The 122,196-nt window shown below is 39.6% G+C and overlaps 5 protein-coding genes and 1 long non-coding RNA gene across 7 annotated transcripts; 3 read left to right on the top strand and 3 right to left on the bottom strand.

Moving 5' to 3' along the window:
• Positions 1–26,376: 26,376 nt before the first annotated feature.
• LOC140231300 (vesicle transport protein USE1-like) lies at positions 26,377–53,178 on the bottom strand. The gene is made up of 8 exons (XM_072311452.1): positions 53,098–53,178; positions 47,123–47,266; positions 34,860–34,909; positions 33,814–33,892; positions 33,004–33,165; positions 30,845–30,885; positions 29,522–29,675; positions 26,377–26,669 (listed from the first exon to the last, which is right to left on the bottom strand). The coding sequence occupies exons 2-8, from the start codon at positions 47,219–47,221 to the stop codon at positions 26,487–26,489; spliced, it is 768 nt and encodes a 255-aa protein (XP_072167553.1). The 5' UTR covers positions 47,222–47,266; positions 53,098–53,178; the 3' UTR covers positions 26,377–26,486.
• Positions 36,329–45,948, bottom strand: LOC140231299 (uncharacterized). 2 transcript variants are annotated; one of them, XM_072311451.1, is made up of 2 exons: positions 44,905–45,948; positions 36,329–39,345 (listed from the first exon to the last, which is right to left on the bottom strand). In XM_072311451.1, exon 2 carries the CDS (start codon positions 39,343–39,345, stop codon positions 38,491–38,493), a length of 855 nt encoding a protein of 284 aa, XP_072167552.1. In that variant the 5' UTR covers positions 44,905–45,948; the 3' UTR covers positions 36,329–38,490. The 2 variants fall into 2 exon arrangements, with proteins under 2 accessions (XP_072167552.1, XP_072167551.1); XM_072311450.1 differs by having other exon boundaries at positions 44,911–45,948.
• An 85-nt stretch (positions 53,179–53,263) lies between the features above and the next one.
• On the top strand, positions 53,264–69,001 carry LOC140231298 (FAST kinase domain-containing protein 5, mitochondrial-like). Its single transcript, XM_072311449.1, has 7 exons — positions 53,264–53,289; positions 60,029–61,819; positions 62,965–63,068; positions 64,342–64,507; positions 64,695–65,064; positions 65,595–65,709; positions 66,709–69,001. Exons 2-7 carry the CDS (start codon positions 60,139–60,141, stop codon positions 66,808–66,810), a joined length of 2,538 nt encoding a protein of 845 aa, XP_072167550.1. The 5' UTR covers positions 53,264–53,289; positions 60,029–60,138; the 3' UTR covers positions 66,811–69,001.
• Positions 69,002–74,301: 5,300 nt separating this feature from the next.
• Positions 74,302–83,974, bottom strand: LOC140231296 (stomatin-like protein 2, mitochondrial). The gene is made up of 9 exons (XM_072311446.1): positions 83,839–83,974; positions 82,053–82,190; positions 80,747–80,846; positions 79,964–80,022; positions 79,274–79,406; positions 77,124–77,276; positions 76,409–76,587; positions 75,490–75,618; positions 74,302–75,151 (listed from the first exon to the last, which is right to left on the bottom strand). The coding sequence occupies exons 1-9, from the start codon at positions 83,893–83,895 to the stop codon at positions 74,942–74,944; spliced, it is 1,158 nt and encodes a 385-aa protein (XP_072167547.1). The 5' UTR covers positions 83,896–83,974; the 3' UTR covers positions 74,302–74,941.
• A 398-nt stretch (positions 83,975–84,372) lies between these two features.
• Positions 84,373–95,477, top strand: LOC140231297 (uncharacterized). The gene is made up of 8 exons (XM_072311447.1): positions 84,373–84,414; positions 87,739–87,813; positions 88,216–88,314; positions 88,804–88,995; positions 91,130–91,417; positions 91,740–91,790; positions 92,222–92,356; positions 93,463–95,477. Exons 1-8 carry the CDS (start codon positions 84,373–84,375, stop codon positions 93,664–93,666), a joined length of 1,086 nt encoding a protein of 361 aa, XP_072167548.1. The 3' UTR covers positions 93,667–95,477.
• Positions 95,478–96,106: 629 nt separating this feature from the next.
• On the top strand, positions 96,107–100,290 carry LOC140230744 (uncharacterized). Its single transcript, XR_011901409.1, has 2 exons — positions 96,107–97,126; positions 99,456–100,290. It is a non-coding gene; the product is annotated as an uncharacterized lncRNA (long non-coding RNA).
• Positions 100,291–122,196: the final 21,906 nt, after the last annotated feature.

Raw genomic sequence — 122,196 nt, 5'->3', positions numbered from 1 at the left:
TTTATTGTAGTCTTTCTGCATGCACATAGCAAGCGGAACTTAAATTGGCGGAAAGACTTTTGATGATCTAACGTGTGATAATGGTCAGAACTGTATCATACGGTATCAGAGTGAATTGGAAAAAAAAAAGAGGAAAAAATTACCTTTTGACCGGGTTGGTGACCAGAGGTTTTACTTCCGCTTTTTGTGCGTGCATACACCTCGTCACACACGGATGACGACGTATGACTTTGACCACACGTACAACCGCAGAGACCCTCACATTGGGGGTATAACCCTCTCTTACCCCACTTCCTTAATTCTTGATCCTTCCCATGGGACGCCGGTCCTGACAGCGGTGGTTTCCCCTCCCTCTCCGACATGACATGATAATCGAGAGAGAAAGGAGTGGTGTCTACTTCGTGATCGCACCGGAGGGGACGGGCCGACGATGGGACGTCTGAACACGAGCCGGTCCGCAGACAGTTGATAGCCCCTCTGGAGCGAGATTCCTCGAGTCATCAAACTTTGGTGAGATCAAAGAAAACAACAACAATAAGAAACAAATAGAACAGCCTGATACTATATAATATACAGAAAAAAAAATCTAGTGCTATTGATTAACGTTTGTCATTACACGGCCACGTATGGCAGGTTGGGAAGTAAAGTTCTGTCATCTCATTATCCGCCAATCATTTTCAGAACAATGGACAACAATATAGCGGTAACAGCAGTAACAACAGCAACAATATAAAGATAGTATATAGCAGACATAACAGCTACAACTATATATTGACTTAAGCAATCATAATCACCCTTTTTTATCATAATGGATCTACGTAACTTCGCCTTTGAAATCTTAAAACTGATTTTTAATCAACCTGACAATGACTGTCCAATTTTCGAGCTCAGTGTTTCGTGATTAGGTTTACGAATGTGATGAGAGCGACCCATGGGACATGCCTTTTCTTCAGTCGTAAGCTGCTCTATCGTAGTAAGTATAGTAATTATCTGCACCACTACAATTAATGTCAAAGTTGATACATTCTGTTAGTCCCACTGGGCGCTGTTTTATAAGGCCTGCCAATCAATATTGAAACTATGTCAATCATTGCTATAGACTGTTTTCAACGGAAACACCTTCAAGTCTTAAACTAAAAAACAAAAATAAACAAATCGGTATTTTCATTCTTGCCGAGTCATTATCATCATTGTTGTCATCACTGTGAGCAAAGTTTGATTTTTTTCTGAAATTGAGCCGCCACAATGTCAAATTATTGATGCTATATGATCAGGGCTCTTTTGCATAAAAAGATGAAATCAAACGTAACTCAGAAAATCAAAAATAAGTCAGTTATCATCCAATCAGAATTGAGTATTCAGATACTTATGTTTGATTTTCTGACTTATGTTTGATCTCAACTTTTATGCAGCAGGGCCCAGGTTTTGTTTTATCAAGCTTAGTAAGTTTACGTCACAATGCTTCACGGAAGTATATACATAATGGTGTGGAACATTTGCAAGTGAATTCAACGGGGGGGGGGGGGGTCATGGGAAGCGGACTTTTCTGTTCGTTGTATGTTTGTAATTTGCGTGCGTGTTATACCTTTGTCTGCGTTTATATGAAACTTGAGTTTCCATGGATACAACTGAGCTTCCCCTTTTTATCTACAAATGAGGATTTCGATAACTAACTTCTAAAAGAGGGTTTTTCAGGTTTGAGTGCTACACATGCAGGTTCAGTATATTTGTCTTGACATAATGAACAGTGGCATGAAGTCACACCTCATCTTCCTTTTGCAGGCCTCGATGGCAGAGAGCTGTAACGCCCCGACTAACTCAAACACCCTGGAGTCCGCTTATAAACGAGCTTAAAGTGCAGGATCTTTTCCATTGGCCTTCACAATCTACAAATCTTCACAGCTGTCCCCTTCTTTTGTAAAGTAAAAGAGAAAGAATCGTATCAATAGCCTTCGCGGCAGACTACAGTATATACTGTGTATTTGTAACTGAGGCTATCGTCTCTAAACTATCAAACAAATTAATGATTGTATGCATGTCTGTTTTATTGTTTGATTGATTGTTTGTTTATGATTTTCTAAATCATATAGGTAAAATTTTAAGTTGTTTGGTTTGAACATAGTAATGTCTGCTATAACGCACTTATTTCGTGAAGAAATTTGAACATTTAGAATCGTAGCTATCTTTTATACATCTTGATCTGTTGATATCGCATCTATACTATTCTGTGTGTTCGATTTTATCCCATTCCAATAATATCAAACTGCTCACTATACTAAAGAGGCTTTTCACTTTAACGCAAGCACATTTGACGCAGATGTAAACAAACCACTCACCATGTTCTCAACGCTGTAACCAAAAAAGGTGACGGAGATTTACAAACATGATATTTCAAAGAAAAAATCCTGTCAGACTCGATTTCACGCTGACATTCCGGTATTGACACCTACCCTGGATGAAGCACCCGATGTTCGTCAGAGAGTACGACAGGAAATTAGCGAGTTATCATACAGCAACCCGATACGGGAAAGGGTTAGCGCCGCCAGGCTGGGAAAATAATGACGAATATGTGGTGAAACAACGACCAAAATGATAAAGGGAAAAGTAGGGATATATGAAGTCTGATACCGATATTATCGACGCATCCCAGTTAGCAGTTGGCAGTATTTGGCTCATGACAAGCCATTTCGACATGATTTTTTTTTTCTCGTTTATGTAATATCAACAATTAGAATTCTCATTACCAATAATTCATTGTTGTCTATCACATTAAAGGGACTGTACAGTACTGGTTGAGGCGGGGATTCATGTTTTTTTACATTCCTAAGTGATGTTGTTGTTATTTTAAAGATCGAAAGAAGAGAGAGAGAGAGAGAGAGAGAGAAATGGGGCCCTATACAAATAATTTGCCCCAGACAGCACTTATAACATAAAGTGAGATAATGAGAAACCTCCTAGGAAATATGAAAGACCATGTAATCTTAAGAAGGATTCAACGTTTATTTGGGGTATCAATAGTTTATTTGATGAAAATCGGTTTTCAAATGGCTGAGATATCCAAAAAAGTGATAATAATAAAGACTACAGGCCACGCCTTTTATTAGGATCTCTTTGTTTCACCTTGTTTTTGGATATCTCGGCCATTTCAAAACCGATTTTCATCAAATAAACTATTGATACCCCTTAGAATTGCATGCTCTTTGACATCTCATAGAGTGGTTTCTGAATATCTCGCAAACCGTTAAAAGCTAAATCCTCACCTCGACCAGAACTGTACACACCCTTTAATCTATTTCTTGATAATCTTGAATTCATATCTAGAGATATAATTGTTTATTCACAAAAGGTGATATCACGAATTGGGGAAAATGTTATAATGGCTTGCAATATGCCAGCAGCTCGACATCAGCATTTAACGTGTCTGGAGATTCCGTGCGTCGATCCCGTGGGGGACGTCGAGTGAAGACGTTATTCTTTAAACTTCTCAATCAATGCACTAGAACTAATCCGTGTATTAAAAAAATAATTTTTTTTTAATGTTTGTGTTGCTTTTAAAGAAAAATAAAACTGTAATCACTTGTTAGAGAGAATAATTGAATACCTGAATATATGAATGGCCCAACTAGTCCATGAAAGAATATTTCGAAAAGAAAAATTGAAAGATAGCAAATAACACCATAACTATCGTGGATTTTTCAGTTGTGGGAATGCTATCTATACAACTTGAAATGTGACACAGTCACCTGAATGATTATTTTTATTTGCATTTACTTTCCAAGGGATCTCCAAAGTTGATAACCAAATTTGGACTTGGGTCGTTTTTGACTCAGTATTCAAAAGTATTCAATTTTGTGATAGAATAATTGAACGAATGAATGAAAGTGCGTACCCACTTTCAAGCCCATGAAGAATGGGGCATATCAATTTAATCATTGTTCCGTCGAAAAAGTGATTGTAAATAGGGCCTACATGGAAGTTAATGCGTTGAATTAAAAGGGTCTGGGTCAGCAATCATACCTGTTCTAGTCTTTCTTCGAGGCTACCATCCGACAAAAGCACAATTATAACTTATATTTTTGTTTTCTGTGTGTGTGTACAATGTATGTGTATACATGCGAGTACAATGTCTTCGAGTTTAAGAATAATTACAGAGGGAAAAACAACAATAGAATATAGTACGTGATTGGTTGCTCGCTTTGTTTATTTGTTCCGGTCTCTAAACCTCTGGTTCGCTATTCAAACTGATATCCAATCAGCAATTTCTCATTTTCTTTTTGAGGGAGGGAGGGGGAGGAGGGGTTTTGGTTTACACTCACGCTTAATAAATAATCATGCATTATATTCCTGTTTATATTGATACATACACAAATAAGCAACCATAAATGAAAAGGGGATGAAAAGCAGACGATTCAAGTTGGCACGATTTGATACCCCAGTCTCTCCCCCTCTCTCTCTCAGCCTGATCACCCTCTGCACAAATCCTACTCCCATTCTGTTCCGCCTCCCCTAAATCTCTCGTGCCATAATAATGTGGTCGACAAATGTCAGCACAACGTACCGCAGCCGAACTACATTTATGAAATTGGACTTGAACATCCAGTCACTCGAAGAAGATGTTTTCTCGGAAACAGATAGCCTGGTTCGTACTCATCCCAACTATCTTTATTATATTGGGTAGGAAAACACTATGACAGGCCAATTTGTCACTTCCATGAATATGACAAATTAAGCACTTTCCTTTCTCGTCGTGTATAAGTCCTTTTTTCCATGCCAAGCGCTTTTTGCAACCATCATAGTTCTATTTTTTTTCTGTCTTCCTCCCTCCCTTGCTTTCTTTTTCCTTACGAGTGGGATGCCTGTTCTGATTTCGTTTGGGTCGTGAGATATAAACCCGCTTGACGAGAAGGAGCAAGTGGACGAGCGGTCCCAGAAAACAAACCAACAACAACGAATGAACACACAAAAAACCCTATTTGGCCTCTAATCCGCCTTCGATTATACCTCGTATCGACTTCTGTGCGCATTCGTCAAATTCCTCGCCTGACAATTCTCATTTCGCTCAAATTCGTCTAGACGAGCAATTTCGAAACATATTTCTGCGGTATGCTGTTTATTTTAGAATTGTTTGCCAGAACCTTAAATAAAAAGAAAAAAAAGAAGAAAAAAGCTCGGGAGAGGGTGTAATTGTTGGCCTGGTTTCTTGCTATTCTCTGCAAGTGTGAGTAGAGCACCAAGTTCAAAGGTCGAAACTAAAGGAGCATGTGCTCATGATATTCCATATTCTGGTCCTGCTCCCCCTGCCCCCTCCTTCCTGCACTGCTACACATCGTGAAAGACAGGCACTTCAAGTGGTGTAGTCAGTAACAAACCATGGAGGTAGCTACCTCCATGAACAAACGTATATAGCAAGAGAGACCAACTCTCGTCATGACGCCATTTTTTTTTTTCTGCCTTCGGGTATTTTCGTAGAGGGCGCGCTATGAATATGAGTTTCTCTATTCCCTTTTTCTTCTTTCTTTATTCATGCCAGAATCAAACATAATACGCCCTCTTCATTTGTTATTCAGGAAAACCATGCCATGCCATTCTCCGTAACATGCACATAATGATAATTTATAAAAATTAAACAATGAAAAGTAGGAGACAAAAGAACATTGAATTCAGGTGGCTTGGTTGGAACGACACCTACAGAAAACGCAATAACAGGTAAGTTCTAAATGATTCGTATGTTTCACTTCTCTGTCTTCCGTGTTGACTTGGGTGCACATTTTTAACGCAATAGATAACTCATCGTTTTCGTTTATATTGCAAGACGATTTGCACGCTTAGCGAACACCTTCGTTGCCATTAAATTTTACTTCCAACTTCTCTTATACCGTACTCAATAAGCTGCGACATAACAAGTGCCCGAGAAGTTTTCCTCGGTTCATAATAATCTCAATTATGGTGAACTTTGGTATTCTCTTTTCTTTTTCTTTCTTTACCGCGACATTTATAAATCGAAACCAGTGATGATACTTGATGGAGCTACTAAGTAATATCTTGGGAGGAGGACAGGAAACATGAACACAAATCGACTCATTTTAGCTTTAAATGACCGTTCTTGAGAGTTAAACATCACACTGTCACATGATCTGTTCGAAAAGCCACGTACATTATGTGTGCATGGGCATTGTATAGAAATGCTTGTGCATAATTATGATATACCTATAAGCCAATGATACATTACGATGCGTACGTATCACTAATAAAAAAAAACGTAAATTGTAAAATGGTAAAGAGGTACAATACGACTTATTGTCAAAACCACTTGATTTGGTATTCCAAGAAAGATTTAGTTTTATTTGAATTCAAGTACGTATCATGATTGTACCATTAAGGTATTCAAAAGTTTCATGAGCTTTTCAGCTTTCTCACAGTTGGGTATTTTATTATGGCCTATTGGTAGCAATGAAAAAAAAAAACTCGACTCTTTGATCAAGTTATGTTAGGTCAGTTGAGTGACTTAGTTCCCTGAAGGGTTGCATATAATTTGATACCCGTATCATATCAGAAGGATTGTACAATTTTTGTTGGGATGAAAACATTTGATAGAAACATTCATATAACATCTTCCCTGGTCTTTGAAGGAGATATACAGTAATAACAGTTTTTATAAATTTTATATAATAATTATTATTTTTTATAATTTTTATAAATTTTACTGTCAATGTATGGATGATGATATCAATTGGTCGTGCCTCTCCCTTGTTTCTGATCCAACAAGGTGCTCTTTCAAACACAAAATGCTTCCACGACAAAGACATTCCGTACGACCCGTACGCGCACGCTAGCTGAATCGGATCGGATGCGATATGAGACGACTCTTTTACGTCAACATCAATCGCAGGTAATCTCGCCCGTAAATTTGGCGTTTATTGACGGTGACCGATCGGCGTGCGACACCGCAGTTTATACAATAGTAAAAAGCGGGGAAAGGAGTCACTGGCGTAGCCAGGGGGGGCGATGGGGGCGGTCGCCCCCCCTAAGATTTGGACCGAGGAGTTGGGAGGCGGGAAAAAAAAATGCGTGTATACTGTATGCATGCACATGAAGCGGGTCTCCTTTGCAACCTTTCATCAAATAAGATATATTTTTTTGAATATTTCACTCAAAGTGTGCACCAGATCGTTGAATTTCAATTCAAAATATGCAAAATCTCTCGTGCTTGGGAGGGGGATACCCCCTCCCAAACCCTCCCCCTCTTTGCCGCTTTCCCTAGCTAAGTACACTTTTTAGATTAAAAAAAATTCTGAATAATTCTGAGTGCACAAGACTTTTCACTAATATTCCGAAACTGAAGGTTCCCTCATGTATAAGGGGAATTTCCCCTTTTAATCGACCCTTTCCTCCCTCAGTCCCCCCCCCCCCCATCATTTTTTTTTTGATTACCCAAATGTTGATTCCATCAAATATGCTTATTATGCGTATACGAGATATCTCAATTTCAGCCTTAAAAAGATACAAGCTCCATCGGAAGGGAAGAGTGGAGATAACAGTCGCCAACGCCTTCTTCCTGTTCCCCCCCCCCCCCGCCATGCAAAGAAGTAGACTGTGGCTATACCAAGATCGCTTTATTTCAATTCTAAAAACGCAAAAGCTCCGCGAGCGGGAGGGGGAATCCCCCTTCCCCTAAGTTCTACCTCACTAGACTTTATACATACGCACAGATGGTGCACATTCGGAATAAGAGCTAAATTCCGTGATTTTAACACTTCGATGAAAAAGTGTTGCACCAAAAATTTGCACCAGATCGCTGAATTTCAGGTCTGAAAACGCAAAATCACCTTCGTGTGGGAGGGGATATGCCCCTATCTACACCCTCGTGTGCATGCTTTTTCTGTTTGATTGCTGAACAGACAGCGTTCATGATATTCAGTGTAAGAATTAATACAAGAAGACTAGTGTGTTTGAATTATACTGTTTTATAGGCAAATTGTTCAATAATAATCTACAATAAAATATACGGCAACCTTAAACAAGTGGGACTGTTTCAACTCGTTAAAACACGCAAAAACATGCATCAAATTGCACCATTTGCAACATCAAAATGCAAAAAGTTCTCACCGTAGGAGGGGGGACACCCCCTCCCACACCCTCCCCTACCCCCTCGCTCGCTCCGCTCGCTCGGGTTCAGTCGAGTTCGTGATATACAGTGAAAAGAATTAATACAAGAAGTGTATCTAAATTATACCATTTTATAGGCAAATTGTTCAATAATAATCTACACTAAAATATACTGCTACCTTAAACAAGTGGGACTGTTTCACGTCGATAAAACGCGCAAAAACATGCATCAAATTGCACCATTTGCAAAATCAAAATGCAAAAAGTTCTTACCGTGGGAGGGGGGACACCCCCCTCCCACACCCTCCCCTCCCCCCCTCGTTGGCTCCGCTCGCTCGGGTTCAGTCGCGTTCATGATATTCAGTGAAAAGAATTAATACAAGAAGTGTATTGGAATTATACCATTTTATAGGCAAATTGTTCAATAATAATCTACACTAAAATATACTGCAATCTAAAACAAGTGGGACTGTTTCACGTCGTTAAAACACGCAAAAACATGCATCAAATTGCACCATTTGCAAAACCAAAATGTAAAAACTTCTCACCGTGGGAGGGGGGAAACCCCCCTCCCACACCCTCCCCTACCCCCTCGCTCGCTCCGCTCGCTCGGGTACAGTCGCGTTCATGATATTCAGTGAAAAGAATTAATACAAGAAGTGTATTGGAATTATACCATTTTATAGGTAAATTGTTCAATAATAATCTACACTAAAATATACTGCAATCTTAAACAAGTGGGACTATTTCACGTCGTTAAAACACGCAAATACATGCATCAAATTGCACCATTTGCAAAATCAAAATGTAAAAAGTTCTCACCGTGGGAGGGGGGAAACCCCCCTCCCACACCCTCCCCTACCCCCTCGCTCGCTCCGCTCGCTCGGGTTCAGTCGCGTTCATGATATTCAGTGAAAAGAATTAATACAAGAAGTGTATTTGAATTATACCATTTTATAGGCAAATTGTTCAATAATAATCTACACTAAAATATACTGCTACCTTAAACAAGAGGGACTGTTTCACGTCAATAAAACGCGCAAAAACATGCATCAAATTGCACCATTTGCAACATCAAAATGCAAAAAGTTCTTATCGTGGGAGGGGGGACACCCCCCTCCCACACCCTCCCCTCCCCCTCGCTCGCTCCGCTCGCTCGGGTTCAGTCGCGTTCATGATATAAAATATACTGCAATCTTAAACAAGTGGGACTGTTTCACGTCGTTAAAACATGCATCAAATTGCACCATTTGCAAAATCAAAATGTAAAAAGTTCTCACCGTGGGAGGGGGGAAACCCCCCTCCCACACCCTCCCCTACCCCCTCGCTCGCTCCGCTCGCTCGGGTTCAGTCGCGTTCATGATATTCAGTGAAAAGAATTAATACAAGAAGTGTATTGGAATTATACCATTTTATAGGCAAATTGTTCAATGATAATCTACTCTAAAATATACTGCAATCTTAAACAAGTGGGACTGTTTCACGTCGTTAAAACACGCAAATACATGCATCAAATTGCACCATTTGCAAAATCAAAATGTAAAAAGTTCTCACCGTGGGAGGGGGAAACCCCCCTCCCACACCCTCCCCTACCCCCTCGCTCCCTCCGCTCGCTCGGGTTCAGTCGCGTTCATGATATTCAGTGAAAAGAATATTTGAATTATACCATTTTATAGGCAAATTGTTCAATAATAATCTACACTAAAATATACTGCTATCTTAAACAAGTGGGACTGTTTCACGTCGATAAAACGCGCAAAAACATGCATCAAATTGCACCATTTGCAACATCAAAATGCAAAAAGTTCTTATCGTGGGAGGGGGACACCCCCCTCCCACACCCTCCTCTCCCCCCTCGCTCGCTCCGCTCGCTCGGGTTCAGTCGCGTTCATGATATTCAGTGAAAAGAATTAATACAAGAAGTGTATCTAAATTATACCCTTTTATAGGCAAATTGTTCAATAATAATCTACATCAAAATAAACTGCTACCATAAACAAGTGGGACTGTTTCACGTCGATAAAACGCGCAAAAGCATGCATCAAATTGCACCATTTACAACATCCAAATGCAAAAAAGTTCTTACCGTGGGAGGGGGGACACCCCCTCCCACACCCTCCCCCCTCGCTCGCTCCGCTCGCTCGGGCTCGGTCGCTTCGCTCCCTCGCTGACTAACCGCCCCCCTAAGATGAAATCCTGGCTACGCCGTTGAAAGGAGTCCTGTTGGGACTTAATTTATTTCGGGGCATCGCCCCCTTGACTATGGCTGAAAACAGGACACGAGGAGATATCATAATGAAAGATTCGAAGGCTCCGTCTGCCCTCATTAATCACTGATTAAAGAGGTGGGTTTGTGCGTTTTGAATTCTCACCTTGCTATTATTACAACTTCATCAAAATGTTATCAATCTATACATTCTCGATGTGAGCATTGCCAAAAAAAAAATAAATAAATAGAATAAAATAGATAAATGAAAATAGAAATAAAAAAAAACAACTTTTGGAACAAGAAAGAAACTTTCTTCATGAAATAATTAATAATTGCTCAATGCTGAAGTAAACGCTTTCTCTTTATGTTTCATAGATTTTCGTGTTCTGTATAGATATTTATTAATCAGCTTTGTTAGGGCATATGATACAATAAAAAGAGTTTATCTACTCAAATTTTTTCTGTTGTACCTTACTCGTATTAATTTGAATCTGTCTACTAGCTGCCCCATGTAAAACTTTTTTTTTTCTTCTTTTTCGAGATGACATCAACTTCGACATATTTAAAAAATCTTTCTACATGTTTGGTTGTTGTTTAGCTCCTTTAAAATGTTGACCCACTTGTGCGGATGTTTCAATTTCACCTCAGTCATTCATAATTAGCCAGATTGTAGCTAATCAAGCTAATGTTCAGAAATGCATGAATGATCAGTCAATGACTGTTCTGGAAATTTACCACAGACTCTGGCAATTTGCAAAAATGACAATCTTCTTTTCTATTATTTTCAGATTTCGTCCCATTTCTGATTTGTAATTTTGCGTAATATAGAGGGTGTTTCATCTTTCATTTAATCTCATAATACAGCAATACAGTTCGACCTCGATTATACGGCTATGTCGGGACCGGCGCTCATCCGGATACTGTAAGCGAATTGGCCGGATATGAGAGACACAATGTTAATGTATATAGCTGCAGTGCACTGGCAGCTAGGCAGGTAGCGCACCCCGCAACGGTGGTGTAATCTATGCTAGCCTGCGCAAAATTGTAGTCCCTTCTTCACAAAAGTATATCTTTATGTGAAAATCATACATGTTTTACCTCATTAGATATTGAGAAACCTATCATGCACAAATTAGTGAAATAGATCCATGAAAGTCACTGTTTTTTTCTCAATTTTTGGATGAAAAAAAAAGTCCTTCACTGCGTGAACGCGTCCGGATAATAGAGATTTCCGGATAGAAGGAGGCCGGATTATCGAGGTCGAACTGTAAAAGGAAATTTACCCCAGATATTATATACATGTGAATTCAGTGAATTCAGACATATTAACAGAATGCATCAGTAAAGCTTTAGCAAAATCGAACAATCTCTTCAAAAGTTTTGATTTTTTTTTTTTTTACAATTTTGGTTAGATCCATGTGCCGTCATCGCTAAATGAGAAGGCTACAACAATTTCTCATATATTACAGTGATGTATAGAACGATATAAAGAACTAAAAAGAGGATTTCACATAATTTTCCCAGCACGATGGGCAATGGAAGATCACTCTTCCTCTTTCAATGGTAAGAAGTAATGACATTACTTTTAAAACGTCATATCAGTAACCAGTCGAGGAAATGTGAATGCTCATGACAAATTCAAAGCAATATCTACAGCAAATATAATTTGCAAAGCTAATGCTACTAAAACATTGAATTGTATTCAGATCACAGCCATAATATTCCATCAGTGATTGTAGATAAATTTGATCTTCATCAACGACAATGGTGAAAAAAAAACAATAACCCACAGCCTGAATCATGAAAGTGCTACTTTTTTATAGCAGTTTACAAAATCCTACCAAATTTTCACAGCAAAGCGATGCACAAAAGTACAGACTGATTGATCATAACGTATACAGACTCGATCATATCTATACTTTAAAAATGAAGCTTTACCCACATGCCAATGTCTCCACCCCGCATAGTTCTTTCATTGTAAGCGGGCCACCCTCGGGAAAAATGATTAAACTCTGGTGTCTCTAGAGTACACAATGAGCGTGAGAGTGTGCAAAACGAACACAAATTTTGGGGGTTTATACGATATGGACTGAAAGGATAAAGTAAACATCGTAATTTGGGGTTGATGTGGTAATTGATAGAGGCGCAAGGAAGTTCTGTGTCTAGTGTTGCGTCGTATAAAGTTATTTATATCCAACGGGTTTCAGAACGTGTTGGAATGGCCGTTCGAACGCAATCATAAATGTCCGGGTTTACGTCCATGAAATACGCCATAAGTAGTAACCATATGCATTTACGAGGTAGAATTTTATGAAATGACAAAACAAAGCGTCGTGGAATGGGGCCACGCGATAATCGAAGTTAATCGGAAATGTTTGCCTACCCAGTAGGGCGGGAAGTAGGTTTTTAGAAGCTTTATTCGACAAGTTATACTGTCAAACATGATTTACGCTTGTAACGTGCCGTGTATGCCCGGCGAGATACGATGAGCCACTTTTAAAGGGGAAATCGAGACCAGTTAAAGTTTAGTCTGAAAAGAAAGAGTAAAATCCGACAAGCACAACATTGAAAATTGGATCAATATCGGAGTAAAAGAAAGGGAGTTGTAAAATTTTTAACCAAAAAGACCATTGCGAATTTTTTTTTTTTCTGCTGTAAAAGTGTGAACAAATGTGTTACTCCTGGTTGAATCGGCTACTTTATAATAATGACAAGTCAGATAACAGGATTTGAGACTGGGGTATGATTGTGTTCGATGAGAAAATGTGAAATTTCATATAGCATGTATGTGCATACAGATACTGTATGGCAGATTATGAAGGGATGATATCATCAGTAAAATATTCATTATTTTGCACATTCATTGACTGTAAAAGAATTAACTCTTCGTGAAAATAAGCAAAACTGCACAACCTTATAACTTCCTTAGTTTCATCCGATTTTGCTCAAACTTTCACTGTTGTGCTTGTAAAGGAATACTTTTTCTTTGTAGACTAACTTTTATAAAATTGTCCATGACTTCCCCTGTAACGAAAGTATCTATAATAGAACTGCCGTAAATAATCAAATACACTGACTTGTTAAATGAAAGTTGGATCTTCCTTTAATTCCCAGACAATCCAGTATGAAAGTTCGATCTTCCTTTAATTCCCAGACAATCCAGTATTCTTTTAAAGGTGCATGGTCCCGGTGTTTTAGTCAAATGCGTACGCAGGCGCACGGCGCAAGTTTCCAATAGAGACCTATGCTATCGACTCCTCTTTGGTGCTTACGCTTTGGCCCACTCCCCCGAGTCCGAAGAAGTCCGATCCACTAGTATATAGTCAGTGGTCCGATCACAGTTCGGCTCATGATTCGGCTGAGGGGGATGACAGCTTTAGCAAACTTCTTTTGTGATGTCATACTAAGAAGCACATATGCACGCACCCTGGCATTACTATATAGGCTGCGTGATGCACAGAGAAGACAACGAAGGCAACGTTACCTACCAACACCTACGCGCTTTACTCTTGATGACAGCTCAACTTCGGCAATCTTCGTATCAATGCTAACGGTGATCGGCAGTATCATCAACAGCGCCCTCTACACTACCGGTACTATGCACCTTTAAACTTTTAAAGCTATATGTCACTGTATGAATGATGATAACTGAAACAGAAGTCAAATCTAGTATTACAAGTATATTGTTATGTACAACAGGATTGAGTTGTTACTTTGTGTATTTTGAATTAATTGTTGTACTTTGTTATTCTGTTGCAGGGCCCCCAAGAATAACAGTGTATAAATCAGAGATGGGGCTACCCTGGGTTAAGAATACTAAATAATAATGATTAAATCAAAAATAATAATAAAAGATACATACATACATACATACATAAGTGTCATGTTTTTAACAGGTAAGAATTGATACTTACTTTTCATCATATTTCTCATCCAGGAGACATTTACAATACTAGTAGATATATCGGTGAATGTACATGTATATCCTACGATAAATCATTAACAAGCTATTTACATCGGAATGAGCATTAGTTTATGAGTGATTCGAGTCCAGCATTCGTGGGAAACGCGAGTTTGGTTACTTGGAATAACAGGCAGCGATATCTTCGTCTTCCTGTCCTCTGTGGTCCATGTATTGTGTGCAAACCGCACCAAACAACCTGGGTGTAAAGCTTGCTATAGTCGGGGGCACGTACCCTCATAAATTTCATAGAACATGTTGGCACATGGGTTGAACTTCATCTTCCTTGCAAAAACATTCAAGTTTTAAAAACGAAAAAAAAAAAAGGTGCAAGGTTGACATTTTTTTTTAAACACATCCTAGCATTTCATTGTGAAGATAGAACCGTCTCTTCTGTAGCTCCAGCATGTCTATGGCAGTCTCTACCAATCCAATTTCTAAACTGTAATAGCAGCCTTGATACCTTCAAATCTGAATTTTTTAGACATTTTTATTCCCAGCAACTATAATAATAACATATTGTGGAGACGGGTGCCATTGAATCTTCTACAGATAAATGACGCTATATAAATGTTGTTCATCATCATCATCATCATCACCACCAGATTCATCATCGCCATGATCACCATCATTGTCATCATCATAATCAGCATCACCATCACCATCACCATTATCATCACCATCATCATCATCATCACTGCCATTCACATCACATCTTGTCCAAGGATGAGCAGAACTAATCGCGAATGATTTGAACCTTAAGCCTTCTGTGACTCGTTTAACTTAACACAATCCCACAAAGTTTTCTAGATTTGAAGGGATTCTCCTTAGTCTAAGTCAACACGTGAGATGATTTTGTAAAGTAATTCACACCAATCAATCAAATAATGAACTAGTCGTTAAAAAAACACAAACAAACAAACAAACAAACCTGATATCTCCATACTTAATTTGTTATACCTTCCTTCCAGATTTATGTCAGCATTTTGACATAATTCTGTGTCAAGGTTCTAGAAAGTTTTAAATACATAACTACGATACACAAATACTGCACTTCCACTTCGATGGTGTGGTACTTGCGGAGTCAAGATTAATACAGCGCCCTCTACACTGTCAGAGAATTATAATTCACCAGTCTCTGTGGCTCGCTTATGCTGCAGCTGGTTTCATCACCGACTGGACTTGTGATACGATCGGCAATCCAATACTAAGCACTCCGCAGTCAGCTGTTCCTAGATAATATCACTCCTGAAGAGCATTAATGGAAATACAGCTGCTTCGAGGATAAGCATGCCAAAATATAGCTTCATAACGATGCTATAATGCTGTTACCCTCGTCATGGAGAAGAAACTGATGTCGAGTTTATCGATTGTAAATAAAGAAACAATCTTCTGGTTTTCTAAGACCTTCAACACTCCCGTACACATACCTCCGTAATGAGACGAATAGTACATGTGCCAAACTGCCAAAGAGGTTCAAGAGTTTGGAGTCACTTACTGTCTTATTCCCTTTGAACCCATGTTCGATGCCGCCACTCAAAAATATTTGAAGCACGTGCCAAACTGGATTTGCCTTACAGATAGAAGACAATAGATTCCTGTTATATTGCATGACCAGCCACTCTCTAAGTAAGATAAGTCTTTATGATGGCAATTACTTTTCGATATCCCAGCTAATAAAGGATGAGCGGTACACAATTATATTAAAGGGGCATTCCAGAAGATTTTCATAATTTCAGATCGTACTAGTAGTACATAAATCGACAGCTCCATGTGTAGATTTGTGGAATTTACTGTGGTCCTTCAGCAGAGAAATAATACTTTGAAAAACCAAAAACAAACTATACTGAACAAGGATGATGACATAGAGGCTCACATATTTTAGAAATGTAGCAGTGTAATTCCCATTGCAATACTGCTAGCTTGCAAGTTCACCTGTTTATAATCTATGCATGCCTTCTTCTTTTGTTCTGCTTCCTTGAGCTCCAACGCATGCATTCTGTGGTGAGGCTGCCATGTCATCATCCTTGTTCATTGCAATTTGTTATAAATTTTGAAAACGTTCTAATTCTTCATCCTAATCATTAAAAATCCTGAAACTCTGTACTCAGTATAACTAAAGCCGAATGCCACTGTGTGGCCTGAGCCTACGAGCTGGTGCGAGCTGTATAGGGCGCCAAGTGTCGCATGGCTTATTTCGTTACGAAATCAGTCATTTCGAAAATGTATCGTGAAATGTAACGAAATAGGCCATGCGACACTTGGCGCCCCATACAGCTCGCACAAGCTCGCAGGCTCCAGGTCGCACAGGTGGTATTGGGCTTAATTTAGGGGACCTACTTAGTATAATTTTTCAAATGTAAAAATCTGAAAATTTTAATCATCCGGAGGGCTCCTTTAATGGCAAAGATTTGGAGACGCGCGAAAAGAAATTGCGCAAATATTAATGAAATAGAAGTAAAACTTACTCGGCTGGGCATGTCCGCGGGTACTAATCTGAACGTATTGATTTACAAAGAAGTAAAATCGAAGATTCTACCATATAAGTTACATTCAGACGTGATCTTTAACCTCGAGGATAACTACTAGTAACCTCGAGGATAAGTTCTATGGGGCGCCAAGTGTTAGTGTTGTACGGTCGATTTCGTTACGAAATCAGTTACACGTGAATTTTTTTTTTTCGTCGACGAAATTGTGCAATCCCAAGAATCTATCCATGAAAGAGGGAAAAATGGACTTGAATGATAATAGAGATTTGGCATGTTTTCTTGAAAAAGTGAGAAAAAGATCGCAAAAGTGGGAAAAAATTCGCAACCACATAATATGCAAATTAGATGATGTAATGATGCCATTAACTAAAAAATCTCCCACTGACAAGTCCTCCCTAGATAAGCGTTTTACGAGCTAGATATAAGCTTGTATAATTCACAATAAATTATTGTTTATATTGTGAAAATAACACAATGCGACGAGTTAATGGGGAAGCGGTTACACTGATTGCTTTGTCATTGAACAAAAATACGTTATCCATGACATTGTTTGTGAACAGAGCGGTTTGAAAATTGTAGGGTACAATAATGACGGCAGCACCTCATCTTGGCAGAATGTAGTTGCAACTAACATCATTGCACTTTTCCCTTTTATTAATATTTGATTTTTACTATAAATTCATACTTTTATCATTTTCACTCGAGGTCATAAGGTCGGCTGATGTTCATTATTCCGAAGGTACGTTTTTCCTAAACACATACATCTTACATATCAAGTGATCAAATTCACGTCGATTAAAATAATGTGGGAAGGTGGTTATTGATCGAAAGGCAGATGACACCGCTGTGCCTACAGTGTGCTCTTTAGGCTGTAATATATTTATTTCTACTATTCCTGGGAGACCGTTATCCAGTCGAACGAACTACTATTCATGATAAATCGTCTCCCATTCTTCTGATATCTTTCATATTCTTTCGAAGTGTTCAATTTTGCAGCAGGACTATTCTGAGAGACAGGCTATGAGATCAACCCGATGGTGACGATCGTTTTTCTACTTTCTTACCCTCTTATTAGTGATGTATGAATGCCTACACGTTAATGTTCACACCCTCAGCAGACGACAAAAATAAAAGGAAGTTGCGATTCATGAGACTGGTCAATGACATTCCGTCTGATTTACAAACATTGCAAAATCAAGCTTTTAACATGGAGATGGAGATGAAGATGGAGCGCGTTTCGTGAAATAAGCGACAACAATGATGTGAATGTACCACCACACACATACCAAAGGGTTTATGTGGCGGAACAAACACCAGAGATATACTGCCGCGGTTTGGCACTGGAGACAGACGACAGCGTGCCCACAACCCGATACGGTCCCAGCAGCACCGCCGGGAGACTTCGGGCGGGATTTACGACGCCGAATCGCTGCGACTCGCGGATGATACTTTACGACCAGCGCGGCCCGGAGTACGCAAACAGAAAGTGCTAAATTTTGAATTGCCGTGTCTGCTCTGTGACACATGTTTCATATCAGCAGAAAGTGTTGTGTGATTCAGCCGGTCGGGTATTTTTTTCCATTCTTTTATCCTGAAAGGCGTCCCGATTTCATTAAAATGATAAACGAGGTTTAGAAGTTAATATCGTAGATGAGAGAACATCTGAGTCTGCATGCCACGCACGCTCGTTTGTTGGCTATTATTGTGTCTTTGCGTCCAGAAATAAGAAACTAGTTTACAGCGTCAAGTACTCTCGGGGCGACCATCGGAGAACTGCTCCAGATTATGGCATGGTGCAGAAAAGATGCCAAAAATGTGCTACTTTATGAATATCAAGAGAATATCAATTGGGTGTGGACGAGAAAATAACCGGGTTTTGTTTTGAATGTCTCTAGAACTGCAGCATTATCAATTTCTCCGCGTTATGTTCTCACGTGAAAGAAAAAACAAACAAACAATATTGAGACATGCGACGTCGTTGACCCACAGTAATTCCTAAAATAGAATTGCATTTCCGTTAAAGCTCACATTAATAGTCATTTCATTTTCTTTCTCTTTGCTAGTTTCCTTTATTTCACCGCCACAAATCTCAGAATCTTGCCAGTGTTTCCTATTTTTACCTTCTATCGTACTGTCCCCGTGTGAATTGGGGAGGTGGGAAGGTCAAAGGTAGAGAGAGCTAAAAACGGTCCGTGTCGCTCCGTCAAACCTTGGTGTGGCGTCTTCATTCTCATCTGTGTCTGCTTCAAAACGTGCAATTTCTACCTCCCCCCCCCCACTCTGTGTGTGTGTGTGTGTGTGTGTGTGTGTGTGAGTGTGTGTGTGTGTCTGTGTCTGTGTTTGTCTTCCTCTGTCTCTCTGACTGTTGGTATCTATTCGTCTTCTCTCCTCTGTTTTTTTTTCTCTCTCTCTCTTGATAATTCGCACACATATATACACAGCATCCTTGCACACTTATTTTGACAAATACATCATAGGCCTATTCCCATTTCGCTCAGTTGACATTTTTGTTTTGGCGAAGTCTTGAATGTTAAAGGCGAAAGTCATGAACAAATGTTTCAGTCACAGTTCATGCACTCCTCCCCACCCCACCCCCTTTTGAAATCACAACCTCCGCTTAGTGCTATAGTCCTTTAGCGTTGGCTTGTAATCACAGCCTTTGAAAAGCACTGACCTCAGTGAAAGGGTATAGTGCCTAATCATGACATTTTACACACGTATGACGAGATTGATTTACATGCAAGGAAATATTCACCCGATATTTTTAGATAATCAGAATTATGTCTTGCTCTATCTGATTTCAACATCCAATGTACTTTCATTGTTTGTATCTCATTTTGTAGGATTTTTTTTTTTTTTTTATTGAGCACGGCTCAATATGGTGCACGTTTTAATTCACTTTAATGATTCTTTCGATATGGCGACTGTCTTCAACAACCAGGAGGTGGTGGGTTCGAGTCCCATCCGAATATGTTGTTCCCATGATTTTTTTTTCCCTTATGTATCATCTCTTTTACTCGAACACTGAGTAATCGGTGAATGTCTCAGTGTCGATGAAGGGATATTCATCAACAGTTGCAATTAAAAAGGTGTGCCTATTGTTGTAGGACCCTATTGGGGAAAATCACACACACACACACACACACACACACACAATAACACACAAATGGGGTATTACACACATATATGTAGGCCTATATATATATATATATATGTATATATATATATATATATATATATATATATATATATATATATATATATATATATATATATATATATATAAAACAAAACTTCATAAAACAAAAGTTCATGCTGTATTCACCAACAATTTACTTCTGCACACAAATTTTCGAGCGACTCGCTCTTTCCAGGGAGGTGAGACAAAAACCTCCCTGCTCTTTCTCAAGTGTTGACACACACACACACACACACACACACACACACACACACACACATATATATATATATATATATATATATATATATATATATATACATATTTTTATATTTATATTTTTTATTATATGTACATATATAATGCAATGTATATATGATGATATATATGAACAGTTTGATTGAAAAACAAGTTAACTCCACTTTTGTTCATTTGTGATATTTGCAATTAAAGCTGCTAAAAAAAAGAAAATAATACGACAATTTGTTGTTGTTTTTTCATCAGAACGTCAAGAATTTTCTTCGTGTAACAAGTAAGGTATCACTGGAAAGGTTTTATTTTACTCTAGCAAAATATATATCTCTATCCAAATTCGTAATTCCTCATCCCAAAACACTATCAATCCATCGGCTGTGCATCCATCGTCACTGCCATAGTACAGACAGACCACCACTGTTGTGCATCCTTCGATTCGTTAAAGCCGCACCGTACCGCCAGCTGGTCGGACACGGGCGCCGACCGGGGCCCTGATTGACGGGATTGCGATTCGGGATCCCTGTCGAAGACCTGTCGGGATCAGCGCAAATCCGTCTAACGAGCGGGAGGCATTACCGCGGGATTTTGACAACGTAATTTCGGTGACCTAATCCGGAAAATAACCCATGTGGGTCAAGATTTTGAAAGTCGGCATTATGCATTTGGGGAGGGGAAGGGTGAGGTTTTGGGAAAGCGGGGACCGTCAAGGCCGACAAAGTTCATGCTTCGACACAGTTCATCATGTACTCTGAAAACACTACACTCATTGTTCAATACTGATTATGGCAGGAGTTCTGTGTGTCAAAATAATGCTAGTCAGCGATTTGATGAAAATGATCAATCTGTAATGGATCATTATTTTGTATGACGTTCTTCCATGAGCTGAACTTTTGAGATGTTCTCCCATGGGACATTTTCATCCAAATAAATGGCAGACGATTGCATTCAGAACAGCTCGAACACATTCAATGGTTTTCATTTTAACCCTCCAAGGATCACTTTTAGTACCTTTGATATCTATAATAACATAACTGATTTGAATTGCAACGACAGGGTTAATTGCATGTTTGCAGGATTATGGCAGAGCTCCGGTAAACTGTCAGACAACAAAAGCTGTCGCTCTTCATATTGGCATGTATTGATTATCGAGAACCAATGACACGATTAATGCAGACGGCAATTTCCACATGCGCCACGAATGTTTTTGTTCGCACACCAACCTTTGCCAGACAATACGTGAGTGAGGGTCAAAAGCACAGCTATGCAGTTTTGTACTGTTAAAGAATTATTAGTACATTAAACTTTATTTTGTTTATGGTTAACCAGTTTAGTATTAGATTCTGAATTCCCTTTAACTTTGTGCATTGTGTAAATATCCATTTCATTTCATATCATTTCATTTCCACATCTGATAAAAAGCATATACAAAGAATGTAACAATTATACATAGAACACAGAAACAATACTGGAGGGTTCCGTTAAACCGATTGCAAGGGGTTAACATCCAAGATTCTTGAAATGAGAGTGAAAAAACTGATAGATCCTCTCTCACTCGTTCTTATTTTATCGAACAAAAAAAATCAAATAAATTTGTCGAGACAATCTGAAAAATAAATATTTTTAGTTCACTGGGATTTGAGCCCAATGCCTATCTTCTGCCTGTATTCAGACACAGAAAGTACGCAAATACAGGACATTGAGGTCAACCAACAGACGAGTATAGATACCTATACCTCTAAATATATCACTTTGCAAATCTGTTGAATTTTTTTGGCATGGAAGGTGGGGATTGGAGAGGGGGAGTACTTTAGGACAGCGAGCAGGTGTTGCAACAGGTGAGGAAGCCAATCGAACAAAATCGTGCACAGAATCAGAAAAAAAGTACAAGCCAATGGGTCTTAAAACTGCATCAAATACGTCACTGCACTTCTAAAGATTAAACAACAACAACAATAATAATAATAACAAGTTTGTAGTACCTAGCAAAATATTTTGGGAGCATGTCAACGTGTTCCAATTTTTTCGCCAATCTCCTGGACGTCAGCTGCTACCCACTTCCCACGATGGTATAATTTTTAAAAATCCGATCGTGCCGAGGAGTGACGACGTGCCATAAGGACGTTGATGAAGACGTTCTGACAACGTACTCGATTTTTGTTCATGCTATTGAAGGATTCTGTTTTCAAATTTAACCGTTCCTACGTTCCTATTTATTTTCTCTTGGTCATTGTGAGTTGACGACTAGGAACTTCGACAGTATAAAATACTTTCAATCCTATACGGTAATCCATCTCTCAGTTAAATCATAAGATAGTAGGGAAAACACACTTAACTACTTCTATTATTTGACTCACTCACTCGCTCATTATACCTATTTCTTTTTAATACGCTTCGGGCATCGTATAGGTGCCTTGGGACGAAAATCTGTTAATGATTATTTAACACACAAACAGATCACAAACGGGGGTCGCACGTAGTCAAACTTTCGCTCGACACAATACTCTTCATTTCCAGAGTTGAATAAACTGATGAACTTCCCACGGTTGGGGAAAAAAAAATAAAAATCTAACGATTGTTTGCTGACGGAGTCCACGCTTTTAAGAAGGGGGGATGAGAGGATGTTTAAAGAAGAATACAAAGAATAATGTCTTTGGTTCGCTGAATTCTAGATAAAATCTTGCATAAATCATCTGGCTGTAACAACCACGGAGCCGCAAGTCGTTTCCAGGCGAATCCAGCCGTGGAAAGGAGGAAAACAAGAAGGGGAAGGATGGGAGGCTTAAGAAGCGGGAATATTGTGGGGTCCAAGGCGAGTCAAGATGCCAGTTGCTTGCTAAAATAGTCATGATCTCTTCGTACCTCTGTAATCGTGTCTTTAGTGGTGTCTTGTCTGTATTGTGTGTCAGCTGTTTGCATAGGGAGAGGGGTAGAGTGAAACTGATATTACATGCACTCCTACAAAAATGTAACCCTCTAAAGGCTAAATCAGAGTGGAATAAATGCAATGGTTTTATTTAAAAAAAAATAAAACAAACAGCAGTACATATACCATAATAAATTCATGTCGAATTTGTCGCTGATGTAGTACATGTACCTGAAAATCTCGCGTCTTTTATTCTAACCCCCACTTTAATGACGTATCATCGTAAGTGTACCGTAATATCCATGTAGGTAGACGTTGGACAAGAGGATTTAAAGTACCACTGACACAGTATTTCTTTGCTGACTGCGGTAACCAGATTTTGCCCCAAGTCTGTGTCTTGTGCTCTAGCATTTTGAACAGCGCCATCTATGCTTCATAGCATTTATTCTTTTGATGTGCTTTATCATTAGAGTTTGAGAGCTGGACTTTGAATACCACTCCCACACATAGGTCGATATATTTTAACGCTTAGCATTAGGTGTATTTTACATGTTGTTCCTCTGACAATCAAAGAGTATTGCCTGACGTAGCAACAACTAAATACAACTGGGTTACAAGCTGGATTTCAAGTGATGAAGTATATACATGGGGGTGTTGTCAAGAAGGCCAGATTCCATTTGTATAATGAATTAGTACTACACATATATGTATATCCAAGGAAAAATAATCATAATTTGAATGCATTAGTAAAGCTGGTTTAATTATTCTTATCATTCTTTCAACAGACCAGAGTATATAATATATATTTTCATATTGCACAATCATTGATTTCTTCTTGTCACATTGCTGCAAATAATTTTGTATCTCTGGGATGTTTTCAACATAGTGTTTATTTGCTCTGTAATACATGTGGCAGATTTGCTACATTTTATCAGTTGATAAGATTTCTCACTCTCACACACATTTCTTTTTCTGAAGTGCGTCTACAACACATCACTACGCACAAAAAAAAAAAAAAAAAAAAATCGTTAGGGCATCATACACAAGTACAGATGAGAGTTGAAATACCATCTATTATTCATATAAATATCATATATTTTATTTACAAATCATATCACATAATCATGCAATACGTGTTCATGTACTCAGTGGCAACCAAACATCACGTTTTTCTCCCCGTTTTTCCCCAACAATTGATGCTGTCTCCACTCCAGGTACAAATCAATGCTTGATCAATCCTTCCATATCAATTTACATGAATAATTTCATTGTCTGACTGCATTTCCTGTATAAGCAATAGAAAACTTGACAAAAGTCTTCCAAGAATGTTGACATTTTTGCAAATTTTAAGTAACCATAAAGAGTTGCCCAGTGTAACTGAGTACATTACATTCATGAAATTACCTCTGAAAATAGTCGGTAACAAATCATTACACTTGGACCAAGGTGGGAAGAGAACCTACCTCCCTGCTTGGACGTTGCTGTAGCAACAAAAATAGCTAAAATGGAAGCAAGGAGAAAATAAAAATCACTGCAATAGGGACATTCAATGAAGTCAGGGATGACTAGTCAGAACGCTACCAAAAAGGATGATTTCTTGCCGCAACTGTGACTGACAAGCATAAAAAAGAACACAAATCGTATGTTTACCTCACACTTGCTTCTAGGGTTTTTTCTAAAGAATAAAAAAACGAGATTCTGGTGTTCTCTGCAATCTCAAGGCAGTACAGGCTAACAGGAGGCTAAGCATAAAATAAACTGAGATTTCTAATGCTGGTGTCATACAGGACACACGATCAAATTGATGAGGTAATATATCCTAACAAGTGCATGTAAAAAAAGAAAAGAAATAAAAAGGAAGAACTTTTGCAATGACGAGTTTGGAGCAGCTGATGACAACCTTCCATCATTCTTAAGCTAAAACAGCAAAAAAAGCAAAACATATCGTTTACAAAAGTTTACAAAGTTAACAAAAATGAAAAATAAAATTGTACTATCATAACATGTTAAGAAGTCTGGACCACATAGGTATTCCACCGTTTAGACAAAAAAAAAAAGAAAAAAAAAGATACACCTATGATTTATCCAGTGCAAAAAGTGCTAGTTGCACGCAGAAAAAATTAAACTCACACCAATGGAAGGTATGAGTATCATTGAAACGATGACCATGGAAAGGAGGCAAATATAAAATGAGAATTTGCCTAAATCATAGAGATTTGAATAAAGCTACCAACACAATGTAGCGGCTGCTTACAATAAATGACATTGGTAGTGCGTCTGTGCCAGTTGGCGACGATGCCTTCCTGGCATCAAATCAGACGAGCTGATAAAGCATCCAGGATCAGACGTGAAACCGTTCTTGGAATTAAAGCAGAAAGTCCAGATGAATTGATTGAATGTTACCTGGATGAATAAGAATTTATACCAGTCGACTACGAAAACCTGGTAAGGCATCCATACCAACCCGATCTAAAGAACGGGAACAAAGTAACTTCTATGCCAGGAAAATGTGCAAAGATGGATTCATGCACATCCTAGATGTGATGGACAGTTCCACTAGACTAGCAAAGACAAATACTACTATCACATACTGACCGGAGTTGTTGCATATAAGGTTTTCAATAACTTTGTTCAAACTTTGATTTGAAGTTTTGAATATTTAGATCATTATGGCAAAGGCACCGCATGCGACAAGTGATTGCAAAGCATAGTAATATCATGTTTTGCACTGCAAAACTTATTGAAAGTATTGCACTGTATATTGAAATAAAATAGATATTGCCGTCCAATATGGCATATCATTCATGTCCTATCAATTCTTGGGGTATAATGAAGGTGGGAAGGGGCAGCTTTCCAGAATTTTTATGCCACAAGAGTACAAAGCAGATGTGATTTTACTCCAGTAGCCATGCTACCAATTCTCTGGAAGTATGTAACTTCAAATACACTTTGCCTCCAGAACACCTTTCCTTTTCTGGTCCACCATTTTTTTTTTTTTTTTTTTTTGTTGTTGGAGTGTCACACTCGGGTTTTGAAACACGACCTTATTCAGAAGTGCTTCATACCTTCCCTCAGTAACATTTCATAACTCTTGGTAGAAATGTTCCTTGAAAGATATCATCCCTCCCCCGCCTAGTCAATATGTTTGTGGCAGTATTCCAAGAATACCAGACGGCAACGTTCGCAGCTGCCTCCCCTAGCAAAAATCATAATTATAAATTGACAGAAGCTACCCCCCACAGTCGGCAAGGAAAAAAAAAAGGGTGAAGGCATCATCATCCTGAACACAGGGGGAGGCAAAATAGCAATGGCAAAAAGCTCTTCTTGCTATTGCTCTTCTTCTATTCTTGTTCATTTTTGTCTCCATCTGACCAACACAATACAAAACAAAACACAGCCACACCCAGTGTGCGTCTGTTTCCTTATCAAGCCTTGGAAGGGAAGAGGCGTATGACGAAGATCATCCAGAGGAAGATGATGGTGACACATATGACGGGTCCCCAGACCCACCAGTTGCAGGATTTGTTGGCGTGGGCCTGCAACCGTTCACTCTCTGTCTTCAGCTTGCCGTAGTTGGATGCCGCCAGTTTGTTGGATTCTTCCAATCTCTGAGGGGATGTAACAAACAAACTATCCATGTAAAGCCATTAAGTGCCATGTTAAGTAATGTAGCTGTGTTTCAAAGTAGACACAAATAAAGACCTATTTTTCATAACTGCTTATATTACAATTATTCCACAATAACTGCTGTAATAATATGCATGTTGCACTACTCCCCCCCCCCCCCCGAAAAAAAGAAGAAAAAAAAAAACTAACAACAAACAAACAAAAAACACACACACACACAAATACAGAATATGTAAATACTGATAATTGTAATACAGTCAACCTTGCGGAAGTCGAGCAAAACACGTCGACTTACGCGAATGTCGACTTACACGTAAGTCGACATTTTGTCGACTTATAAATGAAAATTAATTTCCCCTGTACAGAGTAAGATTTGGATCACGATGCGGATCGCTACCCGTATCCTACTCATTTTGCCGCCAAAACATGCCTACTGACATGAGCAACAGTAATGTTTTAGTTCATGCATAAATCTTGCGCGGGTTAGTAACGACAACGCACAATTCCCAAATCTCTAGAGAAATTTTGAGAGAGCGGGGTCGGAAACCTAGGCCCGTTTCTAGACACTTAACGTTTTAAACTTGATTTGAAATATCAAAGGCAAATTCCCCAAAATTGCATGAAACTTTGCGATTTAAATTCAAGTGCGTTGCTGGGAAGATATGTGTGTGATTTCGCATGATTCTGTCGAGATTATTTTTCAGTGCCGACTGAGTTGAAATAATTATGTGTGATTTTCCTTCCCTAAGTCGCCATATTTGTTCTGCTTAAATTTGTATTGTTCTCGCGCTCCGATTCGCAACATTACCGCTCTGTACGGCGCGGGCCTGTCTGAAATAAAAAGAAGAAGAAAAGTTTGTTCATCCGAAAACGACATCTTTCGGACTACTATAACCTTCGTAAAAACAAACCTCTTACCATTGTCGGACTAATTTAACTTTGGACTGAGATTTAAAACTTGGGCATAGCGAACTTTAACAATAATTCATTATCATTTTTTTCATTGACATTTTGTGAAGCAGCATGCGTTTCGGTAGTTTGAAACGTGTAAATGTTGCGATGTCTTTCCCCTGCAAGTGCAGACGAAGTTCGGTCACGGCGAAAGTTCCGTTACGAAATAAAAAATAATGCGAGCCTTTCCAACAATAACGCACTTCCGTACATTTTCATGCGTTTAAACGCAGTTTCTAGTTTCGGACAAGAACCGCAAGTCTTTTCTGTAACGCTCTTGCGTTTTAAAAACAGCGTTGCTTGTGATTTGACGGACTTGCATTTGATTTTCAGAGTTGCGTTTAAACGCAGTTGAGTTTAAATTTCATACAATTTTCTAGTTTTGTGTTATTATCAAACGCAAGTCTTTTCAGCGTTCCGTGTGATTTGATGGACTTGTAATTGATTTTCAGAATTGCGTTTAATTTTTAATTTTGCTTACGACAAGTCTTTTAAACAATAACACACTTCCGTAGATGTTTAGAGATGAGTTTAAACGCAATTTCTTATAGTTTCGTACAAACACCGCAAGTCTTCTCTGCAACGCTCTTACGTTTAAATACAGCGTTACGTGATTTGACGGACTTGCATTTGATTTTTAGAGTTGCGTTTAAACGCAATTGAGTTAAAAAAAAGTTCCCTACAATTTTCTAGTATATCGTGTGATTATCAAACGCAAGTCTTTCAGCGTTCCGTGTGATTTGATGGATTTCCATTTGATTTTTAGAGTTGCATTTAATATGTAATTTTGTTTACGAAATAAAAAAAAATGCAAGTCTTTTAAACAATAACACACTTCCGTAGATGTTTAGAGATGCGTTTAAACGCAATTTCTTATAGTTTCGTACAATAACCGCAAGTCTTCTCTGCAACGCTCTACGTTTAAATACAGCATTACGTTATTTGATGGACTTGCATTTGATTTTTAGAGTTGCGTTTAATTTTTAATTTTGCTTACGATATGAAATGTTCGGATAATGAATACCTACTGGGACATATAAGTGTACAAAATTTGTGCGTTTTGAGAAAAACGAGAGGGAGAAAAGGGGTAAAGTGAACTGTCTTGGGTACTACATGTAATGCTCCAGTGTAAATGAGTGTATGTCCTTTCTATAATTCTGGCATACAAGACAATGGACGCATGGCGCGAACGCTACCGCGCCGTACACTAGCGAATTACCGAGTAGAAACGCAGCGAATCGGAGCGGGAAAACAATTCTTTTTCAGAGAATGGCGATAACATTTTGAGCGAAAAATTATGTCGACTTAGACGAGGGAATTAACACGTATTTCAGCTCAGTTGGCACTGAAAAATCAGGTCGACTTACGCGAGTTGTCGACTTATAAATGTCGACTTAGACGAGGAAATTTTCAAGGAATAACAAAGGCAAAAATCGGGACTTTTTTATTGTGTCGACTTAAGCGAGTTGTCGACTTATGCGATGTCGACTTAAGCGAGGTCTACTGTATTCCAAGTTGTACTAATAGAGAAGTTGACTATTAAAGTCCATTACATAATATTTTAAAAAATCACCAAATAAAGACATAAAGCAACGCATGCTAAAAACCACCATTAAGGAAGTTTGAGATGTTTGAATGGTTATCATGATCTCTGTTGGTTTTTCCTGGTTACTACATTATACATATCAGCTCTTCAATCGTCAAATTCTGAGGAGCAGGATTTTTTTTTTTTTGTGCTGAACCTCATCTGGCTTACTAGTTGATATGTTAATGGTTATGCTATACTGTACGTGATTAAAACTGAAGAACGATGCTTTGCAAAGAAAGGTTGCATGACTTCTTGTCATGTCCTTAAACCCAAGTCGGACCTCTGTGACCGTACCCTGTTGTCCTCCTGAATGATGCTGCTGGCTACCAAGGAGTTGTGCTTGAGGTTCCTCGTTAGAGACAGCATCTCATCGGCCAACTTCTCCTGGACGTTGTTGTGATGCTGCAGGAAGGCATCCAGGTCATCTGTCACCTCCTCCTCACCTCCCCTGTCGGCATCAGAGAAAGAATTATTGATGTGACATCACCGCCTTGTCTAATTTGCATATGTGACCATCAAGCTCAAAACTCACTAAAAGAAGGCGAAAATCAATTTCTTCTTTCCTACATAGTTTAAAAGAGTAAGCTCTAAGCTTTAAAATGATAATGGGCTGCAACAGAAGAAAAGGGCCCTTACAGCATAAAATCCGAAAATGAGTTTTCACTGCAATACTGTAGAATGAACTCTGACATATTCAGATACACAAACCGTTTTCTGAAATTCCCCTCCCAAATGCCTCAATTATGATATTTGAAAAAGCATGTTTTGCTCAAATCCTGCCACTTTTTGATGCGTCTATGCATGCCCACGCAGCTAACTAGCTGATCTGTGGTTGTTTTTTTTCACATATTGGTTTGTCAAACTTCTGTGCTGTTTTATGGCATTTGTGTGCGACAGCGCCAAGGGCCATTTCCTCATGTTGCGGCATGTTCAACCAGCCTGTTTAACATATTCAAATTGGACCATCCTGACCAATACAAAAAGTGATTGAATTAAGACAGAGTAAGGAGGTGCAGTTTCATAGAAAATGGAGAAAGAGGAATTGAAGATTAGGGTTACTCAGGCCTGCTGAGCAGAAGTATTAATGAAAATATATTCTATTTCCTAGTAAAAGCAGGTACAGAAAACAGCTGATATCTCGACTTTGGTTTTGTTTTTAGCCACCTCATTTTGACAGTACGATTTAGAAATGATTACTCTCCCGGTAAGACAAACTTTCCTATTTTTGTCCAATTACAATGATTTCAAGAAGCCCCTCCTTGTCATCTTCAATTCTTCTGGTCACGAGATTGAAATTAATCATGTAGTCCCGTTTCATCATCCGTATGGAATATTTTTTCCTCATTTCTCAATACATTGTATTGCAGTCAAGGTGCATTACTCTGAACAAGCAAGAATCATTTCACTGTTTTGATTTGACTGTTACCTCTGGTTTTCGGAAACATCATTTGTCATAAACTAAAACAAACACAGGTATCATTTCTGTCAGCTCATTAACATTTATTGCCACTAAGTCTGGTATACAGGTGATTTTCACAGGGTTTCATGTAAAGGTGACTGAATATCATTGGGATCACTGTAAAACAGGCAAGAAGTAAGAAATTAAAATTTACTAACCTTCTCTTTCTCACTCCATTTGAATGAGGAATGCTGTCATTCTGTAAGAGTCAATAACCAAAGCAAAGCTGGAGAGAAAAATCTTTTCATACAAACAGTATCAGAACATTATATTAAACAAAAAGTGTTCTAGGAACTAGTTAGAAATAAAGAAAATATCAAATATGCTTTTGCATAGGAAAATTTCAATTCTGTTAGAAATAATTACTGTTGTTGATGAAATGACAGCTGTGAGGATCATTTGAAATTGAGAGTCCTGACAAGTTGCATTCAGAGACACTACAAATGCCACAGTCTTTGCTGGTAGAATGGACAAACGAGATATCAATGTTTAGCAAAGACCAAAACAAAAACAAACACACAAACAAACACATGCACTTTAGTAAGCTTCTCATTGCTTACATTGACTCTTCAAAGAAGAAAGCACAATGGCAAATGAATAGGCAGAGAGAACAGGTGAATATAATACAAAAATTCCAGTCCTGGAAAGAATAAGATTCAAGTTCTGAAACAGAGGCTACAACTAGTTTTCTTTTGGCAGAATCTGACAAAAAGTGAAGGGAATGTACATAACACAATTATCACAGAATTACCAGCTTTTTCTGAGAACTACAATGAAATTGATGCTACTGGCAAGATGAACGCTTCAGGAATAATGCAAATAGACTGGCTCACAATCACATGTCCAAAAGGCTGAGATGTGTTCAGCTTAACCCTAAAAGGGCCGGGGGGGGGGGGGGGGGGGGCGGAATCCGCCCCCCCCTCGACGTTTCGCGCTATAATTCTGTAACGCGAGAAGGCCTCGTTGCGAGGCTTCTTGACTTTCTTCGTTCAAGTCTCGCGCAACTTTTGAGACCAAATTTGCAACGTCCGCGCATACTTTTGCGAAGCCACGCCCATTTTTGTAACGGAATGTCGCTCCAAAACGGGCACAATTTTGTGATTTTGTGTACATTTCCTATGGAAAACAGTGCTCTGTCATGAAAGGCATAAAAACCTGATTATTTTTACAATTAATCACTTTCATTGATTAATTTTGTGCTAATTATGGTAGAAAAGTGGTCAGTGACAATTTCCAATGAAAAAACAAAGAAAAAACAAAAGTTGAAAAACAAAGAAATACATAAGAAATTCTGAAAACAATAAAATACATAAGAATTGAAATGAGTTTTGGAAGTTTTTGTGATGTACAATTGTTGAATATGCTGAAACAGATTTACAGATCAAAAATTAGGCTCTCAATGCTTTTAATTAAGCTAAAATATCACCTTGAGCTTGATTTGCATAATTAATTAATGAAAATTAGAAATTGATTTTTTCAAAAAATCTTATGACACAATCTTGTAGATTATGACGCGGGTCTCACGCATGCAAAATTTCATCGCGATCGCACCACCAATGGCCGAGATCTCAGGGGGGGGGGGGCGGAATCCGCCCCCCCCCCCCCGGTCTGAGCATAGCCAAAAAAGCCCGGCCCCTTTAGGGTTAAAACATCCTCATGTGTGAAATTATCAGTGTAAATCACATCTTCTTCTCCCTACCCCACTGCCTGATTAGTGAAAAGATATCAACTTTTGAGTAATATCCCAGAGTTGAGTTGGCATACTAAGAATGCTAGGGGCATCCCAGCGTCACAATTTAAACATTGCACCCACTCAAGAAACAGTTTTGAGAACGTATTGAATACTTTTCCCTTATCAACAGCTTACATGCCATATATTTGCAGGCATAATTTTCAACACCTTGGGACTTTCAAGACACTTTTGTGGGTTCCTAAATTCAAGACCCAGGGTGATGGGCAAGAATGCATAAGAGTTGCTGATTACCGGTACTAATTGTGCATTATAATTGTGTTGGTAATACAGACATACATTGCATTGCCATATCTGAGGCATATCCGTGGGGATGTACAGTGAAGCAAATTTCATGAATACCAGTGGACTTGAACATAAATACATTTGCAAGACAGAAAAGCACTGTGAAATAATTACACAGTATACACAGTACTTAGTATTAAACTAAATGATAAGTTTACCATACCTGAATAACAGAAGAGAAAAAAGAGAGAGCAGGAAGACATATGAAGTGCCTATTCAATAATTGAATAGAACACATGAAATGAGGAGTAATGTTCAAAGTAGCAATCCACATCTACTTACATCACCAAGCAACTCTTTCCTCATCTCATTGGCATATCTGGAGGAGAGCTGCTGGTGTAGATCCTTGGACCTGGCCATGGATGGTGAGTTGGGGTGTTGGATGCCAGAGGTCCTGGCTGGGGCCAGTAGCTGGGTCTTCATGGCCTTCTCGCTGGCTGTTGGCTTGGGAAGAGAGGGCACAAAACACTTAATTTTTAAACCAGTATATGATACATGTAATATTACCAAAGGAAATTTGTTTTTGCAGCTTTCTTCTCTTTTCACCTTTGTTTTGTTCCGTGTATGTGTATGTGTGTGTCTGTATGTGTGTGTGTGTGTGTTGTGTATTTTTTTTTTGTGTGCGTGTGTCTTTTTTTTTGGGGGGGGGAGGGTATTAAAGAACTTTGTTATTCAACACATGGTGTGAAGATTGCCTTCATTTCTCTGTGAAACCCCAAACTTGTTACATTCACACATAATCAATTGGTATGATCTGCCTAATTTCTCCTTAGTAAATTTGTAACCAAACACTGCATTACACCCACTTTCCATTGTTGCTACCATGTATTAAATAAACTTGATCAAATAACTCCACATATTCTGAACAGTATTAAAGCAAACAAGAGAAATAAATATATGCATAACATACAATGTAGCAAGATTTAATAAAACATGAATGACCTTACTTTTGCTTCATTTCTGTGGCAAATTAAACCATTTTCTATTTGTACTGTGATTGAGACACACTCACTAGTATCGAATTGTGGACACAAATCATTGTTTACTTTTATTGCTAATTTCTGACCTGCACAATGTCAAGCCATTTCTTACCAGCTTTTCCATTTGAATAACTTCCTTCAAGTAATCAACCTTCTTGCTGTAGTCTTGCATGATTTCTGCAGCTGATTTCCTATGTTGAAACAAACAAAATGGCATAATCAGTGTGCTACAATCACAAGATTCTGTATTAGTTTCATCAAGCAGTCATACATATGTTTGAGGAAATCATATACGTACATTGTATCTCTGTGTACATATACTAGTGTGTGTATGAATGTTATTCTTTGGACTGATCAATGTATGACCATTAGAAAAAAAAGCAGACTGCAAAACACACTTAAAATGAACGACTAACCAAAAAATATCCATGCAATGCATTATGTCTTGATTAAAAAGCTCAAATATTAAAGAACAAATACTGTGCATCACTATTCTATCATCACTCACACAAGAATTTTTTTTCACCTTGTTCATTATCTAGCAAATCATTTGTGAGTAAGCAATCTGGATTTCACAAAATTTGTCTTTTCACAAACCTATTTGTTTAACAAATACTTTGCATTTCAGTTCAGTTCCATTTTATCACCATTTCTACTGTGTACATGTAAAACCTGTCATTCCTGACACACTGTCAGCAAAATTACAGTCAGATGAATCTCCACAGAAATAAAAAATAAACAAACAAATGTACTTCTACCATAAAGGTCAAAATTAAGAAAGGGAAAAAAAGTGTGTACTTATGCATGTCATTATTTTCGATCCAGGAAGAATGAAAAGGAAGGCTATTGAACAGCCAGTCTTGTGAATTAAACCATCAAGTACACTGTACTGCATATGCCGAATATTTTGTGAGGCTTTTATTTTCAAGAATTTCGTGGGTCAGGTGCTATTCACAAATTTAAAAATATGCGAAAATATTAACTCTGATCCCGACATGAATGTGACGTGCACACATACTTTCTGCGTTCAGTACTGTGTTTCACAATCCTGAATTTAACCACCTGCGAAATTGTTGGGAAGTCACAATTCATGAAAAATTAGACTCACTAAATATATGGTGTATAATGTATACAATATTGTGAGGTATTCTAACTCACGTGTTGGTCTTCTTCAAGTCCGCCAACTTGTCCTGAAGAGCACAGACATACTGCAGTTGGAGGGGAATTGAAATTGTTGATTAAAAGAGAAAATGTGGCAAACTAAGGACTTGTCTTTAAATATGACAACTGTGTAGGAGTGGCAAAACTATGATAACTACCCCACTGCCTGTGGGAGCCTCATGAGCCCTGTGCAAAGTCTGTACCCCAGGTTACGGCTCCCCCCCCCCCCCCACACACACACACACACTTTTTTCCGTACATTGGAATACATGGGGTGTCATCACTTTTGGCTTCTTTTTTTTTTCTACCTGGGAAGCGGGACAAGAAAAAAAAAAAGAAACACTTGCGTCCATTTGTTTTTGAGCAGAAGGCCTCTTTTTTTTTTCCTTTTTTTTTGGGGGGGGGGGGGGCTTGTTAGCTCATGAAATCCCACCCCACTTTTGAAAATGTGACGCCGGCCATGATGTCATGTTTTGCTGCAAAGCATGCCAGGCTGCCCTCTTCACAGGATATTTCGCCACATCTACTGCACATACATCATGCTGCTTTGCTTCACTTCGCACGGCGTCTGGTCGGGCTGGCTGCGAATGCTAGCTTCCCTTTATGCTCATGACAGGGGGTCAAAATCCTAACCCTGCCCCTTCCCATCCTTAACAAGGGGATATGATATGAATCTGGAACAAGCATACGTCCTGTAAACTGTATTTTGATTGATGATTACATGTAGCTATGTGTATGGTTGACTGCCTGACTGAGTGCAGGAGTGTAGGGGGGGGGGGGAATCTAATGTTAAAAGTTAGCTCTCATTTTTTAGTAGATTCTAGACATAAAAATTTTGGTAGGCCTAGGCCTAACAGTTAAACCTAATACTAGTAATAGGGCCTAAGTTTACATTATCATTCCAAAATACAAAATCAGCTTCTGAACTTAATATTTCGTATGTAGGGTTGGACCTACTACTAATCGACCGCCTAATGTTTATTTGCTTGATAAGAATATTTAACACTGAAATTCACGTAAAAAACTTGACCTGCGTGATTGAGAAAATCCAGCTCTATCAAATGCCGTTGTTCCCTTTTCGATTCGAAGTTTCAGTGCAAAAATATCGCCGACGAACTTGCGTGGCCTCGTTTCAGCTCCCCGCGGTAAATCGCGTTTTTAGGATCGACCGCTGATTTTGCATTGACAATTGTAGCGATTTTGGGTCTTTGATATTTGTGATGTTTATGCTGTGCTATATGGTCGCTGGAGTAATTATGAGGCTCCAACTCAGCACTCACAATCCCTTGCACACACGCACTTCACCTCAGCCTCAGCCTGCTCAGGTAGTTCATTGCTGCTGGCAAACACACTCATTATTCACATGCAGAGGACTATGCTATCTGGCATGGCACACGTCACTCAATCATTGTCATCAACATGATCAGATGAGCACGATAATAATTTGCGCCAGAAGTACTAATACATACCGTCTCAATGATGGTCTTTATTCGCTGGTCAACGTGGTACATGTAGCAACCAGGCCAAAGCGTGGAAACAACTCATGAACTGCTACTAAGTATTTGGAGAACGCTGATCTATTAATGGTACAAACTGGACCTGCACTCTACTACACAACAGGTACTAAGTGCATGCTGCAAGCACTAGGAACTCCCAGCTTCCCTGCATGTACTCACTACTGAGTACTAGAGATGCAGAACTAAACTGGATGAATTGTAAGGGGGCAGCTATAAGACTGCAGCTGTAAGACTGCAAGACTTCCGGAAACACTGCTGAGAGACACCTGCTAGACAACTGAACTTTTACTGCGCACATGTGGCCTTTTATACCCAGGCCAAGTGGCAAAGGGCACTGCCACACTGGACACACTAGCATTTGTTTATACATGTGTGTGTATATCATTCATTGGTTTAACACAGTGCAGGGAATTTCTGACTATATGCTGCCCTCTAAGGCCAAAGGCCAATTTTGTTACACAACCCCCCACCTAAATTGAAACGTCCCCGTTTCAACGAAAACACTAAAAAGAACAAAATTGGACGGTTATATGAAGTATAAAAATATACTCAGTTAAATGTATAAAAGCTATACTAACGAACACATTTACACTGTACATAACGCTTTAAAACCCAATACGATCCTAAGACGTATTCAACGCAAAGTATCAAAACATCAATCTTTGGTGGAGATCAACGGCAGGAATGTTTCTGTGTTTGGCATAGCTTCCTACAAAAAGACATCAATAACACATGTTCTATAACATAACTGTTAACTTAACTCTTCTTTCTCAAACTCATGAAGAGGAAACTTACACGTTTGACACAATCTTAACATAAAACAATTGGAAGGCATGTTAAAAGCACATAATAATATCTGTAAATGGTTGCAGCCCAAAACATGAAAGCATGATGTTGAAACACCATTAATATGTAGCTCTATAGCATCTTATCACACACTACAAATTGTACCTGTACACTGTAATTACATGTGTACATCCTGATATCCAAGCGAGCTGCTTTGCATAGAAAACATTGCATAAAACAGGTCCTAATGGTGACGTCCTTAGTCCCTGACTAGAAAGAATACAGTACATTTATCATAATAAGACACTTGCATTATACTTGTATGCCCACAAATCCAAATCAGGACATACAGTGAATACATCAAGAAACGGAGTCAAACGGAGTCAAAGCAGTAATCTGCTAGAGGGAGAAACATAAGACAAGAATTATAGAAATACCACCAAAGAGTTAAAAGTTTGAATAACATTACACACTGATATGATATAACATAGCAGAAAAACATTATCTGTTATACTTTTTTTTTCACTCATCTTTCTGAAACTGAGGCTGCAGAACACAAACATTAAACATATAACTTTACAACTCAAGTACTTTACGATATATGTAATCTGAACAATACTGTTTCCTTTACCTTGCAGCATGCAAGTTAGTGAGACTAAGCACCTGCAACGGTGTGTATGAAAAATAAATACAACTATTTACAAAGGTCATGCAAAGGTCATTGTAACTACATGTATGCAAACAAAAAATACTTCTTTTCTTTAAATGCTTTGGATACTTGTACTGACTAGGGTGTCTTTCCCTATCTGTCTCTTGTCAGCATTTAATATACAACAAATACTATGACATACAAAAATGAAAAACAACTAACTCGTTCACTTCTGTACATGTATAAGTTTGATGCCAGCTCACCATCAAATCTTATGAAACATAAAATTAAATCAGTTTCCCTTTTCTTTCCTTCCTTTTTGGCAAAGGGAACTGTACACAACAAACATTATACTTCACAAATTATGTAAAGCGAGAAATCTGATATAAAAGGTTGTCATTTTGGCAAAAGTTTCCCAAACCACTGATAATATTTTTCTATTCATTGAACGTTCAAATTATCTCTGGGATATCTAATATGAAACGTTTTATTGAAAACTGGTGAAACTGGTGAAGCTGGGAAAACCGGGAAAACCGGGAAAACCGGGAAAACCGGGGAAAACTGATGATATTGTCGCATCAAACTTATAGCATTCTGTGATGACATAGTACCAGAAAGGAAAAAGGGAAAATTATGCTTAAACTGTGGGCCAAAATTATGATTAAAGTATATGACTCTATTTTGACATTCCGTAGTTGCAATTTACTCTTTTGTTCCATTTAGCCGGGACGACTGCTGCATATGTCTCTGTGAATTCATTTTTCCTAATAAGCACCCCCTCAGCGTAATATTGGATGCTCTTTGTCTCCACTACTGTCGCCAGAATCTTATGGGCCGGCAGGGACGGGAGAGGCGTGATGGGGTTGGGGGCGGGGTCACTTTTGGCGGTGTGTGGGGCAAGGGGTTCATCCTCTACATCGTCGTCACGTTGAGCTTCCTGGGTGTTGTCCTCGTTGTCGTCGTCCTCGTCGTCGTCCTCGTCAGGGTCATCGTCGTCATCGTCGTCATCCTTGGCATCGGCCATCATCATAGCCAGCATCCCCCTCGGTTTTCCCCTTGGAGGCGTGGGGAAAATATAGGGGTCGGGGGTGGGTGCAAGGGAAATGACTGCAGGATTGCTGGGCGGGGGCTGGGCTGGCTGGGGCTGGGCTGGCTGAGGCTGGACTGGCTGGGGCTGGTATGGCTGGGGCTGGTCTGGCTGGGGCTGGTCTGGCTGGGGCTGGATTGGCTGGGGCTGGTCTGGCTGGGGCTCCATGACTTGGACTGTGCGGCGATTTCCCTCTAATTGGGTGGGGAGGGGCGCCGGTCTTCTGTGAGTATGCACATGTCGTATGTGCCGAGACAGGTTATATTGCTTGCTGCCACGGTAGTCGCACTCGTTGCATGCGAAGTCTCTGCCACTGTTGCCGCCGTGCTCCCTTCTCAGGTGGCACTCCAGCCCCCTCCTTTCGGTGTAGGACTTCCCGCACCGCCTGCAAACGTAGGGGTCCCTTCTTTGTCTGTGGTAACGGCTGGAGCCTCGTCCCTCCATCTGCAATGTGCAAAAGATATGACATAATGCAAAGCTATTACTAATAAAAGAATTTAGGGGGTCTTCTTCTCCTTTTCGGATATCGCCTTGGCGGCTCATTGGGGATTGACTCATTTTCTGATATGTCACTGTGCATGGCGTTTTCCTCCATGGTTGGAGGTTGGCGAGGTGATGGGGCGGGGGGTGTATCTTGCTGTGCCGGTGTACTGAGATCATGATCTCCTCTGACATGATCATAATCATTTGGCTCGTCTATTAGGGATTTGTCTGGCTTGACAGCCAGGACGTCATCATCCGGGACTTCTTTTGGCGATGGTTGTATGAAATCCCACTTTTTCCTTTCTTCTCCCCTGTATGGTTTAAGCCGGTCCGCATGCACTACCATGGGTTTGGCTTTCTCCGAGGCTTGAATTCGGAAGGTCACGTCCGATAGTTGTGTCACGATCAGGTATGGGCCTTTCCACCTAAGTTGTAGCTTTGGGGAGACCCCCTTTCTCCTCGAGTGGTCGTATAACCATACAAACATCCCCTCTCGCAACGCTGGATCCGTCACTCTCCTGTCATAATTACGCTTCTGTCTTGCTGCGTTTGACCTGTAGTGCCTTGCAGCTCTCTCATGCGCGTTTTGCAGTCGTTGCCTCAATTCTTCAGCGAAGTCGCCGAGGCTTTCATTTTGTGGAGGGGTGGATGGTATGGTCAAGTCAATGGGGAGACTTGTCTCCCTCCCTAACATCATCATATTAGGGCTTTCTCCTGTTGATTCTTGGGGTGAACTTCTGTAGGCACTGGTGGCGTAGGGGAGGACATCGTCCCAGTCTTTTTCACCACCACTTTCCCCAATAAGCATCGACACAGCACTCAGTAGTGTGCGGTTGAATCGTTCAACCATTCCGTCGGATTTTGGATTGTACGCTGTTGTTCTCGTCTTTCGTATGCCTAGAAGTTGACACATCTCTGAAAATAGCTGTGATTCGAAGTTTGTCCCTTGGTCGGAATGTAGCTCATGTGGGACCCCAAAGCGACACACAAATTCTTCCACAAATTTCTTGGCCACCGTCTCTGCCCGTGCATCAGGTATGGCGTATGCTTCCATCCATTTCGTGTGGTAATCTCCTACCACCATTACCCACTGATTTCCCTGACTGCTCTTTGGTAGCGGTCCTAGCAAGTCGATCGCTACTCGCTCCATGGGCGCTCCAACCCGATACTGTTGGAGGGGTGCCAATCTCTTCTTTGGGGGCGATTTTCTTCGCTCACACAGCTCGCACTTTCTGATACACACACGTACATCAGCTGTTATTCCAGGCCAGTACAGCCTAGCCTTTACTCTAGCTAGTGTCTTCTTCAGCCCAAAATGTCCCCCCATTGGACCAGCATGCAACTCGGCTAAGGCTTCACTACGGAGTGCTTCAGGCAAAATCACTTGCCACTGCAGAGACTTCCCGTCATCTGCCTCCCATCGCCTACACAAAACGCCCTTGTGCATTCCCAACTGTTCCCACTGGGACCAATACGTCTTGGCTGACTTTGACATGTGTGAAATCTCTGACCACTTTGGTCGCGGCTTGTTTTCTTCTTTTGCTTCTACCAGCCATTTCAGAGTGTCATCATTTTCCTGTGCATTTCTCACATCTTGCCATGACAGAGAGGGCTTGGCTGCTATGCCCCTGACCATCTTCTCACCTTCTTCACTTGTACTGGGTGGTGTTAGACCGTCAGCTTCCCTAGCATGCTCCACCATTTCCTCTCGGCCACATTGTTTACATCGTTGGCGAGACAGCCCATCTGCATTTCCATGTTTCTTCCCAGGTCGATGTTGTATTTCAATGTCGTACTCCGCGATCTGTTCCAGCCATCTAGCCATTTGGGCCTCTGGATTCTTGAAATTTAACAACCATCGGAGGGATGCATGGTCTGTGCGGACAAGGACCTTTTGTCCATACAAGTACGGTCGATATTGCTTGAGTGAGGCTACCACTGACAGCAATTCTCTCCTTGTAGTGCAGTAGTTTCTTTCTGGTTTGGTGAATTTCCGGCTGTAGTAAGCGATGACCTTTTCCTCTCCATCTTGCACCTGTGATAAGACTGCCCCTAAGGCGTCGGCACTAGCATCTGTGTCCAGAATGAACTTACCCCCTGGCAATGGGTATGCTAGTATTGGCGCACACAGGAGTCTCTGTTTAAGTTCATCGAATGCTGATTGACATTGTGTTGACCACACAAAAGCTTGAGACTTTGCCGTTAGTTCATGTAGCGGGTTTGCTATCTCTGCAAAGTCTTTCACAAACCTTCTGTAGTATGAGGCGAGACCTAGAAAGCTTCTAACCTCCTTCTTGCACTTGGGTACAGGCCAGTCAGCCACTGCCTTGATCTTGTCGGGGTCTGTTGTCACTCCGTCTGCTGACACTACATGGCCTAGGTACAACACAGATGTTTGAAACAGGTGACATTTGCTTGGCTTGAGCTTTAAACCAGCATCTCGTAGACGAGAAAAAGTCACTCGCAGTCTCAGTATCTCTTCCTCTACTGACTCCCCAAAGACGATGATGTCGTCGAGATATATGAGCAGGATGTCCCACTGTAATCCTCTCATTACTCTCTCCATTAGTCGCTCAAATGTGGCTGGTGCGTTTGCCAGGCCAAATGGCATGACTTTCCATTTGTACAATCCATTTCTGACCACAAATGTTGACTTCTCCTGAGCATCTTCGTCTAGGGCGACCTGCCAATATCCTGAAGATAGATCTAATGTTGAAAACCACTTAGCCTTGCCAAGTGCATCGATGGTTTCGTCAATACGCGGAATGGGATATGCGTCTTTGATTGTTACCTCATTCAGTCGTCTATAGTCTATGCAGAGGCGTTTTGAGCCGTCTTTCTTCCGGACTAGAACGACATTAGCGGCCCAGGGGCTGCTGGATGGTTCAATCACTCCTCTTTTCTCAAGTTCTTTCACCTGTCTTGTAATCTCTTCCTGGTTACAAAGTGGTTGCCTTCTTGGTCGCTCCTTGATGGGTTTCGCATCTCCTGTTTCTATGCTGTGTTTCACCACATCCGTTCTCCCTATGTCTCCACTGTCGGTTGAGAAAACATCTTGAAAATCAAGGAGGCATTGCTTTACATCATTGTAGTGTCTTGGATGTAAATTTGCTTTACTTCTTTCAAACAAGTCCCTCAAATGTTCAGGAATATCTGGCGGTTCAGCTGAATTTGTTGCTTGCACATCATCCTCCACTGTCACAGGTCTCACAACTCCCACAGTCATACCTTCTCGAATTGTTAACTCGTGTTCGCTGGGATTGAATACTCGCAAAGGAAGAGTCTCAGTGTCAGCTTCCACTAGTGCCCTGGCTAAAATTAAGCCTTTGCTTTCGAGATCGCTACCTCCATCGACTGCTTCAATGATAGCTGGGCCTGTCATAGCATCACTCTTGTTAGCTATCCTACCGGGGATAATTGCCTCATGACCAGCTGGCACAGACATTGTTGATGAAACCACCAGTCTCCCAACAAAAGGTTCACCTTCCTGGCTCGTACATTTGATTTCTTCTCCATTTATCTTCAAAGTTAACCTTTTGAAATCGAGGCTACCTCCTGTTGGAAGCAAGAAGTCCATTCCCAATATACCTGGGCATTTGATGTCTGCGAAGATTACTCTCACAAGCCGAGTCGTCTGTCCAATTTGTACTTCTACCCATGCAGCTCCTAACACTTGAAGAGGATTTCCATCTACTTGTCGTATTTGTATGTGTTCATGTTCCAGCATTGGTCTCTGTTTACTGTCGATCATGTGGTACATACTAGCACTTACAATAGTGTCTGTTGAACCAGTGTCGATCAGAAATCTGCAATTTTGCGATCTCAGTTGTCCATTGACATACAAGCCTTGTTTTGGTTCTGGATCAAACTTTGGTAACGTAACCACTCGCTCTTCTACTGTTGGGTTGCTTGAGGTAGGGGGCTCTGTTTTGGTTGTGGGCTCTGCTTGACTTGTGTGCTCTCGTTTGCTTGTGGATCCGTTGGCTTTTCCAGCCTTTCCATGGATCCTTTGGGAGGCTGACTTCCGTTTCCCTTCATTTGGTGCTGTTTCTGGGGTGCAGGGCACTGACGAGCAAGGTGTCCTGGTTCTCCACAGTTGAAGCACTTAAAACCAGCAGGCCATCTTCTTTGTTGAGTCTGGTTTTGCCTTTGTGTTGTCTCTTGAAAATTTGTTTTCTTCTGCCTTTCCGTAAGGAGCTGTGTGATTGACTCCATTTGCCTGCTCTGTTGTGACAACATGTGTTCCACTTGTCTGAATCTACTTTCTGTCTCGCTGTCCAATGTTCGCACAAATTTCCCATGTCTCATTCTCTCATTCCTCCTTTGAAATTCTACTCTTTCAAAGCTTTCGGTCTCAATTGCAGCCTGTATAGCTTCGTCAAGTGACGTAGGACGGGCACGATGGATGCCTTCACGAATGGACTGGTGCTCTACTGCGTCAATGAAGTGATTCCTTTCAAGTCTATCTCTTGCAGAGGCTGGAATCTCAGGATACGCTCTAATGGCTAGTTCATGGATGGCCTGGCCTAGCTCTTGTAGTGACTCTCTTTGTCCCTGCCTTCGGTGTCGTAGCTCCACTAAATAATTTTCTGCTTGATGTCCTGGTCCAAAACGACGATCGAGCAGTCTTACTAACTCAATGTATGAGTTTCGCTGCATAGTCGGAATGTCACATATCACACGCATTGCATTTCCTTGCAGGCTGGCAGCTAGAAAATTTGCTGCCTGTTTGTCACTCCATCCATTTACTTCGGCACAGGCTTCGAAATGTTGGTGGTAATCTTGCCATGGTGTTGTACCATCATATCTATCTGGCATCATCACTGGTCGTTCACGGCCGACTTTATTCATTGTAGAACTCTCTTTCTCACTTCTGTGTAGTGGATCAAATGTGTTCAAAATCAATTCATGCTCATCGGTAGGTGACGAGTGGAAGGGGTTTCCTTTTGATGAAGTAGGCTCTTGCCTCTTTGGAGCCAATGGGGTAGACATTCGGGCTGGGCGTAGTGTCGAATGGAAAGGGCTGTAGTCTTTGTCTGATACTTGTGCAGGATAATCTTGGGAAAGGTAACCCGAGGTCTGACCTCCATATCTTGACATTGCTGAGGGGACTTTAATTTTGACTTCTGAGTCAACTGTTGCATAATATGGTTTCTTTACACTTCCCATTGGTCTGCTTGGAGTTTCACTTCCTTCCAAGTCATGATGCATTCTCTCCTTAGTCCCTTGCAACTTCTCCAACTTCACCTCCATTTGTGCCTTTTCCCATCTAAGGATTTCCTTCTCCATCCTTGATTTCTCTAATTCTTCCATCAGCCCCAACACCTCAGCCTTTTCACTCCTGGACAATGCCATATTTCTTACTCTCAATCAATTGTTATGTGGAAATAGACAGGTATAAATTGACAAAAGCATTCATCAATCAATAGTTCTCCACTTGCAATATAAATGCTTCGAAAAGAAATGAAAGAAAACAAAAATGTCACTTGCTACCTCTGATTGTACTGACACAAAATTCACCTGTACCTGTAATGACCAGTCTGGCTCATGTCATAATGTAATTCGGTTCATCACTCGGCTCGTGGTTCACAGCTCATAGCTCGGCTCGTGTCTCCGTTCATTGCCCGGCTCGTGTTCATTCAATCCATGAATAGTGTATAAAAATATGAGAATGTATACTGTCAAGCCAATTTCACTGTTACAGTTCATGTGCATGTAGTTCTATATGGTTCTTATGCATCACTTCTGAGCATTTGTCTACAAAATTTGGTCGATCGTGCATCAATACTGAGCACTTGCTTCCCTCGTTGGTATATCATGCGTCAATTCTGAACATTTATCTTCATGGTTGTCAAAAAAAAAATGTAGCATCAATGCTGAGCATTTACCTCTGTACTCGGACTATTATGCATCAATTCTGAGCATTTGTCTTCACGGTAGGTCTATCGAAATACATGTAGATTCTATGCATCAATTCTGAGCATTTACAGTACGTATCTTCATGGAAGGTTGAATCATGCATCAATTCTGACCGTTCATTCTCATGGTAGGTTATACATCTAGAAATATGCATCAATTCTGAGCATTTATCTTCATCTTGTGACTGTGGTAGGTGGAGTTATGCCTCAATTCTGAGCATCTATATTCATGGTATTGGTAGCTAGGTCGAAATATGCATCAATTCTGAGCATTAATTTCCTTGTCTGCCACAGCACATGAACATCACAATGAAAAATGAAGTGCACTAAAATCTTCTTCAGCAACTAAAATTTTGGAAGGGATTGGTGCATAAAATCCCACCGCTGCCACCAATTTGTAGCGATTTTGGGTCTTTGATATTTGTGATGTTTATGCTGTGCTATATGGTCGCTGGAGTAATTATGAGGCTCCAACTCAGCACTCACAATCCCTTGCACACACGCACTTCACCTCAGCCTCAGCCTGCTCAGGTAGTTCATTGCTGCTGGCAAACACACTCATTATTCACATGCAGAGGACTATGCTATCTGGCATGGCACACGTCACTCAATCATTGTCATCAACATGATCAGATGAGCACGATAATAATTTGCGCCAGAAGTACTAATACATACCGTCTCAATGATGGTCTTTATTCGCTGGTCAACGTGGTACATGTAGCAACCAGGCCAAAGCGTGGAAACAACTCATGAACTGCTACTAAGTATTTGGAGAACGCTGATCTATTAATGGTACAAACTGGACCTGCACTCTACTACACAACAGGTACTAAGTGCATGCTGCAAGCACTAGGAACTCCCAGCTTCCCTGCATGTACTCACTACTGAGTACTAGAGATGCAGAACTAAACTGGATGAATTGTAAGGGGGCAGCTATAAGACTGCAGCTGTAAGACTGCAAGACTTCCGGAAACACTGCTGAGAGACACCTGCTAGACAACTGAACTTTTACTGCGCACATGTGGCCTTTTATACCCAGGCCAAGTGGCAAAGGGCACTGCCACACTGGACACACTAGCATTTGTTTATACATGTGTGTGTATATCATTCATTGGTTTAACACAGTGCAGGGAATTTCTGACTATATGCTGCCCTCTAAGGCCAAAGGCCAATTTTGTTACACAATGCACGTAAACCGAGTTGTATTGAACACCGTGTTGTACGAAGCTTTTTAGAAGCCTTTTAGAAACTTCCATAGACATTACATTGTGCTGTCATTACGATTCGGTGAAATATTCATTCGAAATTTTGTCCTTGATTAAAACCATTAATGAACAGTGAATTATCGCGTTTTCCCACACCATCCTAATCTACATTCAAAGCCAATCCATTTTTATGTGCTTTGCGCGCAGAGAAGTGCGTACTAAGTGTTCAGTGCGCGAATTATACGCGGTCGGTTTCAATAAGGGTGGTCGATATAGTAGGGCTACCATTGGAGGCTTGATTCTAGCGGCGAGGTACTAGTAGCAGCAGTTCTCGAGCAGACTTTTATCAATAACTTGCAGGGGGGGGGGGGGTCCGGGGATTTCGAGAAACGAGGAGTCTGCAACAACAGTCAACACGGCTTCCTCCTACATACAGCCTACAGCTAGGGCTCCTAGATGATCCTACGGGACACTGCAGGGGTTACAGTGGGGCAACTGCCGCAGAGATGGTCGATCGCCGCCTGTGTAGACCTAGGCACTACCCTACTAAAAATGACTTGTGCAAGCAGGCCGTTTGGAAAGAATGAATGAAGATTCCAAACTGGTCGATCTTACCTTCTCTAGTCGCCAGTCTCCAGGCCTGTTCTGAGCAGCCATCTCCTCGCATCTTGCAAGGAGACGCTGAAAATTCACTTCTTCTCGTGACGTTGGCATGTTCCAGGAGTCTGCTGCAGTAAAGGTGCCCGTGTTTTATACTGCATGCACTGTACGAGTAGTGTACGTGTGTGGATCCGGGCTAACTCGGCCCACGGGACAACTCGTCCCACCCGTCAAGGGTGGGCCGAGTTGTCCCACCCGTTGGTATCGATAGTGATCGTGAGCGCTTGTCTGTGTTTGAGGTTATTTTGTCTTTGTGACGTCTTTTTTAACCGTAACTTTTATGGAATTGTGCTCAGTGGTTTCTGTAAAGAATATTTGCCAACTTTTGGGGGATACAACGACGTAAAATGAAATTTCAGACGTTTTTATCGCGGTTCGCGATCCCCATAGGTTCACGTTCATTTCGCGCGGTGGGCTAACTCGGCCCAGCTAAGTTTTAGCTGTTGTTTTGTCAGTAAATCTCCGTAAAAATATCAATTTTATCATGTATGAAGGTGTATTCAGGGTTCCTTCAACTAATTTCATCTTCGAGGGAATTTAATTTTGCACATGTTTGCTGAAATGTTGGATATTTGTTCGCATGATTTCATCTTTGCCGTATCCGCACCGCACCGGTCTTGCCACCAGCAGCTCGCTCACGCATCACTGTGGCAGAGCTGAGCAGCGCCATGCCCATGCCCACTCTCGGCGAGGCACGGGGCGGCGCGGCGCGGGCACCCGCGCGAACGGTACAGAGGGAGCAGCCAGACACTCCGTACCCGTATCCCCAGTAGAGAAGAAATCAAATTATGTAGCAGATCATTCGATGTGAACTACATGAAGGTCATTATATGCATTTGATTTTAACTGTTAAATGTTTTGTTGTTGCTGTTGTTGTTGCTGATTTTATGTATAGATCTGCGTTCTACTCAAAAGTTATTTCTGTCCAATAAATGTTACATTTTTTTCTTAATAAAAACAAACAAGCAAAAGTTAAGGGGTGAGTCTGTTTATGGGCATTACCGTGGAAATTAATAAATTGTTTGATATCCAGTGGTCAGTTATTTGACCTGTAGATATGGATGGTTTGGTTGAATGGTTGATATCATGAAACCGGTAATGAAATGTAGTGCTAGCTAGATTGGCCTTGTTTATGATTGTAGGGCCTACCTTTTGTGTGTACTTTCAAAAATAAAAAGGAATTGTTTTTGTTTTGATGACATTGCCATTTTTGCCATGGGAATCCTTAGCCTAATTCAAGAGAAAAATCCTCTGCCACCTGTACCTGCACGATAATGGCCAACCGTCAAGTTCTTTTTCTTTTTTGTAATTTCCTTTTTATATATGTACTGTATATACAGTGTAAATCTCTCTCTCTCCATCTACTGTAGCTATGTAATATGTATACTGTGATGATCTATTGAACCAAACTTGGACTGCATATCTTAATCTTTTTCATGCCTTAGCCCTATTATATGTGTTAATCTTTTACATTTTTATTTATTTGTACAAAACAAGGCTGATTATAAAATTCTCAAATCCTTGCTTGTCCTGCACTCATACTGTTGAATTCATGCACATTCTTTTTTTTTTTTTTTAAACAAGCAGCAAAGATGAATAGCTTCTCAAATGGTCTTCCTTCTCAAGCACGGTACTCAAAGTGTTACATAATTTGCAGTCATGCAGGGTCACAAAAGAAACATTACAACATGCACTGGTAGGCATCGGTAAGGCCACGCATATAAGCTCTCATCTTCCTTCACAAAAGAATCTGTTGTTTTGTGGCCATTGCATCCTTTCGACTGTTGCCCTGCCTGCCCTTGATTACAATGTACCGGTACTGCTCTTTCCAAGACTGCAAGATCACAGCAAATGTTGAATGATATTAATGTGAGCATGTAAAGTATGTTTTGTTTTGTTTTGTCATTTTAACATCTATTACTTTATTATTTCCTCTCTATTTTCTATTGACATTCTGATGCAGTTTAGAAATTTTTAATAAGATTGCTGGGATGGTTGTGTACGAGGAAGAAATCCGGATGGTGCAGGTGATGATGTACTGAGTCGACTTGACGGCGCATAGCGAATAGCGAATACCGTATACCGAATACTTCTATGTGGACGCAGCCTTAGGCTGCGTTCACATAGAAGTATTCGGTATTCGCTATTCGGGCACCGAGTACACCATCACCCGCACCGTCAACTCACCATCCCATGCAGTGAGGATTTCTTCCTCCTACATCCCAGCAAATCTTATTAACAATTTCTAAACTGCATCAGAATGTCAGTCTGCTTATTTTTGCTAAAGGGCAAATCCAGACCAAAAGTGTCATTATTTCATAAACGGGAGACGGTATACGCTGCAAGAAAATCGAACAAGCTCGATTCCCACTTTGCTATACTTTTCGCAGCTATTCGGTACTTTCGAATAGTGCCCTCCTATGTGAACCGGTGTGAGGAAATCCTATCGTTCGATTCAAGCTATTCGCGTGCCCTCGAAAAACGAGCCCGAATACCCGAATAGTATACTTCTATGTGAACGCAGCCTAAAGCAACATCTTATTAGCAGCTACGGCACGTAAGTGCATACTGGGTACCTGGTAGTAAACTTGTTGCTTTTTTTCCTTGTCTATTCTTCTACTCCGGAGGGATCCTAACCAGGAATGCAGGTATTGATCAGCCTGCCTGTTACATTCCACAAGTCCTTCGTTATTGTACCCGATTTCAGAATTCTTGTACGTGGCAGCTTGCCGGTTACCATGGTCACACAGTCTGGTTCTAAGTAGGAGCCCTGCTGGAATGTGACTCCTGATGAGCTTATTCTCCATGTATAAGTTGCAGCTGAACAAACTTGCTGGTATGTATATAGGCCCCATCATATTTCTAGTACCATAGCCCAATTCTAAACTCACCTTTGACTTCATGCTGAGACAGACTGCTGTATATTTTTATTTTGTCTGTACTATTTTCATGAGAAATATGAAAATACATGTAAATTGAAATTGAAATTGAGAGTAACAGGAATGGAAGAGACCAACAAGCTGAGGTGAGAACTTATTTCTTCTTTTTCTATGTCACTGTCGAACATCCCAATGTAGTGGCCGACTGGACAAGGAAGTTAAGTTCGGACTACTGAACTTAATATGGAATGTTAAACAAAAGAGTAGGTGTGGTGTGAAAGGGATGAACACATGAATGGGAAAGGAATGAGGGCGATAAAAAGAAACAGCATACAGGTCAATGAGAATATGTGTCAACCTATGAACCTATACAATTACAAACTGAACAAAATATAATACTTACTTGGGTATACTTGGGTGTAGAGACTGGAAGCAAAGCTTATTTGTCCCTCGTTACAGTACTGTCCCGTCTCAGGTAGGGCTCATATTTGATTGGGTTGTTTCTCCAGTGTCTTTCTAGGGACGACTTGAATTGGTTTATGGATTTCAGAATTTATGGATTTCAGAATTCTTGTACGTGGCAGCTTGCCGGTTACCATGGTCACACAGTGGTTCTAAGTAGGAGCCCTGCTGGAATGTGACTCCTGATGAGCTTATTCTCCATGTATAAGTTGCAGCTGAACAAACTTGCTGGTATGTATATAGGCCCCATCATATTTCTAGTACCATAGCCCAATTCTAAACTCACCTTTGACTTCATGCTGAGACAGACTGCTGTATATTTTTATTTTGTCTGTACTATTTTCATGAGAAATATGAAAATACATGTAAATTGAAATTGAAATTGAGAGTAACAGGAATGGAAGAGACCAACAAGCTGAGGTGAGAACTTATTTCTTCTTTTTCTATGTCACTGTCGAACATCCCAATGTAGTGGCCGACCGTGGGCCTACATAACAGCAGGCCATCATAATACAATTTTAGGCGCAGGTAAGAAAAAATGTGAAATATTAGCAAATGTTAAGCTTTGTCGAAAGTTATAGGTGTTACAAAAAAAAAAAAATCCCACTTTTGATCTTTAATACAATGTAGTTCCAAAACTAGTACTACATTACAATCTCAGAGCTTACCTGGTCATATTTTCCCCTACCAGGCCCTACTACTACTTGCAGTATCCATCCTGCACAAGTCTGCATGCAATTCAATACCACAGAGTTTACTGGTCTATCCTGCCAGAGAAGTAATACCTGGTACTTGGGCGTAAAAGAAAGAAAGAACATACATGTACTAGTGTAAAATTAATTTCAGGGCCAATAGTGTTCATTGTTAGTAGCAAGGTGCAGTCTATATGACAATTCAATGATAAAGTGATAAGTTGGGTTGCTACATAGATGTACTTCGATCACAATGTAATTTACTATTGCTTTATCTGCTGATTCGTTACAAGGTTATATATTCCATTCATTTCAGTACTGGTATAACAGTATTTCTTCAAATTCATGAAATTCTTCCGTCGAGATGTTTTTTAATGCAAGTGAATTACAAATTGCCCTAAATCGATGTAATAATAATCTCTATAAATCATCATATTTATATAAACATTTATATCGATGTACGTGTAGGGCAATTTGTCAATCATTAGCAGTAACAACAGTATTATCTGTTAGCAATTATAGTACATTGAATAAATATCACTTTGTTTGAAAACAGACTTCACCATAGTACTACTAGTAAATCATTTCAGACACAAAAAAGTGACATTTTCACATATTAAAACTCGTATTTTTCACAAATGTTACCGGTACATATTCGTAAATTAAGGAGCAGTGTCCCAACATAGCGAATAGTGTCATCCGAGTCACGTGATAATTGCCAACAATACAGCATGCATCCAAGTCATTTTATGTGTGTGTTGTGTGTGTGCGTGTTTTTTGTTTTTTTTTTTCAATTCAGTATCAATCATTAATAATAATAACGCTGATGCTGGGGGATAGACAGAAAAACAGCAAAATGACAACTGCAAACTGCATGAGGTTGGAATACATATTATTGAGTCATCCTGGAAAAAAAAAAATTAAAGACAAAAAAAAAAATCAGAGAAAAAAAAAAGAGAGTCAAGCAACCCCCTATATGCCCAGCCTTTAGCAGAAACCCTTGCCCTTTCACCTTGGCATTGGCTGGCGGTAGCACACCAGCTCAACCCAATTCACGCGACGTTGCAGCAAAACACAGTTGAGTTGAAACAAGTTGCTCCCTCTCTGGCTCTCAGCTCAAAGTTCAAGACAATGGATAGGAAAATGCCAACTGACTACTGCATAGAATTTAGTACTCACGCGAGAAAATTGGGAAGTGCAGCAAATGACGCCTTTTCCTCCAATTTCAACCACCGCCCGTATCCGTAGCGACGTTTACGGAGTGGCTGGCTGCTCCCTCTGTGCAGTTCGCGCGGGTGGCCCGCGCCGCCCCGTGCCTCGCCGAGAGCGGGCATGGGCATGGCGGCGCTGCTCAGCTCTGCCACAGTGATGCGTGAGCGAGCTGCTGGTGGCGAGACCGGTGCGGTGCGGATACGGCAAAGATGAAATCATGCGAACAAATATCCAACATTTCACCAAACATGTGCAAAATTAAATTCCCTCGAAGATGAAATTAGTTAAAGGAACCCTGAATACACCTTCATACATGATAAAATTGATATTTTTACGGAGATTTACTGACAAAACAACAACTAAAACTTAGCTGGGCCGAGTTAGCCCACCGCGCGAAATGAACGTGAACCTATGGGGATCGCGAACCGCGATAAAAACGTCTGAAATTTCATTTTTACGTCGTTGTATCCCCCAAAAGTTGGCAAATATTCTTTACAGAAACCACTGAGCACAATTCCATAAAAGTTACGGTTAAAAAAGACGTCATAAAGACGAAATAAACTCAAAGACAGACGAGCGCTCACGATCACTATCGATACCAACGAGTGGGACAACTCGGCCCACCCTCGACGGGTGGGACGAGATGTCCCGTGGGCCGAGTTAGCCCGACCCCACGTGTGTACGTGTGGACACGTATGACGGAAAAACTCGACCTCTCGGATCTACCTCCCTCTACGTTGGCAGGAGCACACTCGTGTGTAGAGTTAATGTGGTACTTCACACGTGCACTGGTGTTCACCAAACGTGAAGGGAAATCAATGGGAGCGCGAGCGTACATCTAACGTTACTGTTGACACAGTCAGTTTGGGTCTTCTCGGTATGTAATTATAATGTGATTACGTAGAATCTAGTAGTCTACAAGTATCTTATGATTGGGGCATTGTAGTTGTACTTCTGGGTCTTGATCTTGCAAGGGTGCAGACGTTTACTTTATAAGCAGTGATACAGGCAGTTAACCTCTGCTGCTGCTGCACTTCTCCGATCACTTGCCGATCCCGTACACTTACAGTCCCAAACGTTTGATTTTACGATGTAGGAACCTAGGCCTAGAAAATGTGTTATAGATCTAGACTAGACCCGGCCTGCAGTTAGACGAGACAATCTAGTTAATATTGGCAAGAGTCTCATTGCAATTGCATTGTTTGTGTTCATTAGCTCATGTTAGCTGGATGATATCGTGTTTAATTTTCTGGGCATATCACAAGCGACAAGCATGGACAAGGTAGACTAGTAGAAAGACGGTTCTAGTCTACGTTAAAACCATGGGCGTAAATCCCGGGGGGGATGGGGGGGATATATCCCCCCCCCCCCTGAAATGGAGGAGGGGGGGATGGCCTGTACAATCATCCACCCCTGAATTTTGGAAAAAAAAATGGAGGAAGCAGAAATGTGATTGTATCAATTTTGGCATATTGCATGACGTTTGTACGCCGGCCTTCAGACAGGACTGGAGAAGTGGTAACAGAGCTGAACAGTATTCTATCTTGTAGGAAAATGTATACATAATTTTCTCAAGCGCTCGCTCGCTTCGCTCGCTCGCGAAGAAAGTAACATCGACATACACTGTATATATGGCTCAGACGTTGACAACGTCAAATAGTATAGGCCTATAATGTAAACATGCTATGACGCGAGTAACTGGGGACCATCTGCAAGATATGTAGGAAAACAAACAAACAAACAAACAAACAATAACAAAAACTATATCGCCATAATTGAACCCCCTCCATTTCCTGAATAATTCCTGAGAAACGACAGTGACTGGTGACTCAGTCAGGATACATCTATGAGCATACCCAGGGAAGACCAGGGGCGTCGAATCTATCTGGGGGGGGGGGGGGGGGGGCAAAAGGGCATTTGCCCCGCCCCTACGGAAGTGTTTAGGCAGACAAATCATTTATCCCCCAAGCAATTCCCGAGATGAGGACAAATCTCGAACTTTCTTAACGGAAAATTATCCAAATATCGCCAGAACTATGCACCAGATCGTTGTATTGCAATCATAAACATGCAAAAGCTCCGCTATACAGGATCCCTTTCGATAGACTTTGTACACTTTTGAGATTGACGTATACATGTATTTCCCTAATTTATCAAAGAGTGTGCAGCAGATCTTTCACTTAACAAAAGCACCCTCATATGCAGAGGCGTCGATGGGGGGGGGGGGGGGAGGGGATGGTTCCCCCGTAAAAGTGGGACAAACAAAAGCGAAAAATATAGCTACAAACAGCAGTGTTTGGAGTGTAAAATGTCAAAATTTTAAAGCTCGCTCGCTCCGCTCGCTCGCATTTAATCGCTATGCCCAAGGAGGTTCAAGAGAATGCCGCCACTCGAAAGTATTTGAAGCATGTGGCAAACTGGATCTGCCGCGCAGATAGGAAGACAATTGACTCATGTCTCATTGCATAATCATCAGCCACTTTCTAACGAAAATATGTCTTTGTGATGGTAATTACTTTTCGCCATCCCTACTTATGAAAGATAGTTGGTATATACTGGTAAAGACACGGGGATGCGCGAATAGAAATTGCGCAAAAAATGATGAAATGAAAATGAAAATTACTCGACTGGCCGTGTCCCGGCCACTAATCTGATATATCTATTAATATATAATTATACTCGAAGACTATTCCATATCAGTTTTATTTGGAGGAATCAAGTGGAAAAGCGATAAAACCGGCTTTCCAGGAGGGTACAGTTTTAAACACTTTCACATGATACAGCTCTGATTTATACTTTTGCACATATTTCTTGAAAGGATTGACCTTTGTTTAATGAGCTTTATCATTAAGTGAGATTTCGTTTCATTTAATAGATAAACAAGCAAAATATAGCCAACATTAATTTAACGTTCAAAATGAATCTTCAGATTGCTCAGCAAGACGGCGGCATCAAACCCCGCCACCAAAGGCACAGATGCACCTGTGGAATTCTTTTGTACATCAATAGAAAAGTGACAACTGTTTGAATAATTACAGCCAGTTGGAACTCCATCTCTTAAACCTCCTTGCTATGCCATTCTCCTGATGCTGCTGCCTGTGAATGGCAGCAGTTGCGCCCGGTGCGCCCCGGCCCCTTAATTTCCAAAGCGAAAAATATAGCTACAAACTACAAACGGCAGTTTTTGGACTGTAAAATGTCAAAATTTTTAAGCTCGCTCGCTTCGCTCGCTCGCATTTAATCATTATGCCATTCTCCTGATGTTGCAGCTAGTAATTGCCAGCAGTTTTCGCCCGATGCGCCCCCCTTAATTTTTTAACTCCATCTCTTAAACCTCCTTGCTATGCCATTCTCCTGATGCTGCTGCCTGTGAATGGCAGCAGTTGCGCCCGGTGCGCCCCGGCCCCTTAATTTCCAAAGCGAAAAATATAGCTACAAACTACAAACGGCAGTTTGGGGACTGTAAAATGTCAAAATTTTCAAACTCGCTAGCTTTCATTTAATCGTTATGCCATTCTCCTGATGTTGCATGCTGCCAGTAATTGCCAGCAGTTGTGCCCGGTGCGCCCCCCTTTAATTTCCAAAGCGAAATATATAGCTACAAACGACAGTTTTGGGACTGTAAAAAGTCAAAATTTTCAAGCTCACTCGCTTCGCCCGCTCGTATTCAATCATTATGCCATTCCCCTGATGTTGCTGCCAGTAACTGCCAGCAGTTGCGCCCGGTGCTCCAAAGCGAAAAAATACAGCCAAAAGCGGCAGTTTTGGGACTGTAAAATGTCAAAATTTTCAAGCTCGCTCGCTTCACTCGCTCGCATTTAATTGTTATGCCATTCTCCTGATGTTGCTGCCAGTAATTGCCAGCAGTTGCACCCGGTGCGCCCCCCTTAATTTCCAAAGCTAAAAAATACAGCCACAAACGGCAGTTTTTGGACTGTAAAATGTCAAAATTTTCAAGCTCGCTCGCTTCGCTCGCTCGCATTTAATCGCTATACCATTCTCCTGATGTTGCTGCCAGTGATTGACAACAGTTGCGCCCAGTGCGGCCCCCCTTGATTTCCAAAGCGAAGAAGTATAGCTACAAACGGCAGTTTTTAGCATGTAAAAGCATTATGTCAAAATTTTCAAGCTCGCTCGCTCCGCTCGCTCGCATTTAATCGCTATGCCATTTTCCTGATGCTGCTGCCAGTGATTGACAGCAGTTGCGCACGGTGTGCCACCCCCTTAATTTCCAAAGCGAAGAATATAGCTACCAACGGCAGTTTTTGGACTGTAAAATGTCAAAATTTTCAATATAAAAGATTTCACCGTGGGAGGGAGAAACCCCCCTACCATACCCTCCCCCCCCCCCCCCCCCCCGCTTGCTTCGCTCCCTCACGATCTCATAACCGCTCCCCCAAGATCAAATCCTGTGTACGCCGGTGATAGGCCCCACTATTTAGTAGGCCTTCGCAGTGATGTCGCACAGGCGGAGCAAGAGCTAAAATACCACGATTTAGTCATTCAATAATATATTGTGAATATTTCATTTTCTATTGGTTTTTTTAAGAAAAAACAAACAAAAATTTCACCATAAGTGTGCACCAGATCGCTGAATTTCAGGTCTGAAAATGCAAAATCTTCCTCGTGTGGGAGAGGGACACCCCCCCCCCCCCATACACACCCTCCCCCCCCCCCCCCCCCCCCGTTAACCCGGTCGCTCTCTCTCTCACAGATATTTCAAAAACAAAAAAAATGTCTTCATACTTTTAAGGTCTGATTTTCCGCCGCAAGTCATCTGACAAGCAAAAAAAAGCAACAACAAGAACAAAAGTCTTCATATTTTTGGTGCCACTTTCCTCCCACTTTATATTTCATGCAAAAGAGTGGGACATCCGATCCCTGTAAAGTGTGCGTGTGGGGGGGGGGGGGGGGGAGAGAAGCTTCTCCCCCCCCCCCCCCCAAGGCTGCGCCGGTCCGGTTATGGGCTTGTAAGCGTGGTGATGGTGACCATCCCCCCCACTCCTCAGTACGGATTTACGCCGTTGGTTAAAACAGTTGCAAGACAGTTGAGTTGGCAAGATTTTGAACTGGGTTGAGTTTTTCTACTATTCTAGATTTCAATTTAGATAGGGACCTAGAGTATCTACTAGATAAATTTTATACAGTCTAAAAGATAGTAAAGACGTGGATTCTACAGCTCTAGGTCAAATAAATTTATTTGAAAGAAGAGAGTCTCTGCTGGAAAATGAGTGTAGGGACTAGGGCCCTCTACTCTAGTCTAGTAGGCCAGGATCTACAGTATGCACCTCTAGCTAGTGCAGTCTTCAAACAAATGTAGACTCTAAATTTAAAAGATCTCTCCTGCCCTGCACATACACGACCATAGATCTACAATCACGACTAGATAACATCTAAAGCAAGTGACCCACAGTGACAATGTTCGACATCCTAAGCAGCGGAAGCAAAATAGCGTGCATGATCCGACCGGCGAACGCTTGCGCTGCAACCATCGTTGGACCACCTGTGCTCATTGTTCGACACCGGATGTCCATGGTTTGACATTCATGATGTACCGCGCCGTGCGCTTGCCCTGCCTATGTGAATGTATTAGCGTGCGTGCCACGCGCGGGCAAAACTGTATACATAGTACATCGCACTACGACTCGAGAGCGCGGTACTCCATATACTCCCACGCTGTGCGAGAGCTTCAACGCATACACAACACGTTGCGATCGAACCATGGTGATACTGCAAATTCTGGCACGGGTGGCATGCAAAATGTAGATATCGCATACAATGCTCAAGTTATCTCAGAAACGACTGCCATCATGGCTGTAGGTGTACACGCTGTACAGATTCAATGCAGCTAAACGGACAAGTAACTTCGAAACTTGGAATGAAACGAGTCTATATGTGTTGCTATGCAACTTTTACTTACCCGTTACTAAGGGTAACAACCCCAGTATTCGGTCACTTAAGTTTTTGTACAATATTTTTCAAACTAAAATAATACAGCCATACATCATATCCACAGCAATGTATGTGAAATATGTCAAATTTCTTTAATCTCAATTTTCATTTTGTTAAATATCACACAGAATTTCACAAAATCCCAAAATATATCACCTTGAAAATTCCCCAGTATACGGTCACTGCGGCCAGTATTCAGTCACGCGATGTGCGCGTTCAAAGTCAATGCAAGTTCAAGGCAGCCAAAATCCCAAATCTTACCGTCAAAAGTGCAGAATCGGCGCTACTTTCTGAAAGCGCGCGGATTGAGCCCAGTTTTAAGAGTACGGAAAAGCGCTAAAAATTCGAGGAATACGCTGTTCTCTCACGGGATTTTTTGCTTATCGCAAGCTTGGAGTGTGATGGTATCCTCAAAAACGCAAAAGAAAAACAAAATTTCCGTACGTGCCGATACAGTGTCTCAATGTACAAGGGTTGAATGCAAGTGCTGATTCCCCAGTATTCGGTCATCAACAGGTGCCGCAATGTCGCCAATTCAATTTTGCGCCAACAAGGTAGCGCACGGCGCATTTTTCAGCTGCCTTGAACACACATTGACTTTGAACGCGCATATCGGGTGACTGAATACAGGTCGCGGTGACCGTATTCTTGGGAATTTTCAAGGTGATATATTTGGGGATTTTGTGAAATTCTGTGTGATATTTAACAAAATGAAAATTGAGATTAAAGAAATTTGATATATTTCACATACATTGCTGTAGATATGATGTTTGTGTGTATTGACAATAATTAGTTTGAAAAATATGGCAAAAAAGCTTAAGTGACCGAATACTGGGGATGTTGCCCTATATCTAGTAAATTCAAATCGTTTAGGCCTATGACTATGAAGTCTAACCATTTTAATAGAGGTTCCACTAGCACTGAGTAGACTTTTTCTTGCTACTAACTCTGTATTTTTCTAACTATTAACTCTCTGAAGTGAATTGGAAATTACAGATAGAAAATCCTGGCAATGGTGCACTTAGAGGCCTATAGATATTTAATGGAATTGGTACCTCAATCAGTGTATGCCAAAGTGGTATCCAATGAATTGAATTTCCACACACTGAGCAGCTGGTGAGCTTTTGTTGATGTATGGAACACCATTTTAAATGTAAAATCGCTATAAAATCCCACCTCACGCTGCAATTTCGACTAGTGATAATTTGCAGCTTGCAGTGCATTTGAGCGATATCACCGTTGCTCTCAATTGCAAGATGTTCAAAAATTGCAGCCTGTTGTATCGCAAGAAATCACTGTGTGAGGCAGGCATAAAAGCCAAAATGATGCATCCCAACCACTTCTGCATCTTTGCCTCTGTCCTGGACCCCATGTCATAAGAAGTTGATATGATAGCAACTCTTGCTGGAATGGCAATTGTCATAGTAATGACAAGAACCCAGCTTCCTTATCGGCTGGCTGTTACTATTGGAAGTTGGCATACCAGCAAGAGTTGCCATCCTAACATATTTTATGAAATGGTGCCCATCTCAGGTACATTTATAATTCGATACAGTAAGTGTGAAAATTTGCTTTAAGTGATTTTCTATTAAATGCAATTTCTTTTCCTTCTCCATGCCATATACAGGTAATGATTAAATCAACTTCATGTGTTCTTTTTGCAGTTGCTGTGGTAAATGCAGTTCCACTCACAACCTGTCAGATGAAATAAGTTTGAGTCATTCCATCAGAATCTGGAGGTTCAACCTAACAGTTTTTCATCTCATGAAGACCCATGGCTTCACATCAAATGAGGATTTTCATGACGAAATGTCACGTCAGCAGGTGGAAATCATTTCTGAATGCAGGTTTTGGGCACTGTCATATCAGAAGAATTACAGGTTGTATAAATCAGTGTGCCCCAAAAGAATCAAAGCTTGAAAACCTTACACCAGGATATACACCACAGAGAAATCACTGGACACGCACTCCCCGCACCGTAATCCAGCGGTCTGCAGTCAGAGGTCAAACATCTAGCGCACACTCTTTAGCTGATATTTCAGCCAAGAATGGCTTATTTCATATTGATATACCAGTACAGCCCTCAAATGGACAACCCAGTGGCAGAGAGGCTCAGCATATACGACAGCCCAAGATTCCGGGAAGCAAGGAGGTGTCGTACAATTACAATAAAACAATGTTGACTGCCAGTGCTTATCTTCTCAGAGAACGAGCAAAGCTGATCGCAGAGCCGAGGACGGAATTAGAGTCATTTCATTCAAAGCACACACCAAGATTATTCTATCTAGAGAGAGAGGAATATAAGCACATGGCATCTTGCTTGCCGAGGAATGACAGTGAGTTAGTCACAACTTGTGATAGCTTATCTGGAGAGGAATTCTTGGACAGGATTGGGACCGACAAAAACAGTTATTTTCCCGTGCCCTATTTCATCGATGGTATTCAATCCCTGGCGCAGAGATCTGACGAAGCCTTAATCAGTCTGAACAACGATGCCAGATTTCTCAGGCTCTGCACCATCATCCGAGTGATCTGCCCCAAGATGTCACACGAGGAGCTTGTTTTGGTGCTGATGTTTCTCGCGCGTGTGCAAGTGCGAACGAGGGTGGAAGCTCTGCCGGCGCTCTATGAAGAGTGCCGCAAGAGAACAGAGAGCTCGACTCTCAGGCAACAATTACTGCTTGTGGATGCCTGGAGAATGATAGGACTCCCTGTACCCAGGTTCAGCTCAGAAGTCTTTGCCAGGTGTGAGAGACATGTTCCTGCTATGAACACACCAGAGCTGGTGCAGTTGATTTACCTAATAGGAGAGAACAGAGGGGCACCCAAGAATGTTGAAAAGAAGTCGGTGCACATGCTTTCTGATCACTTCAGCTCCATGACCCTGACTGAAGTGGGGGCAGTGTGCACAGGACTGTTCAAGTCAAATACCTCACCTTCAACTGAAGACTTAATGATGCAGATATCAGACCTGGTGTGCAGCAGCGACATCCAGACTGTCCACAGCTTCTTTGTCGTTGGGATCCTCAAGCACTTCCGGCGCCAGTACTACGGCTACCAGCACTTCTTCCAGTATGTGGCCAACGCAGTGACACCTCTCCTCAAGTGGTACCCTGTTATGTCGTGCATGCAGATCCTGTTGACCTATGCCACCATGCACATCTGCCACGCCCAGCTGTGCAATGAGATCGCCGAGCAGATCATCCAGAAGGCTGATCAGTGGCGCTCCAAGGACACCACCAAGGTCCTCTGGTCGTATGGCACGCTCCAGTTCCTCCCGGAGTCGCCGCAGTTCTTGCCAACTGTGCTCGGTCAGCACCTCAGACTGCACGATGACATGCAGGAGTACCCAATGAATTTGGTATCCAGTCTGCTGTCCCTTGCCTACCTCCAGCTGTTCCCCTGGGAACTGATTGACAGACTGTACAGCAAGGAGTTCATGGACACTGTTATAGGTTTGTACCGTATGTTCCCCCCCCCCCCCAAGAAAAAAAAAAAAAAAAATACGATGGGACCCTACGCAATGATAACTTTGAAAATAGTAAATCAATCCAAAAGGGTATGAAACCATAATTTACTACCCACATCTTACAAAAAACCTGCCCGATTTGCTTCAGTGATCAAAGAGAAATGAGGATCTTTATAGAGCATGTCAGGAATCCCTTCCATTGTGTTCACACTTTTATATGCAGTTGCAAGAACATCCAAGTGACTTAGAGGAACTTAAACTTAGAGGAAACAGACCCATTACATGCTTTACAATGATCCACATTTTTCTGTGACCACTTAATCAAACTGAATGGGATTTTCTGCAAAATATACTGTGTATGCCAAATATTTTGCAAGGTTTTATTTTTGTGAATTTTGGGAGTCGGGTGCTTTTTGAGAAATTAAAACACACAAAAATATTGATTCTGATCCCCATATGAATGTGACGTACACATATTTCAGTTCAGTTCAGTTCAGTACTTCACAATCGTGAATTTCACCACTCGCGAAATTGTCAGGAAGTCCCGATTCGCAAAATGTAGACTCGCTAAATATATGGCATATACAGTAGGTAAGATGTTATATTTTTAAACCCTGAAGTATAACATTCAGAGAGTTTATTCATATTGAAAGTTATCAGTGCAAAAATCCGATGGTAAATGTTGGTGTTTTTTTGTTTTGTTTTGTTTTTTTTTTGGGGGGGGGGGGCATACTGTCTTGTCTGCTTTTGGCATCATCGAGCAGTCGCTGCCATCAGCCTTTCACACATTTTTTAAAAGTACATTGTACCATTCCTCATTCCTATGCAACCTGTTTTCGCATGCGTTTGGCTATTAGGAGGTTACCAATTATATGAGTCAAAGACAAGCTCAAATATTCATGTATTAGTGCTTGCTAGCAGAATATGAGCTCAATATGAATTAATGTACACTCCACTTGTGTGAAACTTTGTTAAAAATTATCCGCAGTCATATTTGCCATCATGTTCTAACAATATCCTATACAACCCACTGTAGGTATTAGATGCATATATGGTGGAATCATGTGGATTAACATATTGACCTCATTGTGCATCTTACGGTGGTCATTTGCTGCTTTGTCTTGTCTGTAGACTACATGGACAAATCTGGGGTGGACCTTCGGAGGGACCTTCTGCTGCTGGACAGATCACTGGAGATCGAGTGCCCAGAGTATGATGGGAACCGCCTGGATGAGGTACAATAGCAAACACTCTCAATGCCTTTAAAGCCTTGCTTCTCAACTCTACGGCTTTATACAGTACCAGCTTATGAAAGGAATCAAATTTTCAGGGTTGCAAAAAGGACGCATTAACTTCAGTGGAACTTACAAATTATATGTATATTTTGAAATGCTATGGCAGATTCTCTCCCCATAACTCTGCCACTCCCTTCTAAACCCAATGTAGGTTGTACAATAAGTGGTGTTCCCAGACTTACAGCTTGCTTCTAAATGCAGTATACATGTTGAAAATTTTGTTGCTGTTGTATTTCTCTCCCCCTAGTCTCACACACTGCACCTCAATGGGAAGATTCAGATATCTAACAAAGAATCTGTAGCATGTGTGATTTGTTTTGCTCCATTTCAAGTTTGTCATAGTTGGTGCATCTTCAATCCATCTATTGTATGAAAAGCATTGATGTCCCATGTCTATGGCTCAAAATAGATCAAGTTGGACATTGCAGCATTTTAGTCTTCCTTATAAGTGGTTAGTTTCTGTGAATTTCTAGCTTCCAAAACCCACATGAACAGCCATGTTCAATAAACAGAGACTTTGGTTTGACTTTTGTCTTAAACGGAAAGTTCATCTTTTCTCTTTCTGCCTCTTCTCTTCCCTTTTTTCTTCCTTTTTTTCTTCCCCCTCTCATTCTCTAGCATCCACCTCGTCTTTTTTTCCAACTCAAGTTTTCCAGTCAAAAGAGGAATCATTGCTTTCAGAAACAACAAAATGGTCTTAATGTTTATTCGGTAAATTGACAATGCTCGTATTTTCACATATTTTGCAAGCAGACTGACATTCATGAAATCATCATCTCGTGAATACAGTGTATATTGCCCAATATGACACAAATGCATTGCACGTCATCTCCTCATTCTGTCACTGTTCTCGATCCCAAATTCAGCCACTCGCAATATTGTCTTACAAGTTTCTATTCACAAAATATACTCGCTAAATATTTTTACAGTAATTTCATATGCTGTAAAAGTGGAAATTTTTGCGGTGTTGAAATTTTCGCGTATTTCGCACAACCAGAAACTAGCGTGAAAATAAAAGCAAGCAAATATATTTGCTTGCCAGACGTTCCAGTAGTTAACATCTTGATTCAGCGGAATTAAAAACATGCGAAACTCTTCTAACCGCGCCAAGCGTGAAAAATTAGTCACGCGAAAATATCCAATTTTACAGTGGTTCAAGGCATTTTTGTGCTATGTGAATGCAGTTTTCTTTTCCTTTTGTTGTCTGCATTAGTCCCTCTTGCTTAGATCAGACATCTCATCTGAAATCGTTCCCAGTATTGGTCAGCAACTGACCAATAGGTCAGAGGTGCGCTTCATAGCAGGACTGGTCAGGGCTGCTGTTGGCACAAAGGAGCACTACCGGATTCACTCCATTCTACCTCATTTCAATACCTTAGGTAAGAATATCGGTATGGTTATCAGACGAATGCATGTTTCAGTGTTGGAAAATATCACAAAAGAATGTGTTTTGGAGGGATTTTTTCAAGATCAGTGCAATATTTCATTTTCATGCCAAATAAAGTACTTGTACTGGCATTAGAATGACTTTGCTGCTTTCTTTTATAACCTTTTTCCTACCCCCAGATATTGAAGTCCGTCTTGACGAGAAAAACAGACCCATCGTGTTCAACACGCCATCTCTGAGGTTCGGCGGCAACTCTAAGGAGGATCTCTCCCAGTTTCCAAATGCCAGGACCAAAGCCAACGGTCAGAAGGGCAAGAATGCTGTGTCACTTTCATCCAATCTCATAGCAGACCTCACCCAACAGGGTACAGTGCAATGCGCTGCTGCTCCTCGTTCTATGAACATTGTGCAGGGAACAAACCCAAAGGAGCTTGGGGCGGGCGGAGCAAAGAATGGACAGCGTGACGGACTGAGGAAGGGCTACCTGACGAATATCGAGAGAATCCTTCAGAAACCAGTGGCTGCACCAACACCGAGTGGAGAAAAATGGTAGGCACTTTTGAACTACCGTGGCTCTTAATTCATTCACTCATCATGAAATGTCATAGATTGGTAGGACGTATACATTTTCATTCACCGTTGTATGCAAAATTCTGTTACTTGAATCATGTTTACTTCTTTTTCTTTGAGTAAAGGCATAATGAACAATCTAGTACATAATTCATGAAAAGAAGTAGTTCTGAAACATAAGACATGTCCTCAAGGTACTAATGTGACCATGATAGTGATAATGCAAGATAAAATGTAAAGATGAAATTTTATATTTACATGTAAGATGGAAAAATTTGGATGATGATATTATCCCAGATAAATGATCAAAACTGCGACAAACATGGCAATAGACATTGGGTGTTGAAGAAGATCAAAGCCCTCTAAAGGAGTATACTGTATTTACATTTTCTATTAATTCAACTATCTGTATATGATTTTGACTGTCCCTCGTCATTGAGACTACATTACAAGAAGTTTGTCCATAGAAGATAGAAGGCTTTGATAACAATTACGATGATTACTCTCAGGCTAGCAATCGTGGTGTGGGCCAGAAATCACAGCCATTACGGCGGCTCCAAGCTACTCGGGCAGCACGCCATGAAGAGACGACAGCTTGAATTGCTTGGTTACCATGTCATTGATGTGAGTGTCATGAAAAATAATATTTATTAGTGGAAAATTGAGCAAAGAAAATGGGATTCTATCGGGATTTGATCCCGATAGAGTTCCATTTCCTTTGCTCAATTTTCCACTAATGAATACTATTCATTTCTGGTCAGTTTTTCTGTTTGCTTTGAAAAATAATATATGTGTATATGTGTGTGTAGTCAGTGACTACTGTATATGCCAAATATTTCGCGAGGAGAGAAACAATATGAATGCTTTATTGCCATTATTTTGCCAGTTGATATGTATCTGCAAGAGTGCTTTGTGGAATATTATATAGTAGTACAGATGTCATCGTCTCAGTATTGGATAGGTAAACATCCTGCATATCATGAATGAGACCTCCGCAGCAGCCCCGACATATTCACTTGTTATTTGAATTTTCAGCTGTAGTAGAATTTAAAAACATTGTAAAATGCAAAACCATTGTAAATTGTATAACAAAGACAGAGCCTATTGAAATTCATGAAATTTTTCCGTCGAGTTGTTTTTATTGCAAATGATTATTAACAAATTGCCATACTTGCGTAAATATATAAGCACTGAATTTATCAGTGCTGAGTAGTAGCCATGGCAAAGGAAGTCATGGGCATACGCACTCGGTACTTAATTGTTAATCAGTTGCAATAAAGACAGAGCCTGTCTTTGTTTTACATAGGCTTACAGCATTTCTCCATACATTTTTTTTTTTTTTTGGGGGGGGGGGTGTCGGTGATGTTGGTGAAATAGGTAGTTTTACCATTTAGTAATACACTGTACATCTTTCACAGCTCTCAAGGTAATATTCTTCATCTTATGACTTTTGAATCGTGGGACTAAAGCACTGCAATAAAGCACTGGATGGGATTTTTTTTTTTTTGGAGGGGGGGGGTGGGAGGCAACTTGATAGTTGCTCTACATTCTGTGTTAATTTCAATGAAATGAAGATGTTCTTTGTGTTGAATTCACACACTACTGTGTATTATCTCATTTCAGGTATCATTTCGAGAGTGGTCGACACTCTTCAAGAGCAGGGATCAGCTGTCCAATGTGAAGTTCATGAGGAACAAGATCTTCAACAACTCTTCCAAATTATGACATCATATTCTTCATTCTTGGTAGTATCTGTGCTGTGTGCAATAGTGTGTCATGAAAAAAAGCTAGCTATTGCTCAATTATGACTTCATGTCATAAATGACAAATTTAAGTAGACAAGTGTCTTCCTTTGGGTCTGTACATGCATTTATTTGAAGTGAAAAATCCACTCCAACCTTCAAGCTGGTTGAAGAAAAAGAGTGAAGTAAAAAAAAAAATTAAGAGAAAAGTGACATGACTTTCAAAAGTTTCACAATTTTTTGAGAAGCAAAGAAAATGGTTGAGACCACATGGCACAAGAATAACATTAAGCGTCAGTCTTTGCTTCATCAATCTTTTCTTATGTTTTTTTTATTTTATTGAATTCAAGAATACTAAATCATATCCTTCACATTTATCTGTTATCAACACCTGCCCAATAGAAGGGCCCTAGCATGAAATTTCCTCCCCAAATTGAATTTGTGTTTGTGACATAATTTGACAGGGTTTTGAAAGCTCTTTCATGATACGATCATCATTTTTTGTGATTTTTCGATCTTAGGGCCTTCTGCTGGGCAGGCGACAATAACAGAGGTGTAAGGAGTTTTCAGTGACGAATATATGAAGGGAAAGGAGGAAGGTACAGTTTCTGAATTATTGGCATGAGAATGATGATTAGATATATTCTATGTATTTCCAAACCAGTCAGAAAGTTGAGGTAATCACATGGGAATGATGTCTAAAATTTGCCTTGAATTACAACCCTCTGCCAAGATACAGCTGTGCACAGATATGGCAGATGTTTATAGAGTCAAATTTCTTCCATTCAAGTGAAACTCTATAATGAAGTCTTGGTTTTTCTGTCCTGATGCTTGACATGTCATATAAGTCAAGGTTTATGTAATGTTTAACAGCAATTTTGGACATCAGTGTTCATTTTTCTGTTTGACTTTATACACAAGGTGAGGTGCAAAAAGTAGAACTTCAGATACCAGGCTGTTCACTTTATACATGTAACATTGTCCCCTCTGTGGCTGAATATCTGCTCTATTGCCCAAAACCACTAAATTTGCAACTTCAATCTCTTTTGGCCTGCCCATGCCAACAGCCATTGCAATTTGAATGATGTGTTGAATTTGTCTTTTAGGACCAACAAAATGGAGCCCAGCGGTTCCATTTTCTTTCTGCATTTAGGCTTTCCATGTGTAATTCTATTTCACCATTTCAAGGAAGCATTGATCAAAGTGAATCCAAATTACTCAGCTGTGCCGAAACCTTACTTTCAATTGTTCTACCCCCTTTCGGTTTGAACATTTGGGATAAGGGAAATACAGAATTACATATAGTGCTTTAAAAGGATGAATGGCTGTCATCAAAATGTACTGTATAAGCTGTTATTTTCGCATACAGATATTTTCACGAATGTAATCAGAGACACTTTCGTGAGATTTTGTTTTCACGAATTGACACCGATGCTATCATAACTGCACTATAAACCTAGCACATTTTTGTGTGTTGTTAAATTCTTGATCAACTGTGATTCGCGAAATTTGCAAAAATCACACCCTTGTGAAAATAACAGTTTATACAGTACTAATGATACGTGTTCAGACATTTTAGAATGTGAGCAGACATATTTCGCTATTTTCTTTGAGACCAAAATTATTCATGTCAAGAATCAGCAAACTGCTCAATTTTAAAATGGCGTGAACAAGTATATCCGTATGACAAGAAAGAATGCTAGAGTTCCTGGTTGTATGATTTATTGGTTTTGTTCTTCCAATCACATACATGTAGGAGACAGGGCTCCACTGAATACCTATAATATCATCCACTGAATACCTATAATATAGGCCATGGTGGTATGTGGAAATACCACCCCACCTAGCTGGGATGTGCAGTGACGCATGGCACTATCAAAATATATGGATAATACTGTAATACATGTACTATCAAAGTACAGAATGCGTATTCCTGATCCAAAGAGAGAGGCTAGCTGGAATCAATACCATTTGCCACGACGATACATTACTGTACATGTATGCATATTTCAAAATTGGACAATGGGGGTAGAATTTTTGTGCACAATATTTCTCATAATTCATGCCAAAACAAATGCAGTTTGGAATGCAAGCAGTATTGAATATTCATTTCCTTGAACATAATTTTGTAAACCCATCTCTGAAATATGTTATTAAAATATTGTATGACAATGTACCTCAGAAAGACTGTCCTTTTGTTTGTGCAGATGTGTCGTCACGAGTACTAACTCATTTGTTGCTTTAAAGGTAACTGAAACCCAAACATACATGTGGATTGAGTGAAAGCAGCAATATTAGAAGAACACATCAGTGACAGTTTAAGGAAATGGGCTAAAACGATTCAAAATTATAAATCTTAAATTTTGGTGCTGTCATGACTGGATGAGAAGACTATTACAGTTCCTAATGTCATTGTGGACAAAAATATATTGAAAAATATCTATACAGTGTACAATATGTAATTCCACATTTTTTTTTTGTGTGTGTGTGTGAAAAGTACACATTTCATTGACTTGTAATACTGACCTATACCATTCCTCCTGCTTTCCGAAAGAGGCAAGTCAAGTGCTCTTCATTATGCTAAAAAAGTGAAAATACGTTGGATTTTTTCAATATTCTTGTCATACATGCATTGTTTTCGATAATGTCATCACAAAGAAAAGTAGTCTCCTTAGCCAGCGATGATGGCACCGAAACTTTAAAAATGTGTTACTTTTGAATTGATTGTCCGATTTTCCTCAACTTTTACTGATGAATTCTACTATTGCTGTATTTATTCAATCCACATTAATCTACAGGTTTTGGTTTCCTTTAACCCTATTCTAACTGGGCTATTTGAGACCAAGTTTTTACTGAGGGGGGGGGGGGGGGGTCAATTTAACCCTAAAGGGGCCGGGCTTTTTTGGCTATGCTCAGACCGGGGGGGGGGGATTCTGCCCCCCCCCCCCCCCCATCGGTGGTGCGATCGCGATGAAATTTTGCATGCGTGAGAACCGCGTCATAATCTACAAGATTGTGTTATAAGATTTTTTGAAACAATCAATTTCTAATTTTAATTGATTAATTATGCAAATTAAGCTCAAGGTGATATTTTAGCTTAAAGGCATAATTTACCATTTGCAGATGAAACAAAAACCCAACATTAGTGCTTTAAAATAGATCTAAAATGTGAGTTAGGGATAGAAGCAACCACTGTAAAAATTTGAATTCGTATAATCGATGTTAAGTATTGTTAAGTACACAAAATGTGAACAATAGTTATAATAAGAATGCTTCCAGACTAAACCGTATACAGTTACGGTTTATTAAGAAGCATGCTGATATCTCCCCATATTTTAGGCTTTATTGCAAAAATTTCATATGGTAGGATGTATTGTGATAAAACAGACCTACACATATGCATCAAACGTGATATCTTGAACATTTTTGAAATCACTGCTCCCAAAGGTAAACTGGACCTTTAATTAAAAGCATTGAGAGTCTAATTTTTGATCTGTAAATCTGTTTTAGCATATTCAACAATTGTACATCACAAAAACTTCCAAAACTCATTTCAATTCTTATGTATTTTATTGTTTTCAGAATTTCTTATGTATTTCTTTGTTTTTCAACTTTTGTTTTTTCTTTGTTTTTTCATTGGAAATTGTCACTGACCACTTTTCTACCATAATTAGCACAAAATTAATCAATGAAAGTGTTTAATTGTAGAAATAATCAGGTTTTTATGCCTTTCATGACAGAGCACTGTTTTCCATAGGAAATGTACACAAAATCACAAAATTGTGCCCGTTTTGGAGCGACATTCCGTTACAAAAATGGGCGTGGCTTCGCAAAAGTATGCGCGGACGTTGCAAATTTGGTCTCAAAAGTTGCGCGAGACTTGAACGAAGAAAGTCAAGAAGCCTCGTGATGAGGCCTTCTCGCGTTACAGAATTATAGCGCGAAACGTCGAGGGGGGGGGCGGATTCCGCCCCCCCCGGCCCTTTTAGGGTTAACCCCCCCTTCAGATCTCGGCCGCTGATTGTGCAATCGCCACGAAATTTTGCCTGAAGATAGAGCTGGATGTAAACTACAAGATAACATGGTCATACAATAGAAAAATATTGCCTTTCTATTTTTAATAAATTAATTATGCAAATTTGTGCATGAAATCATATTTTCACCTATAACTCCATTAAAAAGACTGGAGGATTGCTAAATTTTTGTGTCAGAATTCCACAAGACACATCAAACAATTTTCTTGAAAAAAATTAGCACAATCGAAATCAATTTCTTTTGTTTTTTATTGTTTTGTTAATTTCTTATGTATTTTATTGTTTTTTCGACCTTTTGTTTTCTATTGTTTTTTTGCCAAAATTTGTTGCAGGTACTTTTTCAGGCTTATCTACACTAGAATTGATTAATTTCAATGGTTAAAAGTTGAAATAATCTAATTTATATCAATTTAACCAAAAAACACAATTTGCATTGGATTTGCACACGATATCATGAATTTGAGCTGTTTTTTGGTTGACATGCATATGCAAAACATTACGTAACTTCAAAATGGTGTACCCTGACGTCGCAAATTTGGTCTCAAAATATGCGGGAGACTGCAATGAAAAAAGTCCTGAAACGACGCGGCAAAATCTGTGTGCGCGTTGCGAAATCGTGGCGCGAAACGTCGAGGGGAGGGTTAATTTGACCCCCCCAGTTAGAATAGGGTTAAAATCCAAAATGGCCTTCTTGGAGTAAATTTCCCTCATACACCCTACACTTTTACCGTACGATTAGGTTAATCTTTCAAAATCATAAAACTGTGGTAGATTATTTGATATGATGCTATTTTTTTTTATTAATGGATAAACATATCACTAAATACTTTTAAAGTGTATACTTTCTCAATTGCATCTGCTTGCATACAATATATCATGGTGCCTTGTGATCAACAAGGGAGGAAATACAATGACATGCCATCCAATTTTGCCTGCACAATGGCAATTGCAAGAATATTTTCCATCACAAGATACACAAACTATCTTAAAAAACAAGAAATAATATAAAAAAAAAAAAAACCTTTTTGTCTCGCCCACCGGAGGTGAAGGCGAGACTAAGGGATCCAAATGGCGTCCGTCCATCTTCCGTCCGTCACAAATGTTAAAGTTTACCTGCAAGACTCTCTTATGATACATAACTTGGCAACTGTTACAGCAATGGCAGCCTCACTTGGGTGATAGAAGCACTAGGGGTATCTTCATGTTATGGTGTTGTCGGAGGTCATGTGATGATGTCAAAGGTCATTTGAGGTCATATATTAAAGAGTATGTGCAAGGCTCTCTTTTCTATGTTAAAGTTTACCTGCAAGACTCTTTTGACAAAGAACTTCAAATAAGTAGCTTGGATTACAACCTAACTTGGGTCATAGATGCACTGGGGGTACCTACATGTTATGGTGCCATTGGAGGTCACAGGATAAGGTCAAAGGTCATTTGAGGTCATACATTAAAGTTTACTTGCAAGACTCTTATCACACGTAACTCGACACATGTTTCGACAATGGCAATCAAACTTGGGTGATGGATGCACTGAGGGTACCTTCATGTTGTGGTGCCGTAAGAGGTCACATGATAAGGTCAAAGGTCATTTGAGGTCATACATTAAAGTTTACTTGCAAGACTGTCACAGACAGGGGTCAACAAACTTTTAGGGCCCAATGTTAAGTTTTTATGGCGCATTTTGATTATGGCTCATAACTTTTGATCCCTTTGTCTGTTTGTGACCAAACTTGTAGATGTCCCCTGGGGAGATGAAGGTCATCACAAGGTCAAAGGTCACATACAGTGGTCAACGAACTTTTAGGGCCCAATGTTAAGTTTTTATGGCATGTTTTGGTTATGGCTCATAACTTTTGATCCCTTTGTCCCTTTGTGACCAAACTTGGATGGTAGATGTCCCTTGGGGAGGTGAAGGTCATCACAAGGTCAAAGGTCACAGACAGGGGTCAACAAATTTTTAGGGCCCAATGTTAAGTTTTTAAGGGCGCGTTTCGATTGTAATTCAGAACTTTTGCTCCCTATGTTCGTTTGTGACCAAACTAGGACGGTAGATGTCCCTTGGGGAATTAAAGGTCATCACAAGGTCAAAGGTCACAGAAAGGGGTCAACAAATTATTAGGGCCCATTGTTAAGTTTTTCTGGCGCGTTTCGATAATGGCTCATAACTTTTGATCCCTTTGTCTTTTTGTGACCAAACTTGGATGGTAAATGTCCCTTGGGGAGTTGAAGGTCACCACTAGGTCAAAGGTCATAGGCGGGTCAATGAACTTCTGGGAGTTAGAAAAATATTAATTTCTTGTACGCGAATGGGCGAGACACAATTTGGCTCTTGCCTTGTTTTTTCTGTATGGCTTACAACAAAGCCACTTACAATTCAATACAAAGTTTGGGTTGTTTGGTTTTTTTTTTTATTTCTATGAGAAAAAACAAACAAACGCACACTAAAATATGTAGCAGGTATTTTACAAATGCACTAGCACATAATGCATAAAATGGACGCTTTCACAACTCTAGTATAATTTGCGCAGTTTAGGCACTGATAGATTTGTCTGCATCGCTGATAGTGGCAGAGACTGACATTGAATATTTCTGTACACTGGGGTCTGCTGATTAATATGATTTCACACATTTCAGTGTTTTCAGACTTTTATTCAAAAATGGTTGATTACAAATTGCTTTTAGCATACAGATATCATAACTTAATTCCTGGTTTATTTCATATCTCAATACACATCTGACAGTGCAATGCTGAAACACTCTGACTGATTTCTTACAGTGAAGTTTGTGTTTATCTTTTTTTTTCTTTCAAATGAACAGGTCATTTTAATATTGACACTGGAGCTTCCTACAATGATCCCATGCATGTTACATGTTTGAAATTTGAGCAGAGTACACCCATGGTGTGTACCAGTTGAGATGTGTGCATGCATAATTTCAGAAATTGAAATAAACACACAATTCTGGACCTTGGAGTGGCAAATGCATGCGACAATGACATTTTACAGTTCATGGAAATAGAGACAAATCATTATGGAAGTCTACTGTACAGCCTGCAAAGTAAAGTAGTATTGTTTCATCAGCTTGGTGCACTCACTTCACTGAGAGTGTGTGATAATGCATCTGTGCTTTGCCAAGAAAATTGATAAAGCACACTGATTACAGTTTGTAATGTAGAAAATATAATTTGATTACTTGGAGCAATGAGCTAGAGGTCTTTTTAGTGCCCATGAACATCATACCACAACCATGAAGTATTTTTAGCAGATGTTAATGGCATGAGCCAATTTTTAAGACATCAACACATTTATTTGATTTTAAATCTATCAAAATCATGAATAATCTTTAGCAGATACTTACGAGATGAGTCAGTTATTAAGACAACATATTTATTTGATTTTTAAACATACATTGTATCTCTGCTCCAAAGTGTTATGCCCTTCCATCCCCCCCCCCCCCCGAAAAACAAAACAAAACAAAACATGACATCAAGGCTATGATGGTCTCTCATATAAATGTAGATGTTGTGGTATACACAGCATTTCAGTGGCTGTTTATCCTGGACACACACACCATGTTCAAGGAGAAGTCAAGTTGACTGTTCTCAATTACATTCTCATAACTCCTATAACATACCAGAGGTGTTTGAGCTATTGTTGACTCATTGGATTGCTCTGCAGAATAAATGTGACACTAAGATATGAATCTGAAATTTCGAGAACTTTGAGAAGAGTACAAGAGGAGAGTTATGATCTCTTGGACTTGTTCTACATGTGGAAGTGACAAAAGGACCATGAGCAATGGCCTAATAAACCTAGCAAAACAATACATAATAAGAAGCCTTTCATTGACTCACTATTAACATGATCAATACAAAACTTTGGATTTGGTTCTATTTCTATGATAACAAAAGAGTTATCTTTGTGTTTGACTTTTCTTCGGCCCCTCATGCTTGTCATATAAGAGCCTCATCATCATAAAGTCGATCAGTCATTTCAGACTTTCACTTCCATGCAAGAATCACTGTATTTCTCACATAAATATACGCAGATAACGAGTAAACATGGGAAGTGCATGCTGCTGCTATGATTTCTTGTCAACATCTGTGTGTCCGACTTCCAATTTTGATTTCAATTTGTCGTCTCCTGCGATGCTGCTTGCCCCTCGTGTGACGGCAAACCTGTCAATCTCCTGGGTGGGGTGGACCTCCTCCAGAGGGACGGGGTCTTCCTCCTCCATCGGCTCCTGCTGCAGTGTTTGTTGTTTGGACAGATTGCCATATATTGCCATTGCCTAAAAAGTTACATAGAGAATAAGAAAGAGTTAACACTGACAAGATTACTACATATTTTCAATATGAATAATTCTTGATAGCATTTTTTATTACTTATATTTTTTTTCTTATCACAAGCATGGTAATGAGGTGTGATTTTGTGAAAGACAAAGTGCTTCTTGGTGTCCTCATTTTTTAATGTTTTCAGTCATAAAGATTTGTGTGTTTGTTAAAGATGATTTTACACATACAAGTAACAATGTGTCACACGATATACCGTACACTGTGTTACAATGGTGTACTCTGTGGCACAACATACAATGTGTTACAACAATGTACACCATGTCAAGTGACATACCTGCCCAACCATGCTGCTGATGTCGCCTGTGTTGGATGGAAGAAGTATCGTATTTGTTGTCTTTGCTAGGTTACTGAAGGCTGCCACATACTGCTCTGCGACGACCAGATTAGCTGCATTTTTGCCATCCTGTGGGCACAAGATAAACATACAAAAAGATTATCTCTTTACCATCATTGTATTTTTGTATGTTGAACAATCAACATTTGGTGTGTTATGTAACAACCATTTGTTGGTTTGTTTTTCAACTCGATTGAAGAGAAGGGGTCCACCTTGAAAGAAGAGAGCAGCAAAACTGGCACAAATACTTGAAGAAAACAACAACTATATCATACAAAATACAGTGAGGATTTTAATTCTATTATCAGGGTTGTGCTCTGTGTAATGTTTTCTTTTCTCCATGAATGATACCTGGTGTGGTTTTTTTTCCTTTTGTGAGAAAGAAATAAATCTCAGTCTGCTCATGACACATCAAAGGGATGATGATAGCACATTCAAACTAGGAGTTCTTTTTGTTTTAACAAAATCACAGAAAGTCTTATGTTTGGCATTTTCTGACTACCAATGAATACAAACTTTCATTGCCTGATTTTGCTCATAATTTTCACTTTTATACCCTGATATTTGCATCATGCTACTTTTTAATCCAAACAATTTTTTTCTCATGATGTATAATTCATGGCAAATGAAGTGGAGGTGCACTGGACATAACAGCCTTTATACAAGAATAACGATTCTCATAATAATCTCCTTAAGTTGATCTACAGAAGTGCTGCTGACCGGCAGAAAGTTCCTTTACAGTCTAGCACTTCCTCCTATTAAAATTTTCATATAAGGGATGATCATGTTTCAACTACACTTATTTTTCAAGTGCGAACAGGGTCTTTTACACTTCAAGATTAAAAGTGACTTTGCATACCTGGGCACCCATAGATTCTGCGATTGTGGACAGAGCTTTGGCACGAGCATTTGCCTTGGCTATGATGGCCATCGCCTCTCCCTCTGCCCGGTTGATTTGCTCCCGCTTGATGGCTTCCGACGCCAGGATGGTGGCGCTCTTCTTACCCTCCGCCACATTGATTTCATACTCTCGTATACCTGAGTAGGGAGGAAACGGTTACAATGACACATACACTACTAAGTAATCAATGTGACATTATCACAAGGGAAGGAATTTGAAACAAAATCATTGTTAAAGTCTAAAGTCCCTGCTTTGTGTATCAGTGACAAGATCTGCCCAACTGACCACTTTCGTCGTTCAAAAGCACATTCAAATCACATTCAAAATACACCTAAAAAAGCAGCTACATATGCAAAGGAACGAGAAAAATGAAACAGTACGTTTCTGTGATTCAGCTACAACCATTACATTCACACTGCCATAACAAAAGTAAGAGTACAGGGCCCTTCTGTGGTCTGTCTGTGTTTGGTTTGAGTCACATGAGACACTGATGAACAGCACCATTTTAAAATTGAAGTGTGTACTTTGAATGGCATGGTAACATAGGTCCTACCAACTAAGTACATATATATTGTGAAAACTTAAGTGGACTTCAGCAATGATGGCTGTTTTTTTACACTTATCAAAATCTTTGGGGTTTGAATAATAGATAGACATTCTCTGTTCAATTTACCCTCTGATTCAAGGACTACCGCCCTCTTCCGTCTCTCTGCCTCGACCTGCATCTGCATGGCCTCTTTGACCTTTGATGGAAGTTCAATGTCCTTTATCTCGTATCGGAGACATTTGATGCCCCACTGGTCCATGGCTGCATTGTTAATGGCCTCTGTTGGAGAACACAATGAGGGAGAATGTATCTGCCATAAATGTGCAAACTCATTATGAATATTCATCATAAATGTTTGAGACAAGGATGTAAGTGACCAACAAAACATCTGAGGTGCTTAAAACATTGTGGTTACTCTCAGCATGGACCTGTAGGTCCGTGCGCTCAGCATATGATTTCTTGCTGGTTATTCTGAGGTTTTTATTCATATCTGGGCCATCAAGTGTATAGTAGAATAAATAATAACGAGTTACCCTTCTTCATCCCTCTGGTCTTCACTAAATCTCCACAAACTTCTATACTCTTAAAGACAGAAGCCTGTAGCAGTAAGGGCTGTAAGGACTGAGTGGATGTATTAAAAACTTCACTTCTTTTTAAAGTATTATATTCACCCTAAAGCCCCTTACTATTCATGAAATAACAAGGTGTGAAAAAGTAGTATGTTGACAGTGGGAAGAAAAAAGGTGGAAAAGAAACAACAACCGAAAAATGAATGGCCATATTCTCTCTTACATTATCATGTTTAAACATAATTGTTGACTTGGGATTTTCTTTCCTATAGAATAGGAAAACTAGAAATGTCGCTATGGCGACTGATGCCTCCGCCATAATGCATGATTCTCCCAATAGGCGTATAGTACAATGTCTTCACAATGTGTGATCCATGACAGTTTCACATAACTGGCAAAATACTGAAATGACAGGTTTGTCAGAAATGTCTTGAACTGGGTTTGCTTCAATTTTTTAAGAGTGCAGGTACACATATATGGGGAATTGAGAATTTTTACTTGAATTCTGACAGACCTTTTTATAAGTTTATGCATTGAGTAATTTCCAAGGTATGAAGAAAGAGTGTAACGACGGTACAAAATGGATTTTTTTTCTTTTTTTTTTCTTTTTTTGGTGGGAGGGGGGGAATTGAAACCTGGCCTTTGACCTTTAACCTTTGACCTTTGACCTTCTGGCTGGAAATTTCCCAGAGAATCTCCATTAGGTAATGCATGTATTAATTTTTGAAACTAATAATGCAAGCATTGCATATACTAGTATATGAGGGAAATAGTAAAATTTTGAGGAGATGACCTTGACCTTTGACCCTGACTATTGACCCATGACCCCTAAATTCCCTAGATAATCCCTACCAGTCATAACATGCATATGTACCAAATTCCACGAAGATACATTGAACCATTTGCGAGAAAAGTGACATTGCAACATTTTCACCTAACCTTTGACCTTTTGACCTTTGACCTTATGACATGAAACTCTCTCTGGAGAATCTCTATGCAGTAGTACATGTCCACACCAAGTTTCAAGAAAATACCTTTGGGCATTGCATAGATATGGGGGAAATTGCAACATTTGTAGCATTTGACCTTGACCGTTTGACCTTTGACCTCTTGCCAATGTCACTAAAATCTACTCAACTAATTGTCCTATCATAAAGGATCATCCTTGGACCTAGTTTGGTGAAAGCTGTTTCATCCAGTTTTGAGTTATCACATAAACAGATAAATTTTAGGATTTGACCTTGATCTTTGACCTTTGAACTCAGTCCGATTTCACTGAAAAACTAATCAAGTAATTGTCCCATTATACATCACCCTCCAACAAAGTTTGGTGAAATTTGCTCTATCCAGTCTTGAGTTATCGCGTAAACGGATACAATTTCATGATTTGACCTTGACCTTTGACCTTTAGCCGATTTCACCCAAAATCTAATCAAATAATTGCCCCATCATACTTCATACTTGGATCAAGTTTGGTAAAATTCCAGTAAATATTACTCAAGTTATCGCGTAAATGAAAGCGGACGGTCAGACGTACGGACGGACAACCCGAAAACATAATGCCTCCGGCACCACTTCGTGGCGGAGGCATAAAAATAAATACAGGAACTCTGAATGCCAATTGTACTGATAAGCAGTAATGTCTGTGGCTGCATTTAAAGTACACCACCAGGGAAGGAGATTAGCTCACATTCACAAAACACTAACCAACGATGTTGATGTTCAGTGACTCGCGTTCCTTGAAGACGTGATCCAGTGAGATCTTTCCGATCTCTGACCTCATGGTGGTCTGGGCCAGCTGTGTCACTGCATACTCTGGATCCTCCACTCCATAGCTTGCCTGCATTTCAAGACGGCATGATTTGCAAACATTACAATCACTCCTTTTCTTCTTGCCAGAAACAATATGTTTTGTATTACTTCATAACACCCTTAGATGTCATCAAGAGGAGTAAGATTCTTATAAACCCACACATTAACAACCATCAAAGCTGAAGCCATTAATCACTGGTTAACCCATTGAGGACGAGTCCTGAGTATACTCAGGCAGGGTCTGTGGAAATGCGTATTGTAGCAAAATCAGCCCGTCCTTCACTGGTTAATCAATGGGTATTTCATTGTTTTACACCATGAGCATATTCAAATTTGCACCAAATTTCAGTCTTTCCCTTGTGTACGATAATACCTATCCAGGAAAATCAAATTCATCTCATACATACAGGGCAGAAGTAGCACATAAACTAACAAGCAAATGACATAATGTTCTTGCTAATTTCTCAGAAAAATAAAGAAACAACTTTCTCTTCGAACAGAATGGAGGGAGAGTTGTTCCTAGAATGAAAGTACATAATCAGTACCTAATCATGTAGATTTCTCTGTCATATCTATGAGCCATACCTTGTATGCATCGATGACCCTTAGATAGAGCACTCCATCAATTCTCAAAGTCACATTATCTGTAGTAGGAGAAAACAACATTATCAGTAAGCACATAAAGTCCAGTCTTCAAACAACAAATACAAAACAAACAAAATATCATGAATGATTTTTTTTTTTCTGTTGTGTCCCCCCCCCCCCCCCCCCACCCCCAATCAGATTTGGGGAAAGATAATGATAATTTACAAAATACAACATGCAAGGTGGGTATATTGAACAATAGACTGGAATTACTGCAGTTACAAAGTTGTTTCCACTGATTAAAACTTTCTTGTAGATTGTGGAACAGTTACTTAGATATACTATGTATATATACATACATATATATATATATATGTATATGTATATGTATATATATATATTGTATATACAGTATATTTTTTTTTTTCAGAACGATAATCAGTGCATTGTGCACCTTCATTAATTTGAGATGCTCACTTCCTGCTGATCGAAGGAAAATCTCATTTTGAAAGCAAATAATAAGCAATTTTCAGATTAAAAAACAAACAAACAAATTCAAACAGTAATATCACAGCCACACAATATTTATCTGTTACCTGCTCCTGTGAACAACCAGCGAGTGTGAACAACCAGCGAGTCGAATTGCCCAGCAAGATCCACTCACTCACATAGAATTAACAATATATCATTGTTATCAATAGGCAGCCTATTGGGCAAATGAAAGTACTGGAATAATGTAACAACGATTAATCAATTTTGTGATGAAAACCATGATCACCTTACCATTTGTCACTGCACTCTGTTCTGGAATGTCGATTGCTATCTCCTTCAGGCTCTGGACGTACTTTATTCTGTCCAGGACTGGAATCAGCAAGTTTAGACCCTGTCGTGATAGTAAGAATAAAGCACAGCTTGGTATGACGGACATCTTGCAACTACAAAGACACTGATATGACAGACCTACTGTGAACAACTGCACTGCTAGCAGAGAGGCTACCAGTACTGTTACATTTCTCATGTCTGCTACAAATCCATATGCTCACTTGGCCTAGCTGGGCTACCAAAATTTGCAGTCTGGCAAGCAAAAATAAATAACTGAATGAATGAATAAATAAATAACCAAAACAAGAACAACCAACCAATCAAACGAGCAAAAAACTCTTGCCGAGATGAGCAGCTTTCAAATATTGTACTTCATCATAGGGTACTTCGCTCAACTGAAAATTATATGCATGATTGAGGAAGCAATTGAAGGTACAGATAAATCAAACAGAAGAATCAATCTTTCCATCCATATTGTATAAACTACCATGGAAGGAGAAGATATCATTGATATCATGCTCAGTTTCTGATTTGCTTTGGTTGTTTTTGTTTGTTTTTGTTTTGTTTTGCTTTTGGCAATGAGGTGCAAGTTATTCTCAATTTTGGAAACCACTATTAAACCAACTTTTCCTTTTACAGTAGGTAACACCTTGTTTACATATGTTTCATATCAAGAAGGTGCTGTGGGTTTTTTTTTTTTTTTTTTTGTTTGTGGGGTTTTTTGGAAAATTTGCCAAAAAATATGTATTTCACACAAAGCATTGTATATGAACCAAACTTCAACAGACTTTAAAAGCAGTGGACCGGCCTCTTACAAGTTTAAAGTAAAGGTACTTGCACAGACAAGAAAAGTACCCAAAATCATGCTTAAGAAAACAAACAGAAAGCAAGAAAAGAGCATGACATATGACTTCACAAAACCCCTTCCTATTTAGGATGTACATACGGTATTACTGTTCACCAATGACTCAACCCCACACTCAGTGAAAAGCATTTCTCCATTTTGTAGGACAATTATGATGGTGTAGCCTTGGCATATACTTTTAAAAAAGGGGGATAAGTATGTTCCGGTACAACACTTTGATGACTACAGTTTTTGTCTACCACAATCAAATCCTGAAAACTCCTGAAAATGCTGGACACATGCAAATGGAATGATTTGGGAGTGTAATAGAGAACAGAGAGCACTGGAGGGATATCATCCATGGATCTTGGGAATACTACCTGACTTTTTAAGTCAAGTCATGGAATGATTTTGATGACATACTGGTTGGAGAACTTTGTGAAATCTGCCCATCCTCTCTACCACCCATGCCTCCTGCTGGGGCACGAAGAGGATGACCGTGTTCACCGCCCCGCTCGATGCACATCTGACTTGCTGGGAGATCAGGCATTGATGAAGTCTCTGAAACAATACAAGGGGGTGGGGGGTGGAAGAAGAAACCAGAGGTGGGAGCAATAGTTTGAATGATTAATACGCAATGAGATAGTCAAACAGGCAAATTCATTTATTCAGCATGATAATACATGCAGCTGCCTACCAAAACACAGCACCATTCAAACCGACTACTGCGCACAGCTACAGCAGTTGATTTGAATGGCACTGTATTTTGTTAGACCTGGGCAAGATAAAAGAATTTTTCAGATTAATTCATAGAATTGGTGAGCAAACATCAATTATTATGAATAGATTAAGCCTAGATTTTGTTCCACTAGACTTCTAGAGTTGATTCAGCAGGTTTGGGTAACTCTTGGGCACTGTACATGTATGTGTTGGGGTCGCTGGTTCAATTAGTTCAGGAAGGCTGAAATGCCCTTTTTAAAGGGTGTTTTTAGTTGAAGATTTACCAACCCGCATGGGTCAGTAACTTTGCATTTAAAGCAAAGACACGAGGCAATCTGTCTCTACTCAGGGGGCTAACCATGTTACATCTTTTTCTAATAAAAGGCCTGGCCCCTGATGTGATGATGCATGGATGACAATGTTACGTTAGATTTATACAATTGTATTCTTAATAGAAGCCCAACGAGAAGAGACAGACACCATCGGTCTACCACCCCAAACATTTGATGTGACTAAGCCCAAAAGTTTCCAGATTCTACCGCAAGCAGGAACATTGTCAAGCTCCCTACGTTTACACAACCAGTACATGATGAGGGAAAAACCTTGGTCTCCCTAAGCACCCCTCCCCGCCCACCCCTAGCCAAGACACTCACTTGCAGTGTCTCACGTACTCACAGTCTACTCTAACCCCGGCGCGGGGCACTATGTAGCCAGTGTTGGGGTCGCTGGTGCGGTTAAAGGGATGGTACAGTATTGGTGGAGATGAGAATTGGGCTTTTAACTTTTTGCGAGATACCAAGAAAACACTTTAACAAGTTAATATTATACAATTTTTTTTTTTTGTATATTACAGAGCATACTAGTTACCACTTTAAGAGGAATTCAAACTTCAAAGTTTATTTGATGAAAATCGGGTTTGGAATGACTGAAACATCCAAAAACAAAGTAAAACGAAGCGATCGTAATAAAGTGTGGGTCCCACACTGATTACTACTATTAGAATTGCTCTTTTCTGGTCTGGATATATCTCAGCCATTTCAAAATCAATTTTCATCAAATAAAAACTGAATTCCTCATCAGCTCATAGAATTTACGGCCTAAAACAAAAACTGTTAGGATGCTCTTTCATATTTCATAAGAGATTTCTCATTATCTCACAAAAACAAAAACAAAAAAATGTTAGAAACCTGAAATTAGGTCTCAACCTAAACAATACGATCCCTTTAACAAGTCAACTCTTATGTCACTCACATCAGTATGATAATCAAATGCAACCCCGGGGCGCTGTAACCAGTATACCCAAGTAAGTAAGTAAGTTGGGGTCGCTGGCGGTGCGGCTAAACTTAAGCCACAGCCGCGGTAAAAGTGTCGCCGAAGCAGCCTGGTCTTTCACTCCACGCACTGAGCATGGCTAGGGTTTGGCTGCAAAGTGCTAACTACCGTTTACGTTAATCACGTTAATCGTTAGATCTAATGTCATGATAATTACCTGAGTGTAGCACTGCAGAGGCAGAGATCTTGTTCTTCGGATGATGCTAGGCAACATACTGGACAGTCAATACTAAACAGACACAATTTTCTAACGTTTCGACAGTGCTGGGAGTTGCTGGTTACTAAACGTTGGAGATATCATAGAACGGCTTATGAAATGCCCTCGTTATGCGACGTAATACGATTCCTCGGCGCGCGTCGACGTCGTATCCCCTACCTAAACCCACATGTGTGCGGTAGGTGAATTATGTAGAAGTTAGCCGAGAATAATGTGTGCACTGTAGTTGCTGATAAGATTGGACAATTTCATAATGAACATTAACTATCATTAAAAAGTAAAATTTAGGAAAAATGTATTAATGTATCAACGGAAAATGTTTTTGTATGAAATTAATGTTAGATAATTTTCAAATTATATTTTAAATTAAGTTAGAATTTCAAAATCATTATTATCTTTGGAAGTACTACTGAAGTCCTTATTCAGTAGATCGGCTAGTTTCAGTGGGCTGGGACCACACAGGAGAACAACACGATGAGTGAACATGTTGGAGATGTTATCTTTCGAGTCGATCAGGTAAATTGTATAGTAGATTTACATTCCGTGTATTTATTTTCTCCTACATTCAGTAGCTAGTGATGGTGGTGCCAAATTTCTGTTTGTAATGAAGAATAATAGTTGATACTGTGGTGGTGAAAGGATATTAGGAGGTCTTCCGCTGTACCTTAGCAGCTACAAGATAGCAGTTTAGTCCGATCCGTCCGGTATTGTGTAGTGTTACCATATACCATAAGGCTTGCGCTGGGTTCACATAGCATAGGGTCTAGTCTGATAGAAATACATGTAGAAACATAACTATACACAGCCCAGTCGCTGTATGTACGTAGCGCGACATAGCGTATAAACAGCGTCTGGTCGGGCTAGTAGAAACATGACATCTAACAGTTAACGTTATACGGTATACCATTGCATTAGTATACGGTATTCGCTATTCTCAATCCAACATTCGCTAACGCTATACGGGCATGGCGGGTCACATGTCATAAGGTAGCACGTGTGTACTTTACCAGTAAATTATTTTGGCGCCGTCAAAATGGATACATCAGACAAAGAAGATCTGGCTCTTCTCCTACTGGCCGAGGCTGAGGAGGCACGTGACATACACATGAAGAAAAAAAGAAGAACGGTAGGATGGGTACGACAGCACTTCCAAATGCAATGCAACCCCCGTTGGCTGGCCTTGGGGGAGTTTTTGGGGGTGGGGGTAATGTGATTGGAAATATTAATTGTAGTTATGTTTCCAAATAGGGGCCTATATATTTTAACATTTCAAACATGTATCAGCCTAAATGATTTTATTATATCAATTATCCCTGTTTTTTGCTTTATGTCATTTTTTTAGGGGGGAGGGAGTGGTTAGCCTTAATTCTACTCCCCATCCCAGCTCTGTGAACTCATGTCATACTACATAGCAAAAGTGAAATGATAAAGAAATCATTTTATAAACAGTATTTTCTTGGATGAAATCTATTTCCACATTATTTTCAACTTATTATAGGAATAATTAAGCAGTTAATTAAATATGGCTCAACTATACACAACAACATGGCTCAACTACACTGTAACCCACAATGCGGGTTAGTTGAGCCATTCTGACTATGTGTCTTCAATCATTTCAAGGTCAAAAAAGAAAGAAAGAAAAATGCAGAGCCCATATAAATCACACAGAATGTGCATGAGATATTGTTCTTTCAGTTAAAAAAAAAAGGGGGGGGGGATATGTGGGGCATTTGACATAGTAACACTGAAATGCTGGATAACTTAAATACATGTATGACAGCATATATGCTATGAAATTCCAGGAAAATGAACCAAGAAATCCTATAATTTGTAACTTAACCTTATTTAACCAAAGCACACATTCAGAACACCAGCTGCCACACCCGAACAGGATGGTATACACTGCACGAAAATCGAACAAGCACGATTCTTGCTATACTCATTGTATGCGTATGCCTGTGTGCCTGGCGGAGGCGCACATTCCACTGAAATTTATTACCCAGCAAATGTGGTGAATTGTTGGGGATGTGCTAGCTTCTGCTACAGTATGCTGTAGTGTAACGTTTCTGGTATAGGCCCCACTACTAAAAACTCAACATGCGATTAAATATATCTTCACACCAAATGCCAAGTATTGCTCACTCACAACTATGCATTTGATAAAAAAGCAAAAGCAAAGTTGTGTTTAATATTTGTGTATGAAATCAACGCAAATCCTTTCAGGAGCGGACGCGCATTTATTTATGCAAAGTTGTATATGGTTAGGGGGACTCACGTTTTGATTTTTCAAGTTGCGCTTAAACGCATAGTTTCTAGCAATGGGGCTCCAGGAGCATTTGGCCAGCTAATTTCAGCAGATGATGTGAGTACACACATTCGTATTGGGCATAAGTAGCGAGTGAGTAGCAAATCGGTAACTGTACGATTTCTGTCCAGTAGGCATCCAGCAATATTTGTAGCACTTATTTCATTGTCAATTGCCAAAGTTGGTTGGCAGTGGCATCGTTGAAGAGCTGAAACATGTCAGAGTACATTTCTGGAACCTAAAATATCAATGAGTGCCATTGCAAGGTCTTAACGGTACTATTTACCAATATACCATTGAGTTATCATATGTGATGCATACAACACAGTGTAGGTCAGTTGTATCACAAAGCATCCTACCAAAAAAAAAATGCAATAAAGTGTAAAATATTTAAGGAGATATCACCCTTTTTCTTAATAAACCATAAATGTAGACAGTTAATTCTAAAAACAGTTTTATTAAGACTATTGTTCACAGTTTGCATATGCAGCAATACTTCACACTGATTATACTGATTACCATTTTTACATTGGTTGTTTCCTTCCCAAACTCACATTTTAGAACTATTTTGAAGCACTAAAGCTGGGTTTTTGTTTCCTCTGCAAATGGTAAATAATGCTTTATCAGTGCGTGACCCCTAAACCTGGCCTGGATTGTTGATCTCTGAAGGTTTAGTGGTGGATCTACTTATTGATGAACCTTTCTAGTAAACAACAGAGTTTTGGAAATTGCATGATCAAATGGGTTGAAAGTACTTACATCACCAGAATTTCTTTGTGCATTTTGTATGAATAGTTATCGTTGGCCTGAATATCATTTTCACTCCTTATTTTTCAGGATTGGCTACCATACATTCTAGGCTGTACTAACCATTTAGTGTGAAGAGCTAAGATTATAAACCTTGAATCCGTAACCTTTTGCACTAGAGCTGTGGCCAGAAGAAAATATGATGCCAGTGAATGACAACTTTACACACTTGTACTACCGGAGGTATGAAGCCATCTTTGTGGGCCCGAGGTTGTCTTCAGCCCTGGATTTTCAAAGATCTAGCTTATTTGAGCCAAACAGACTTGAAACAAACTCATATTGAAACAAACTCAGACTTGAAACAAAGTCATATTGCTAGTGTGTGACACAGAAATAATAACCTGCTGACATAATTGGTTCATTGTACATGTATACCAAAGATCTTCATACACTCAAATTGACAATGATGAAAAAAGTCACTTGAACTGATAGACAAATATATTACTGAATAAAATGCAATAAAAAGCTATTTTTCCTTCAATGCAAGCAGTATTGACCTGATCTTGTACTGCAAGTCAAGTCTCATTTTTCATACGAGTGGTATATATATACATGTACAAGTTTAAGAGCTTTGGAAAATTAGACAATGTAGCATTCAACAATGCAGAAAAGCACACTCACACCAATGATAGTGAACAATAACCATTTTCGAGCTCCCTATATTTTGTCTCTCTAATGACTTGGGGTGCTGTGAGATAAGTAATGCATTGCATTGTTCATTCACACAGAGTGATAATGACTCGGACATCTGGGATGATTCAGCCCTCATCAAGGCTTATGACAAAGCCATCAGCTCGGTTAAGGTGAGATTTTTCCTTCGAATGTGGTAGATACTTGTTCTTATCTGTACTTGTCTAAGATAGTGACATATTTTATCAATAAGATGATGCCACTTGCTTTTTTTTTCTTCTTCTTCTTATCCTTTTTCTTAATTTTTGATCTTCTGTCTCCAATGATGATGATTATTATTATTTGTTTATAGTACATGTTGTGATAATAGCAACTAAATAGTGTTATTAGGACTTACCATTATTACAAATATTGATTATAAATGAGAGTGTAACTGTGGTGCTGATACATGATACCTTCTGTATTGAACTGAAATGATGTTTGATATGCTTTTAAGATTTTTCACTGTATACTTCATTTAAGCACCTTACAGGACATTGCAGTTTACTCCTACAAATTTCTGACTTGCACTACAGAATATGACCAAAGACAGCAATGGAGAAAAGCAAAACAGGCAGCCTAAGAAGACCAAGAGAGGTGGAAAGAAAAAGAACAAGAAAACCCCAACGCAGTCCGTAAGTATGTGTAGTGAATTGTGATGACTTAATATGAAATGGATGTGTTATTTCTCTTTACACACGGAAGTCAAATATTGCCTAATTCAATGCATTTCCCTCAGTCCCGTAAAGGTCAACTTGAGTGGAGTTGGCTGTATCTGTATAGATTATCTGAAAGTGCCCTCGAACAAGATGGTATAGGCATCTAGCACTGTTATTAACAATTTATTCAGACTCGCCTTGAGGTTACACAGTATATTTGAAAAAATGTACTTCATGTATATAAATCCTTTGTTGTGTGACCTACAACCTTTACCATGGACAAACAGTGAAAGTACTCTTGTTAGTGTCGCAAGCCATAAGAGATAATAGCCATGTAATGATTTCTGTTAAATAACAGTGGCCTTGTCTAAAGTATGACAGAACTATGGCTTATATAGGGGATTCACTTCTAGAAAATGACAATTCTAGATAAATGATCATTTATGTTTTCCTGTCCTGGGATAGAAATGGAGAGTCGGCGACCGCTGCCGGGCAGTCTTCACCGAGGATGACCAGATCTACAGCGCTGTCATCCGGAATATCAACCCGAAGGGGCACTCGTGCCGCATTCGGTATGTCGGTTATGGCAACGAGGAGGAAAAGAGACTGTCAGAGATCTTCAGTGAATCGGAGGTGGAGGCCAGTGCTGACCTTGAGGTGAGGTTTCTGGGTGATATCGGGTTGGAGAGGAGGGAAAGAGTATCAGTGGTCTTGTGCTCTATCTGAGTACTGAAAATGTGTTGTGGGTACCAACTGCCAGTTCAGATTCTTATCCCGTTTATACTGCTAGCGGGTTTCAGAGCCTGCTCGAGGAGGTTCGAAAACCCACTCTGAAAAACCAGCCTCTTGTCTGTTTATACTGCTTGCCAAAAGCAGACCCTAGCAGGCCTTAGCAGGCCCAACCTTCTCCTCCCCTCTGATTTATGGCATGGGCTTTTGAGTGACAGTGTGCCAGTTGAAAGGCTTTCTGCAGCGGGGATTGGTCGAGATGGCTGGGTTGTTTATGTAAGCAGGTGATGACCTTCAGCAATTACCTCCGGTTCGGCCAAAAAGCGGCTTCTCGAACCCCCTTTGCGTTTATACTGCAGTCGAACCTCCTTGAGCCTGCTATAGCGGGTTCTGAAACCTCCCCCCGTAGGAGGTTTCAGAACCTGACCCGACCCGACCCGACCGGATCGCCTTTTCTGAATTCTGTCTGTTTATACTGAGCTGAAAGCCTGCTCGAAGCGGCTACAGGGGGTTTCAGAACCCCCTTTTTCCTTAGTATAAACGGGGTATTAGAAAGATAAGAATGTACTGGCATGTGCAATCACACTCATCCTTACATTGGATTGCAAACACACTCATCCTTTTATTGTTAGATTTTGGCTTTGTGGTTTTTATGTTTATTGTAGGAAGGTAAATATTTTTTTTTTTTTTTTTTTTTTTCAAGGAAGGTCAACATACATTGTATTTTTCAACTGTAGTATTCTGTTCTTGTGTGTTTTCATTCATCAGTAAATAGCATTGAGAAATTTTGTCAGTGGCATCAATTGAAAGTTTGAATAGTTTCTGTTTTCAAAGCAATCATTGCATGCTTGCTTTAAAAAGGATACATATCGTAGTAATACTAAGAAAATTGAGAAAATGAAGAATCGGTGATGTTTTAGACGTCTCTCTAAAATATAATGATAATACAAACCTGGAACATAGATAACAAATTAATGTTCCACATGCACTTCACAATTACCTATTTTACATGCAGTGAAAGAATTAACAAATTACATCTTGAGATGCTGTTGTGTAGATAATTCATGTTCATATGTGAGAGAATACAATGAAAACAAACTTTTGTGTGTGTGTATACCTAAGCATTGATTTTACATCAATTGCAGTAAGCCTCTCTGTAAAGATCAAGGAGGTTTAAGAGATGGAGTTCCAACTGGCTGTAATTATTCAAACAGTTGTCACTTTTCTATTGATGTACAAAAGAATTCCACAGGTGCATCTGTGCCTTTGGTGGCGGGGTTTGATGCCGCCGTCTTGCTGAGCAATCTGAAGATTCATTTTGAACGTTAACTTAATGTTGGCTATATTTTGCTTGTTTATCTATTAAATGAAACGAAATCTCACTTATTGATAAAGCTCATTAAACAAAGGTCAATCCCTTCAAGAAATATGTGCAAAAGTGTAAATCAGAGCTGTATCATGTGAAAGTGTCTAAAACTGTACCCTCCCGAAAAGCCGGTTTTATCACTTTTCCACTTAATTCCTCCAAATAAAACTGATATGGAATAATCTTCAAGTATAATTTTATATTAATAGATATATCAGATTAGTGGCCGGGCACGGCCAGTCGAGTAATTTTCATTTTCATTTCATCATTTTTTGCGCAATTTCTATTCGCGCATCCCCGTGTCTTTACCATCATATACCACCTATCTTTTATAAGTAGGGATGGTGAAAAGTATTTACCATCACAAAGACATATTTTCGTTAGAAAGTGGCTGATGATTATGCAATGAGACATGAGTCAATTGTCTTCCTATCTGCGCAGCAGATCCAGTTTGCCACATGCTTCAAATACTTTCAAGTGGCGGCATCGAACGTGACTTCAAAGCAAATACGACAGTTGTGACTCCATTCTCTTGAACCTCCTTGGTAAAAATGGAAAAAAAGTTGTGACACTACCTACTCCATGTTAAAATTGCCTTTTGCTGATCATAAGTCACCCCAATACAAAGACACCTGTAGTCAGCTTTTGTGCTTCCTATCTTAAAAATGTTTTGTTGACTTTTGTACTTCCTGACAGAATGGTTTTGATTCCATGGAGTGGACCGACCACAGTCAGAGCCCCATGCACCCTGCCAGTGGCGTGGGCCCTCGGAAGCGCACCCATCACCCCCCGCCTCCTCGTCATGCCCATCCGTATGCCCCACATCCGCCCCCTCCGGGACCACCGCTCCACCCACACATACCGGGAGCCATGCCTTACGGGTCGTGGTATCCTCCCCCTCCAACACCACCACCACCACCACCACCGATGTCATCCGTCATGACTCCTCTGCCGTTTGCTCCCTGGGGATCACCAAATCCTCATGTGAGTTCCGATATATTTATTGTGTTTTATTTTTTTCTTTCTTTTTTTTTTGGGGGGGGGGGGGGTTAGGAGGGAAATTGTCAATTTGTGATACATTTTGATTGTAAAGTTGCATGCTTATTATTTGTCTTATGCCAGTCTTACATGAAAATATGCAAAAATATCTAGTACGCAAGACCAGTAGCCAGCTTCTCAATTTCAGGAGATATAGGATACCAAATCATTGCACTTTTGATTACCCACAACAACACCAAAAAAATGACCTATTTTTTAAAGTGATGGTTTATGCAGTATTCATTTACAATTTATGTCACATTTTCAGATGATCCCAACATGGGGAGGCACACCAACGACACCAGGACAGACACAACCTGTAAGTAGTAACTTGGATAGATTTACTCTCACCTTTATGAATCTTGTGTAAACCTCACTTTGGTCAACCGTTGAGAAACCACAGAAAAAGTTGTTCTGACCAGAATGTTGACATGCACACAAGTTCAATGAAAATTGGAAGTTTGTAGAGCCAATAATAGTTTATCTGTTTCTCTTCTTGTTGTTCCATTTGATCAAGTTTGTAATCCTGATGTTCTGAATTTGTTTGTTTTTTTTTATCTTTTCCAATAAAAGAAAAAGGCCGATTGTGCAATGAAGTGACACAAATGTATGCATGCCATTAGGTAGATATGTCATTTTGTATTGTTAGAGATTATGTGAAATCATCATCATAGGATCACAAAATCATTATTATTGTGTAGTAAGCTGGGTGTCTTGTATTATCTTGTCTCTATGCTTGCACTGGACCAGCGGGTACCTCCATTCCCCCCTGATGAACCCCCACACCCACCCCTACCTGAAGATGTGGACAGTATGGACAAAGAGGCACTCCATTCTATGCTGATGGCTTGGTATATGAGTGGCTACCACACTGGCTTCTACCAGGTATGTCTGCTTGTGTTTGTGGTCATTGTTGTTTCCCTTTTCTTCTTTCATTTTATTTCTCTCTCTCTGTAGTGGAAAGTTGTAGTTGTCTTCAATTTTCTTTGCTTTGGGTTGCAGTTGTCTGGGTGCTACATAACTTCTTTTTTTTACCACTCGCCCAGTCAGGCAAGCAGATTTTTAAATTGTTGCAGAACACTTGCCCAAACATTGATTTTACTTGCCCCAAAAGAACGTCCAGTAATATAAGAAAGTGATATAAAAATCATTTAGAAGTCAAGGGCTTGATAAAACACAATCGTTTGAATAAACAGCACACATTGGTCCGCATGCTTAAACACATTGTAGTAACAAACTTGGTTTGATCGAGTGTTGATGTTGCATTGCATTGGGGCTTCTTCATGAAAGTGATGGAAAGTTGCTGAAATCAAATCAAAGTGCATTGCATCACTAAACAGTCATTATCTTTCCGGTATGGTTGACTTTGTGGGTTTGCAGGGAAGAAAGTAGAAAAAAAAAAAGGGGTGACTTCAAAACGTTTTGCTTGCCCAATTCGGGCAAGCATTTTCCTCATTGTTCCAAAACACTTGCCAGACTTTGATTTTCACTTGCCACCAGCAATCGGGCAAGGGCTTATGTAGCACCTTGTGTGTACATTGTCATGCTCTCTGTCTTACTCTTGGTATCTTGACACCATGGAGAACATTACGATGAACCTATTTTTCAATTCAGTTTAAAGGCAGTATGTCTAGGGTGATTAGACTGAGCTAAATAACTAAATGTGTGGGAGGAAACTTACACAAGTTGAATATGGTGTCTATATGATTTATGAAGAGTGCTCACACATCTGTGTGAAGACAATGTATAAACTTTGAGTCTTTTTTTTTTACAGGGACCTGATCAAAATGGTTTCGAGATTCAAAACATGGAAGTATTTAGTGTGTAAGCAAGTCTGTTTCTGTGCACAGTACAGAGTGCTACAAAATGATTGAATTGGGTACTTCACTTGACGTGCAACTTTCACAGACTAATGGAAGTTACTAAGAGATTTGTTTCTGTCCAGTGCTCAAAAGTCCTAATAAGCTGTCTTCTGACCGACCGCCTTGCAGGGTCTGAAGAGTGCAAAGTCCAGCAACAAGTCATCGCCAAGACCCGACACCAGCACTGTGCCAACACCAGCCCAGAGCAGGGAGAAGAAGGACCAGAGGAAACCGGAAGAAGAGAGAGACAAACCTCCCGACACTAAAGAGAACAAGTCAAGAACTTGTGAAAGTACTCCGGCTGATGAAGAAGATGCAGAAACAGACAGTTAAAGGACATGGGACAATACCATGATGGTCCTTGACTTACCTTTTTTATCGTATTTTTTTAAAACAAATTTCTTGGAGTAAAAAAAAAAAAAAAAAAACACCAAGAAATAGCAAATACAAGTATGTATAATATGCAGCTATGAAATGTTGAAATACATCAGGGAGAACCCTGTCTCATTTATTTATTAATTTATTCATTTTTGTTGTTGTTGAATATGTTTTCTTCTGTTTACGTTTTGTGCTTTCCTGGACAATCTGTTCTAAGAATGAGCATCTCCATTTTCTGTGTCATGGAAAGTTGTTATTTTGTGTTTTCTGACGGAAGAAGAAAAGCATCAAGTTTAAACAGTGTCAGTGAAATCACTGTACTGCTGGCATATACCTACACTTGGGTGAGACAAGGTCTGTAAAATTGTACTTGCAACCCACCATTACCCGCATGAATTTTTGCTTAGACACAATTCCAGACCTGTAAAAATTGGTCAATAAGAAAAAGTAAAATTTTTATGAGCATAATGGTGAAAATTTGATCAAATTTGATAAAGTGAGAAGTTTTCCTTATTTTCACAGAACACTTCGTGAACGGTCAATAATGAATATGCAAGATGAGTGAGCTGATGATGTCATCCCTTCACTCACAACTTGGCATAATATCCTACTACTACAACTGTATATATCTAGCTGATCACTATGTATTTCAAAGTTTTTCAGCTAGAAGTAATATTCTGTTTTACAGTATGATAGCAGAAAAATTTAGTTTTCATTTATGTATTTTTTTTTTCATATGCAATCAATAGCAAATTATGAGGTGATGACATTGACAGGTCACTCGTATGCTTGTTCATATTAACTGTTTGAGATCTTTTGCAACTGATTGACAAATTGCCCTACATCGACATAGATAATTCAGACCTGATAAAAGTTAAAGAAATAAAAACATTTTTGCAGCAATCAGTTGCAGTGAAAACATCTTGACAGAAGAATTTTGTGTGTTTGAGATCTGTATGCAAAAATTTTTGGAACTCCAGTTTCGTATCTTCCCTAATTTTTTTTTTTTTTAGATTTTGATCAAATTTTCACTGCTGTGCATATGAAATTTTACCTTTTCTTTTCAGACTAACTTTAAAGCGGTCTGGAATTCCCCTTTTAGGCCTTCATCCCAGTGCCTAGCATCTTCAGGGTGTGTGTGACAGATACTACATGTCTGGCACACATGCACCGGGAGGACATGTAAGAGTTGGAAATCAATGTGTTTTAGCTGCATGAATGTTCTCATATCACCTTAACACTGTCTATGCATGTGTCACAAATCGTTTATGTTGCAGCGACGGTTTCACAGCTGTCTGGATCCAGCAGCATCAAAAGCTGTGTACAACTTTGTGTGACCTTGAATTGCAAAACCATCCAAAAAGTCAGGAGTTTTAAATATAAGAAAAAAATCTGAATGAGGAGATTCTCAGCTTTGATATGATACATGAATGATCAAAAGTTATTGATCCAAACTTGCTCAATTGAATCATATCAAAGTCCAGGCAGAAGACTTGATCCCTCTGGAAACTAGGGCTATGAAGTTAAGGGTATACAATCAACTTTGCCAAAGCTGAATAACTGCATAAGTTGAAGGTCTTTTCAAGTCATCTTTATATTCTCTTGTTTTTAATTCCTTATAAGTTGAATTTTCTCTAAGTCGAAGCTACAACCTTTGTATTTCTTTAGTCGAAATAGATTAGACTTAGACAAGGTTGTCTGTATTTAAATGACTAAGTTGATGACAATGAATCAGGATTTATTCAAATAAATTGATAATTGTGAAATACTTTTGTTCAAATTCTAATCATTACATTCGTCGGTGTTTGTATTTTTTGAATTTGTTTTGAACTAGTATTTGCTTGAATGCAGAAATAAATCAAACAAAACAAAACAGATACACTAAGTCATCCTTCACTGTGTTTGGAACAAAATACAGTTGTAGTGAAATGGTACTCTGTGGCAACCACCATTAACGGATTACCAGATTGACCTGAAACTTGACACACTTATTTACAACATTTTGTTAATAAATATGGCAAAATATCACTGTTTCAGTGAGTTAAAAATTTCTGAACGGTTTTCAAGCATTCTTTATACATGCTTTATTTCCGAAAAATGGAGAAAACCAACTGGAGACAAGGAAGTATAGGCTAAAAAAAAAAGGAAATCAATTTGTAAATCTGGTTCCTGTACTAATTTTACACAATACACAAGTAAAGATTCCCAAATCAGCCTTATTGGCCAAAGCAAAGTAAAAAGGGTGTTTCCAAAGATATTTACCGTGAAATTTTGTATGAATACTGGAAACATTTTGGGTAGCTTTGAGACTTCATTCAACTGTTGAATTTGTAATCTTATTTAGTTTGAATTTTTTAGCAAAACTTCGCACTTATGACTAGAACGTACTCCAAAAGAAACTTTAAAATATCAAACTTTCAAATGTTAAAGACCTGGAAATTTCTACATAAGAGTGATTAAAACACTCCATATGATTCTGAAAAACTACCGAAAGTTTACCACTTCTTCCTCCAAATCACCTCATTCCTATTCTGCTGTAAAAATTTTATCCGGGGACTGTAGCAACTAGTCACGCGCACCCAAATGTAGCTTGCTCCGCAGAGGCACGTGACGCTGCATCTGTGGGAATTCATATTAAGCTATGTGTGTGGGAAGCGTAGCATCTGGCGCCTCTTGGCCCAGGATTTGTAATGATTAATGTTGTCACGAGTCACTCAGCATTGTTCGGTGGTGATGATGAGGCGCGTTTTCCAACCCACCTCCAACCCCCTCCAAAAATGCGATCTCGTCAGTATTTGCGCTCTGTTGCATGAAAGACTCTTGTGCTTCCGTTCGTCACGCGTGATAATTTAATGTATTTTGGTGCATATGTTCTTATAATCATTAATGATGAAAATGGTTATTGATTGATAGATTGGAAACATCAAGAGTGTTGAACCATTTCGTGAAGCACAAAACCACAAAAGAGCCATTACTGTGGCGGCAGCTAGGCGAGTTGCAATCAGCTGAAAGCCCTGTAAGTTGTTGCTATGCCAACGATCAAAAATTATGTTCACCTACGATACTGTGATGTTTGCAAATGTTTCAGTGAAAGGGGCCTCAAAGAGGTTCGCTCAGATGTTCAGCTCAACACTTTTATAGCAGGCCTATTAACTTATAAGTTTGAGTGATACAGGCCGAGTAAATGATAGGATACGCCTAAAAAGATAAGCTCTCTGCCAAGATTATTACAGTGTTCATCAAGTCAGATTATATATTTGTCGTGGTTGCCAGTGTGATGGATTCACAATTCCATTAACAATGCATTTACTTTGAATCTCTAGAATTTCTCTTATGACATTTAAGTCATCTGCGATTTCTCTTCCCAGTTAAAACTAGTTTCTGTCATATTTCACTGATTGATGCTGTCTTGTAGGCATGGGCGTAAATCCTGGGGGGGGGGGGATGGGGGGGGGATATATCCCCCCTGAAATGGAGGAGGGGGATGGCCTGTACAATCATCCCCCTGAATTTTTAGGAAAAAATGGAGGAAGCAGAAATGTGATATGTATCAATTTTGGCATATTGCATGACGTTTGTACGCCGGCCTTCAGACAGGTAACAGAGCTGAACAATATATGCTATCTTGTAGGAAAATGTATACGCAATTTTCTCAGGCGCTCGCTCGCTTCGCTCGCTCGCGAAGAAAGTAACATCGACATACACTGCGAGGTATGGCTCAGACGTTGACAACGTCAAATAGTATAGGCCTACATGTAAACATCCTATGACGCGAGTAACTGGGGACCATCTGCAAAATATGTACGAAAACAAACAAACAAACAATAACAAAAAATATATCGCCATAATTGAACCCCCTCCATTTCCTGAATCATTATTGAGAAACGACAGTGACTGATGACTCAGTCAGGATACATCTATGGGCATACCCAGGGAAGATCAGGGCGTCGAATCTATTGGGGGGGGGGGGGGGCAAAGGGGCATTTGCCCCGCCCCTATACGGATGTGTTTAGGCAGACAAATCATTTATCCCCCAAGCAATTCCCGAGATGAATACAAATCTCGAACTTTCTTAATGGAAAATATTGTCCAAATATCGCCAGAATTATGCACCAGATCGTTGTATTGCAATCATAAACATGCAAATGCTCTGCTATACAGGATCCCTTTCGATAACTTTGTACACTTTTGATATTGACGTATATTTCCCTAATTTATCAAAGAGTGTGGAGCACCTCATATTATGAAGAGGCGTCGATGGGGGGGGGGGGGTGGTTCCCCCATAAAGTGGGACAAACAAAAAATATAGCTACAAACGACAGTTTTTGGAGTGTAAAATGTCAAAATTTTAAGCTCGCTCGCTCCGCTCGCTCGCATTTAACCGCTATGCAATTCTCCTGATGTTGCTGCCAGTGACTGACCGCAGTTGCGCCCGGTGCTGCCCCCCCCCCCTTAATTTTCCAAAGAGAAAAATATAGCTACAAACGGCAGTTTTGGGACTGTAAAATGTCAAAATTTGAAGCTCTCTCGCTTCGCTCGCTCGCATTACTAATCATTATTCCATTCTCCTTGTGTTGCTGCCAGTAATTGCCACGTTTTCGCCCGGTGCGCCCCCCCCCCCCCCCCCCCTTAATTTCCAAAGCGAAAAATATAACTACAAGCGGCTGTTTTGGGACTGCAAAATGTCAAAATGTTGAAGCTCGATCTCTTCGCTCGCTCGCATTTACCATTATGCCATCCTCCTGATGCTGCTGCACGTAATTGCTAGTAGTTTTCGCCCGGTGCGCCCCCTTAATTTCCAAAGCGAAAATATAGCTACAAACGGCAGTTTTTAGACTGTAAATGTCAAAAAATTCAAGCTCGCTCGCTCCGCTCGCTCGGCATTTAGGCCATGCCATTCTCCTGATGTTGCTGCCAGAGATTGACAGCAGTTGCGCCCGGTGCGGCCCTCCGTAGTTTCCAAAGCGAAAAATATAGCTACAACGGCAGTTTGGGGGACTGTTAAAATGTCTAAATTATTAATGCAAAAAGATTTCATCGTGGGAGGGGGAAACCTCCCTACCATACCCTCCCCCCCCCCCCCCCGCTTGCTTCGCTCCCTCCGTGGCACATAACCGCTCCTCCTAAGATCAAATCCTGTCTACGCCGGTGATAGGCCCCATTATTTAGTAGGCCTTCACAGTGATGTTGCACAGACGGAGCAAGAGCTGAAATACCACGATTTAGTCATTCAATAATATATTGTGAATATTTCATTTTCTTATTGTTTTTTAAAGAAAAGAAAACAAAATTTCACCAAAAGTGTGCACCAGATCGCTGAATTTCAGGTCTGAAAATGCAAAATCTTCCTCGTGTGGGAGAGGGATACACACCCTCCCCCCGTTCGGTCGTTCCGCTCCCTCTCTCAGATATTTCAAAAACAAAAAGAAAAATGTTTTCATACTTTTAAGGTCTCATTTTCTGCCGAAAGTCATCTGACAAGCAAAAAAAAAAAGCAACAAGAACAAAACGTCTTCATATTTTTGCTGCCACTTTCCTCCCACTATAACTTATTCCATGCAAAAGAGTGGGACATCCGATCCCTGTAAAGTGTGTGTGTGTGGGGGGGGGGGGGTTCACCAAGCTTCCCTCTTCCCCCCCCCCCCCCCCCCCAAGGCTGCGCAGGTCCGGTTATGGGCTTGTAATCGTGGTGATGGTGACCATCCCCCCCACTCCTCAGTACGGATTTACGCCGTTGCTTGTAGGCAGAGGACAGAGGTTTTATTTCATCGCCAAAGAATTTATGCGACAATGTGATTACGTAATGCATTCTTCATGTGGAGAAATGAAGGCATTGCAAAATATATATAAATTGCGAACATTACCCTAGGATGATTTTATCTTCCTGGATGTGTATTTTTCAATGACTTCAATAAATTATTAGAGGTAGGAATGAATAAGTTATGATGCATTCAGCGAGGTTCACACAGACGGTATTTTCCCTGTTGTTTCTTTGTCTTTTTTTTTTCTTCCTGCCTTTCTGTTTGTCTGTCTTTTTCTCCGTTTTTGGCTCGCTTATAGCGATACACTGAAATGTGAAACCGCCAAAAGATGGATTAAATGCAGATCTAAGTATGGTTTTACTGTTATGATCATCTTGTGAAGCGTTATGTTTCAAACGAACGTGTTTTGTTTTGTTTTTGTTTTGTTTTGGCATTGAGATACATGTGTACCCACATCATAGAAAGACGGAATTGATTTTCATCGCAGCATTTGATTTGTTAATGTAATGCAGTATCGTTTCCGGTTTTTTGTTGTTTTTTTTTTGGGGGGGGGGTGGTTTTTTTTTTTTAAGTACAGAGGCCGCGTATTTGATTTACTGTGCTCTTACATTTGACATCGACTCACTCAAATCTCATTGCAAATTGTGAGATTGATTAAAATTTACACGTACAGAGACAACTCAGTGTCTATCTTTGAATTCTATGATGTACCGTGTAAGATCAGAGACCAAAACTGGTCATTGTCAGGAACCTCATGTTAAAGTGTAGCCAATCCTCCACTAAAGTTGTGAAATATATTGTATACTTTTCAAACCAAGCGATGTCCATTTCTCACTGTTCAAATTATCGAGAGATTATTTAAAACAGCATGATTTTGTTTGGCGTATGTAGAATTCATAAACACTGGATCAGAATAGATTGATGAAAGCAAGCTATTTTCAAGATTAGAATTTCGTTGTGATACGAAAATTGCTATACGTATACAGTACTATAAACAAATTCGGACTACTGGAGTAAACGGGGCTCGACAGCCGTTACAGACATTGATACCGAATGTTTTCTGTGGTTCAAAACTCTGTAGTTACATACAAATCCGTTATTGTCCTTTTCGATATCGAACAAAATGTACTTTACTTCAAATCCCAAAAGGTTTTAATTCTTTACAACATAAAAGAAAGTGTCATATCTCAAACCGCAGAATGTCTTGATTCGATGTAAGCACTCACAAACAAACAAACAAACAACATGTATGTCACACTCAGACGCAGAGAAGTAGCTACCAATAATGCCGAATCTTCCAGAATACCGGCGGTTGTTTTATGCTTTGTTTCTGATGATAGTCATGTTGGTGGTGGTGATGGTGGTGGGTTGTTTGTGTGTGTGTGTGTGTGTGTGTGTGTCTGTGTGTGTGTGTGTGTATGTGTGTGTGCGCGCGCGCGCACGCGCGTGTGTGTGTTATTTGAATATAAAAGATAAAAAGTGATAATGAAAGGCTGTGATGCAAAATCTAATTGACGACTTCACTGTCGCACTCGAACAGGAGCAGTTTACTTTAAAAAAAAACAAAAAAAAACTATGTGATAAGCAAACAGATTGGCCTGTCCTAAACGTGATATTCTGTCAAATGATTTACCTTCTTTCTTTTGGTAGTGGTTTTCATCATGCTGTAAGTTTGAGCATTGATCTTTCATCAAGGCAAATTTCAAAAGGTTAGCACTCTTTAACCCAGATCCTTTTGCTGTCAAGTTTTAAGTCCTTCATTTTGACTTTATCATCTCCTTTTCTTTGCTTCCTATCCTTTGTTCTTTTCTTCATGTTCCTCTTCTTTTCTCCTTATTCTACTTCTACTTCTTCCTCTTCTTCCTCTTTTGACCGAAAGATCCGTCTGTATCTGGTCGTCGGGGATAAGTATGTTCCGCGGATACTGCATCTGGCTTTACGGATCCCCTCTACGGAGGAGAGCCGATAAAGTTTAAAAAAAAATGATAAAAGACTCCTCCGGACAGACGGATTTTTCTGTCTATTTCCTCTTCTGCTTCCTCATAGCAACAGTAAATTATGCATATCGTCTCCGTCATGAGCATCCTACAAGGTTAGTATATTTTCAAACACGTGTGATGCTCTGATGAACATGAGCCGTCGCTCAAAATGACATAAGCCTATAATAGCTCCTGCTCGGGAACGGGGGGGGGGGGGGGCAATTTCCAGATGATCTGAAATTCATCAATGCCAAATTTGGCCGAATCACGGAGCTAGAGTGCACTCCCGTTAGAACGAAGTCCACGGTTTTCTTTCTTTATATCGAAATTTCATTTTAGCCGAACAGAAAAGTACATAGAGATGATTATGTAGATGGTATATTAGGGGAACTGAATTTTTACTTCGTTGCAACGAGAATTTCGTTATAACCGTAATCTTTAGAATTGGGGTGTAATGTAAAACATTTCCAGGTACGTACCGTGCCAATAGAGATGTCAATTTATAAATGCATTTGCTGTCGATTGGTGGTTGGTTTGTTTTTTTTTTTATTTTGTGTGCGTGGTTTTTTTTTTATGATTGCATGTAACGGGACTAAATGTGAGCTTGTCCTTTGATTTTGTAATGAGGCTGAATGTTTACGTTAGTAAACACAAGGGGCCGTCTCTACAAAGCTTTAGCACGTGATGTGTGCGACACGTGCGGGTTCACCATAATAACGATAAAGAATTCGCTCTCGGAAAGAGGGTTAGTTGATCTCGTAAAAGTCGATAAATTCGCCCAGAAATGTACGTTCATGCGCTCCCTCTGTGGAATCGCCTGCGAGCGAGCTGCAAATTATGGTCGTCATGATATCTCGCTGCGAGGTAAACACTGGCAGGCTCTTCCATTTATTGCAGTTTTCGAATTATGCGGTGTTTGCATTGATACTTACAACGCACTTACTGCTGTAAGTGTACATCCGTGCCGACAGAGTGCGTTTCCCCACCCTAATCCTCCCCCGTCTCTCCCTTCTTTATTCTCTAACAGTGCTTTACACAATTTTACAACTTCTCTTTTTCGTTCGCCTTCCTGCTCAAAAGAAAATGTATCTAACTACGTTATTTTTTTTTCGTATGAGTGCTGCAGATTGTGACATCGATCTGAAGGAGGGTGAAGAACAATGAATTAAAGGGGTCATAAGAACTGGGACCTTTAGATTAGAAGTGGGAGATCTACAATCATCAACTTTTTTTATAAGAAAGAGAAAGGAGAAGGGAAAGAGACCTGCTCTCAAACGCATTTCACTCATTTGTTTTGCCATTGATGTCATCTATGCTAGAGAAACTGAGATGGGGGGGGGGGGAGACAATAAATTGTAGTGTTCCAGGTAAGCTATAAACATGGGGCAGATACACACTTAATCATTTACCCCACCCCAACGATTTGTTGAAAACAAAACTATGACAGTTATGAATGGGAAGTAGGTATCTTGGGTCAAATACCTGCAAGTGTCGCCAATACATAAACATTTGTCATTGTGGAACAAGGTATGAAAAATAAATCCCTAAGGGGGGAGAGATTATGGCCTCATGTATACGTTTCGAGAGCAAACATTTAACTTTTCTATTCACACCTACTGATACTTGTAGTAATGTAATAGTTGTGATAAAAAAAAGTGAACATATTTTAAACAGTTTTAATTACATCACCTTTAAACTACCCTTTGGATGAATTGACGTTCATGTTTTGATATAAATTCCTGATATAGTTTCATCCGGTTTTATTCAGCTTTTACATTTTGAAAGTAGTTGTAGCATAAACATAAAAACTGTAGCTGACACAAATTTTGCAGCATCATTATTCTCGTACAGTAAAAACATCTTGTATAAATCAAAGTGATTAGATAACTTGCATAATCATGGTGAAGAAACTCAAGGAAGAAAACACTACTAAGAAACAGAAATTGAGAAAGAACGAAAGGTAGACATGGTAGACAGGTAAAAAAAAAAAGAATGTGAATATCATAATGTGGAAAATAATTATCACAGACATCATCTCATTGTCACAGTACAATATTTTCAGATTTAAACAAAATGTGTTTAACACTGATCAACTTTAGTAAGATCAGTTACCACGTTCTGACAAGATTATGAAATTCCCATGAACTGTGTAGGTCCCTATTATGCCCCACAAACTCCCCCTGCTCAGTAGGTTAACTATAATAGCAACATGTTTGAACACATGAATCAGAATAACAACATTTGAACCAGTTTGAAAATGTTCACTCGTTTGCTCTTGTTTTTCGTTGTTGTTGTTTTTTTTTTAAGAAAAGATTCCGACGTTTATAAATCTCTGATGTGTTCCAAAGTTTTGTAAGTTACATTTTAGTTAAATATACGCATGGTAGTCAAGCGTATATTCATTCAAATGAACCATCGGATGAAGCGAGAATGATTAATAATCAAGAACACGCATTTATTTATGTCCATCAAAGCGGGTACTGAATAAGAGCTGGCGATTATACAAACATAGAGCGCGATGCTCCGTTGCTACCGAACGAAAATGACGCTTAATCAATCACAGACGATTGCAAACAGTCGCTGGTCGTCTGCGGTACCGGGTGACTATTATTACACGGTTTCAAGAACTATCACGACGGATGTAGATCAGTTTGATACTTCTTTTGGGATTTATGTGCTACTACACCAATTTTGCTGGGAAAGTGCGCAGCGTCGCTTATCAGCGTCTACGCATGCGCGCCCAGACAACCCCCACCCCCTCCCCTCTCCCTCCTTCCTTCCCTCCCCACCAATTGGTTTTAGACGTCGGTTTGCCAGATCAACAAAGTGGTACTGATGAATGGGAATCATCGTGAGCGGTCGTTTGGCGTGAGTGATGATTGGGGTGTTACATAGAGGGGAACATGAGGGCGGAGAGGAGGATTTCGTCTTTTTTCTAATTCACTACAACGATTTGAAAGGCATGAGCAGGTTGTGAAAGCAAACGGATCGTTTCAGAAGTTTTTAGCCTTGCTCAACATCTTACTATGATACTTCACTTTTTCCTCGCTCGCGATGTTCATTTCGCAAAGATGGAACTGACGCATGACCATTTCTCTGCAGTCGATCGGAATGTTTTGTACGCTGTCATAATATATGTGACTGACAGCTAATATGGATCAGATTCGCACTGAAGAGCAGGCACATGTTGTTACGGTGATCACTGAAATTGTGACAGATATCGTTATTAACGTTACAGACATTCAAACCAGCCCTTGGTTGCAGATCACAACTCACCCCGGCAATTATTCTGAGGACTCGAGTGATTGTAACAACAATGCGTCAAAATCTGTAACAGCAGACAAACCGTTCATCGAAGCCAGCACATCGCTGCCATCAGAACGTTGGTCTTGTCGGCCTGGGTTCCCCGCGGAGAGGCAGGTGTGTCGCGATCCTCTCTTCACTCCCCACGTCGCCACTTTCTTCATGGTCGCTTTCGGCTTCGTCATCCTCTCCGCGGTCGTCATGAACATCCTGGTGCTGGTCGTCATGGCCAAATCGAACCTGGTGCGGAGGTCATCACACAACGTCTACGTCGCGAGTCTTGCCTTCTCCGACTTAATGGTAGTCGTCCTAGAATGTCCTCCCGTTTACATTCAATTCCTCTTGCCTGGAAGAGTGTCAGAAGCCTTGTTTAATAAGAGCAATTCTTGGGTGTGTATCACGACCTTTTTCTTCAGCTGCTTCTTCGGGACCGCGTCCATCATGACCCAGCTAGCCCTCAATATCGACAGGTACTGCATGATAATCCATCCCTTGACGACCAGGGCCTTGGCGAGACCGAGCAAAACCCGAGCCGGCTTCATTCTCATACTCGTCTGGTCGGTGGCCATCATCCCCCAGTTCGGAAACGTCTTTCTCTTTCACGAGGTTCGGAGCGAGTCGTATCTGATGACCGACAACGCCGCAAACTACTTCGATATGCATTTTTGCCTGAGTAGCAAGCCCAGTGAAGATCCAGTGACCACCCATGTGTACACGGCCACGGTCTTTGTCATTTTCTACTTCTCTATTCTTCTCACCACACTGGGTCTCTACGTAAAAATCGTGGTTTCACTTCGACGTACCATGCCCTTCAGCAAATCGACTGACGATAGAATATTTTCCATTTACCTGAAAAAGGAATCTTCACATGGTATCCGCCGCAAACCTTCTCGTCGGGCGTCACGGAACGTTCTAAGGATCATGGGTTGCTCAGTCGTCTCGTATTGTTGTTGTTACTCCATCTATTTTTATATAAATCTCTACTACATCTATTTTGGATTCTTCAGTAACAATGGGTTCTCGTTTATGGTCATCGCAAATATAATGGGCGCTGTTAACTCACTGATTAACCCTGTCCTCTTTGCATGTTTCCACGATGAGTTCAAGCGCTTTCTTAGAACGAGAAATTTATTGTGTTGCGCGCAGACGACCGACCAGGACCGATCGCTGAGCAACAGTAGCTCTCTGAAGAAAGATTCCCAAACTGTATTGTTCGGACGAGGATCGGTGTATCGGTCCGGATCGTCGGAAGGGAACGTGCAGACGACTACCAATGGTTGTGTTAACCCTCTCCCTCTAACAGAGCTAAATATCAGCTCTTCTCAATCAGCAGCTGTCATTGTGTTACAGGAGACTGAGACGTAGCTATTTCGATGATTGTATTTCTCACTATTAACATTCTAAATTCTATACATGCGCAGCTGTTCGTCATTTATGAACCTGGATTTTAAACAAATTAAAGATAAAAGCCCTTTTTGTAGAAACCAATGAGCAGCTCTCCCTAAGAAAAACCTCTTCACTCAAATGAAGACGTGCGCTACTGTGGGCCTTCTACTGATATTTACGAACTGCAAAGTTTAATCTGTGCGTCACAGATTTCGTCTGGAGTCAGGCAGAAGGGTGTGTGATGCTAAGAAGTCTCCAAGGAGAAACACATAATTGAATTCCGACATCATTTGACCGGGAGGTGTGTACAGTGCGAATATGGGTTCGTCGACGTCAACTCAGACACAATTAATCTTCAATCCGTAACGTCGCAAGAACTTTCAAGCAACCTTCAAATTGTGAGCATCTCTGTTTTCAGTCTCAGTCACACAGTGCACTCACACAGCAAGAGGCCCAAAATTGTCTGCTGAAAAATAAAATGGTCTACTATCTGTCCCTGAAAAAGACAAAAATCATTTCATCTAGTTTCAAAAATTAGAGAAGTGATATTTTCAGTGGTACAATTATTCAGACAGGAAGAAAAAAAGATTACTGGTACAAAGAGAACCAATCAGATGGCGACGGAAATATTGATTGCGGTTTTAATGACTTTTGGAGGAGAAAAAACATGTGATTCTCCCAAATTCTGCATAACTGTGTCACAATTAAATTGAGGTACAGCAATATCAAATTTATCCTCACCTTGAGGTAGATTGGTTTGGCAATCATGCAATAGCTTTCTTCTGTATTCAAATGATTTCTATCTGCATAAGGGACGCATTGTAAATCCTCATACGTAGACAATGGGGAAAGAGAAAATTAATAGTCTTTCGAAAAATCAAATTGAATTCATGTTAAAGCAGGGGCGGATCCTGGAATTCCATAAAGGGGGGGGGGGGACCTTTACAAGATTAAAGGGGCACACGCCCCCCCCCCCTCCATTTTTTCTTTTTTCTTTTTTTTTTACAAAAATTAAAGCGGCGCACGCCCGGTGCGCCCCGCCTGGATCCGCCACTGTTAAAGGCATTGTTATATCTCCACGCTGGCAAAAGAAGAATCATTGGGGAGGTTGAAAAATATTTGTTTGTTTGCTTGCCTTTGATTTCATATTATGTCAAGATTTCTGTGCAAGTTGTAAATTCTGTTTCATGTACATGCACATTCAATGCAATTTTCCTCTTATGAACGAAGTGCCACCATTGAAAAGTGCCGATCACTGTAATAGATTCGATTCTACATTTGCAAAAATTTCTTTCTATTAATTTTCTGTACGCTTGGACTGAACGTATTGATTCGTTGCCAGGCAATCACATTTGTCATCTTTACAACGCAATGAATTTAGGAAAGTACATATGAGCAGATATCTTATATAAATTTGTCAATTTTGATGGATTCAAAATATTTTGCTATTTTGTTTTCAATCTAAGTTACCAGATGGGCACATATTGAAGTGGAGTAGGGTGTATAGGCTAACTGATTGAGCAAACTTGCCTCTCATAACATGCATAATGCTAATCTTAGCTAATTCTACTGACTCTCGATAATGATTCACAGAAAATGAATGTTTATTTATCGCTTTGCTTATGTAATATATCGATGATAATCATTTTCACATATTTAATTGTGGACTATGTAGCCAACACAGTAAGCGATAATGCATGTCTTAGTAATCGACATTTCAGTTACTTATTCCCCGTTGGTTTACTCGCTATTTGCACAAGTCAGGGAGGTGACCTCCCTGCACAAGTATATGCAGTGAGTTTCTCACAAGATGTAATTTACAAACTGCCGCACAGAGTGGTCATAAAATATCTACAAACACTTCCACAACAACCTTTACTATTACTTTCACTATTTTAGCACTGCGGTTCCGTGACATTTGCTCCTGCGACAATTATTGCTCCTATAAAATATCTGCCACACATAAATTCTACCCTCAAACGTAACCATCGCTCTAATTCTCATATCAAACTGAACCTAAAACCCTATTACAACGCTAACCCTAATCTAGGTTCTTGGAGAAATCAAATAAGACTGGAATTATTGTCAGGTCAAGAGCAAATGTCGTGTCACCTGGCACTTATACTGCTACTAATACTATACATACATACTACTATTACTATTACTGCTGCTACTACTACTGTACATATTACTACTATTACTACTACTACTACTAGTACTACTACTACTACTACTACTACTACTACTACTACTACTACTACTATACAACTACTACTACAATTACTACTACAACTGTTACTACTATGTTACTACTCCTGATACAATAACTACTAAACTTACACTGTTTTTGCGATTACCATCATGACCATTATGACTGTTAATTATACTCTTGACTACTGCACTTAAAATGCATTATATACCACCACTACCTATAAAGATCAACAGCTCCTGCTACTGTTTCCAACTAGGCCATCTTTACCCACTACTCAACTACTTCTACTGCTCAAGACCGACCCCCTCCTACACTACTATTAACTGCTGTCTCTTTTCAAAACTATTACTTTCATTTCTAGCACTACTACTGCTTGTGCTATTTCTCTACTATGGCCTCCACATTACCTCTTGCATTTAGATTCGCTATTTCTGCTGTTATTTTTTAATATTTTTATTCATCTTGAACACAAACTGCCAATGGTGCTATACAACCACACTAAACTATTACTAAAACTACCACTACTACTCCTACTTTATACTACCACTACCACTACTATACTACTACCACTACTACTACTACTACTTTATAATACCACTACCATTGCTGAAAGAGATTTAAGAGAATCACTTTCAGACAGGAGCAATAAGAATAACAAGAAATAAGCTTCAACAATATCAGCGGAAGTGATGATATTATTATCATGCCGAAATCGATGATAATTACAATGCTGAAATTTATTATAGTCAAGAAGATATATTCATATGTGAGCAGAGTAGATTGTTGGTGTTTTTAACCCATACTTTTATGACAGATTTTTTTTTAATACACACGTTCACACTTTGTTCTAGCTAGGTATTGTTGCATTGTATGTATTGCAGTCCTCGTAATACAGTCAGTTTCAATTTTAGTTCGTTATATATTTCCACTTGTACAAATGAAATAATTTTGACAAAATCAATAATTTTCATCAAAGTGTAAACAAGAATACTTAAAAGAGCTAAAATTACATGTATGATGTACGTACATATTAAGGTATACAGGTGGGGGAGACCGTTATTGATAAGCAGGTAAAGATCTCTCGGCGATATATGGTACCTTATGATTCTCTCTTATTTTGCAATTGAAGGCACAAAACACTTACACAAATAAAAGACTTTGATTTCGAGTCATAAAAATAGTCGCCGTGACCATTTCAACGAAACGTATCATTTTGACAGCGTCAAACAAGTAGAAAGATAAGTGATGTTCACACTTAGCGAAGTTTGAAAATAAACTTTTCCAAACAAGCTCCAACGTGTCAGTCAAGGCAGTTTTACTTTATATATCCATGACTCTATAGTATTTCCTTTTTTGCATTTATGCACGTCATCAATTATCCTTTTAGCATCAAAACATATTGATAGATAATTGACAGTCGTCAGGGCTGATATTTACTGTAAACATTTTTTTTTTTTCTGCGTGGTGTATTTTTCGCTACGCTACACGAAACCAACGGAAAATAATCATGTGGTGATTTGCACATCGTGAAAGAGAATATTATTGACGATCAATGGGTACGCATCCTCCGATAAAGAAGTCGTGGTAAACATGTCTCGGAAGAGTTGCAGCCGTTTTTTATGTTTTTTTTTTCTTCTTTTTTTTCAGTGGTAAATGTCTGATAAGATGGAGCAATCGGCGTGTTGGAATCTATGAACGAAGACTGAATATGTGTATTTGCATTCCAAACGTCTGGCGAAGGAACTGTCATTTAAACACTGCAGTTTCAATTCCAGCCAAGACAGCGTGCCTTCGGAGAGATATCGATCGATCAAACAACCGTCTGGATCACGTCGCAAATTTGTAGTTTAAAGGAAAACAGAAAGAAAGGAAAGGGATGGAAGAAAGGGAGAAAGGTTATAGGAAGAAGGAAGAAACCCTGACATCTTTCCTTCGCTGGCTGTTCGCTATACGTTGGGTTTTGTTTTGTTTTGTTTTGTTCTGTTCTGTTCTGTTTTTCTTATGCGACACTCACTGAAAGCGACAAAAAGGGAGGTGTACTGTATAGTATACGGCTGGTGTAAAAGTGTTCCGGGAGTGAAAGAGACATTATCGTATCGAGCTTTTTTGACAGCGTGTTGTCAGCATGGCAGAACTAAAACTGATGATATTATAGGCCTTCCAACCTGTCAGTCAAAACACCTCCTACAAGGAATACTTGATATAAATTGAATTAACGCGTCTCCTAGATTGAATGAAATAGTCTATAATCAAATAATAAAATGGCTCCGAGAGAACACTGATGTCTGTCTGGGTCGTTTTATATTTTCTGTTGTAAAAGTACAGCGTGCCGCAGTATCCCTGCCAAATGTATGCTACACCCCTACGTAATCATGAAACGCACTGCCTGATGGCGTTCAACCCTTGAAGCATACACACTGCCCTGATGCCGAATATGAAAGATGCACGCATTATGCAGTGAACGCATTGTGGGAAAAAGCGGACGCCAATGCATATTGTGCGTCGTATTTATGTCGTAACAACGTACTCATAGGTCCAAAACAAATCTTTAATGCTCGTAGAAAGAAACTCTTCATAATATACGACTGCCATGGTGTGTCGGCAGTCCCTCTTCGATACGTGCGTCACGCCTCTTATCAAAATATAAGCTCGACAGGGGTATAGGTCAATAACATCTTTACCAGTGTTACCAGTGGTTTAAGAATGATATACTCCAATCTAGGTTACTTCCCTATCTTTTCCTTATGTTTCAGAAATTAAAAAAACCCAAGATATCAGGCAAAAAAAAATCCTTGTTTGATTTAAAGTGTAATTGTAATGTTTGAATTGGGTCTAGCACATAGAGAATAATTAAAGGAAGAAGACGTTGTTAGAGGTGTAGTCGACATCAAACATTATGGTAATACGAAATAGTAAGCAAGTATGAGTCTTTTGACCTTTGAACTACTCTTCATAAATTTCCGTATTTGATATGAAATAAAAAAACAACAACGAACAAACGAGACGAGGAATAGCTTGCATGTTTTCATTGCAACGGATTATATAATAACTTCTATAATAATGATAAAATAAGCACATACATATTCCTTACACCAAGGTGCAGTTATGATGCCGTGACCTAGTTTTATTTTGCTGTTGCTAAATAGTCAAAGTAAAATTCATGAAATTTCTGGCTTTTTTATTCATGAAGTAACTGGAGAATTTTGGTGTGACTGGATGAGACTGTTTTTTTTTTATAACAATATTACTCAAGACTGTAAATTTAATCGACGAAATGTTAGGTTGATAACTTAAATACAACTCAACTCAACCCAATTCAGTTCACTTCAATTGAATTGCTGCAATTCATTTGAATACACTCAGCAGAATGCCTTGAAAAACTGCGTTGCATATGCTGAGCATAAATTAGATATCGATTGTTTGAAATCTAATAAGCTCCATCATTTTACAATATTATAAAGTCTTTCTTTCAATATCAAAGAGAGAAAGAGACGGACAGACATACAGAGGGAATCACAGTCACGATCCGCACAAAGTGTCCTAACTGTTTTAACGATTTGAGAAGGAAACTAATCAAATACCTTCTGATACGTAGATCACTAGCAAGAAAAAAATAGAATGAAAAGTATGAAGTGCAAGAGAGAAATATACTGAAAAATCACTCGTCTAACCACTGTCACTTTTGTCTTGTTCCGCTCGTCATGATTTTGAGTCATGCATAATATACGAATGTAGCAAACGGGTCAATCCTGTAGGTCCCCAATGTAAGGCGTAATTTAAGCCTCTGTGGAAAAGACGGCATGTTGTAAAGTGAAAACAATGTATACCTCCACTCATGACTACGTATATCATGTGTACAATAAGGGGGAAAAATGAAACATACACACACGCTCACACACAAGAGTAAACCTCCCTTTCAATTTGTAATCGATACTGCGAGCCCATGCGATCGGTTTCACGCCATCTACTCGCTCTATTGTGAAAACGACATGCGACATGCATTGCTAATACAAAGGTAAGGCAGACTAATACAATACTTTGGGGGAAAAAATAAAGTCAGCAGCGCTCTCACACTGTCTCGCCTCTCTGCTCACACAAAAGCTGGAGATGTTGTTGGGATGTGTCATAACATTACATGTTTCTGCCGTTGGTGAACAAGACGGAGTGATGTGTTCCCGAGTGGCGGAATTAGCGTTGAATACAACTTGGATCAGTTTTTGGGCTGGGCTCGGATGATGGGCGTGTACAAACAACACCTAGCCTGTCATATTCATCATTATTCAATGACAACTTTGTACAGTGCGCAGCAGAGAGTGAAAAGCAGACACCATTATGAATTAAAGACCGGGTAGACCGAAGGCTTTCCAATTGTCCATGTTGTTTTATGAGTATCGAACAAATAAACAGGAGAAAACAGCGTTTGTGCGCATTTTTCCGCCTAATAACAAGATAGTATTATTGTTTGTTAACATAATGACAGTTTTCTTTTTCTTGTGACAATGGTACTCGGATATAATTAGATACAGAAAGCTACATGTAATAGTAGAGACATTATATTCGTAATAACAATTATGTACTTATACTGTATACTTATGCAATTATACTATAAACTACACATTAACCGAAAATCTACTAGTATTACAACATTGTTTGTCTGATGAATAATGAAAAAAATTGTTGTGATTTTTCAATTATTGCTTTTAATTTGACAGAAGACATGAAAGCTCTTCTTTGATAATGTATAATTATATATATATATATATATATATATATATATGTACATATATACGTGTTATAGGTGTGTGTGTGTGTGTGTGTGTGTGTGTGTGAGTGAGGGGGACAGTTTTGATCCGTCATAGTAGTACGTTTATCTACAAGCTTTTGAAACCGAAACACTCAGACCAGATATATCCGGATCATCGGATTAAAACAAACAAAAATATGTGCGTTAATATGGATTTGGAAAATAATCATGGTTAGTGTTCAGGATATCAAGATTTCTATTTCAATATTCTTGATTTTTTTGTCTGAAGGAATGCCAAAGCATTTTTTTTTTTATTTAGTTCAACTTTTCTTTTAAATTTCAACAAGAAATCCAGTGACAACATGGGCTTTGCATAGACGTAATACTATATACCATCTTGTTGCCAACGACAAAATGCAAAGCATTAACGACTGATGCGAGAGAAGTTATGTGACCATCTCACCAGCACAAATTACGTTACAGCCGCCTAAATTGTCCACTCATTAACACTGATCTCCACACCATACCAAAGATAAGTAGTGTCAGCTATACCGCGGGCGGCACACTGCTTGATGGGGGAAAGGATTTTGTTTCACTGTAATCACTGCATTTAGCGTTCGCTGATGGTATATATGAGATGAGTCGCCTTGAAGACTTTCTCGCGTCTCTTCTAGATGAAGAGATCACCTTGACCCCGTAATTGCTCCATTGTGACGTTGAGTGGCAGTGATCACCCGCGAATCGCCTGCGTGCTCCGTGAAATCACCCCTTGATTCGCGAAGGATGCGAATGACAAACAACAACAACAACAACAACAACAACAACAACAACAACAGCAACAACAACAACAAGGGGCAAACTCCAACATACGTCTGCAAAAAGCCCTATACGAGTGGATTTGTAGTAACCTTTAGCGGATGTCATGTTCTTGCCTGCCTTTTCCCCTCTTGTTTTGCAGTCTAATGGGAGATTGTATTACCTCTAATTTTCCGAAAGGGGGAAAAACACAGTTTGACTCATTTGATTTGATTTGAGAGCATCCAGCCGGCAATCACCCAGTAACCATGGTAACAGTATGACTGAAAACACTGCATCGGCAATTTACACTGTAGTTTCCGTTGTGACTTTAGTGGATGGATGTTCTCAATCAAATAAAAAAAAAAAAAACAGCATTCTTTTTATGTCTGATGTGCGTGTGTCATATTAGACGAATTAAGGTGTTCACATTTCCGACGATTGATAATTACCTACTCGCTTTTAATTACCTACCCGCTAGTTTACTGATACGTATGAACACAAACATAGCACACACACACGTACGGTGTATTATGTACTCTTCTCACACACACAAACACTTTCTCTCCCTCCCCCCTCCCCCCTCTCTCTCATTATCTTTTTGTCTGTCCCTCTATATACACAGTTGCCTGCAAAATTATTCATGCCCACTTTTTAAATTAGATGGATTTATGTAGACATGCTGGACTCAATTTGTTACACCAGGGAGGTGAGAGGAAAGAAGTTTCCTCTCACCTCCCTGATTACACCATGTTTCGAGAGACGTGAGATGTGAACATAATACCGTGTATACAGGAAACGTGTTCTGAGATAATATCACGGATTAAAAATCATATGATTCCTCTCTGCAATTAAGCCATGTTAAGTTTTGAACATACACGAAAGATTCATCATGAATGTTCTTTAGTGGCAAATGTGTGTTTTCTGCACAATAATATGAAACATGGTAACATGCGTTTTCTCGAAAGTTAGCAAAAATCATACATCGATTAGGCACGGCAACCACATTCTTAAAGTATTCTCAAATAACATTGTATGTTGACTACAATTTCGAAACCACAATAATTAAACCCAGGTAAATATAATGCTAGTGTTGACAATGTGGAAACTCAAGACTGTTCGGATGTAAAGTCATATAATTTGTATGTATCTAATTCAAATTTGATAAATAGGTCTTCCAGCATCAGCTACTTGAACTCAGTCATGTTTTCACGGTGATATCTATCTTGTTCCGAAAGCAATTTCGATGATTGTGCGAAAGACTATTTTTCCAGTTATCTCATATCATTGTCTGGGTCTGCCCATCTGACAAGGTGAGGGAAGACGGCAGAAATGTTGAATCTTTTATGATAGAATACGAGTTTACTCACCATATACTGTAAGTGAATGAAAAATGACTCGTCCTCACATGGTTTTGTCATTAGAATAGAAAAGTAATGACACAGCATCTGTGACACAAGGATTAGAGCAATATGGGATTCAGCAATTCACACCGTTGTCAACAACTATCTTATCTGATTTTTTTCTAAAACCACCATTTTATATTCTTCACTGCAGTAATTGTAATCCTAGAGTGGTCTTGACAACTGTTGAAAAAAAAATCCGGTTTATCCCACATAAGTATGAATTACATTTACCATGGATAAATGCATCTACGTCAAAAGCATCCTTGTCAAACTTTGAATAAACGTGATGAAATACAGCCATCCTCGAATAAGTTGACCTCGCACAGGTCGGAAAATGGCTATGGTCGAAGAAATAAGCCACCCTGATGGTTTTAAAGTGCAAGTCAAGATTACAGCAAAATCGAAGGATTTTCCCCGGCTCCTTAATTCGGATACGACTAACGCGAGCTAGGTTGACTGTATTTAGGAAATACAGTAAAACTGCTATTACTGTTTCATTCATTTCCCTTGTTTGAGGTATCTTACGATAGCTATACAGCCAGGTTTTGTGCATAAGATGCCACGAAGTTCTATTTCTTTTTCAGCTGAAGAAACGTTTTCTATTTGACCAAAATACTATAGAAAATGATATCTTTCCACGGGGGAGTTGGGAGCTTGGGGAAAATAATAATCAACGCTTTCATGAACTCAATACTATCATGCAAAGAAATATAAGAGAAAATCACATTTAAGGTCATGTGTGTGTGTAAAGAAACAAATTAAAAGTAAAATAGTAATGATAATAAAAGCAACGACTTTCTTTGCTTCGAAATTAAATCTACTGCATTACACCTACTTCCTCTGCTACTATTTACACTATACATTGGGCACGTTTGACGTGATAACGCAACTTGGAATCGAGTTACTAAAGCTGAACGATTTTTTTTCCAAGATCGTGATGTCGAAGAAATACAACATTTGCACAATTTGTCTTTCTAATCATCAAATTTCCTAACCACCAAATTCACCAAACCCTGTACGTACACAACGTATTCCGAGGCAAGAACTCACTTAAACGTGTTAAAAAGACATATTCTTTGGAGGTAAGTGAGAAAAAAAAACCAATTGCAGTCATAGCTTGAAAGAATATTGAAGCATTATTTAATGTCTTTTCAAAGATTATGGGGATCGGGGAGGCGGGAAAAAGACATATCATTTATCAAAGAAGACTTTACAAATGACAATAAGTTTGACCTGGAAGTTTGATATTTATCATTATTTCTGTAAGGTGTGCTTAGGTTAGAACCTTCAGACGAATCCGCGTCAATATTTGCAAAGGTGGTGTTTAGAAAAAAAAATGATAACATCAGGAAATTGAGAGCCGTGCCAGCCAGACTAAATTGAATGTTGTACATGTTGTATGGCGTTTCCCTGCCATACTTCCATTCATTAAACTCTTGAACATGCCCTGAATTAATCACGCTTTTTTGTAATGTAACTTTATTACAGTACGGGTAATATCTATCTTTTCAAACTTCGAGATATCATTCTTTTTTTTTTTCCTTTTCTTTTTTGCTGACAATATAAGACGCAATCCCCACAATTTATAATGTACCCATTAATTCCTTATTGGTTTACTTGGGGCCTTGCGTATTCTTTTGAAGCAATCTGAAAATTTGAAAACTTCTGCCAGTATTATGAAAAAAAAATGACGAACAAGTTTTCGTTTCGAAATTAGATATCTAAGGAACTTTATAGTTGCCAAGAAATAGATATGTATAATCAGTTTCTCGCTGTAGAAGCACCGAGCAGCCTGCACTAGTATCGCCTGAAAATGTTTTGACATCTAGAGCTGATGACGAAGCACATGAAGGAATAAATGCTTACAGTATAGGTTAAAATCGACTCCAAATGATTTTAGTTTGCATCCACCAGTGTGATAACACACACACACACACACAAAAAAAATAACAGCCAGAATTTACCATGAAATGTTGTCAAGAAATTTTTTTCAAGCTCCTTCTACTCAATCTCCATGCAAAGACTGAAAAGAAAAATAGTGCTTGCATCGTTTGCTGTTATTCCAGTTTAGTGTGCTTGTATTTTCCTCTTCAATGGAATTTACAATCTGTAAACATGTTTTAATTCATGATGTACAGAAATAAACACTTCACTCGCATTCCGTTACCCCGTGTACAATGATTTACCGTATTTGATTGTTTTGTAATTTTAATGCATTGTGTTTCTCTGTGTCTGTGTTTTTCTTTATAATTACCAATGATGTTACATTGAATAACATAATGAGGGTGCCCTAAAAATCATCTTAATTTTTCACATGTATATACCGACTTGCTCAGAATCATTCGAATATGTTGTGTCTATCATTATCTTTAGACAAGTCATGTCTAACAGAATACAGTAGTAATAACCGTCTTCATCGTCTGCAATATGTCATTCGACGTACTGACCTGTGAACACGCACACGCATTCCTAACCTAACGAAGGTATCTTATTCTTAATATGTCCATTGCCCCTCTCGTCGCCGCCTCCAAGTTATACGTTAGACATAATTAAGCGCCAAAATGGGTCCCTTTATTTGCCCGGTACGAGCGCTTCTTGTTTACATTCCAAAAGGCACTGTCCTAATATTGACACGCATGGATTCGTCATGTCGGAATGCTTACAGCACGTATTACACTAATTCGATCTGCTGATGGCAGCTTCTGGTATGCATCCCAAGGGAGGGGGAAAATGAAAAATCAACATGAAACTATACCCTGCTTTTTGATATCATTATTGGCATGAACATCACCTGCATAAGACACATCTCACCTGCTGCTTACTGTAGATTCCTCTGGTAAAATCAATTTAAAATGTCTTATATCTACAACTTGGTCCCCTTTTCCTATCATTTTCTGATTTATGGAGGATAAGTATGTCTTATGGATGGCCTAGTGAGCTCACATTGTCTTCTTTTCTTTTTGTTTTGCTTTAAAAATCCGTATAGTATACCACTCAGTATACCTAAAAGTATACAAAACCTTTATTATGCTATACTTTGTGTATATAGCATACGAACGAATGTTTTATTGACTCGTTATGTTACTGTCCATCTCAGCTTGGTCAATATTATCTTCTTGCCTTACGTATTAGTCTTTCGTTCGTTTGTTTGTCTGTTTTACTATTAGAACATAAGACATCGAGGGAGGGGGTCACAACTTTCAAGACTTTCAAAACTTTCAAGGACAGAGAGAAATAAAAAGCTCCCATGACAAATAAACAGACAATGTACTTGGGTCATTACCTGAGAGTTATTAGTTCGCTGTTTATTTCAACATTTCTGTGCTGCTTTGTTGGCTTGTTCGTTTGTTTGTGTGTTTGTTTTATTTGTTTGTTTGTTTGTTTGTTTGTTTGTTTGTTTGTTTGTTTGTTTGTTTGTTTGTTTGTTTATTCGTTTGTTCGTTTGTTCAGGGAGAGTCATTCTGCCAGTCGTCAGTGGAATAGAGGCGATACAGACATTATCTGTAATAAGGGGAGGAGCTCTGAATCTCTGGAGAGATATACGCTTTCCAAAAGTCAGGCATTTTAATACTCATTTACAATAAGAGATTTTGTGTTATGAAATTTGACGCAGGAAAGTTTTCAAAAAAACAACAACAACAAACAAACAAACATCATAGGCCTACATCGTTAGGAGTGGGAGGTCATTTCGGTATCATGCCAATTTCTTCCAAACATCAAATACACAACAATGGTTAACAAACCTCTCGGTGTGTCGGATTAAACGTTCCTCCCAAAGTTGACACTGCTTGAAGTTCTTTGAATATGATTGGCAAGTATATATTTTAAAGGCGATTCGAAATTGAATAAATCTGTGGTTGGGACACTGTTGTGTCCTACCCCTGAATACATCGAGGTCAACTGGTATATGTGTTAGCTTAGAAGAAGTGTAGAAGCATCGCATTATATTGTGAACGTGAATAACTCTCGTTGCCTGTACCTAATGCTAACAACGTATTATTACATGGAGGGGGATGTTCGCTGTAATTGTGTCAAACGTTTCACCAAAAAGGGACACAATGCATCCCGAGTTTTCGAATCATGGGAAATTAGAGTAACTTGATTACATCTCAGAGAAACATGACAGGAACAATCAGTAGGACGTAACGAGAAAATTCGACGACGAAGTAATAATACTGCCCTCGATAAATCTTTCTGACCAAGTTAAAACAGTTTTTACTAGCAGTCTTCTCCTTTCTCTGCTGTTTTCCGTGTTTGTAGATTACTTTCTGTAGCCGTTCAACAACTTACAAATTAAACTATTTCCTACGCTTCATTTCAAGTTACAGAATATTATCATTTGATTTAAAAAATATTTCTAAAATCTTTCATTTGAGAACATGCTTCGAAAATTACAGAGTATTGTAATTTGATTTAAAAAATTATTTAAAAGATTGTTTCCTTTGAGAACATGCTTCGAATCTCAGATAAACGAATTACATGAAATGCGGTTAGATGACGTCAGATCGTGTTTCATTTTTTTCCTTTCTATTTGTTTATTTCATGTAGGATATAAAACACACAACATTCCACATTTGTAATTGTCAGGATTTTGTCCTTCTTGTCTTCAAAATTAAGCATGATTTTATGCGCACATCCTTTTCCACCTTCACATTACTGCGTCTTACATCCATGCTTTCTATATACTTCCTTTTTTATCCGTTTAATAATGGAGGCTTTATCTACATTTCTCTTCTCCTTTTTTAATATTTCCATGGCGACTTATGCAGGCTGATCATCAATAGAAAGAGGTTTTTTTTTTCTTCCTTTTTCTCAGACTTTCTCGCTGTCATTCAGTCGTTTCCTAAGCTTCCAAAAGTGTTTGTCTCCTCTCTCTCTCTCTCTCTCTCTCTGGGGGGGGGGGGGGGGGGGGTCTGTACTTAGCTATTCTGTTATATACTATTTTTTTTTCCATTCAGAAATATGAGAATGAATTGAAATTGAAATTGAAATCTGTCAAAATGCCCCTCACTTCTTTTCCCCCTCATCTGTATTACTTTCGTCTTCACTTCAGCTCGAGTTACGCGAGTTATTGCAAATATTCAGCACTACAACTGTATATATATATTATAATTAACACTAGCAGTCCAGCAGGCTGAGATCGATAATGACTGTCGCAAACGAAATTATTTGTCGTCAACGAGTTATGCTGCGAGTGACACTTGCCGCAGACATTAATCCCATTACAGCGTTCATTATTCACGCGGCGTGAAGAGCAAATCTTGGTGGCGTTTTTTGAATCGTCGAAATGGCGTCAAGAAAGGACTGATCGTGCTGCGGAATCGACGGTGCACAAGTAAATTATCTCGGGTATGGTTTATAATTTTCATCCCTGATGATAAGATTTCTCCTTCTTCACCGCACGTCCGGAACATCATTAATTTATCTTACAGTTTCGACGTGAAGCTCAACGTCAGACAGATTGTGATCGTTGGCAACGTTGGCAGTTTCGCTGTCTCTATTTCCAAGAAAAAAAAAACAACAAAAAAAAAAACATGAATTTCAAGTGATAGGAGGTGTGTTTGGAAAAAAAAAAATGGGCAAAAGCATAGGGAGCATACTTTTCGGTAAAGCTTGGTTCTCTTATACAGTTTCCACTTATGTATTCTTTATTTTGTTCTAGATAGTGCCTTGGTCGACGATAAACATTTCCCAAAGAGATGACAAAGAACATAAAGAAACCACTATACACCGTGTCTAATAATTCATTGTTCAAGTTGTTATTCTTGCTTATATCCTTGTTTTGTTTTGTTTTTTATTAATATAAAGTTCATAATGGAATAGGGCCAACGGCTAATCACCGCACCGTACTTGCAAGTCTTGCGACTGGATTTAATTCTGCATAATGAATACCAACGTTTTCACGAAATGAAAAACGAAATGTATGAACAACGCTTCTCTTACAAGAACAAAATTGAATATGTGTATTCAAACTTTGTACGTATAGGTGTTGATTACATGCTGGTGCGTGTATGTGTGTGTACTAAACAAATAATCGTGTCATCTTGTCCACTGTTTACAGAGGTGATTCATTACTTTACGATGGGTGCACGTAACGTAGAGGAAATTATTATTTCCAGTGGCACAAATACATAGGAAGGGATTGAGAGAAAGGGTAATACAGAGGAAGAGATGACATTCCGACGCCACTTCAACAAACTCTGCTTCGGGACTCATCAGTCAGCGACTGTCACGAATCTATCAAATACGACTAAAGCTGTTGAACTGTTCTACTTTTTATCCTCGGCCTTCTGTCTCTTTTTCTTTTCTCTGTGTCACTCCCTGTCATTCCTTCCTTCTTGCTCTTTTTCTTTTTGCTATCTAAATGAGTTTTTTTTTTATTCCTTTACTTTTCATGAGAAATAACACGAAAGACGAACACGCACACACGAATATGCGATACAAGTATCATCGTCAAGAAACAGTGACTCTAAAGTTAACAAACAATCTAGAAGACAGTTTAAAGTTTTGAAATACACATTGTGTCTTATTTTTGATAGATCTATTCAACCTGAGTTCTTGTTATCATCTTGAGTTTTCACTTCATCCCCACACACCTTAGAATTAGGAACGTCTTTCACTTTTTGGAGGCTAATTCAAGCTGGCATAGTGATAGCCCACAAGAAAAAAGTAATGTCAAATATCTCATGTGTGATTAGACAGGAAAACACACTTGTATCTCTTCTCGTCACTCCCTTTACAGACAACAGAGAACGACTCTTTGAAAGAAAACAAATGTTGACACAGACCATAGTATATGCGAGAAGTGGGTACGAGTAAAGTATTGTTTTCTTATGTTTCTTTTCTGTCGACTATCGTGTTTGTTCTTAGGATTTAAGGTTAAGTGCAGGGACACGTA

Source organism: Diadema setosum, chromosome 7, assembly GCF_964275005.1.
Source record: "Diadema setosum chromosome 7, eeDiaSeto1, whole genome shotgun sequence".
Classification (NCBI taxonomy): domain Eukaryota; kingdom Metazoa; phylum Echinodermata; class Echinoidea; order Diadematoida; family Diadematidae; genus Diadema; species Diadema setosum.
Note: the sequence above shows the minus strand (reverse complement) of the source record. Positions and strands in the feature narration are given on the sequence as shown.

Bases quoted from the DNA above. Each gene is read 5' to 3' on its own strand.
- LOC140231299 (XM_072311451.1), bottom strand. From the start codon at position 39,345: ATGGAGGGACGAGGCTCCAGCCGTTACCACAGACAAAGAAGGGACCCC.
- LOC140231296 (XM_072311446.1), bottom strand. From the start codon at position 83,895: ATGTTGCCTAGCATCATCCGAAGAACAAGATCTCTGCCTCTGCAGTGC. The intron at 76,588-77,123 runs GTAAATTGAACA...CTCCCTACTCAG, and splicing joins GGTAGTCCTTGAATCAGAGG to GTATACGAGAGTATGAAATC. The intron at 75,152-75,489 runs GTATGTCACTTG...GTAACTTTTTAG, and splicing joins TCAGCAGCATGGTTGGGCAG to GCAATGGCAATATATGGCAA.
- LOC140231298 (XM_072311449.1), top strand. From the start codon at position 60,139: ATGGCTTCACATCAAATGAGGATTTTCATGACGAAATGTCACGTCAGC. The intron at 64,508-64,694 runs GTAAGAATATCG...TCCTACCCCCAG, and splicing joins ACCTCATTTCAATACCTTAG to ATATTGAAGTCCGTCTTGAC. The intron at 65,710-66,708 runs GTGAGTGTCATG...ATCTCATTTCAG, and splicing joins TTGGTTACCATGTCATTGAT to GTATCATTTCGAGAGTGGTC.
- LOC140231297 (XM_072311447.1), top strand. From the start codon at position 84,373: ATGAGTGAACATGTTGGAGATGTTATCTTTCGAGTCGATCAG. The intron at 87,814-88,215 runs GTGAGATTTTTC...CTTGCACTACAG, and splicing joins AAGCCATCAGCTCGGTTAAG to AATATGACCAAAGACAGCAA. The intron at 88,996-91,129 runs GTGAGGTTTCTG...ACTTCCTGACAG, and splicing joins AGGCCAGTGCTGACCTTGAG to AATGGTTTTGATTCCATGGA.
- LOC140231300 (XM_072311452.1), bottom strand. From the start codon at position 47,221: ATGCCAACGTCACGAGAAGAAGTGAATTTTCAGCGTCTCCTTGCAAGA. The intron at 33,166-33,813 runs GTAAGAAATGGC...TCTCTTCCCAAG, and splicing joins TTATTCAAATGGAAAAGCTG to CCAACAGCCAGCGAGAAGGC. The intron at 26,670-29,521 runs GTACGGTCACAG...ACATCCCCTCAG, and splicing joins TCATTCAGGAGGACAACAGG to AGATTGGAAGAATCCAACAA.